The sequence below is a fragment of the Salvelinus namaycush genome, unplaced genomic scaffold, assembly GCF_016432855.1.
Source record: "Salvelinus namaycush isolate Seneca unplaced genomic scaffold, SaNama_1.0 Scaffold62, whole genome shotgun sequence".
Taxonomy (NCBI): Eukaryota; Metazoa; Chordata; class Actinopteri; order Salmoniformes; family Salmonidae; genus Salvelinus; species Salvelinus namaycush.
In genome coordinates, this window is record NW_024061331.1 from 344,026 (window position 1) to 468,154 (window position 124,129).

At 39.4% G+C, this 124,129-nt stretch overlaps 3 protein-coding genes and 1 pseudogene across 4 annotated transcripts in view; 3 read left to right on the plus strand and 1 right to left on the minus strand.

Annotated features, from left to right (window-relative positions):
- The window catches only part of LOC120042129 (cytochrome P450 3A27-like), a 22,495-nt gene extending 16,150 nt beyond the window's left edge, over window positions 1-6,345 (minus strand). Inside the window, exons 1-5 of one of the 2 annotated variants that reach the window (XM_038986989.1) lie at window positions 6,043-6,345; window positions 5,675-5,768; window positions 5,253-5,305; window positions 3,265-3,364; window positions 1,096-1,209 (exon numbers count right to left, since the gene is read on the minus strand). In XM_038986989.1, the coding sequence (XP_038842917.1) occupies window positions 1,096-1,209; window positions 3,265-3,364; window positions 5,253-5,305; window positions 5,675-5,768; window positions 6,043-6,116 (435 nt within the window). In that variant the 5' untranslated portion in view covers window positions 6,117-6,345. The remainder of the gene's footprint in view (window positions 1-1,095; window positions 1,210-3,264; window positions 3,365-5,252; window positions 5,306-5,674; window positions 5,769-6,042) is intronic. The other variant, XM_038986990.1, reaches the window with a different exon arrangement.
- A 9,736-nt stretch (window positions 6,346-16,081) lies between these two features.
- On the plus strand, window positions 16,082-52,129 carry LOC120042132 (cytochrome P450 3A27). Its single transcript, XM_038986994.1, has 13 exons — window positions 16,082-16,349; window positions 16,656-16,749; window positions 17,144-17,196; window positions 20,867-20,966; window positions 21,221-21,334; window positions 39,081-39,169; window positions 39,972-40,120; window positions 41,373-41,500; window positions 41,808-41,886; window positions 43,213-43,373; window positions 44,160-44,386; window positions 44,924-45,086; window positions 51,879-52,129. Exons 1-13 carry the CDS (start codon window positions 16,279-16,281, stop codon window positions 51,993-51,995), a joined length of 1,545 nt encoding a protein of 514 aa, XP_038842922.1. The 5' UTR covers window positions 16,082-16,278; the 3' UTR covers window positions 51,996-52,129.
- Window positions 52,130-54,095: 1,966 nt separating this feature from the next.
- LOC120042125 lies at window positions 54,096-76,635 on the plus strand (annotated as a pseudogene).
- Window positions 76,636-78,243: 1,608 nt separating this feature from the next.
- Window positions 78,244-101,607, plus strand: LOC120042124 (cytochrome P450 3A27-like). Its single transcript, XM_038986981.1, has 13 exons — window positions 78,244-79,129; window positions 83,080-83,173; window positions 83,501-83,553; window positions 87,735-87,834; window positions 88,016-88,129; window positions 93,110-93,198; window positions 95,593-95,741; window positions 96,016-96,143; window positions 96,530-96,608; window positions 97,184-97,344; window positions 97,736-97,962; window positions 99,092-99,254; window positions 101,357-101,607. The coding sequence occupies exons 1-13, from the start codon at window positions 79,056-79,058 to the stop codon at window positions 101,471-101,473; spliced, it is 1,548 nt and encodes a 515-aa protein (XP_038842909.1). The 5' UTR covers window positions 78,244-79,055; the 3' UTR covers window positions 101,474-101,607.
- Window positions 101,608-124,129: the final 22,522 nt, after the last annotated feature.

Sequence of the window (124,129 nt, forward strand, 5' to 3'; positions counted from 1 at the left end):
TTTCATACTCCAGAATTCGACATTGCTTATCCTAATATTTCTATATTTCTTAATTCCATTATTTTACTTTTAGACTTGTGTGTATTGTTGTGTATTGTCAGAAATTACTGCACTGTTGGAGCTAGGAACACAAGCAATTCACTACACCCACATCTGCCTAAATATGTGTTAGCGACTAATACAATTTGATTTGATTTAGGTTTGAGTTCATAACAAGCTATAATGAGTTAATAAAGAGTTTATAACAAGCTATAGTGAGTTTATAAAGAGTTTATAACAAGCTGTAATGATTTAGTAAAGAGTTTACAGCAAGCTATAAAGAGTTTATAACAAGCTATAATGAGTTAATAAAGAGTTTGTAGCAAGCTATAAAGAGATTATAACAAGCTATAATGTGTTAATAGTTTATAACAAGCTATAATGAGTTAATAGTTTATAACAAGCTATAATGAGTTAATAGTTTATAACAAGCTATAATGAGTTAATAAAGAGTTTATAACAAGCTGTAATGAGTTAGTAAAGAGTTTATAACAAGCTATAATGAGTTAATATAGAGATTATAACAAGCTATAAAGAGTTCATAAAAAGCTATAATGAGTTTATAAAGAGTTTATAGCAAGCTATAAAGAGTTTATAACAAGCTATAATGAATTAATCAAGAGTTTATTACAAGCTATAATGATTTAATAGTTTATAACAAGCTATAAAGAGTTTATAACAAGCTATAATGCGTTTGTAAAGAGTTTAAAGCAAGCTATAAAGAGTTTATAACAAGCTATAATGATTTAATAGTTTATAACAAGCTATAATGAGTTAGTTAAGAGTTTATAACAAGCTATAATGAGTTAGTAAAGAGTTTATAACAAGCTATAATGAGTTTGTAAAGAGTTTAAAGCAAGCTATAAAGAGTTTATAACAAGCTATAATGATTTAATAGTTTATAACAAGTTTTAATGAGTTTATAAAGAGTTTATAACAAGCTATAATGAGTTAGTAAAGAGTTATAACAAGCTCTAATGAGTTTATAACAAGTTATAAAGCGTTTATAACTTGTTGATAAAACATAGAAAGGGAGAGATGGAGGGATGGTTCTACCTCTTTTAGTCGTCCAGAGGTAAAGGAAGGTGAGAGGACACTGCGGATCCGTTTCCATGTATCGTCCTTGGCAACGGACAACGCATCAAACATCTCGCCGTTCAGATAGAAGTCCTAAAACATGGAGGACAGTTGTATTAATTCTTGTCAATATGGGGGCGCTGTTTCCACTTTGGAAAAAATCGTGCCCAAATTAAACTGCCTCGTACTCTATGGATATGCATGCACTGCATACGCCTTCCACTAGATGTCAACAGGCAGTGGAAGGTGGAATGGGGTGTCTAGCTTGATCTGAGGTCGAACAAGAGCTCTTGGAATGACGTGTCCAGAATTTCCTTTCTCTACCTAGGCGCGGGAAGCACCTCCCTATTGTCTTATGATAAGCGTTCGGTATACACGGCTAATATCTCCGGCTTTGTTTTTATTTGATACATATTAGAAAAACATCATAAAGTAGTTTTTTTCAACCGAGTTTCATCAGTTTATTCAACGTTTAATGGGACTTTTGGAGTTTTCCGTTCTCTGCGTCGAGAAAAATTGGGAACGTCATCAACATTGGCTAGCCTTGTGGAGCGAATTCGACAGGAGAGAAGGACATTCTAAAACCAAACAACGATTTATTCTGGACAAAGGACTCCTTGTACAAGATTCTGATGGAAGCTCAGCAAAAGTAAGAACAATTTATGATGTTATTTCGTATTTCTGTGGAAAATGTTGAGTCCTATTATTCGCGTTTTGGCGGGCGCTGTCTCGCTATAACGTAAGCTGTTTGTTATGGTAAAGTTATTTTTAAAAATCTAACACGGCGGTTGCATTAAGAACTAGTGTATCTTTCATTTGCTGTCCAACATGTATTTTTTAGTAAAGTTTATGATGAGTTCTTTGGTCAGATTAGGTGAGTGTCCAAAATTGCTCCGGACAATTTGGTGAATCGATGCTACATATTCACAATGTATAACCACGGTTTGCAGCTCTAAATATGCACATTTTCGAACAAAACATAAGTGTATTGTATAACCTGATGTTATAAGACTGTCATCTGATGACGTTGGTCAAGGTTAGTGTTTAATTTTATATATTTTGCTGGTTTTTGCGATCGCTACCTTTTGCTGCTAATAAATGCATTTGTGTGTTTGGCTATTGTGGTAAGCTAATATAATGCTATATTGTGTTTTCGCTGTAAAACACTTAAAAAATCGGAAATATTGACTGGATTCACAAGATGTTTATCTTTCATTTGCTGTACACCATGTATTTTTTCATAAATGTTTTATGATGAGTATTTAGGTATTTCACGTTGCTCTCTGTAATTATTCTGGCTCCTTTGGTGATATTTTTGATGATAGCTGCAATGTAAAACTATGATTTATACCGCAAATATGCACATTTTCGAACAAAACATACATTTATTGTATAACATGTTATAAGACTGTCATCTGATGAAGTTGTTTCTTGGTTAGTGACTAATTATATCTCTATTTGGTCGGTTTTGTGATAGCTACCTATGCGGTAGAAAAATTGTGAAAATATGCGGTTGAGTCTTTTGCTATTTTGGTTAGCTAATAGAAATACATATTGTGTTTTCGCTGTAAAACATTTTAAAAATCGGAAATGATGGCTGGATTCACAAGATGTTTATCTTTCATTTGCTGTATTGGACTTGTGATTTCATGAAAATTATATTATATGATATCCCTGTCGCGTTAGGCTAGGCTATGCTAGTCAGCTTTTTTGATGAGGATGCTCCCGGATCCGGGATGGGTAGCAATGAAAGGTTAATTATCAAACATCTCACCGTTCAGATAGAAGTCCTAAAACATGGAGGACAGTTGTATTAATGATCAAACAGCTCAACATTTAGACAAAGGTACTAAAACATGGAGGACAGTTGTATTAATGATCAAACAGCTCAACATTTAGACAGAAGTACTAAAACATGGAATCATAGTATTTACATAATTTTCACACTACTTTAAAATGTATGAATAATGAATGCCACAAATAATGTATTAATAATATCAGTAATAATGTTAGGATTATTATTATTCAGATTATTATTAGGGGATGTGTGTGTGTGTGTGTGTGTGTGTGTGTGTGTGTGTGTGTGTGTGTGTGTGTGTGTGTGTGTGTGTGTGTGTGTGTGTGTGTGTGTGTGTGTGTGTGTCTCACCCTGTGGTTGATGAAAATGTTGTAACACTCTTTAATCAGGACGGTCTTGATCATGCTTTTGTCCATGATACACAGAACAGGCTGCCTCCCATCATAGATCCTTCACAGAGGAGAAACACACATGGCTTTAACCACTATATATACACCTACATGATACACAGAACAGGCTGCCTCCCATCATAGATCCTTCACAGAGGAGAAACACACCTGGCTTTAACCACTATATATACACCTACATGGAACAGGCTGCCTCCCATCATAGATCCTTCACAGAGGAGAGACACACCTGGCTTTAACCACTATATATACACCTACATGGTACAGGCTGCCTCCCATCATAGATCCTTCACAGAGGAGAAACACACACCTGGCTTTAACCACTATATATACACCTACATGGTACACAGAACAGGCTGCCTCCCATCATAGATCCTTCACAGAGGAGAAACACACCTGGCTTTAACCACTATATATACACCTACATGGAACAGGCTGCCTCCCATCATAGATCCTTCACAGAGGAGAAACACACACCTGGCTTTAACCACTATATATACAACTACATGGTACAGGCTGCCTCCCATCATAGATCATTCACAGAGGAGAAACACACAGGGTTGTATTTGCTGTATTGTCTGTTCAGATGTGTAGGGGGAGACTAGACGAAGCTTACATAACCAACCCATGAAGTAAAATGTATTGCCTCTTAAAGGGAAAGTAATCTAAAAGCAACTGAATGTAATCGGATTACGTTACTGAGTTTGGGGTAATGTTGGACAGGTAAAACTAGTAACTGAATGTAATCAGATTACATTACTGAGTTTGGGGTAATGTTGGACAGGTAAAACTAGTAACTGAATGTAATCAGATTACATTACTGAGTTTGGGGTAATGTTGGACAGGTAAAACTAGTAACTGAATGTAATCAGATTACGTTACTGAGTTTGGGGTAATGTTGGACAGGTAAAACTAGTAACTGAATGTAATCCGATTACGTTACTGAGTTTGGGGTAATGTTGGACAGGTAAAACTAGTAACTGAATGTAATCAGATTACATTACTGAGTTTGGGGTAATGTTGGACAGGTAAAACTAGTAACTGAATGTAATCAGATTACATTACTGAGTTTGGGGTAATGTTGGACAGGTAAAACTAGTAACTGAATGTAATCAGATTACGTTACTGAGTTTGGGGTAATGTTGGACAGGTAAAACTAGTAACTGAATGTAATCAGATTACATTACTGAGTTTGGGGTAATGTTGGACAGGTAAAACTAGTAACTGAATGTAATCAGATTACGTTACTGAGTTTGGGGTAATGTTGGACAGGTAAAACTAGTAACTGAATGTAATCCGATTACGTTACTGAGTTTGGGGTAATGTTGGACAGGTAAAACTAGTAACTGAATGTAATCAGATTACATTACTGAGTTTGGGGTAATGTTGGACAGGTAAAACTAGTAACTGAATGTAATCAGATTACATTACTGAGTTTGGGGTAATGTTGGACAGGTAAAACTAGTAACTGAATGTAATCAGATTACGTTACTGAGTTTGGGGTAATGTTGGACAGGTAAAACTAGTAACTGAATATAATCAGATTATGTTACTGAGTTTGGGGTAATGTTGGACAGGTAAAACTAGTAACTGAATGTAATCAGATTACTTTACTGAGTTTGGGGTAATGTTGGACAGGTAAAACTAGTAACTGAATGTAATCAGATTACGTTACTGAGTTTGGGGTAATGTTGAACAGGTAAAACTTGTAACTGTAATGGATTACATTTAGAAAGTAACCATGCCAACACTGGAAACCCACACATTTAACCACCTCTTTTAAAATTACATAGAAAACATTATTCTAGTTGTGGTTGATATTATTAATATTTTTCATGGTCACATGACAGCGCGAGCAGGTGATGAATTGTAAGGAAAGAGCATAGAACAGTTGTGAGTCATCCTAGTACGGTACAGCCAACTGAACTCACCCCCAGATTCTCCCGTACTTCTGAAAGCACTCTGTGTCAAAGTTAGCGATGCCCTGTAGAGAGACAGAGAGAGAGACAGAGACAGACAGACAGACAGAAAGATAGATAGAGAGAGACAGAGAGATAGATAGAGAGAGAAGAAACAGCTGATTCATGCCCTAGGAGGTCACATAGGTGTGTCTTACACCTGAACAGAGAACACACCTGAAACAGGTGACGGTTGAGGAGGGTTTGTTCTTTTCTATGGTCCCCAGGGTCAAAAACACAACTTCTAGACTGATCATGTCACATATGATATTTTATTTATCTATTGTTTAAACAACCTACAAGTCCTCTTTTTCCTTCTCAATGTATTGTTTTATATGGGTGGAAATAACACTATTGTTTAAAATATGAGATGTTTATTCTGAACGGGTACTAACCTTTCTATACTCCATCATTGTGCCAAAGTAAGGTAGGGGTTTGGGACCAGGGACACCCATCTTAGTGAACACACCATAGGGCCAGTACCCATACCTGTACACACACACACACACACACACACACACACACACACACACACACACACACACACACACACACACACACACACACACACACACACACACACACACACACACACACACACACACACGTTAACTAGTAATATGTTCTAGAGAAGTATACAAAATATATAACTTATCTTGCATTGTTGGAAAAGGACCCCTAACTAAGCATTTCACTGTTAGTCTACACCGGTTAACTTCGATAAATGTGACAAATAACATTTGATTTGATTTGAAGACCTTACACTACAATGATGGTGATGAGGAGGGCCAGGAGGGTCCAGGTCTCAGCAGAGAAGTATGGCAGAAAACTCATCATCTCTCCTCCGGTTCGGCTCCCTGCTGCTTCTGAAAACAAAGGCTCCGTTTTCTCTCAGGCTCGTTCGAGTTCACTTCTCCGATGGTCTGACAGGTTTTGAGTTGTTTTTTTCTGTCCGGTTCTAGTGTGGTTCTTCTGTGCACGCGACAGATCTCGACTACCGACCGTTGCTGTTCTCCGTACTCTGTTTGAGACCGTGCAGGTTGCAAGGGATTATTGTATCCCGTCGGAGAAGCACCTGTGTGATGCTAGCTAGAATAATGATGAGCCACAATGGATTTTGCGCTTCGCCTTCAAAATAAGAGTCCCATACTGAAACTAATGCAAATGGCAGATTTGGACAAGATAATTCTACACAAGGTTAGAATGTTGTTATATTTGAATTAAGAAAAATACAATAAGCAGTTAAATTGACACACAAAACATAGTGGAAGTAGCACTGTGGCTGTATTAGAATTGCTTTGGGACTTTCTTCTATTGCACTGTACAGCGTTACCTCTGGATCTTGGGTCCATTAAATGTGAAGAGTTTACACAAATATTAGCATCGTAGCTCTTATTGCAGGACTTTAACTGTGGGAAATCACCTCAAAAAATCACCTCAAAAAAATAAGAACATTTAACCTTTATTTAACTAGGCAAGTCAGTTAAGAACAAATTCTTATTTACCCCGGCCAAACCCAGACGATGCTGGGCCAATTGTGCGCCACCCTATGGGACTCCCAATCACGGCCGGATGTGATACAGCCTGCATTCTAACCAGGGACTGTAGTGATGCCTCTTGCTTAGAGATGCAGCGCCTTAAACCACTGCGCCACTTGGGAGCCCTGTACATTGGGGAGCCCTGTACATTGGGGAGCCCTGTACATTGGGGAGCCCTGTACATTCAAATATGAATGTTCAATAGGCACTATAGACTGAATTGTGAGGTGATTTCCCACAGGTAAAGTCCCGCAAAAAGAGCTGCGATGCAAATATTTGTGTAAACTGTTTAGAATTGTAATCTGTGGGTGTCAATGAGTAGGCTGGTACCCCATGTCACAAACCCAAGATCCATAAGGCTGGTACCCCATGTCACGAACCCAAGATCCATAAGGCTGGTACCCCATGTCACGAACCCAAGATCCATAAGGCTGGTACCTCCTGTCACGAACCCAAGATCCATAAGGCTGGTACCCCATGTCACGAACCCAAGACCCATAAGGCTGGTACCCCATGTCATGAACCCAAGATCCATAAGGCTGGTACCCCATGTCACAAACCCAAGACCCATAAGGCTGGTACCCCATGTCACAAACCCAAGACCCATAAGGCTGGTACCCCATGTCACGAACCCAAGACCCATAAGGCTGGTACCCCATGTCATGAACCCAAGATCCATAAGGCTGGTACCCCATGTCATGAACCCAAGACCCATAAGGCTGGTACCCCATGTCACGAACCCAAGATCCATAAGGCTGGTACCCCATGTCATGAACCCAAGACCCATAAGGCTGGTACCCCATGTCATGAACCCAAGATCCATAAGGCTGGTACCCCATGTCATGAACCCAAGACCCATAAGGCTGGTACCCCATGTCATGAACCCAAGACCCATAAGGCTGGTACCCCATGTCATGAACCCAAGACCCATAAGGCTGGTACCCCATGTCATGAACCCAAGACCCATAAGGCTGGTACCTCCTGTCACGAACCCAAGATCCATAAGGCTGGTACCCCATGTCACAAACCCAAGACCCATAAGGCTGGTACCTCCTGTCACGAACCCAACCCCCATAAGGCTGGTACCCCATGTCATGAACCCAAGATCCATAAGGCTGGTACCCCATGTCACGAACCCAAACCCCCATAAGGCTGGTACCCCATGTCACGAACCCAAGATCCATAAGGCTGGTACCCCATGTCACGAACCCAAGACCCATAAGGCTGTACACTGAAGGTCTGTTTCAGTCCTGAAAACTATACATCCACAGGGCAATTTCAACAGATTTTTTGGGGGGGCATCAAATTAACAAATGATTGTCTTTTGTTAAATTTATTTAACAATATTCCAAACTTGTTTCGAATTATCTTGTCCAATTGTAGCATGATTCCATTTGCATCCGTTTGCATCAGTTTCAATGGGTAACTTTTATTTTGAAAACCCGAATTCTACTATTGTTGTTAAAGGCAAATGTTATTCACGACACACACGCTATAAAGAGATACGAGGGACACTGTGTGAGAGGTGAATGCGAAGCAGGGAGATTGATTTTCCCTTTTGTACTTTAACTATTTGCACTTCATTACAACACTATGTGTAGACATAATATGACATTTGAAATGCTTGAATTGTTTATTCCACTTGTGTTTATTATCTATTTCACTTGCTTTGACAATGTAAACATATGTTTCTCATGCCAATAAAGCCCCTTAAATTGAATTTAAATTGGTGAATGATCGACAAGAGAGAGCAGGGGCATATTCATTATGGAAACCGTGTAATGTTTAAGAACTAAATGGAAGCAAACGGAGCAAAATTTGATAAAGAAAAAAAAAAAATTGATATTAGATAAATACAGGTAGGTCCCTCCACGTTTCGTTCGGTTTGCTTCCGTTTATTAAATGTTTTGCAACTAGGCCCCTGGCAGAGAGAGGGGATAACTTTGATTGCAAGAGACTTATGAGGTCATTTCTTTATTGTCTGAAGATTGAAGCCATGTGGAAAAGTGTTCATATGGATATTTACTTTGTTCGAAAGGACGGTTAAAATCAAAAATACAATAACAAGATAGCTCACTTCCTCGTTACATTAGGAGACTCACCAGAACGCACTCTTTCTCTCTCACTCTCGCGCGCACACACGCACGCACGCACGCACGCACGCACGCACGCACGCACGCACGCACGCACGCACGCACGCACGCACGCATGCACACACACACACGCGCGTTAACTCCGACACAGCCACTCAGCTGTAATCGTCAGTCCTGGTGCCGTGCCAACAGTAACAACACAGCATTTTCCACTCACAACAGTCAATCACAGATCGAACAATGAGCCAGATGTTTCACCGGATGGATACATCTGAAGCATCCGGCTGGTATTTCCACTCCAAATATGGTGATGAGAGGAAATCCAGTGGCTGTCAGTGGGAGAAGACGGAGCGAGATTCTCATTGATGAAACATAATATCTCGGTAGGTTTCCTGTTTCCCAAACTAGAATCTGTTGTCGACTTTACCTCCCTGCCTATAGACAGAGACTAAAACAGGAAGCTCCCGCGCTCAGGTCTGTTCAACGCTGGTCCGACCAATCTGATTCCACGCTTCAAGATTGCTTCGATCACGTGGATTGGGATATATTCCGCATTGCGTCAAACAACAACATTGACGAATACGCTGATTCGGTGAGCGAGTTTATTAGCAAGTGCATCGGCGATGTCGTACCCACAGCAACTATTAAAACATTCCCAAACCAGAAACCGTGGATTGATGGCAGCATTCTCGCGAAACTGAAAGTGAGAACCACTGCTTTTAATCAGGGCAAGGTGACTGGAAACATGACCGAATACAAACAGTCTAGCTATTCCCTCCGCAAGGCAATCAAACAAGCTAAGCGTCAGTTTAGAGACAAAGTGGAGTCGCAATTCAACGGCTCAGACACAAGAGGTATTTGGCAGGGTCTACAGTCAATCACGGACTACAAAAAGAAAACCAGTCCCGTCGCCGACCACGATGTCTTGCTCCCAGACAAACTATACAACTTCTTTGCTCGCTTTGAGGACAATACAGTGCCACTGACACGGCCCACTACCAAAACCTGCGGACTCTCCTTCACTGCAGCCGACGTGAGTAAAACATTTAAACGAAAGAATAACAATAACAATGACAATAACATACAGCTGGCGGGTTATACACTGTATTGGCAGGATAGAACAGAAGCCTCTGGTAAGACAAAGGGTAGCGGTCTATGTATATTTGTAAACAACAGCTGGTGCACGATATCTAAGGAAGTCTTAAGGTTTTGCTCGCCTGAGGTAGAGTATCTCATGATAAGCTGTAGACCACACTATTTACCAAGAGCGTTTTCATCTATATTCTTCGTAGCTGTCTATTTACCAGCACAAACCGATGCTGGCACTAAGACTGCACTCAATGAGCTGTATAAGGCCATAAGCAAACAGGAAAACGCTCATCCAGAGGCGGCGCTCCTAGTGGCCGGGGACTTTAATGCAGGGAAACTTAAAGCAGGAAGCACCAGTGACCCGGTCAATAGAAAAGTGGTCGGATGAAGCAGATCCAAAGCTACAGGACTGGAATATGTTCCGGGATTCTTCCGATGGCATTGATGAGTACACCACATCAGTCACTGGCTTCATCAATCAGTGCATCGATGATGTCGTCCCCACAGTGACCATACGTACATAACCCAACCAGAAGTCATGGATTACAGGCAGCATCCTCACTGAGCTAAAGACTAGAGCTGCCGCTTTCAAGGAGCGGGACTCTAACCCGGAAGATTATTGGAAATCCCTCTATGCCCTCCGAGGAACCATCAAACAGGTAAAGCATCAATACAGGACTAAGATCAAAACGTATTGCACCAGCTCTGAAGCTCGTCGGATGTGGCAGGGCTTGCAAACCATTACAGACTACAAGGGGATGCACAGCCAAGTGCTGCCCAGTGACACAAGGATCCCAGACGGGCTAAACTACTTCTATGCTCGCGTTGGGGCAAATAACACTGAACCATGCATGAGAGCACCAGCTGTTCCACAAGACTGTGTGATCACGCTCTCCACAGCCGATGTGAGTAAGACCTTCACAAGGCCGCTGGGCCAGACAGATTAGCAGGACTTGTACTGCGCTGACCAACTGGCAAGTGTCTTCACTGACATTTTCAACCTCTCCCTGTCCGAGTCTGTAATACCAACATGTTTCAAGCAGACCACCATAGTCCCTGTTCCCAAGAACACTAAGGTAACCTCCCTAAACGACTACCGACCCGTAGCACTCACGTCTGTAGCCATGAAGTGCTTTGAAAGGCTGGTTATGGCTCACCTCAACACCATCATCCCAGAAATCCTAGACCCACTCCAATTCGCATACCGCGCCAAAAAATCAACAGATGATGCAAATTCCATTGCACTCCACACCGCCCTTTCCCACCTGCACAAAAGGAACACCTATGTGAGAATGCTATTCATTGACTACAGCTCAGGGTTCAACACCATAGTGCCCTCAAATCAATAAGCTAAGGACCCTGGGACTGCCTGATGAGCCACACCCTGGTGGTAATGGTAGGTAACAACACATGCGCCATGCTGATCCTCAACACTGGGGCCCCTCAGGGGTGCATGCTCAGTCCCCTCCTGTACTCCCTGTTCACTCAAGACTGCACGGCCAGTCATGGCTCCAACACCATCATTACATTTGCTGATGACAACAGTCGTAGGCCTGATCAACGACGAGACAGCCTATAGGGAGGAGGTCAGAGACCTGGCCGTGTGGTGCCAGGAGAACAACCTCTCCCTCAACGTGATCAAGACAAAGGAGATGATTGTGGACTACAGGAAAAAGAGGACCGAGCACGCCCCCATTCTCATCGCCGGGGCTGCAGTGGAGCACGTTGAGAGCTTCAAATTCCTTGGTGTCCACATCATCAACAACCTAACATGGTCCAAGCACACCAAGACAAAGGGGGCACGACAAAACCTTTTCCCCCTCAGGACACTGAAAAGATTTGGCATGGGTCCTCAGATCCTCAAAAGGTTCTACAGCTGCACCATCGAGAGCATACTGACTGGTTGCATCACTGCCTTTTATGGCAACTGCTCAGCCTCTGACCACAAGGCACTACAGAGTGTAGTGCAAACGGCCCAGTACATCACTAGGGACAAGCTTCCTGCCATCCAGGACCTCTATACCAGGCGGTGTCAGAGGAAGGCCTTACAAATTGTTAAAGACTCCAGCCACCCTAGTCAAAGACTGTTCTCTCTGCTACCACACGGCAAGCGGTACCGGAGCGCCAAGTCTAGGTCCAAGAGGCTATTAAACAGCTTCTACCCCTAAGCCATAACACTCCTGAACATCTAGTGAAATGGCTACCCAGACTATTTGCAGTGCCCCCCACCCCCCTCACCCCTCTTTACTCTCTGTGGTCATCTATGTATAGTTACTTTAATAACTCTATCTACATGTACATACCACGTCAAATAACCGGTGCCCCCGCACATTGACTCTGTATCGGTACCTGCCTGTGTAACAGTATAACTTTAGTCCGTCCCCTCGCACCGACCCGGGCGCGAACCAGGGACCCTCTACACACATCCTGCACACATCAACAACAGTCACCCACGAAGCATCATTACCCATCGCTCCACAAAAACCACTACTTCAAGGTCTCAAAGCGAGTGACGTCACCGATTGAAACGCTATTAGCGCGCACCACCGCTAACTAGCTAGCCATTTCACATCGGTTATACCTGTATATAGTCTCACTATTGTCATTTCAATGCTGCTCTTTAATTACTTTTATCTCTTGTTCTTATCTGTATTTTTTGAAACTGCATTGTTGGTTAGGGGCTCGTAAGTAAGCCTTTAAATGTAAGGTCTACACCTGTTGTATTCGGCGCATGTGACTAATACAATTTGATTTGATTTGATTTCCGTTAGGGAACACCTACTCTGTGAGGTTAATGTGTGCATTGACTCAATTCGCCCTTGCACTCATCCTAAACAACGCCATTTTTTTTGTATCTTGGGCAAAGGCTAAAGTCGACAATAGATTCTAGTTTGGAAACAGAAAACCTACCGAGATAATATGTTTCATCAATGAGAATCTCGCTCTGTCTTCTCCCACTGACTGCCGCTGGATTTCCTCTCATCACCATATTTGGAGTTGAAATACCAGCCGGATGCTTCAGATGTATCCATCCGGTGAAACATCTGGCTCATTGTTTGATCTGTGATTGACTGTTGTGAGTGGAAAATGCTGTGTTGTTACTGTTGGCACGGCACCAGGACTGACGATTACAGCTGAGTGGCTGTGTCGGAGTTAACGCGTGTGTGTGTGCGCGCACGCGAGGCTCCTTATGTAACGAGAAAGTGAGTTAGCTTGTTATTGTGTTTTTGATTTTAACCGTCCTTTCGACCAAAGTGAATATCCAGATGAACACTTATCCACGTCCAGATTTCAAATGTCATATTATGTCTACACATAGTGTTGTAATGAAGTGCAAATAGTTAAAGTACAAAAGGGAAAATCAATCTCCCTGCTTCGCTTTTCACCTCTCACACAGTCTCCCTCCTATCTCTTTATAGCGTGTGTGTCGTGAATAACATTTGCCTGAGCAACAACAGTAGAATCGGCGGTTCTGTTTTCAAAATAAAAGTTACCCATTGAAACTGATGCAAACGGATGCAAATGGAATCATGCTACATTTGGACGAGATAATTCAAAACAAGTTTGGAATATTGTTATATAAATTTAACAAAAGACAATAATTAGTTAATTTGACACCAAATAAAATATGTTAAAATTGCCCTGTGGATGTATAGGTTTTAGGACTGAAACAGACCTTCAATGTACCAGCCTTATGGGTCTTGGGTTCATGACATGGGGTACCAGCCTTATGGGTCTTGGGTTCGTGACATGGGGTACCAGCCTTATGGGTCTTGGGTTCATGACATGGGGTACCAGCCTTATGGGTCTTGGGTTCGTGACATGGGGTACCAGCCATATGGGTCTTGGGTTCATGACATGGGGTACCAGCCTTATGGATCTTGGGTTCGTGACATGGGGTACCAGCCATATGGGTCTTGGGTTCATGACATGGGGTACCAGCGTTATGGATCTTGGGTTTGTGACATGGGGTACCAGCCTTATGGATCTTTGGTTCATGACATGGGGTACCAGCGTTATGGGGGTTTGGGTTCGTGACATGGGGTACCAGCCTTATGGGTCTTGGGTTCATGACATGGGGTACCAGCCTTATGGATCTTGGGTTCATGGCATGGGGTACCAGCCTTATAGGTCTTGGGTTCGTGACATGGGGTACCAGCCTTATGGATCTTGGGTTCATGACATGGGGTACCAGCCATATGGATCTTGGGTTCATGACATGGGGTACCAGCCTTATGGATCTTGGGTTCATGACATGGGGTACCAGCCTTATGGATCTTGGGTTCATGACAGGGGGTACCAGCCTTATGGATCTTGGGTTCATGACATGGGGTACCAGCCTTATGGATCTTGGGTTCATGACATGGGGTACCAGCCTTATGGGTCTAGGGTTTGTGAAATGGGGTACCAGCCTTATGGATCTTGGATTCGTGACAGGGGGTACCAGCCTTATGGATCTTGGGTTCATGACATGGGGTACCAGCCTTATGGGTCTTGGGTTTGTGAAATGGGGTACCAGCCTTATGGATCTTGGGTTCATGACAGGAGGTACCAGCCTTATGGATCTTGGGTTCATGACAGGAGGTACCAGCCTTATGGATCTTGGGTTCATGACTTGTGGTACCAGCCTTATGGATCTTGGGTTCATGACATGGGGTACCAGCCTTATGGGTCTTGGGTTCATGACAGGAGGTACCAGCCTTATGGATCTTGGGTTCATGACATGGGGTACCAGCCTTATGGATCATGGGTTCATGACATGGGGTACCAGCCTTATGGATCTTGGGTTCATGACATGGGGTACCAGCCTTATGGGTCTTGGGTTTGTGAAATGGGGTACCAGCCTTATGGATCTTGGGTTCATGACAGGAGGTACCAGCCTTATGGATCTTGGGTTCATGACATGGGGTACCAGCGTTATGGGGGTTTGGGTTCGTGACATGGGGTACCAGCCTTATGGGTCTTGGGCTCATGACATGGGGTACCAGCCTTATGGATCTTGGGTTCATGACATGGGGTACCAGCCTTATGGATCTTGGGTTCGTGACATGGGGTACCAGCCTTATGGGTCTTGGGTTTGTGAAATGGGGTACCAGCCTTATGGATCTTGGGTTCATGACAGGAGGTACCAGCCTTATGGATCTTGGGTTCATGACAGGAGGTACCAGCCTTATGGATCTTGGGTTCATGACATGGGGTACCAGCCTTATGTGTCTTGGGTTCATGACATGGGGTACCAGCCTTATGGGTCTTGGGTTCATGACATGGGGTACCAGCCTCATGGGTCTTGGGTTCATGACAGGGGATACCAGCCTACTCATTGACACCCACAGATTACAATTCAAAAGAGCTTACACAAATATTAGCATCGTAGCTCTTTTTGCGGGACTTTAACTGTGGGAAATCACCTCACAATTCAGTCTATAGTGCCTATTGAACATTCATATTGCAATGTACAGGGTTCCCGAGTGGCACAGCGGTCTAAGGCACTGCATCTCTATGCAAGAGGCGTCACTACAGTCCCTGGTTCGAATGCAGGCTGTATCACATCCGGCCATGATTGGGAGTCCCATAGGGCGGCGCACAATTGGCCCAGTATCGTCTGGGTTTGGCCGGGGTAGGCCGTCATTTTAAATAAGAATTAGTTCTTAACAGACTTGCCTAGTTTAATAAAGGTTATTCTTTTTTAAATAAACTTATGGAATTGTGAGGTGATTTCCTAGAGTCAATGTCCTGCAATAAGAGCTACGATGCAATTATTTGTGTAAACTCTTCACTTTTCATGGACCCAAGATCCAGAGGTGACGCTGTACAGTGCAATAGAAGTCTGTCCCAATGCAATTCTAATACAGCCACAGTGCGACTTCAACTATGTTTTGTGTGTCAAATGAACTTCTTATTTTATTTTTTTGAAGTCATATAACAACATTCTAACCCTGTTCAGCATGATCTTGTCCAAATATGGCATTATTACATTATTTTTATCCGTTTGTATCAGTTTCAGTATGAAACTTTTATTTTGAAGTCGAACCGCAAATTCCATTGTGGCTCATCATTATTCTAGCTAGCATCACACAGGTGCTTTTCAGACGGGATACAATAATCGCTTGTAACCTGCACGGTCTCAAACAGAGTACGGAGAACAGCAACGGTCGGTAGTCGAGATCTGTCGCGTGCACAGAAGAACCACACTAGAACCGAACTGGAAAAAAAAAAAAGAGAAAGAGAAAACGGAGCCTTTGTTTTCAGAAGCAGCGGGGAGCCGAACCAGAGGAAAAGATGAGTTTTCTGCCATACTTCTCCGCTGAGACCTGGACCCTCCTGGCCCTCCTCATCACCCTCATTGTAGTGTAAGGTCTTCAAATCAAATCAAATGTTATTTGTCACATTTATCGTAGTTAACCGGTGTAGACTAACAGTGAAATGCTTAGTTAGGGGTCCTTTTCCAACAATGCAAGATAAGTTATATATTTTGTATACTTCTCTAGAACATATTACTAGTTAACGTGTGTGTGTGTGTGTGTGTGTGTGTGTGTGTGTGTGTGTGTGTGTGTGTGTGTGTGTCTGTGCGTGTGTGTGTGTGTGTGTGTGTGTGTGTGTGTGTGTGTGTGTGTGTGTGTGTGTGTGTGTGTGTGTGTGTGTGTGTGTGTGTACAGGTATGGGTACTGGCCCTATGGTGTGTTCACTAAGATGGGTATCCCTGGTCCCAAACCCCTACCTTACTTTGGCACAATGATGGAGTATAAAAAGGTTCGTACCCGTTCAGAATAAACATCTCATATTTTAAACAATAGTGTTATTTTCCCCCCATGTAAAACAATACAATGAGAAGGAAAATGAGGACTAGACGGTTGTTTAAACAATGGATAAATAAAAGGTAATATGAGACATGATCAGTCTAGAAGTTGTGTTTTTGACCCTGGGAACCATTGAAAAGAACAAACCCTCCTCAACTCTCACCTGTTTCAGGTGTGTTCTCTGTTCAGGTGGAGGACACACCTACATGACCTTCTAAGGCAAAAATCAGCAGTTTTTCTCCCCCCCCCCTCTCTCACTCTCTCTCTCTCTCTCTCTCTCTCTCTCTCTCTCTCTCTCTCTCTCTCTCTCTCTCTCTCTCTCTCTCTCTCTACCTCTCTCTCTCCAGGGTTTCACTAACTTTGACACAGAGTGCTTTCAGAAGTATGGGAAAATCTGGGGGTGAGTTCTGTTGGCTGTACCGTACTAGGATGACTCACAACTGTACTATGCTCTTTCAATTCATTACCTGCTTGAGCTGTCATGTGACCATGAGGAATGGTATTAATAATGTCAACAACAACCAGAATAATGTTTTCTATGTAGTTTTATATGAGGTGGTTAAATGTTTGGGTCTCCAGTGTTGGCATGGTTACTTTCTAAATGTAATCTGTTACAATTACTAGTTTTACCTGTCCAACATTACCCCAAACTCAGTAACGTAATCTGATTACATTCAGTTACTAGTTTTACCTGTCCAACGTTACCCCAAACTCAGTAACGTAATCTGATTACATTCAGTTACTAGTTTTACCTGTCCAACATTACCCCAAACTCAGTAACGTAATCTGATTACATTCAGTTACTAGTTTTACCTATCCAACATTACCCCAAACTCAGTAACGTAATCTGATTACATTCAGTTACTAGTTTTACCTGTCCAACATTACCCCAAACTCAGTAACGTAATCTGATTACATTCAGTTACTAGTTTTACCTGTCCAACATTACCCCAAACTCAGTAACGTAATCTGATTACATTCAGTTACTAGTTTTACCTGTCCAACATTACCCCAAACTCAGTAATGTAATCTGATTACATTCAGTTACTAGTTTTACCTGTCCAACATTACCCCAAACTCAGTAACGTAATCTGATTACATTCAGTTACTAGTTTTACCTGTCCAACTTTACCCCAAACTCAGTAACGTAATCTGATTACATTCAGTTACTAGTTTTACCTGTCCAACATTACCCCAAACTCAGTAACGTAATCTGATTACATTCAGTTACTAGTTTTACCTGTCCAACATTACCCCAAACTCAGTAACGTAATCTGATTACATCCAGTTACTAGTTTTACCTGTCCAACATTACCCCAAACTCAGTAACGTAATCTGATTACACTCAGTTACTAGTTTTACCTGTCCAACAATACCCCAAACTCAGTAACGTAATCTGATTACATTCAGTTACTAGTTTTACCTGTCCAACATTACCCCAAACTCAGTAACGTAATCTGATTACATCCAGTTACTAGTTTTACCTGTCCAACATTACCCCAAACTCAGTAACGTAATCTGATTACATTCAGTTACTAGTTTTACCTGTCCAACATTACCCCAAACTCAGTAACGTAATCTGATTACATTCAGTTACTAGTTTTACCTGTCCAACATTACCCCAAACTCAGTAACGTAATCTGATTACATTCAGTTACTAGTTTTACCTGTCCAACATTACCCCAAACTCAGTAATGTAATCTGATTACATTCAGTTACTAGTTTTACCTGTCCAACATTACCCCAAACTCAGTAATGTAATCTGATTACATCCAGTTACTAGTTTTACCTGTCCAACATTACCCCAAACTCAGTAACGTAATCTGATTACATTCAGTTACTAGTTTTACCTGTCCAACATTACCCCAAACTCAGTAACGTAATCTGATTACACTCAGTTACTAGTTTTACCTGTCCAACATTACCCCAAACTCAGTAACGTAATCTGATTACATTCAGTTACTAGTTTTACATGTCCAACATTACCCCAAACTCAGTAACGTAATCTGATTACATTCAGTTACTAGTTTTACCTGTCCAACATTACCCCAAACTCAGTAACGTAATCTGATTACATTCAGTTACTAGTTTTACCTGTCCAACATTACCCCAAACTCAGTAACGTAATCTGATTACATTCAGTTACTAGTTTTACCAGCCCAACATTACCCCAAACTCAGTAACGTAATCTGATTACACTCAGTTACTAGTTTTACCTGTCCAACATTACCCCAAACTCAGTAACGTAATCTGATTACATCCAGTTACTAGTTTTACCTGTCCAACATTACCCCAAACTCAGTAACGTAATCTGATTACATTCAGTTACTAGTTTTACCTGTCCAACATTACCCCAAACTCAGTAACGTAATCTGATTACCTTCAGTTACTAGTTTTACCTGTCCAACATTACCCCAAACTCAGTAACGTAATCTGATTACATTCAGTTACTAGTTTTACCTGTCCAACATTACCCCAAACTCAGTAACGTAATCTGATTACACTCAGTTACTAGTTTTACCTGTCCAACATTACCCCAAACTCAGTAACGTAATCTGATTACATTCAGTTACTAGTTTTACCTGTCCAACATTACCCCAAACTCAGTAACGTAATCTGATTACATTCAGTTACTAGTTTTACCTGTCCAACATTACCCCAAACTCAGTAACGTAATCTGATTACATTCAGTTACTAGTTTTACCTGTCCAACATTACCCCAAACTCAGTAACGTAATCTGATTACATTCAGTTACTAGTTTTACCAGCCCAACATTACCCCAAACTCAGTAACGTAATCTGATTACACTCAGTTACTAGTTTTACCTGTCCAACATTACCCCAAACTCAGTAACGTAATCTGATTACATCCAGTTACTAGTTTTACCTGTCCAACATTACCCCAAACTCAGTAACGTAATCTGATTACATTCAGTTACTAGTTTTACCTGTCCAACATTACCCCAAACTCAGTAACGTAATCTGATTACCTTCAGTTACTAGTTTTACCTGTCCAACATTACCCCAAACTCAGTAACGTAATCTGATTACATTCAGTTACTAGTTTTACCTGTCCAACATTACCCCAAACTCAGTAACGTAATCTGATTACACTCAGTTACTAGTTTTACCTGTCCAACATTACCCCAAACTCAGTAACGTAATCTGATTACATTCAGTTACTAGTTTTACCTGTCCAACATTACCCCAAACTCAGTAACGTAATCTGATTACATTCAGTTACTAGTTTTACATGTCCAACATTACCCCAAACTCAGTAACGTAATCTGATTACATTCAGTTACTAGTTTTACCTGTCCAACATTACCCCAAACTCAGTAACGTAATCTGATTACATTCAGTTACTTTTAGAATACTTTCCCTTTAACCCTTTCTCCTACGCTGAGTCTCCTCCTACACATCTGAACAGCCAAATACATCTCTGTTGCTAGACAGAACCTTAGTGATACCTGTTCTTCCTCACTTCATCTGACCTGACCTCTGCCCCAAAGGGCTCACTCCTCCCCAACTCACGGCTGTCATGGTGACTGGTACCAGACTGTGTCTTTCCTCCCCCCATAGGATCCCTGATAACAATAACATATCCTGACATAATGTAAACATGATTAATTCCCCTCTCTCCCTCAGTGACAGGAATAAGTATATTTCATGATTTCATAAGTCAAGAAATCAGAACCCAACACTACTGTATATAATAATACTATTAAACAACTTTAAACTTGCACCTCTTTTCAATGCTGATTTGAATGTCATTGAGAAAACAGACAAGTGTCAAAGATATTTTTTCGCAAACATCTTTTCTGCATTTAAAGTAATCTTCAAAGTAATCATCTAGTTTTTCAAAAATATCTGTAATCTGATTATAATATTTTTTTGCTGGTTATGTAACAGATTACAGTTACCGTTTAAAAAAATATCCCTTACATGTAATCCGTTACTCCCCAACCCTGTGTGTTTCTCCTCTGTGAAGGATCTATGATGGGAGGCAGCCTGTACCATGTAGGTGTATATATAGTGGTTAAAGCCATGTGTATTTCTCCTCTGTGAAGGATCTATGATGGGAGGCAGCCTGTTCTGTGTATCATGGACAAAAGCATGATCAAGACCGTCCTGATTAAAGAGTGTTACAACATCTTCACCAACCGCAGAGTGAGAGACACACACACACACACACACACACACACACACACACACACACACACACACACACACACACACACACACACACACACACACACACACACACACACACACACACACACACACACATCCCCTAATAATAATCTAAATAATAATAATCCTTACATTATTACTGATATTATTAATACATTATTTGTGTTTCAGAAATTAATTCTGAATGGTGAGCTGTTTGATAGTTAATACAACTGTCCTCCATGTTTTAGAACTTCCATCTGAATGGCGAGCTGTTTGATGCGGTGTCCGTTGCCGAGGACGATACATGGAGAAAGATCCGCAGTGTCCTCTCACCTTCCTTTACCTCTGGACGACTAAAAGAGGTAGAACCATCCCTCCATCTCTCCCTTTCTATGTTTTATCAACAAGTTATAATTACTTTATAGCTTGTTATAAACTATTAACTCATTATAGCTTGTTATAAACACTTTATAGCTTGTTATAAACTCATTATAGCTTGTTTTAAACTCATTATAGCTTGTTATAAACACTTTATAGCTTGTTATAAACTCATTATAGCTTGTTATAAACTATTAACTCGTTATAGCTTGTTATAAACTAACTCATTATAGATTATTATTAACTCATTATAGCTTGTTATTAACTCATTATAGCTTGTTATTAACTCATTATAGCTTGTTATAAACTCATTATAGCTTGTTATAAACTAATTATAGCTTGTTATAATCTCTATAAACTCATTATAGCTTGTTATAAACACTTTATAGCTTGTTATAAACTCTATAAACTCATTATAGATTGTTATAAACTCATTATAGCTTGTTAATAACTTATTATAGCTTATTATAAACTCATTATAGCTTGTTATAAACTATTAACTCGTTATAGCTTGTTATAAACTAACTCATTATAGATTATTATTAACTCATTATAGCTTGTTATTAACTCATTATAGCTTGTTATTAACTCATTATAGCTTGTTATAAACTCATTATAGCTTGTTATAAACTAATTATAGCTTGTTATAATCTCTATAAACTCATTATAGCTTGTTATAAACACTTTATAGCTTGTTATAAACTCTATAAACTCATTATAGATTGTTATAAACTCATTATAGCTTGTTAATAACTTATTATAGCTTATTATAAACTCTTAATTAACTCATTATAGCTTGTTATAAACTTTTTACTAACTCATTATAGCTTGTTATAATCTATTAACTCATTATTGCTTGTTATAAACTCTTTACTAACTCTTTATACCTTGTTATAAAATCTTTACTAACTCTTTATACCTTGTTATAAACTCTTTTTCTAACTCTTTATAGCTTGTTATAAACTCTTTATTAACTCATTATAGCTTGTTATAAACTCTTTACTAACTCATTATTGCTTGTTATGAACTATTAACTCATTATAGCTTGTTATAAACTCTTTATTAACTCATTATAGCTTGTTATAAACTATTAACTCATTATAGCTTGTTATAAACTATTAACTCATTATAGCTTGTTATAAACTCTTTATTAACTCATTATAGCTTGTTATAAACTCTTCACTAACTCATTGTAGCTTGTTATAAACTCTTTACTAACTCTTTATAGCTTGTTATAAACTCTTTACTAACTCATTATAGCTTGTTATAAACTATTAACTCATTATAGCTTGTTATAAACTATTAACTCATTATAGCTTGTTAGAAACTATTAACTCATTATAGCTTGTTATAAACTATTTACTCATTATAGCTTGTTATAAACTCTTTACTAACTCATTATAGCTTGTTATAAACTATTAACTCATTATAGCTTGTTATAAACTATCTACTAACTATTTATAGCTTGTTATAAACTCTTTACTAACTCATTATAGCTTGTTATAAACTCTTTACTAACTCATTATAGCTTGTTATAAACTATCTACTAACTCTTTATAGCTTGTTATAAACTATTAACTCATTATAGCTTCTTATAAACTATTAACTCATTATAACTTGTTATAAACTATTAACTCATTATAGCTTCTTATAAACTAACTCATTATAGCTTGTTATAAACTATAATTCATTATAGCTTGTTATAAACTATTAACTCATTATAGCTTGTTATAAACTATTAACTCATTATAGCTTGTTATAAACTCTATACTAACTCATTATAGCTTGTTATAAACTCTTTATTAACTCATTATAGCTTGTTATAAACTCTTTATTAACTCATTATGGCTTGTTATAAACTCATTATAGCTTGTTATAAACTAATTATAGCTTGTTATAATCTCTATAAACTCATTATAGCTTGTTATAAACACTTTATAGCTTGTTATAAACTCTATAAACTCATTATAGATTGTATAAACTCATTATAGCTTGTTAATAAGTTATTATAACTTGTTATAAACTCTTAATTAACTCATTATAGCTTGTTATAAACTCTTTACTAACTCATTATAGCTTGTTATAATCTATTAACTCATTATTGCTTGTTATAAACTCTTTACTAACTCTTTATACCTTGTTATAAACTCTTTTCTAACTCTTTATAGCTTGTTATAAACTCATTATAGCTTGTTATAAACTAATTATAGCTTGTTATAATCTCTATAAACTCATTATAGCTTGTTATAAACACTTTATAGCTTGTTATAAACTCTATAAACTCATTATAGATTGTACAAACTCATTATAGCTTGTTAATAACTTATTATAGCTTGTTATAAACTCTTAATTAACTCATTATAGCTTGTTATAAACTCTTTACTAACTCATTATAGCTTGTTATAATCTATTAACTCATTATTGCTTGTTATAAACTCTATAAACTCATTATAGCTTGTTATAAACACTTTATAGCTTGTTATAAACTCTATAAACTCATTATAGATTGTATAAACTCATTATAGCTTGTTAATAAGTTATTATAACTTGTTATAAACTCTTAATTAACTCATTATAGCTTGTTATAAACTCTTTACTAACTCATTATAGCTTGTAATAATCTATTAACTAATTATTGCTTGTTATAAACTCTTTACTAACTCTTTATACCTTGTTATAAACTCTTTACTAACTCTTTATAGCTTGTTATAAACTCATTATAGCTTGTTATAAACTATTAACTCATTATAGCTTGTTATAATCTATTAACTCATTATTGCTTGTTATAAACTCTTTACTAACTCTTTATAACTTGTTATAAACTCTTTTCTAACTCTTTATAGCTTGTTATAAACTCTTTTTCTAACTCTTTATAGCTTGTTATAAACTCATTTTAGCTTGTTATAAACTCTTTATTAACTCATTATAGCTTGTTATAAACTCTTTACTAACTCATTATTGCTTGTTATAAACTATTAACTCATTATAGCTTGTTATAAACTCTTTATTAAGTCATTATAGCTTGTTATAAACTATTAACTCATTATAGCTTGTTATAAACTATTAACTCATTATAGCTTGTTATAAACTCTTTATTAACTCATTATAGCTTGTTATAAACTCTTCACTAACTCATTGTAGCTTGTTATAAACTTTTTACTAACTCTTTATAGCTTGTTATAAACTCTTTACTAACTCATTATAGCTTGTTATAAACTCTTTACTAACTCATTATAGCTTGTTATAAACTATTAACTCATTATAGCTTGTTATAAACTATTAACTCATTATAGCTTGTTATAAACTCTTCACTAACTCATTATAGCTTGTTATAAACTATTAACTCATTATAGCTTGTTATAAACTAGTAACTCATTATAGCTTGTTATAAACTATTAACTCATTATAGCTTGTTATAAACTATTAACTCATTATAGCTTTTTATAAACTATTAACTCATTATAGCTTGTTATAAACTATTAACTCATTATAGCTTGTTATAAACTATTAACTCATTATAGCTTGTTATAAACTCTTTACTAACTATTTATAGCTTGTTATAAACTCTTTACTAACTCTTTATAGCTTGTTATAAACTCTTTACTAACTCATTATAGCTTGTTATAAACTCTTTACTAACTCATTATAGCTTGTTATAAACTACAACTCATTATAGCTTGTTATAAACTCTTTACTAACTCATTATAGCTTGTTATAAACTACAACTCATTATATATTGTTATAAACTCTTTACTAACTCATTATAGCTTGTTATAAACTATTAACTCATTATAGCTTGTTAGAAACTATTATCTCATTATAGCTTGTTAGAAACTATTAACTCATTATAGCCTGTTATAAACTATTTACTCATTATAGCTTGTTATAAACTCTTTACTAACTCAGTATAGCTTGTTATAAACTATTAACTCATTATAGCTTGTTATAAACTATTAACTCATTATAGCTTCTTATAAACTAACTCATTATAGCTTGTTATAAACTATTAACTCATTATAGCTTGTTATAAACTCTTTACTAACTATTTATAGCTTGTTATAAACTCTTTACTAACTCATTATAGCTTGTTATAAACTATCTACTAACTCATTATAGCTTGTTATAAACTATTAACTCATTATAGCTTCTTATAAACTATTAACTCATTATAGCTTGTTATAAACTATTAACTCATTATAGCTTCTTATAAACTATAACTCATTATAGCTTGTTATAAACTATAATTCATTATAGCTTGTAATAAACTATTAACTCATTATAGCTTGTTATAAACTCTTTACTAACTCATTATAGCTTGTTATAAACTCTTTACTAACTCATTATAGCTTGTTATAAACTATCTACTAACTCATTATAGCTTGTTATAAACTATTAACTCATTATAGCTTCTTATAAACTATTAACTAATTTTAACTTGTTATAAACTATTAACTCATTATAGCTTCTTATAAACTATAACTCATTATAGCTTGTTATAAACTATAATTCATTATAGCTTGTTATAAACTATTAACTCATTATAGCTTGTTATAAACTATTAACTCATTATAGCTTGTTATAAACTCTTTACTAACTCATTATAGCTTGTTATATACTCTTTACTAACTCATTATAGCTTGTTATAAACTATCTACTAACTCATTATAGCTTGTTATAAACTATTAACTCATTATAGCTTCTTATAAACTATTAACTAATTTTAACTTGTTATAAACTATTAACTCATTATAGCTTCTTATAAACTAACTCATTATAGCTTGTTATAAACTATAATTCATTATAGCTTGTTATAAACTATTAACTCATTATAGCTTGTTATAAACTATTAACTCATTATAGCTTGTTATAAACTCTTTACTAACTATTTATAGCTTGTTATAAACTCTTTACTAACTCATTATAGCTTGTTATAAACTCTTTAATAACTCATTATAGCTTGTTATAAACTATCTACTAACTCATTATAGCTGGTTATAAACTATTAACTCATTATAGCTTCTTATAAACTATTAACTCATTATAACTTGTTATAAACTATTAACTCATTATAGCTTCTTATAAACTAACTCATTATAGCTTGTTATAAACTATAATTCATTATAGCTTGTTATAAACTATTAACTCATTATAGCTTGTTATAAACTATTAGCTCATTATAGCTTGTTATAAACTATTAAGTCATTATAGCTCGTTATAAACTATTAACTCATTATAGCTTGTTATAAACTCTATACTAACTCATTATAGCTTGTTATAAACTCTTTATTAACTCATTATAGCTTGTTATAAACTCTTTATTAACTCATTATAGCTTGTTATAAACTCATTATAGCTTGTTATAAACTAATTATAGCTTGTTATAATCTCTATAAACTCATTATAGCTTGTTATAAACACTTTATAGCTTGTTATAAACTCTATAAACTCATTATAGATTGTATAAACTCATTATAGCTTGTTAATAACTTATTATAGCTTGTTATAAACTCTTAATTAACTCATTAAGGCTTGTTATAAACTCTTTACTAACTCATTATAGCTTGTTATAATCTATTAACTCATTATTGCTTGTTATAAACTCTTTACTAACTCTTTATACCTTGTTATAAACTCTTTACTAACTCTTTATAGCTTGTTATAAACTCATTATAGCTTGTTATAAACTATTAACTCATTATAGCTTGTTATAATCTATTAACTCATTATTGCTTGTTATAAACTCTTTACTAACTCTTTATACCTTGTTATAAACTCTTTTCTAACTCTTTATAGCTTGTTATAAACTCATTTTTGCTTGTTATAAACTCTTTACTAACTCTTTATACCTTGTTATAATCTCTTTTTCTAACTCTTTATAGCTTGTTATAAACTCATTTTTGCTTGTTATAAACTCTTTATTAACTCATTATAGCTTGTTATAAACTCTTTACTAACTCATTATTGCTTGTTATAAACTATTAACTCATTATAGCTTATTATAAACTCTTAATTAACTCATTATAGCTTGTTATAAACTATTAACTCATTATAGCTTGTTATAAACTATTAACTCATTATAGCTTGTTATAAACTCTTTATTAACTCATTATAGCTTGTTATAAACTCTTCACTAACTCATTGTAGCTTGTTATAAACTTTTTACTAACTCTTTATAGCTTGTTATAAACTCTTTACTAACTCATTATAGCTTGTTATAAACTCTTTACTAACTCATTATAGCTTGTTATAAACTATTAACTCATTATAGCTTGTTATAAACTATTAACTCATTATAGCTTGTTATAAACTCTTCACTAACTCATTATAGCTTGTTATAAACTATTAACTCATTATAGCTTGTTATAAACTAGTAACTCATTATGGCTTGTTATAAACTATTAACTCATTATAGCTTGTTATAAACTATTAACTCATTATAGCTTTTTATAAACTATTAACTCATTATAGCTTGTTATAAACTATTAACTCATTATAGCTTGTTATAAACTATTAACTCATTATAGCTTGTTATAAACTCTTTACTAACTATTTATAGCTTGTTATAAACTCTTTACTAACTCTTTATAGCTTGTTATAAACTCTTTACTAACTCATTATAGCTTGTTATAAACTCTTTACTAACTCATTATAGCTTGTTATAAACTACAACTCATTATAGCTTGTTATAAACTCTTTACTAACTCATTATAGCTTGTTATAAACTACAACTCATTATATATTGTTATAAACTCTTTACTAACTCATTATAGCTTGTTATAAACTATTAACTCATTATAGCTTGTTAGAAACTATTATCTCATTATAGCTTGTTATAAACTATTAACTCATTATAGCTTGTTATAAACTATTAACTCATTATAGCTTGTTATAAACTCTTTACTAACTCATTATAGCTTGTTATAAACTCTTTACTAACTCATTATAGCTTGTTATAAACTATCTACTAACTCATTATAGCTTGTTATAAACTATTAACTCATTATAGCTTCTTATAAACTATTAACTAATTTTAACTTGTTATAAACTATTAACTCATTATAGCTTCTTATAAACTAACTCATTATAGCTTGTTATAAACTATAATTCATTATAGCTTGTTATAAACTATTAACTCATTATAGCTTGTTATAAACTATTAGCTCATTATAGCTTGTTATAAACTATTAAGTCATTATAGCTCGTTATAAACTATTAACTCATTATAGCTTGTTATAAACTCTATACTAACTCATTATAGCTTGTTATAAACTCTTTATTAACTCATTATAGCTTGTTATAAACTCTTTATTAACTCATTATAGCTTGTTATAAACTCATTATAGCTTGTTATAAACTAATTATAGCTTGTTATAATCTCTATAAACTCATTATAGCTTGTTATAAACACTTTATAGCTTGTTATAAACTCTATAAACTCATTATAGATTGTATAAACTCATTATAGCTTGTTAATAACTTATTATAGCTTGTTATAAACTCTTAATTAACTCATTAAGGCTTGTTATAAACTCTTTACTAACTCATTATAGCTTGTTATAATCTATTAACTCATTATTGCTTGTTATAAACTCTTTACTAACTCTTTATACCTTGTTATAAACTCTTTACTAACTCTTTATAGCTTGTTATAAACTCATTATAGCTTGTTATAAACTATTAACTCATTATAGCTTGTTATAATCTATTAACTCATTATTGCTTGTTATAAACTCTTTACTAACTCTTTATACCTTGTTATAAACTCTTTTCTAACTCTTTATAGCTTGTTATAAACTCATTTTTTCTTGTTATAAACTCTTTACTAACTCTTTATACCTTGTTATAATCTCTTTTTCTAACTCTTTATAGCTTGTTATAAACTCATTTTTGCTTGTTATAAACTCTTTATTAACTCATTATAGCTTGTTATAAACTCTTTACTAACTCATTATTGCTTGTTATAAACTATTAACTCATTATAGCTTATTATAAACTCTTAATTGACTCATTATAGCTTGTTATAAACTATTAACTCATTATAGCTTGTTATAAACTATTAACTCATTATAGCTTGTTATAAACTCTTTATTAACTCATTATAGCTTGTTATAAACTCTTCACTAACTCATTGTAGCTTGTTATAAACTTTTTACTAACTCTTTATAGCTTGTTATAAACTCTTTACTAACTCATTATAGCTTGTTATAAACTCTTTACTAACTCATTATAGCTTGTTATAAACTATTAACTCATTATAGCTTGTTATAAACTATTAACTCATTATAGCTTGTTATAAACTCTTCACTAACTCATTATAGCTTGTTATAAACTATTAACTCATTATAGCTTGTTATAAACTAGTAAGTCATTATAGCTTGTTATAAAATATTAACTCATTATAGCTCGTTACAAACTATTAACTCATTACAGCTTTTTATAAACTATTAACTCATTACAGCTTTTTATAAACTATTAACTCATTATAGCTTGTTATAAACTATTAACTCATTATATCTTGTTATAAACTCTTTACTAACTATTTATAGCTTGTTATAAACTCTTTACTAACTCTTTATAGCTTGTTATAAACTCTTTCCTAACTCATTATAGCGTGTTATAAACTCTTTACTAACTCATTATAGCTTGTTATAAACTACAACTCATTATAGCTTGTTATAAACTCTTTACTAACTCATTATAGCTTGTTATAAACTACAACTCATTATATATTGTTATAAACTCTTTACTAACTCATTATAGCTTGTTATAAACTCTTTACTAACTATTTATAGCTTGTTATAAACTCTTTACTAACTCATTATAGCTTGTTATAAACTATCTACTAACTCATTATAGCTTGTTATAAACTATTAACTCATTATAGCTTCTTATAAACTATTAACTCATTATAGCTTGTTATAAACTATTAACTCATTATAGCTTCTTATGAACTATAACTCATTATAGCTTGTTATAAACTATAATTCATTATAGCTTGTTATAAACTATTAACTCATTATAGCTTGTTATAAACTATTAACTCATTATAGCTTGTTATAAACTCTTTACTAACTATTTATAGCTTGTTATAAACTCTTTACTAACTCATTATAGCTTGTTATAAACTCTTTACTAACTCATTATAGCTTGTTATAAACTATCTACTAACTCATTATAGCTGGTTATAAACTATTAACTCATTATAGCTTCTTATAAACTATTAACTCATTATAACTTGTTATAAACTATTAACTCATTATAGCTTCTTATAAACTAACTCATTATAGCTTGTTATAAACTATAATTCATTATAGCTTGTTATAAACTATTAACTCATTATAGCTTGTTATGAACTATTAACTCATTATAGCTTGTTATAAACTATTGAGTCATTATAGCTTGTTATAAACTATTAACTCATTATAGCTAGTTATTAACTCTATACTAACTCATCATAGCTTGTTATAAACTCTTTATTAACTCATTATAGCTTGTTATAAACTCTTTATTAACTCATTATAGCTTGTTATAAACTCATTATAGCTTGTTATAAACTAATTATAGCTTGTTATATTCTCTATAAACTCATTATAGCTTGTTATAAACACTTTATAGCTTGTTATAAACTCTATAAACTCATTATAGATTGTATAAACTCATTATAGCTTGTTAATAACTTATTATAGCTTGTTATAAACTCTTAATTTACTCATTATAGCTTGTTATAAACTCTTTACTAACTCATTATAGCTTGTTATAATCTATTAACTCATTATTGCTTGTTATAAACTCTTTACTAACTCTTTATACCTTGTTATAAACTCTTTACTAACTCTTTATAGCTTGTTATAAACTCATTATAGCTTGTTATAAACTATTAACTCATTATAGCTTGTTATAAACTCTTTACTAACTCATTATTGCTTGTTATAAACTATTAACTCATTATAGCTTGTTATAAACTCTTTATTAACTCATTATAGCTTGTTATAAACTATTAACTCATTATAGCTTGTTATAAACTATTAACTCATTATAGCTTGTTATAAACTCTTTATTAACTCATTATAGCTTGTTATAAACTCTTCACTAACTCATTGTAGCTTGTTATAAACTTTTTACTAACTCTTTATAGCTTGTTATAAACTCTTTACTAACTCATTATAGCTTGTTGTAAACTCTTTACTAACTCATTATAGCTTGTTATAAACTATTAACTCATTACAGCTTGTTATAAACTATTAACTCATTATAGCTTGTTATAAACTTTTCACTAACTCATTATAGCTTGTTATAAACTATTAACTCATTATAGCTTGTTTTAAACTAGTAACTCATTATAGCTTGTTATAAACTATTAACTCATTATAGCTTGTTATAAACTATTAACTCATTATAGCTTTTTATAAACTATTAACTCATTATAGCTTGTTATAAACTATTAACTCATTATAGCTTGTTATAAACTATTAACTCATTATAGCTTGTTATAAACTATCTACTAACTCATTATAGCTTGTTATAAACTATGAACTCATTATAGCTTGTTATAAACTCTTTACTAACTATTTATAGCTTGTTATAAACTCTTTACTAACTCTTTATAGCTTGTTATAAACTCTTTACTAACTCATTATAGCTTGTTATAAACTCTTTACTAACTCATTATAGCTTGTTATAAACTACAACTCATTATAGATTGTTATAAACTCTTTACTTACTCATTATAGCTTGTTATAAACTATTAACTCATTATAGCTTGTTAGAAACTATTATCTCATTATAGTTTGTTATAAACTATTAACTCATTATAGCTTGTTATAAACTATCTACTAACTCATTATAGCTTGTTATAAACTATTAACTCATTATAGCTTGTTATAAACTATTAACTCATTATAGCTTGTTATAAACTCTTTACTAACTATTTATAGCTTGTTATAAACTCTTTACTAACTCATTATAGCTTGTTATAAACTCTTTACTAACTCATTATAGCTTGTTATAAACTATCTACTAACTCATTATAGCTTGTTATAAACTATTAACTCATTATAGCTTGTTATAAACTATTAACTCATTATAGCTTGTTATAAACTATTAACTCATTATAGCTTGTTATAAACTATTAACTCATTATAGCTTGTTATAAACTATTAAGTCATTATAGCTTGTTATAAACTATTAACTCATTATAGCTTGTTATAAACTCTATACTAACTCATTATAGCTTGTTATAAACTCTTTATTAACTCATTATAGCTTGTTATAAACTCTTTATTAACTCATTAAAGCTTGTTATAAACTCTTCATAAACTCATTATAGCGTGTTATAAACTCTTTATTAACTCATTATAGCTTGTTATGAACTCTTCATAAACTCATTATAGCTTGTTATAAACTGTTTACTAATTCATTATAGCTTGTTATAAACTCTTTACTAACTCATTATAGCTTGTTATAAACTCTTTATTAACTCATTATAGCTTGTTATAAACTATTAACTCATTATAGCTTGTTATAAACTCTTTACTAACTCATTATAGCTTGTTATAAACTCTTTACTAACTCATTTTAGCTTGTTATAAACTCTTTATTAACTCATTATAGCTTGTTATAAACTCTTTATTAACTCATTATAGCTTGTTATAAACTATTAACTCATTATAGCTTGTTATAAACTATTAACTCATTATAGCTTTTTATAAACTATTAACTCATTATAGCTTGTTATAAACTATTAACTCATTATAGCTTGTTATAAACTATTAACTCATTATAGCTTGTTATAAACTATCTACTAACTCATTATAGCTTGTTATAAACTATGAACTCATTATAGCTTGTTATAAACTCTTTACTAACTATTTATAGCTTGTTATAAACTCTTTACTAACTCTTTATAGCTTGTTATAAACTCTTTACTAACTCATTATAGCTTGTTATAAACTCTTTACTAACTCATTATAGCTTGTTATAAACTACAACTCATTATAGATTGTTATAAACTCTTTACTAACTCATTATAGCTTGTTATAAACTATTAACTCATTATAGCTTGTTAGAAACTATTATCTCATTATAGCTTGTTATAAACTATTAACTCATTATAGCTTGTTATAAACTATCTACTAACTCATTATAGCTTGTTATAAACTATTAACTCATTATAGCTTGTTATAAACTATTAACTCATTATAGCTTGTTATAAACTATTAACTCATTATAGCTTGTTATAAACTCTTTACTAACTATTTATAGCTTGTTATAAACTCTTTACTAACTCATTATAGCTTGTTATAAACTCTTTACTAACTCATTATAGCTTGTTATAAACTATCTACTAACTCATTATAGCTTGTTATAAACTATTAACTCATTATAGCTTGTTATAAACTATTAACTCATTATAGCTTGTTATAAACTATTAACTCATTATAGCTTGTTATAAACTATTAACTCATTATAGCTTGTTATAAACTATTAAGTCATTATAGCTTGTTATAAACTATTAACTCATTATAGCTTGTTATAAACTCTATACTAACACATTATAGCTTGTTATAAACTCTTTATTAACTCATTATAGCTTGTTATAAACTCTTTATTAACTCATTAAAGCTTGTTATAAACTCTTCATAAACTCATTATAGCGTGTTATAAACTCTTTATTAACTCATTATAGCTTGTTATGAACTCTTCATAAACTCATTATAGCTTGTTATAAACTGTTTACTAATTCATTATAGCTTGTTATAAACTCTTTACTAACTCATTATAGCTTGTTATAAACTCTTTATTAACTCATTATAGCTTGTTATAAACTATTAACTCATTATAGCTTGTTATAAACTCTTTACTAACTCATTATAGCTTGTTATAAACTCTTTACTAACTCATTTTAGCTTGATATAAACTCTTTATTAACTCATTATAGCTTGTTATAAACTCTTTATTAACTCATTATAGCTTGTTATAAACTATTAACTCATTATAGCTTGTTATAAACTTTTTATAAACTTATTATAGCTTGTTATAAAGTCTTTAGAACTTGTTATAAACTTTTTATAAACTTATTATAGCTTGTTATAAAGTCTTTAGAACTTGTTATAAACTCTTTATTAACTCATTACTGCTTGTAATAAACTCTAAACTCAGTAAAACTTGTTATAAACTTATTATAGATATACAGCAATAGCTGAATGGGATGAGCCTTGACTAGAAACAATATATACCTTGCATTCAGAAAGTATTCAGACCCATTGACTTTTTCCACATTTTGTTACATTAAAGCCTTATTCTAAAATGTATTAAATAAAACATTTTCCTCATCTATCTACACACAATACCCCATAATGGCAAAGCAAAAAACGTTTTTAAGAAATGTTAGCAAATGTATTAAAAATCAACAACAGATACCTTATTTACATTATTATTCAAAAGTGAAGTCATGCATCCTCTGAAACATGACCCGTTTGACCACCTACTTCCTGTTTCACCGGATGTCAGCAGCACTAATGTGAAAGACATGACCACCTACTTCCTGCTTGACCCTGATGTCAGCAGCACTAATGTGAAAGACATGACCACCTACTTCCTGCTTAACCCGGTTGTCAGCAGCACTAATGTGAAAGACATGACCACCTACTTCCTGCTTAACCCGGTTGTCAGCAGCACTAATGTGAAAGACATGACCACCTACTTCCTGCTTGACCCTGATGTCAGCAGCACTAATGTGAAAGACATGACCACCTACTTCCTGCTTAACCCGGTTGTCAGCAGCACTAATGTGAAAGACATGACCACCTACTTCCTGCTTAACCCGGTTGTCAGCAGCACTAATGTGAAAGACATGACCACCTACTTCCTGCTTAACCCGGATGTCAGCAGCACTAATGTGAAAGACATGACCACCTACTTCCTGCTTAACCCGGTTGTCAGCAGCACTAATGTGAAAGACATGACCACCTACTTCCTGCTTAACCCGGATGTCAGCAGCACTAATGTGAAAGACATGACCACCTACTTCCTGCTTAACCCGGTTGTCAGCAGCACTAATGTGAAACACCCCTCGACTGACAACCGGTGTCAGCTTGCAGTCCCTCGGCCCTGTCACAAGGAGTCGCTAGAGCACGATAAGCCAAGGTCCCGGACGGCGCTGGGCCAATTTTATGTCATCCTATGGGGTTACCGGTCAAGGTCGGTTGTGACCTGGTGGGATTGAACACCAGGCTGTATTGTCGCTGTGCAGTGCTTTTGACCGCTGCACCACCCAGGACCCCTATCTTCTTCATTCATATATAGGACTAGAATTAGATGCTGATGGCTTTCACTTCTCTTCATAAAGATTTAACCTCTACCGCTTCTCTCTCCCAGATCCGGGATCCTCCTCATCAAAAAAGCTGACTAGCATAGCCTAGCCTAACTCGACAGGGATATCATATAATATAATTGTCATGAAATCACAAGTCCAATACAGCAAATGAAAGATAAACATCTTGTGAATCCAGCCATCATTTCCGATTTTTAAAATGTTTTACACCGAAAACACAATATGTATTTCTATTAGCTAACCACAATAGCCAAAGACTCAACCGCATATTTTCAACATGTTTCTACTGCATAGGTAGCTATCACAAAACCGACCAAATAGAGATATAATTAGTCACTAACCAAGAAACAACTTCATCAGATGACAGTCTTATAACATGTTATACAATAAATTTATGTTTTGTTCGAAAATGTGCATATTTGAGGTATAAATCATAGTTTTACATTGCAGCTACCATCAAAAATATCACCAAAGCAGCCAGAATAATTACAGAGAGCAATGTGAAATACCTAAATACTCATCATAAAACATTTATGAAAAATACATGGTGTACAGCAAATGAAAGATAAACATCTTGTGAATCCAGCCAATATTTCCGATTTTTTAAGTGTTTTACAGCGAAAACACAATATAGCATTATATTAGCTTACAACAATAGCCAAACACACAACCGCATTTATTCACCGCATAGATAGCATTCGCAAAAACCAGCAAAAGATATCAAATTAATCACTAACCTTGACCAACTTCCTCAGATGACAGTCTTATAACATCAGGTTATACAATACTCTTATGTTTTGTTCGAAAATGTGCATATTTAGAGCTGCAAACCGTGGTTATACATTGTGAATATGTAGCATCGATTCACCAGAATGTCCAGAGCTATTTTGGACACTCACCTAATCTGACCAAAGAACTCATCATAAACTTTACTAAAAAATACATGTTGGACAGCAAATGAAAGATACACTGGTTCTTAATGCAACCGCCGTGTTAGATTTTTAAAAATAACTTTACCATAACAAACAGCTTGCGTTATAGCGAGACAGCGCCCGCCAAAACGGCGGAGAATAGGACTCAACATTTTACACAGAAATACGAAATAACATCATAAATTGTTCTTACTTTTGCTGAGCTTCCATCAGAATCTTGTACAAGGAGTCCTTGGTCCAGAATAAATCGTTGTTTGGTTTTAGAATGTCCTTTTCTTCTGTTGAATTCGCGCCAACAATGCTAGCCAAGGTTGATAACGTTCCCACCCTCTCTTGACGCAAAGAATGGAAAACTCCAAAAGTCCCAATAAACGTTGAATAATCTGATAAAACTCGGTTGAAAAAACATACTTTACGATATTATTATCACATGTATCAAATAAAATCATAGCCGGAGATATTAGCCGTGTATAGCGAACGCTTATCATAAGACAATATGGAGGTGCGTCCCGCGCCTAGGTAGAGAAAGGAAATTCTGGACACGTCATTCCAAAAGCTCTTGTTCGACCTCAGATCAAGCTAGACACCCCATTCCACCTTCCACTGCCTGTTGACATCTAGTGGAAGGCGTATGCAGTGCATGCATATCCATAAATATAAGGCAATTCAATAGGCAGGCCGTGGAACAGAGCCTCATTTTCAGATTTTTCACTTCCTGTCTGGAAGTTTGCTGCCAAATGAGTTCTGTTTTACTCACAGATATAATTCAAACAGTTTTAGAAACTTGAGAGTGTTTTCTATCCAATAGTAATAATAATATGCATATTGTATGATCTAGAATAGAGTACGAGGCCGTTTAAATTGGGCACGATTTTTCCCCAAAGTGAAAACAGCGCCCCCTATTAAGAAGAAGTTTTAATTGTTATATGGGTCTGAATAAATAACTGCTATAGTCTACCACCATCTGAATGCTTATGGGTCTGAATTAATAACTGTTATAGCCTACCACCATCTGAATGGTTATGGGTCTGAATTAATAACTGTTATAGTCTACCACCATCTGAATGGTTATGGGTCTGAATTAATAACTGTTATAGTCTACCACCATCCGAATGGTTATGGGTCTGAATTAATAACTGCTATAGTCTACCACCATCTGAATGGTTATGGGTCTGAATTAATAACTGCTATAGTCTACCACCATCTGAATGGTTATGGGTCTGAATTAATAACTGCTATAGTCTACCACCATCTGAATGGTTATGGGTCTGAATTAATAACTGCTATAGCCTACCACCATCTGAATGGTTATGGGTCTGAATTAATAACTGCTATAGTCTACCACCATCTGAATGGTTATGGGTCTGAATTAATAACTGCTATAGTCTACCACCATCTGAATGGTTATGGGTCTGAATTAATAACTGCTATAGTCTACCACCATCTGAATGGTTATGGGTCTGAATTAATAACTGCTATAGTCTACCACCATCTGAATGGTTATGGGTCTGAATTAATAACTGTTATAGTCTACCACCATCTGAATGGTTATGGGTCTGAATTAATAACTGCTATAGTCTACCACCATCTGAATGGTTATGAGTCTGAATTAATAACTGCTATATTTTGCCACCATTGCGTGTTCGATCTTCTTTCAAACTACCCGTGGTTTCTATTGGCTGCTGTATTTAACATTCAGCAAACAAGAGCTTGCATCCCTCTTCAATTAGTCTATTTGTGTAGGGAATGCAATAACAACAACAATGTCCAGCAAGCTATTCTAGTCTAGCTTTTCCTGAATGGGAATCCAAGAGCTAAGGAGCCTAATTTACTGGTTTCTCTTAGTTATTTATCCCAGGAAAAGGGAGTGGTTTTGTGCGTTAATCTCGGTATCCGGGTTACGGCCATTCAACCCTAATCATGAAACAGCACTCTGCTAACCTCTCTCTCTCCCTCTCTCTCTCTACCTCTCTCTCTCTCTCTCTCTCTCTCTCTCTCTCTCTCTCTCTCTCTCTCTCTCTCTCTCTCTCTCTCTCTCTCTCTCTCTCTCTACCTCTCCTCTCTCTCTCTACCTCTCTACCTCTCCTCTCTCTCTACCTCTCCTCTCTCTCTACCTCTCTCTCTCTACCTCTCTCCCTCTACCTCTCTCCCTCTCCTCTCTCTCTACCTCTCCTCTCTCTCTACCTCTCTACCTCTCTCCCTCTCTCTACCTCTCTACCTCTCTACCTCTCTCCCTCTCCTCTCTCTCTACCTCTCTCTCGCTACCTCTCTCCCTCTCCCTCTCTCCACCTCTCTCCACCTCTCTCTCTTCTTCTATCTCTCTACCTCTCTCCCTCTCTCCACCTCTATCTCTCTACTTCTATCTCTACCTCTCTCTCTACCTCTCTCTCTCTTTACCCCTCTCCCTCTCTACCTCTCCTTTCTCTCTACCTCTCCTCTCTCTACCTCTCTCTCTCTCTCCTCTAGATGTTTGGTATCATGAAGCAGCACTCTTCTACCCTGCTAAGCGGAATGAAGAAGCAGGCAGATAAAGACCAGACCATCGAACTGAAGGAGTGAGTCCTGACCTCTAACCTCTGACCTCTGACCTTGTGGTCAGTAGTTGTGTAGTTGTATGGTTAGTAGTTGTGTGTTGTGGTCAGTAGTTGTGTGGTCAATAGTTGTGTGGACAGTAGTTGAGGTCAGTAGTTGTGTGGTTGTGGTCAGTAGTTGTGTGGTCAGTAGGTGTGTGGTCAGTAGTTGTGTTCAGTAGTTGAGGTCAGTAGTTGTGTTCAGTAGGTGTGGTCAGTAACTGTGTGGTTGTGGTCAATAGTTGTGTGGTTGTGGTCAGTAGTTGTGTGGCCAGTAGTTGGGTGGTCAGTAACTGTGTGGTTGTGGTCAGTAACTGTGTGGTTGTGGTCAATAGTTGTGTGGTTGTGGTCAGTAGTTGTGTGGCCAGTAGTTGGGTGGTCAGTAACTGTGTGGTTGTGGTCAATAGTTGTGTGGTTGTGGTCAGTAGTTGTGTGGCCAGTAGTTGGGTGGTCAGTAACTGTGTGGTTGTGGTCAATAGTTGTTTGGTTGTGGTCAATAGTTGTGTGGTTGTGGTCAGTAGTTGTGTGTTCAGTAGTTGTGGTCAGTAACTGTGTGGTTGTGGTCAATAGTTGTTTGGTTGTGGTCAATAGTTGTGTGGTTGTGGTCAGTAGTTGTGTGTTCAGTAGTTGTGGTCAGTAACTGTGTGGTTGTGGTCAATAGTTGTGTGGTTGTGGTCAGTAGTTGTGTGGCCAGTAGTTGGGTGGTCAGTACTTGTGGTCAGTAGTTGGGTGGTCAGTAGTTTTGTGGTCAGTAGCTGTGTGGTGTGTGATTGTGATTGTGTTGCAGGTTCTTTGGGCCCTACAGTATGGATGTGGTCACCAGCACAGCCTTCAGTGTGGACATTGACTCTCTGAACAACCCTTCAGACCCCTTTGTCTCCAACGTCAAGAAGATGCTCAAGTTTGACCTGTTCAACCCACTGTTCCTCCTAGTCGGTGAGACCACACACACACGCATGCGCAGACACACAGGGACGCAAGTTGTACTTTTTAATCGTATGAAGTTGTATGCCTTTGTACCTCTGTACCTCTGTATAAGAAGGATATAAAGTCTGACCCTGGGAATTATAGGCCTGTATCTATCCTCTGTGTAACATCAAAGATCGTGGAGAGAATTGTACATGAGCAAATGTATGAATATGTTAAACCTGTTTGGGAAATGGGGCAGTATTGTCACCTCTGGATGAGAAGCGTGCCCAAAGTAAACTGCCTGATACTCAGGCCCAGAAGCTAGGATATGCATATAATTGGTCGATTTGGATAGAAAACACTCTAAAGTTTCTAAAACTGTTAAAATAATGTATCTGAGTATAACAGAACTGATATGGCAGGCGAAACCCCGAGGACAAACAATCCCCCCCAAAAATGCATTTTCAATGGCTAGTACTATAATTATAAGCCCAAATCCTCACAGATTGCAGTACAACAATACTTATTTTCCACCATAATTTGCAAATAAATAAATTAAAAATCCTACAATGTGATTTTCTGGTTTTTTTTTCTCATTTTGTCTGTCATAGTTGAAGTGTACCTATGATGAAAATTACAGGCCTCTCTCATCTTTTTAAGTGGGAGAACTTGCACAATTGGTGGCTGACTAAATACTTTTTTGCCCCACTGTATGTTTGATGTCTTCTGTGCCCATATTAATAACCCCTATGATGTAACTGGAATCATGTGATAGATGTTCTTCTTCTCTGTTTTTGTATTATTATTTCACTGCCATACTGTGCTTAACTGTGTTCCATCTTGTCTAGCCATCATGTCTCAAGAGGACCACAATGGAAATAAGTCCTAGACTTTATCGTGTGTTATCCTCCATGATTTATCAATGGAAATAAGTCCCAGAATTTACTGTGTGTTATCCTCCATGATTTAACAATGGAAATAAGTCCCAGACTTAATGTGTTATCCTCCATGATTTAACAATGGAAATAAGTCCGACTTAATTGTGTGTTATCCTCCATGATTTAACAATGGAAATAAGTCCCAGACTTTATTGTGTGTTATCCTCCATGATTTAACAATGGAAATAAGTCCCAGAATGTATTGTCTGTTATCCTCCATGATTTTACTAATGTGCATGTATGGCTTTATCAAGTTTTATGTGTGCTTGTTTTTTAAAATGGTCAATTATTAAACTTAACTAAAACTTTCTGTAAAACGTTCCTCTCCTCTCCTTCTCCAGCTTTGTTTCCCTTCACTGGTCCTATCATGGAGAAGATGAAGTTTTCTTTCTTCCCGACTGCGGTGACAGACTTCTTTTACGCCTCGCTGGCTAAGATCAAATCTGGACGTGACACTGGGAACTCAACTGTAAACATGGTTTATATTTATATTTGATTGTTATGTTGATATTTTCATCTGTACATTTATATTTGTATTGTAATATTCTGTATTTATTTATTATGTTTAGGAAACCTATGTAACTAGTGATGGGCACCAATATGAAATGTCCATATCAATATCATGATGGAATTTGATAAACACTATTATTGGGACCTAAATATCTACATTCATATAAGAATCTGTTTGTGTTGGTTGTGATTGGTCCAGATCCAGTAGAATCTGTTCTTGTTGGTTGTGATTGGACGGATTTGACCTCATGTCTTTCGGCTTCCAGAGTCGGGTGGATTTCTTACAACTGATGATCGACTCTCAGAAAGGCAGCGACACAAAGACAGGAGAGGAACAGACTAAAGGTACCTGCCGAACAAACACCTGGAAACTATTGTTACAAACACACACCTGTAAAATACTGTTACTAACACACACCTGTAAACTACTGTTACAAACACACACCTGTAAACTACTGTTACAAACACACACCTGTAAAATACTGTTACAAACACACACCTGGAAACTACAGTTACCAACACACACCTGTTACAAACACACACCTGTAAACTACTGTTTCAAACACACACCTGTAAACTACTGTTACAAACACACACCTGTAAAATACTGTTACAAACACACACCTGTAAACTACAGTTACCAACACACACCTGTTACAAACACACACCTGTAAACTACTGTTTCAAACACACACCTGTAAACTACTGTTACAAACACACACCTGTTACAAACACACACCTGTAAACTACTGTTTCAAACACACACCTGTAAACTACTGTTACAAACACACACCTGTTACAAACACACACCTGTTGCAAACACACACCTGTAAACTACTGTTTCAAACACACACCTGTAAACTACTGTTACAAACACACACCTGTAAACTACTGTTACAAACACACACCTGTAAAATACTGTTACAAACACACACCTGTTACAAACACACACCTGTTGCAAACACACACCTCTAAAATAATGTTTCAAACACACACCTGTAAACTACTGTTACAAACACACACCTGTAAACTACTGTTACAAACACACACCTGTAAACTACTGTTACAAACACACACCTGTTACAAACACACACCTGTTGCAAACACACACCTGTAAACTACTGTTACAAACACACACCTGTTACAAACACACACCTGTTGCAAACACACACCTTTAAAATAATGTTTCAAACACACACCTGTAAACTACTGTTACAAACACACACCTGTTGCAAACACACACCTTTAAAATAATGTTTCAAACACACACCTGTAAAATAATGTTTCAAACACACACCTGTAAACTACTGTTTCAAACACACACCTGTAAAATAATGTTTCAAACACACACCTGTAAACTACAGTTACCAACACACACCTGTTACAAACACACACCTGTAAAATACTGTTACAAACACACACCTGTAAACTACAGTTACCAACACACACCTGTTACAAACACACACCTGTAAAATACTGTTTCAAACACACACCTGTAAAAATAATGTAACAAACACACAACTGTAAACTATTGTTACAAACACACACCTATAAACTATGGTTACCAACACACACCTGTAAACCACTGTTACAAACACACACCTGTTTTAAACACACACCTTTAAACTACTGGTACACACACCTGGAAACTCTCTCTCTCTCTCTCCACAGGACTGACTGATCATGAGATCTTGTCTCAAGCCATGATCTTCATCTTCGCCGGCTACGAGACCAGCAGCAGTACTATGAGTTTCCTGGCCTATAACCTGGCAACCAACCCCCACACCATGACCAAACTGCAGGAGGAGATAGATACTGTGTTCCCCAACAAGGTAACCCCCACACCATGACCAAACTGCAGGAGGAGATAGATACTGTGTTCCCCAACAAGGTAACCCCCACACCATGACCAAACTGCAGGAGGAGATAGATACTGTGTTCCCCAACAAGGTAACCCCCACACCATGACCAAACTGCAGGAGGAGATAGATACTGTGTTCCCCAACAAGGTAACCCCCACACCATGACCAAACTGCAGGAGGAGATAGATACTGTGTTCCCCAACAAGGTAACCCCCACACCATGACCAAACTGCAGGAGGAGATAGATACTGTGTTCCCCAACAAGGTAACCCCCACACCATGACCAAACTGCAGGAGGAGATAGATACTGTGTTCCCCAACAAGGTAACCCCCACACCATGACCAAACTGCAGGAGGAGATAGATACTGTGTTCCCCAACAAGGTAACCCCCACACCATGACCAAACTGCAGGAGGAGATAGATACTGTGTTCCCCAACAAGGTAACCCCCACACCATGACCAAACTGCAGGAGGAAGTAGATACTGTGTTCCCCAACAAGGTAACCCCCACACCATGACCAAACTGCAGGAGGAGATAGATACTGTGTTCCCCAACAAGGTAACCCCCACACCATGACCAAACTGCAGGAGGAGATAGATACTGTGTTCCCCAACAAGGTAACCCCCACACCATGACCAAACTGCAGGAGGAGATAGATACTGTGATGTGTGTCAGATGTGGTGAGGTACTGATATGTGTGTAACCACGGTGCCAGATGTGGTGAGGTACTGATGTGTATGTATCCATGGTGCAGGCTCCAATCCAGTACGAAGCTCTGATGCAGATGGACTATTTGGACTGTGTGTTGAACGAGTCTCTGAGACTGTACCCCATCGCCCCGCGACTGGAGAGGGTCGCCAAGAAGACGGTGGAGATCAACGGCATCGTCATCCCCAAAGACTGCGTTGTCCTGGTTCCCACGTGGACCCTCCATCGTGACCCAGAGATCTGGTCCGACCCTGAGGAGTTCAAACCAGAGAGGTACTGGACCGCACCGTAACCACAATCTAACCATGACACAACCTTAATACAACCACATTACAACCATAACACAACCTTAATACAACCACAGTACAACCATAACACAACCACAGTACAACCATAACACAACCTTAATATAACCACAGCACAACCATAACACAACCTTAATACAACCACAGTACAACCATAACACAACCTTAATACAACCACAGTACAACCATAACACAACCTTAATACAACCACAGTACAACATAACACAACCTTAATACAACCACAGTACAACCATAACACAACCTTAATACAACCACAATAAAAACACAAGAGCATTACAACATTTTGCTACAACAGTGCATCATAGTACTTCGGTGCAATGTACTATGTGTCTGATCCACAACCACAAATCAACTACAATACAATGTATAATGTGTCTGATCCACAACCACAAATCAACTACAATACAATGTGTAATGTGTCTGAACCACAACCACAAATCAACTACAACACAATGTGTAATGTGTCTGCCCTCTCCCTGTCCAGGTTCAGTAAGGAGAACAAGGAGTCTATTGATCCGTACACGTACATGCCGTTTGGGGCGGGGCCCAGGAACTGTATCGGGATGCGCTTCGCCCTGATCATGATCAAACTGGCCATGGTCGAGATCCTCCAGAGTTTCACTTTCTCCGTCTGCGACGAGACCGAGGTGAGACGCTCACCTGAGCAGACAGAATATGACATCATCAAACACCCCTATCATTCGTAGATAGAGGCTGCACTTGCCACCACCTGTTTTACATGGTCATTGCCTGTTTTAGCATGGGCACCGCCTGTTTTAACATGGGCACCACCTGTTTTAACATGGTCACTGCCTGTTTTAACATGGTCACCACCTGTTTTACATGGTCACCACCTGTTTTAACATGGTCACCACCTGTTTAAACATGGTCAGCACCTGTTTTAACATGGTCACTGCCTGTTTTAACATGGTCACCGCCTGTTTTAACATGGTCACTGCCTGTTTTAACATGGTCATTGCCTGTTTTAACATGGTCACCGCCTGTTTTAACATGGTCACCGCCTGTTTTAACATGGTCACCGCCTGTTTTAACATGGTCACCACCTGTTTTAACATGGTCACCGCCTGTTTTAACATGGTCACCGCCTGTTTTAACATGGTCACCACCTGTTTTAACATGGTCACCACCTGTTTTAACATGGTCACCGCCTGTTTTAACATGGTCACTGCCTGTTTTAACATGGTAAGCACCTGTTTTAACATGGTCACTGCCTGTTTTAACATGGTCACCGCCTGTTTTAACATGGTCACTGCCTGTTTTAACATGGTCACCACCTGTTTTAACATGGTCACTGCCTGTTTTAACATGGTCACTGCCTGTTTTAACATGGTCACCGCCTGTTTTAACATGGTCACTGCCTGTTTTAACATGGTCACCACCTGTTTTAACATGGTCACCGCCTGTTTTAACATGGTCACCGCCTGTTTTAACATGGTCACTGCCTGTTTTAACATGGTCACCGCCTGTTTTAACATGGTCACTGCCTGTTTTAACATGGTCACCGCCTGTTTTAACATGGTCACCACCTGTTTTAACATGGTCACCGCCTGTTTTAACATGGTCACCGCCTGTTTTAACATGGTCACCACCTGTTTTAACATGGTCACCACCTGTTTTAACATGGTCACCGCCTGTTTTAACATGGTCACTGCCTGTTTTAACATGGTCACCGCCTGTTTTAACATGGTCACTGCCTGTTTTAACATGGTCACCACCTGTTTTAACATGGTCACTGCCTGTTTTAACATGGTCACTGCCTGTTTTAACATGGTCACTGCCTGTTTTAACATGGTCACCGCCTGTTTTAACATGGTCACTGCCTGTTTTAACATGGTCACCACCTGTTTTAACATGGTCACCGCCTGTTTTAACATGGTCACTGCCTGTTTTAACATGGTCACCGCCTGTTTTAACATGGTCACCATCTGTTTTAACATGGTCAGTGCCTTTTTTAACATGGTCACTACCTGTTTTAACATGGTCACTGCCTGTTTTAACATGGTCACTGCCTGTTTTAACATGGTCACCGCCTGTTTTAACATGGTCACTGCCTGTTTTAACATGGTCACTGCCTGTTTTAACATGGTCACTGCCTGTTTTAACATGGTCACTGCCTGTTTTAACATGGTCACTGCCTGTTTTAACATGGTCACCACCTGTTTTAACATGGTCACCATCTGTTTTAACATGGTCACCGCCTGTTTTAACATGGTCACTGTCTGTTTTAACATGGTCACCACCTGTTTTAACATGGTCACTGGGGTTCTCTTCTGTTATTCTCTATAGATCCTGTTGGAGATGGACAACCAGGGTTCTGTTCTGTTATTCTCTGTAGATCATGTTGGAGATGGACAACCAGGGTTCTGTTATGTTATTCTCTATAGATCCTGTTGGAGATGGACAACCAGGGTTCTCTTCTGTTATTCTCTGTAGATCCTGTTGGAGATGGACAACCAGGGTTCTGTTATGTTATTCTCTATAGATCCTGTTGGAGATGGACAACCAGGGTTCTGTTCTGTTATTCTCTGTAGATCCCGTTGGAGATGGACAACCAGGGTTCTGTTCTGTTATTCTCTGTAGATCCTATTGGAGATGGACAACCAGGGTTCTGTTCTGTTATTCTCTGTAGATCATGTTGGAGATGGACAACCAGGGTTCTGTTCTGTTATTCTCTATAGATCCTGTTGGAGATGGACAACCAGGGTTCTGTTCTGTTATTCTCTGTAGATCCCGTTGGAGATGGACAACCAGGGTTCTGTTATTCTCTGTAGATCACGTTGGAGATGGACAACCAGGGTTCTGTTCTGTTATTCTCTATAGATCCTGTTGGAGATGGACAACCAGGGTTCTCTTCTGTTATTCTCTGTAGATCCTGTTGGAGATGGACAACCAGGGTTCTGTTATGTTATTCTCTATAGATCCTGTTGGAGATGGACAACCAGGGTTCTGTTCTGTTATTCTCTGTAGATCCCGTTGGAGATGGACAACCAGGGTTCTGTTCTGTTATTCTCTGTAGATCCTATTGGAGATGGACAACCAGGGTTCTGTTCTGTTATTCTCTGTAGATCATGTTGGAGATGGACAACCAGGGTTCTGTTCTGTTATTCTCTATAGATCCTGTTGGAGATGGACAACCAGGGTTCTGTTCTGTTATTCTCTGTAGATCCCGTTGGAGATGGACAACCAGGGTTCTGTTATTCTCTGTAGATCACGTTGGAGATGGACAACCAGGGTTCTGTTCTGTTATTCTCTATAGATCCTGTTGGAGATGGACAACCAGGGTTCTGTTCTGTTATTCTCTGTAGATCCTGTTGGAGATGGACAACCAGGGTTCTGTTCTGTTATTCTCTATAGATCGTGTTGGAGATGGACAACCAGGGTTCTGTTCTGTTATTCTCTGTAGATCCCGTTGGAGATGGACAACCAGGGTTCTGTTATTCTCTGTAGATCCCGTTGGAGATGGACAACCAGGGTTCTGTTCTGTTATTCTCTATAGATCATGTTGGAGATGGACAACCAGGGTTCTCTTCTGTTATTCTCTGTAGATCCCGTTGGAGATGGACAACCAGGGTTCTGTTCTGTTATTCTCTGTAGATCCTGTTGGAGATGGACAACCAGGGTTCAGTTCTGTTATTCTCTGTAGATCCTGTTGGAGATGGACAACCAGGGTTCTCTTCTGTTATTCTCTGTAGATCCTGTTGGAGATGGACAACCAGGGTTCTGTTATGTTATTCTCTGTAGATCCTGTTGGAGATGGACAACCAGGGTTCTGTTCTGTTCTGTTATTCTCTATAGATCATGTTGGAGATGGACAACCAGGGTTCTCTTCTGTTATTCTCTGTAGATCATGTTGGAGATGGACAACCAGGGTTCTGTTCTGTTATTCTCTATAGATCCTGTTGGAGATGGACAACCAGGGTTCTGTTCTGTTATTCTCTGTAGATCCTGTTGGAGATGGACAACCAGGGTTATGTTCTGTTATTCTCTATAGATCCTGTTGGAGATGGACAACCAGGGTTCTGTTATGTTATTCTCTGTAGATCCTGTTGGAGATGGACAACCAGGGTTCTGTTCTGTTCTGTTATTCTCTATAGATCATGTTGGAGATGGACAACCAGGGTTCTCTTCTGTTATTCTCTGTAGATCATGTTGGAGATGGACAACCAGGGTTCTGTTCTGTTATTCTCTATAGATCCTGTTGGAGATGGACAACCAGGGTTCTGTTCTGTTATTCTCTGTAGATCCTGTTGGAGATGGACAACCAGGGTTCTGTTCTGTTATTCTCTATAGATCCCGTTGGAGATGGACAACCAGGGTTCAGTTCTGTTATTCTCTGTAGATCCTGTTGGAGATGGACAACCAGGGTTCTGTTCTGTTATTCTCTGTAGATCCCGTTGGAGATGGACAACCAGGGTTCAGTTCTGTTATTCTCTGTAGATCCTGTTGGAGATGGACAACCAGGGTTCTGTTATGTTATTCTCTATAGATCCTGTTGGAGATGGACAACCAGGGTTCTCTTCTGTTATTCTCTGTAGATCCTGTTGGAGATGGACAACCAGGGTTCTGTTATGTTATTCTCTATAGATCCTGTTGGAGATGGACAACCAGGGTTCTGTTCTGTTATTCTCTGTAGATCCCGTTGGAGATGGACAACCAGGGTTCTGTTCTGTTATTCTCTGTAGATCCTGTTGGAGATGGACAACCAGGGTTCTGTTCTGTTATTCTCTGTAGATCCCGTTGGAGATGGACAACCAGGGTTCTGTTCTGTTATTCTCTATAGATCCTGTTGGAGATGGACAACCAGGGTTCTGTTCTGTTATTCTCTGTAGATCCCGTTGGAGATGGACAACCAGGGTTCTGTTATTCTCTGTAGATCACGTTGGAGATGGACAACCAGGGTTCTGTTCTGTTATTCTCTATAGATCGTGTTGGAGATGGACAACCAGGGTTCTGTTCTGTTATTCTCTGTAGATCCTGTTGGAGATGGACAACCAGGGTTCTGTTATTCTCTGTAGATCCCGTTGGAGATGGACAACCAGGGTTCTGTTCTGTTATTCTCTATAGATCATGTTGGAGATGGACAACCAGGGTTCTCTTCTGTTATTCTCTGTAGATCCCGTTGGAGATGGACAACCAGGGTTCTGTTCTGTTATTCTCTGTAGATCCTGTTGGAGATGGACAACCAGGGTTCAGTTCTGTTATTCTCTGTAGATCCTGTTGGAGATGGACAACCAGGGTTCTCTTCTGTTATTCTCTGTAGATCCTGTTGGAGATGGACAACCAGGGTTCTGTTATGTTATTCTCTGTAGATCCTGTTGGAGATGGACAACCAGGGTTCTGTTCTGTTCTGTTATTCTCTATAGATCATGTTGGAGATGGACAACCAGGGTTCTCTTCTGTTATTCTCTGTAGATCATGTTGGAGATGGACAACCAGGGTTCTGTTCTGTTATTCTCTATAGATCCTGTTGGAGATGGACAACCAGGGTTCTGTTCTGTTATTCTCTGTAGATCCTGTTGGAGATGGACAACCAGGGTTATGTTCTGTTATTCTCTATAGATCCTGTTGGAGATGGACAACCAGGGTTCTGTTATGTTATTCTCTGTAGATCCTGTTGGAGATGGACAACCAGGGTTCTGTTCTGTTCTGTTATTCTCTATAGATCATGTTGGAGATGGACAACCAGGGTTCTCTTCTGTTATTCTCTGTAGATCATGTTGGAGATGGACAACCAGGGTTCTGTTCTGTTATTCTCTATAGATCCTGTTGGAGATGGACAACCAGGGTTCTGTTCTGTTATTCTCTTTAGATCCTGTTGGAGATGGACAACCAGGGTTCTGTTCTGTTATTCTCTATAGATCCCGTTGGAGATGGACAACCAGGGTTCAGTTCTGTTATTCTCTGTAGATCCCGTTGGAGATGGACAACCAGGGTTCTGTTCTGTTATTCTCTGTAGATCCCGTTGGAGATGGACAACCAGGGTTCAGTTCTGTTATTCTCTGTAGATCCCGTTGGAGATGGACAACCAGGGTTCTGTTCTGTTATTCTCTGTAGATCCTGTTGGAGATGGACAACCAGGGTTCAGTTCTGTTATTCTCTGTAGATCCTGTTGGAGATGGACAACCAGGGTTCTGTTCTGGTATTCTCTGTAGATCATGTTGGAGATGGACAACCAGGGTTCTGTTCTGTTATTCTCTGTAGATCCTGTTGGAGATGGACAACCAGGGTTCAGTTCTGTTATTCTCTGTAGATCCTGTTGGAGATGGACAACCAGGGTTCTGTTCTGGTATTCTCTGTAGATCATGTTGGAGATGGACAACCAGGGTTCTGTTCTGTTATTCTCTGTAGATCATGTTGGAGATGGACTACCAGGGTTCTCTTCTGTTATTCTCTATAGATCCTGTTGGAGATGGACTACCAGGGTTCAGTTCTGTTATTCTCTATAGATCCTGTTGGAGATGGACAACCAGGGTTCTGTTCTGTTATTCTCTGTAGATCACGTTGGAGATGGACAACCAGGGTTCTGTTCTGTTATTCTCTGTAGATCCTGTTGGAGATGGACAACCAGGGTTCTCTTCTGTTATTCTCTGTAGATCCTGTTGGAGATGGACAACCAGGGTTCTCTTCTGTTATTCTCTTTAGATCCTGTTGGAGATGGACAACCAGGGTTCTCTTCTGTTATTCTCTGTAGATCATGTTGGAGATGGACAACCAGGGTTCACTTCTGTTATTCTCTGTAGATCATTTTGGAGATGGACAACCAGGGTTCTCTTCTGTTATTCTCTGTAGATCACGTTGGAGATGGACAACCAGGGTTCTCTTCTGTTATTCTCTGTAGATCACGTTGGAGATGGACAACCAGGATTCTGTTCTGTTATTCTTTATAGATCCTGTTGGAGATGGACAACCAGGGTTCTGTGTAGATCACGTTGGAGATGGACAACCAGGGTTCTCTTCTGTTATTCTCTGTAGATCCTGTTGGAGATGGACAACCAGGGTTCTGTTCTGTTATTCTCTGTAGATCATGTTGGAGATGGACTACCAGGGTTCAGTTCTGTTATTCTCTGTAGATCATGTTGGAGATGGACTACCAGGGTTCAGTTCTGTTATTCTCTATATATCCTGTTGGAGATGGACTACCAGGGTTCTGTTCTGTTATTCTCTGTAGATCATGTTGGAGATGGACTACCAGGGTTCAGTTCTGTTATTCTCTATAGATCCTGTTGGAGATGGACAACCAGGGTTCTGTTCTGTTATTCTCTGTAGATCATGTTGGAGATGGACTACCAGGGTTCAGTTCTGTTATTCTCTATAGATCCTGTTGGAGATGGACTACCAGGGTTCTCTTCTGTTATTCTCTATAGATCCTGTTGGAGATGGACAACCAGGGTTCAGTTCTCTTCTGTTATTCTCTATAGATCCCGTTGGAGATGGACATCCAGGGTCTGCTGATGCCAAAACGACCAATCAAACTGAGGCTGGAGCCCCGTAGCAACACCCCTAGCAACACCACCGCCACCTCTCCAACAACATGACCGAATGCAGGAGCACCCTACCCTGGAGTACCCTTCTCTCTCTCTCTATCTCTCTCTCTCTCTCTCTATCTCTCTCTCTCTCTCTCTATCTCTCTCTCTCCCCCTCTCTCCCCCCTACACACAAAAGGGCTATACTACAGACAGAAATACTCCTCACCCCGCTAATGATCCTGGGCTGGTGTGGTTACATGTGGTCTGCTGTTGTGTTGCCGGTTGGATGTACTGCCAAATTCTCTAAAACAACGTTGGAGGCGGCTTATGGTAAAGAAATGAACATTCAATTCTCTGGAAATAGCTCTGGTGTGCATTCCTGCTGTCAGCATGCCAATTGCTGACTGTGGCATTGCGATATGTGTTGTGTGACAAAACTGCACATTTTAGAGTGGCCTTTTATTGTACAAGGTTTACCTGTGTAATGATCATGCTGTTTAATCAGTTTCTTGGTATGCCACACCTGTCAGGTGGATGGACTATCTTGACAAAGGATGAAATGCTCACCAACAAGGATGGAAACATTTGTGGACAACATTTTACAGGCTTTTTGTGCGTATGGAACATTTCTGGGATCTTTAATTTCAGCTCATGAAACATTTTTGTTCAACAGCCTCACTATCTATCTATCTATCTATCGATCGGCTACTGAATATTCAGTCCTTATCCTGCTATATGCTACTGAATATTCAGTCGTTATCCTAACCCTGCTATAGGCTACTGAATATTCAGTCCTGACCCTGCTATAGGCTACTGAATATTCAGTCCTGACCCTGCTATAGGCTACTGAATATTCAGGCTGGGATTCAATAGGCTACTTAATATAATATGATAATTAGACTGCATTCACGATGAACGTTCAGTTCAGTCAGTTCAATCATAAATTAATTCTGGTCTCAGTTTGAGTAGGACTCAGAAACCCATTTCCACCAGATAAAAGAAAGATAGTAATACTATGGATGCATTAGGGGTACATGTCTTGTTAGTTAGACACCAGGAGGTATTAAATTCATGGCATGATGTCATGTCTGGATCCTGCACACTACTGGCTGGTGTCTGGAATTCTCCTAGAATGTAGAACTCTAGCTGGTGTTCTGTAGAACTCTCATTCTGTTCCTCTGGGTGTTCTGCTGTCCAGTCATTCCAAAATAGAATCTTTACTGTCTGTTGAGATGATTCCTGCAGCTGCTTTGCTTCAACTTGAATCATCACAAACCAATAAAAATCATCACACTAATGAACAAGGTCGTCTGTGTATTTATTAACATTCATAGTACAAAACGTAAGACACAAACACACACAAATATACATGAGAACAATCTATATAGATTGATTTGTGTTATTTATCAAGACATACTGTATTTCTATTTTAAATAAGCTGGGCCTAATTGTAGTGTTACGACTTGGTCATCCACACACGTTTCTTTTCAGATCCCAATACCGCCCTTGTGTGGCCGTCGGATGTAAATACACAGCCCAGGTCCCATTACAAACTAATAATCCACTTTACACGTTTTACAGCTCTTGTACTTTCTGCATTTATAAACACAGTGCAGAGAATCGAGCAAAGTTCACATAGAGCAAAGTTCACATAGAGCAAAGTTCACAAAGAGCTACTACATTGTGAGGTGATTCCTCCCAGTTCAGCATTTAGTGCCTATTGAACATTCATATTTAAATGTACAGCCTTACTTATGGAAATGTGAAGTGATTTCCTAGAGTCAATGTCCTGCAATAAGAGCTCCGATGCTAATATTTGTGTAAACTCTTCACATTTCATGGACCCAAGATCCAGAGGTGACGCTGTACAGTGCAATAGAAGTCTGTCCCAATGCAATTCTAATACAGCCACAGTGCTGTATCTAATACAGCCACAGTGCTACTTCAACCATGTTTTGTGTGTCAAATTAACTACGTATTGTATTTTGTTTAATTCATATAACAACATTCCAACCCTGTTCAGCATGATCTAATCCAAATGTGGTATTATATTCACTATTTATGTCTGTTTGCATCAGTTTCAATATTGGACCCTTATTTTGAAGGCGAACTGCAAATTCCTTTGTGGCTCATCATTATTCTAGCTAGCATCACACAAGTGCTTTTCCGACGGGATATAACAACCACTTGTAACCTGCACGGTCTCAAACAGAGTACGGAGAACAGCAACCGTCGGTAGTCGAGATCTGTCGCGTGCACAGAAGAACCACACTAGAACCGGACTGAAAAAAAACCCACAAAACCTGTCAGACCATCGGAGAAGTGAACTAAAACGAGCCTGAGTGTAAACGGAGCCTTTGTTTTCAGAAGCAGCAGGGAGCCGAACCGGAGGAAAAGATGAGTTTTCTGCCATATTTCTCCGCTGAGACGTGGACCCTCCTGGCACTCCTCATCACCCTCATTCTGGTGTAAGGTCTTCAAATCAAATGTTATTTGTCACATGCATCGTAGTTTATGTCGTGGAAATATCCAGTCAATAATATTTCACAAATACCGGAGCCTTTGAGTTCAAATCTACTTTTAGTACGCCATAATAAAAGCTGGTTGATGAAAACTCCTACTTTTCCAGTCTTGGCAAACAATTCTTCTACAGCTGTCCTCCTGACATCACCCCCATAGTAACTCCTCTAAATGACTCATCCCCCTCTGGCATTTAACCACCGTTATCTTATTGCCTTGCACTAAGTTTAGGGAAACTTCAGAGCCACAGCAATAGTTCAGAAATAACCAGACATGTTCTCGACTATGACAGGTGCATGTAAGACCATAGCAACAGTCCATAGAAATAACCAGACATGTCATCCTGCTGGTTCCTCTGAACGGAACACCCATGTTCTGGTGAAATCACAAGAGGTGTAACCATAGCAACAGTGTTACAAAAATAAACAACTCCCCAGACAGGTGCATGTCTAATGACCCAAACCCACATAAAGAGTGCACTCATCTTGCGGATTATCCTGAAATGTATCATGGCCACAGATGTTCTGGAAAATGGTCAATATTAACCGGTGTAGACTAACAGTGAAATGTTTACTTAAGGTTCCTTTTCCAACAATGTATCATAAATCAATTAGAGACCCAGATGGGGACACAGGAGGCAGATGGTTGGAGTCGTAGATGTTAAATAATTCAAAAAGGAGTAGGCAAGAGAATGGTTGTGGACAGGCAAAAGGGCACGAGTACAGGAGGTACAGAGTGGCAGGCAGGCAGAATGTTCAGGCAGCCAGGTGCAGAGTCCAGAAACAGGCAAGGGTCAAAATCGAGAGGACTAGGAAAAAGGAGAAAGAGCATAAGCAGGAGAATGGGAAAAACCGCTGGTTGACTTGGACATACAAGACGAACTGGCACATAGAGACAGGAAACACAGGGATAAATACACTGGTACAGAGAGACAGGAAACAACGGGATAAATACACTGGTACAGAGAGACAGGAAACACATGGATAAATACACTGGCCCAGAGAGACAGGAAACAAAGGGATAAATACACTGGTACAGAGAGACAGGAAACACAGGGATAAATACACTGGTACAGAGAGACAGGAAACACAGGGATAAATACACTGGGGAAAACAAGCGACACCTGGAGGGAGGGGTTGGAGAAAACAACAAGGACAGGTGAAACAGACCAGGGTTTGACACAATGATAACATGGATATATGCAGAATAACATGGCTATATACACAATAACATGGTTATATAAAGAAAAACATGGTTATATGCAGAATAACATGGCTATATACACAATAACATGGTTATATAAAGAAAAACATGGCTATATACAGAATAACATGGTTATATACAGATTAACATGGTTATATACAGATTAACATGGTTATATACATAATAACATAGTCATATACAGAATAACATGGTTATATACAGATTAACATGGTTATATACAGATTAACATGGTTATATACAGATTAACATGGTTATATACAGATTAACATGGTTATATACATAATAACATAGTCATATACAGAATAACATGGTTATATACAGAATAACATGGTAATATACAGATTAACATGGTTATATACATATTAACATAGTCATATACAGAATAACATGGTAATATACAGATTAACATGGTAATATACAGATTAACATGGTTATATACATATTAACATAGTCATATACAGAATAACATGACTATATACAGAATAACATCGGTATATACAGAATAACATGACTATATACAGAATAACATGGCTATATACAGGGATGCTATACTTAATCTGACTTCTCTAGAACATTTTACTAGTTTCTGTCTGTGTGTGTGTGTGTACAGGTATGGGTACTGGCCCTATGGTGTGTTCACTAAGATGGGTGTCCCTGGTCCCAAACCCCTACCTTACTTTGGCACAATGATGGAGTATAGAAAGGTTAGTACCCGTTCAGAATAAACATCTCATATTTTAAACAATAGTGTTATTTCCACCCATGTAAAATAATACAATGAGAAGGAAAATGAGGACTAGACGGTTGATAAGATAAATAAAATATCATATGAGACATGATCAGTCTAGAAGTTGTGTTATTGACCCTGGGGACCATAGAAAATAACAAACCCTCCTCAACCCTCACCTGTTTCAGGTGTGTTCTCTGTTCAGCTGTAGGACACACCTACATGACCTTCTAGGGCATGAATCAGCTGTTTTTTTTTATTTCTCTCTCGCTCTCTCTCTCGCTCTCTCTCCATATCTCTCTCTCTCTCTCTCTTTCTCGCTATCTCTCTCTCTCTCTCTCCCTCTCTCTCCCTCTCCCTCTCTCTCTCTCGCTCTCTCTCTCTCTCTCCATATCCCTCTCTCTCTCTCTCTCTCTCTCTCTCTCTCTCTCTCTCTCTCTCTCTCTCTCTCTCTCTCTCTCTCTCTCTCTCTCTCTCTCTCTCTCTCTCTCTCTCTCTATATATATATATATTTATATCGCTCTCTCTCTCTCTCTCTCTCTCGCTCTCTCTCTCTCTCTCTCTCTCTCCCTCTCTCTCTCTCGCTCTCTCGCTCTCTCTCTCTCCATATCCCTCTCTCTCTCTCTCTCTCTCTCTCTCTCTCTCTCTCTCTCTCTCTCTCTCTCTCTCTCTACAGGGCATCACAAACTTCGACACAGAGTGCTTTCAGAAGTACGGGAGAATTTGGGGGTGAGTTCAGTTGGCTGTACCGTACTAGGATGACTCACAACTGTACTATGCTCTTTCAATTCATCACCTGCTCAAGCTGTCATGTGACCATGAGGAATAGTATTAATAATATCAACAACCAGAATAATGTTTTCTTTGTAGTTTTATATCAGCTGGTTAAATGTTTGTAGTTTTATATGAGGTGGTTAAATGTTTGTAGTTTTATATGAGCTGGTTAAATGTTTGTAGTTTTATATGAGCTGGTTAAATGTTTGTAGTTGTATATGAGCTGGTTAAATGTGTTTCTCCTCTGTGGAGGATCTATGGGAAGGATTCTGTTCTGTGTAACATATAGGATTGTAGGTGTATCCAGACCCCTTCCCTTTTTCCACATTTTGTTACATTACAGTCTTTATTCTGAAATGGATTTAATCGTTTTTCCCCTCATCAATCTACACACACAATACCCAATATTGACAAAGCAAAAATAGGTTTTATATTTTTTTGCAAATGTAAAAAAAATATATATATATTACATTTACTTAAGTATTCAGTTCCTTTTCTCAGTACTTTGCTGAAGTACTTTCGGCAGCAATTGCAGCCTCGTGTCTTCTTGGGTATAATGCTACAAGCTTGTCACACCTATATTTGGAGAGTTTCTCCAATTCTTCTCTGCAGATCTGGTCTCTGGCTGGGCCACTCAAGGACATTCAGAGACTTGTCTCAAAGCCACTCCTGCGTTGTCTTGGCTGTGTGCTTAGGGTTGTTGTCCTGTTGGAAGGTGAACCTTCACCCCAGTCTGAGGTCCTGAGCGCTCTCGAGCAGGTTTTTATCAAGGATCTCTCTGTACTTTGCTCCGCTCATCTTTCCCTCGATCCTGACTAGTCTGTCAGTCCCTGGCACTGAAAAACATCCCCACATCATGATGCTGCCACCACCATGCTTCACCGTAGCGATGGTGCCAGGTTTCCTCCAGACCTGACGCTTGGCATTCAGACCAAAGAGTTTAATCTTGGTTTCATCAGACCAGAGAATCTTGATTGTATTTAGGTACATTTTGGCAAACTCCAAGCGGGCTGTCATGTGCCTTTTACTGAGGTGTGGCTTCCATCTGGCCACTCTACCATAAAGGCCTGATTATTGGAGTGCTGCAGAGATGGTTGTCTTCCTGGAAGGTTCTTCCATCTCCACAGAGGAACTCTGGAGCTCTGTCAGAATGACCATAAGGTTCTTGGTCATTTCCTTGACCAAGGCCCTTCTCCCCCGATTGCTCAGTTTGGAAGGGCGGCCAGCTCTAGTAAGAGTCTTTGTGGTTCCAGATTTCTCCCATTAAAGAATGATGGAGGCCATTGTGTTCTTGGGGACATCAATGCTGCAGCAATGTTCCCCAGATTTTTGCCTCGTTACAATCCTGTCTCTATAGACAACTCTTTCGACCTCATGGCTTGGTTTTTGCTCTGACATGCACAGTCAACTGTGGGACCTTATATAGACAGGTGTGTGCCTTTCCAAATCATGTCCAATCAATGGAGTTTACCACAGGTGGACTCCAATCAAGTTATAGAAACATCTCAAGCATGATCAATGGAAACAGGATGCACCTGAGCTCAATTTGGAGCCTCATAGCAAATGTAGATAAGGTATTTATGTTTTTTGCTTTCTCGTTATGGGGTATTGTGTGTAGATTTATGAGTTTTTTAAAAACTTATTTAAATCAATATTAGAATAGGGCTTTACCAAAATGCCTCTGTGAAGAACCTATGATGGGAGGCAGTCTGTTCTGTGTACCATGTAGGTGTATACATAGTGGTTAAAGCCAGGTGTGTTTCTCCTCTGTGAAGGATCTATGATGGGAGGCAGCCTGTTCTGTGTACCATGTAGGTGTATACATAGTGGTTAAAGCCAGGTGTGTTTCTCCTCTGTGAAGGATCTATGATGAGAGGCAGTCTGTTCTGTGTACCATGTAGGTGTATATATAGTGGTTAAAGCCAGGTGTATTTCTCCTCTGTGAAGGATCTATGATGGGAGGCAGCCTGTACCATGTAGGTGTATTTATAGTGGTTAAAGCCAGGTGTGTTTCTCCTCTGTGAAGGATCTATGATGGGAGGCAGCATTTACCATGTAGGTGTATATATAGTGGTTAAAGCCAGGTGTGTTTCTCCTCTGTGAAGGATCTATGATGGGAGGCAGTCTGTTCTGTGTACCATGGACAAAAGCATGATCAAGACCGTCCTGATTAAAGAGTGTTACAACATCTTCACCAACCGCAGGGTGAGACACACACACACACACACACACACACACACACACACACACACACACACACACACACACACACACACACACACACACACACACACACACACACACACACACACATCCCCTAATAATAATCTGAATAATAATAATCCTTATTACTGACATTATTAATACATTATTTGTACCTTCATTTTAAAGTAGTGTGAATATTATGTAAATACTATGATCATTATTAAATCATATCATTGTTATAACTGTCCTCCATGTTGTAGAACCTCATGTTTCTGAGCGGCGAGATGTTTGATGCGGTGTCCGTTGCCGAGGACGATACATGGAGACGGATCCGCAGTGTCCTCTCACCTTCCTTTACCTCTGGACGACTAAAAGAGGTAGAACCATCCCTCCGTCTCTCCCTTTCTATGTTTTATCAACTTGTTATAAACACTTTATAACTTGTTATGAACTCTTCAAAAACTCATTATAGCTTGTTATAAACATTATAGCTTGTTAGAAACTCTATAAACTCATTATAGCTTGTTATAAACTCTTTTTCTAACTCATTATAGCTTGTTATAAACTCTTTACTAACTCTTTATAGCTTGTTATAAACTCATTTTAGCTTGTTATAAACTCTTTATTAACTCATTTTAGCTTGTTATAAACTCTTTACTAACTCATTATTGCTTGTTATAAACTATTAACTCATTATAGCTTGTTATAATCTCTATATTAACTCATTATAGCTTGTTATAAACTATTAACTCATTATAGCTTGTTATAAACTATTAACTCATTATAGCTTGTTATAAACTATTAACTCATTATATCTTGTTATAAACTCTTTATTAACTCATTATAGCTTGTTATAAACTATTAACTCATTATAGTTTGTTATAAACTATTAACTAATTATAGCTTGTTATAAACTATTAACTCATTATAGCTTGTTATAAACTCTTAACTCATTATAGCTTGTTGTTTTGCACACCACATCTCTACTTGCACATGATCATCTGATGATTTATCACTCCAGTGTTCGATTTATTGCCTACCTCCTCATGCCTTTTGCACACATTGTATATAGATTCTCTTTTTTTCTACCATGTTATTGACTTGTTTATTGTTTACTCCATGTGTAACTCTGTGTTGTTGTCTGTTCACACTGCTATGCTTTATCTTGGCCAGGTCGCAGTTGCAAATGAGAACTTGTTCTCCACTAGCCTACCTGGTTAAATAAAGGTGAAATAAAAAAAATAAAAAAAATAAACTTTTAACTCATTATAGCTTGTTATAAACTCATTATAGCTTGTTAGAAACTCTATACACTCATTATAGCTTGTTAGAAACTCTTTACTAACTCATTATATCTTGTTATAAACTCTTTATTAACTCATTATAGCTTGTTATAAACTCTTTATTAACTAATTATAGCTTGTTATAAACTATTAACTCATTATAGCTTGTTATAAACTATTAACTCATTATAGCTTGTTATAAACTCATTATAGCTTGTTATAAACTCTTTACTAACTCATTATATCTTGTTATAAACTCTTTATTAACTCATTATAGCTTGTTATAAACTCTTTATTAACTCATTAAAGCTTTTTTATAAACTATTAACTCATTTAAGCTTGTTATAAACTCTTTACTAACTCATTATAGCTTGTTATAAACTATTAACTAATTATAGCTTGTTATAAACTCTTCACTAACTCATTATATCTTGTTATAAACTCTTTATTAACTCATTATAGCTTGTTATAAACTCTTTATTAACTAATTATAGCTTGTTATAAACTATTAACTCATTATAGCTTGTTATAAACTACAACTCATTATAGCTTGTTATAAACTATCTACTAACTCATTATAGCTTGTTATAAACTATTAACGCATTATAGCTTGTTATAAACTATTAACTCATTATAGCTTGTTATAAACGAATAACGCACTATAGCTTGTTATAAACTCTTTATTAACTCATTATAGCTTGTTATAAACTCTTTACTAACACATTATAGCTTGTTATAAACTCTTTATTAACTCATTAAAGCTTGTTATAAACTATTAACTCATTATAGCTTGTTATAAACTCATTATAACTTGTTATAAAATCTTTACTAACTCATTATAGCTTGTTATAAACTCTTAATTAACTCATTAAAGCTTGTTATAAACTCTTTATTAACTCATTAAAGCTTGTTATAAACTATTAAATCATTACTGCTTGTTATAAACTATTAACTCATTATAGCTTGTTATAAACTCATTATAGCTTGTTATAAACTCTTTACTAACTCATTATATTTTGTTATAAACTCTTTATTAACTCATTATAGCTTGTTATAAACTCTTTATTAACTCATTAAAGCTTGTTATAAACTCTTTATTAACTCATTAAAGCTTGTTATAAACGATTAAATCATTATTGCTTGTTATAAACTATTAACTTTTTATAGCTTGTTATGAACTCTTTACTAACTCATTATATCTTGTTATAAACTCTTTATTAACTCATTACAGCTTGTTATAAACTATTAACTCATTATAGCTTGTTATAAACTCTTTACTAACTCATTATAGCTTGTTATAAACTATTAACTCATTATATCTTGTTATAAACTCTTTACTAACTCATTAAAGCTTGTTATAAACTATTAAATCATTATTGCTTGTTATAAACTATTAAGTCATTATAGCTTGTTATAAACTCATTATAGCTTGTTATAAACTCTTTACTAACTCATTATAGCTTGTTATAATCTCTTTATTAACTCATTATAGCTTGTTATAAACTATTAACTAATTATAGCTTGTTATAAACTATTAACTCAGTATAGCTTGTTAAAAACTCTTTACTTACTCATTATATCTTGTTATAAACTCTTTACTAACGCATTATAGCTTGTTATAAACTCTTTACTAACTCAGTAAAGCTTGTTATAAACTATTAACTCACTATATCTTGTTATAAACTCTTTACTTACTCATTATATCTTGTTATAAACTCTTTACTAACGCATTATATGTTGTTATAAACTCTTTATTAATGCATTATAGCTTGTTATAAACTCCCTTTTAACTCATTAAAGCTTGTTATAAACTATTAACTCATTATAGCTTGTTATAAACCCATTATAGCTTGTTATAAACTCTTTACTAACGCATTATAGCTTGTTATAAACTATAACTCATTATAGCTTGTTATAAACTATTAACTCATTATAGCTTGTTATAAACTCTTTACTAACTCATTATATCTTGTTATAAACTCTTTATTAACGCATTATAGCAGTGCTTTTGACCTCTGCACCACCCAGAACCCCTATCTTCTTCATTCTAATGACAAGCTTGAATCATAATATAGTACTAGAATTAGATGCAGATGACTAAATCTCGTGGATTTAATGGTTTAACGCTAAGGATCTTTTTTTAAGAACACGTCATGTTGTTCATATGAATAACTTAGCGGTTTCTCTCTGTTATTTATCCTGGGAAAGGGGAGTGGTTATTGGCGGTAAATCTCGGTAACCGGGTTATTGCCATTCAACCCTAATCATGAAGCAGCGCTCTGCTAACCCCTCTCTCTCTCTCTCTCTACCTCTACCTCTCTCTCTCTTTCTTTCTCTCTCTCTACCTCTCTCTCTCTCTCTCTCTCTCTCTCTCTACTAGATGTTTTGTAACATGAAGCAGCACTCTGCTAACCTGTTGAATGGAATGAAGAAGCAGGCAGATAAAGACCAGACCATCGAAGTGAAGGAGTGAGTCCTGATTCCTAACCTCTGGCTTTTCACCTTACACCTCTGAGTCTTGATTACAATACACACACACATGTAGCCACCCTTTGTCTTGATGACAGCTTTGCACACTCTTGGCCTGAGGTAGAATACCTCATGATAAGCTGTAGACCACACTATCTACCAAGAGAGTTTTTATCTATATTCTTCGTAGCCGTCTATTTACCACCACAAACCAATGCTGGCACTAAGATAACACTCAACGAGCTGTATAAGGGACTCATTGCAGCTCATTGTCATTGAAAATAAAAATGTGTTCTTAACTGACTTGCCTAGTTAAATAAAGGTAAAATAAAAAATAAAGCCATAAGCAAACAAGAAAATGCTCATCCAGAAGCGGCGCTCCAGCATGTCACATTTGCAACCAGAGAAAAAAAACTATAGACTACCATTAGTCCACACACAGAGACAAAGCTCTCCATTTGGCAATTCTGACCATAATTCTATGCTCCTGATTCCTGCTTACAAGCAAAACCTAAAGCAGGAAGTACCAGTAATTCGCTCAATATGGAAGTGGCCAGATGACGCGAATGCTACGCTACAGGACTGTTTTGCTAGCACAGACTGGAATATGTTCCGGGATTCATCCAATGGCATTGAAGAGTATACCAGCTTCATCAATAAGTGCATCGATGACGTCGTCCCCACAGTGACTGTACGTACATATCCCAACCAGAAGCCATGGATTACAGGCAACATCCGCACCGAGCTAAAGGCTGCCGCTTTCAATGGGCCGCTTACACTAATACGAACGCTTATAAGAAATCACACTATGCCCTCAGAAAACCATCAAACAGGCAAAGCGTCAATACAGGACTAAGATTTAATTCTACTACACCGGCTCTAACGCTCGCTGGATGTGGCGTGGCTTGCAAACTATTACAGACTACAAAGGGAAGCACAGCCATGAGCTGCCCAGTGACATGAGCCAACCAGACGGGCTAAATGCCTTTCATGCTCACTTCGAGGCAAGCAACACTGAAGCATACATGAGAGCACCAGCTGTTCCAGGTGACTGTGTGATCACGCTCTCCGTAGCCGATGTGAGCAAGACCTTTAAACAGGTCAACATTCACAAGGACAGATTACAAGCACGTTTAATAAGAGCATGCGCGGACCAACTGGCAAGTGTCTTCACTGACATTTTCATCCTCTCCCTGACCGAGTCTGTAATACCTACATGTTTCAAGCAGACAATCATAGTCCCTGTGCAATAGAAAGTGAAGGTAACCTGCCTACATCACTAGCATACCGCCCCAACAGATCCATAGCACTCACGTCGGTAACCATGAAGTGCATTGAAAGGCTGGTCATGGCTCACATCAACACCATCATCCCGGAAACCCTACACCCACTCCAATTCACCTACCGCCCCAACAGATCCACAGATGATGCAATCTCTATTGCACTCCACACTGCCCTTTCCCAACTGGACAAAAGGAACACATGCATGAAAATGATGTTCATTGACTACTGCTCAGAATTCAACACCATAGTGCACACAAAGCTCATCACTAAACTAAGGACCCGATTACTAAACACCTCCCTCTGCAACTGGATCCTGGACTTCCTGACGGGCCGCCCCCAAGTCTGCCACACTGATTCTCAACACGGGGGCCCCTCATGGGTTTGTGCTTAGTCCCCTCCTGTACTCCCAGTTCACCCATGACTGCATGGCCAAGCACGACACCAACACCATCATTAAGTTTGCTGATGACAAAATAGTGGCAGGCCTGATCACCTACAACGATGAGACAGTCTATAGGGAGGAGGTCAGAGACCTGGCAGTGTGGTGCCAAGACAACAACCTCTCCCTCAATGAGAGCAAGACAAGTAGCTGATCGTGGACTACAGGAAAAGGAGGACTGCAAACATCCCCATTCACATCGCCGGGGCTGTAGTGAAGTGGGTCAAGAGTTTCAAGTTCCTTGGTGTCCACATCACCAACAAATTATCATGGTCCAAACACACCAAGACAGTCGTGAAGAGGGCACGACGACACCTTTTCCCCCTAAGGAGACTGCAAAGATTTGACATGGGTCCCCAGATCCTCAAAAGGTAATACAGCTGCACCATCGAGAGCATCCTGACCGGTTGCATCACCGCCTTGTATGGCAACTGCTTGGCATCTGACCATAAGGCGCTAATGACGGTAGTGCGTACGGCTTAGTACATCACTGGGGCAAAGCTTCCTGCCATCTAGGACCTATATACTAGCGGTGTCAGAGGAAGGGACAAAAAATTGTCAAAGACTCCAGTCACAAAGGGCCTCCCGAGTGACGCAATGTGCCACTAGAGATCCTGGTTCGAGTCCAGGCTCTGTTGCAGCCGTTAGACTGCTGAACGATTAATCAAATGGCCACCCAAACTGTTGACATATTGTTTTACTTTAGTTTATTTAGTAAATATTTCTTAACTCTGTTTCTTGAATTGCATTCTTGGTTAAGGGCTTGTAAGTAAGCATTTCACGTTAAGTTCTACACCTGTTGTATTCAGCGCATGTGACAAATACATTGGATTTGATTTAGTTGTGGTGGGTAGTTGTGGTCAGTAGTTGTGGTCATTAGTTGTGGTCAGTAGTTGTGGTCACTAGTTGTGGTCAGTAGTTGTGGTCAGTAGTTGTGGTCAGTAGTTGTGTGGTCAGTAGTTGTGTGGTCAGTAGTTGTGTGGTCAGTGCTTGTGTGGTCAGTAGTTGTGGTTAGTAGTTGCGGTCAGTAGTTGTGTGTTCACTAGTTGTGTTCACTAGTTGTGGTCAGTAGTTGTGTGGTTAGTAGTTGTGGTCAGTAGTCCTGTGGTCAGTATTTGTGTGGTCAGTAGTTGTGTGGTAAGTAGTTGTGGTCAGTAATTTTGGTCAGTAATTGTGGTCAGTAGTTGTGGTCAGTAGTTGTGTAGTTGTGGTCAGTAGGTGTGTAATTGTGGTTGTGTTGCAGGTTCTTTGGGCCCTACAGTATGGATGTGGTCACCAGCACAGCCTTCAGTGTGGACATTGACTCTCTGAACAACCCTTCAGACCCCTTTGTCTCCAACGTCAAGAAGATTCTCAAGTTTGACCTGTTCAACCCACTGTTCCTCCTAATCTGTGAGACCGTATACGCACATACACCTACAGACACACAGATGCAAAGTTGTACTTTTTAATCATATGAAGTTGTATACCTTTCTATAAAACTTTCCTCTCCACCTCTCCTTCCCTCTTCTCCCTTCCTCCCCTCCTCTCCTCCTCTCCCCTCCACATCTCCTCTCCTCTTCTCCTCTCCCATCCTCCCCTCCTCTCCTCTTCTCCTCTCCGGTCCTCTCCTCCTCCTCTCCTCTCCCTTTTTCCACTCCTCTCCTCCTGTCCTCTCCCTTCCCCTCCTCCTCACCTCTTCTCCTCTCCCGTCCTCCCTTCCTCTCCTCTTCTCCCCTCCTCTCCTTCTCCAGTGCTGTTTCCCTTCATAGGTCCTATCTTGGAGAAGATGAAGTTTACCTTCGCCCCTACTGCGGTGATGGACTTCTTTTACGCCTCGCTGGCTAAGATCAAATGTGACGTGACACTGGGAACTCAACTGTAAACATGGTTTATATTTATACTTGATTGTTATGTTGATATTTTCATCTGTACATTTATATTTGTATTGTAATATTCTGTACTTATTTATTGTGTTTAGGAAACCTATGTAACCAGTTACGGGCACCAATATGAAACGTCCATATCGATATCATGATGAATTCAAAAACACAATTTTTGTGACCTCAATATCTACATTCATATTAGAATCTGTTTGTGTTGGTTGTGATTGGATGAGATCCAGTAGAATCTGTTTGTGTTGGTTGTGATTGGATGAGATCCAGTAGAATCTGTTTGTGTTGGTTGTGATTGGACCAGATCCAGTAGAATCTGTTTGTGTTGGTTGTGATTGGACATATTTGACCTAAATTCATTCTGCACGCAGAATTGGGTGGATTTCTTACAACTGATGATTGACTCTCAGAAAGGCAGCGACACAAAGACAGGAGAGGAACAGACTAAAGGTACCTGCCAAACAAACACCTGTAAAATAATGTTTCAAACACACACCTGTAAACTACTGTTACAAACACACACCTGTTACAAACACACACCTGTTGCAAACACACACCTTTAAAATACTGTTACAAACACACACCTGTAAACTACTGTTACAAACACACACCTGTAAACTACTGTTACAAACACACACCTGTAAAATACTGTTACAAACACACACCTGTTGCAAACACCACCACAAACACACACCTTTAAAATACTGTTACAAACACACACCTGTAAACTACTGTTACAAACACACACCTGTGAACTACTGTTACAAACAAAAACCTGTAAACTACTTTCACAAACACACACCTGTTAATAACAGACACCTGTAAACTTCTGTTACAAGCACAAACCTTTAAAATACTTTTCCCAACACAAACCTACAGTTGAAGTCGGAAGTTTACATACGCCTTAGCCAAATACATTTAAACTCAGTTTTTCACAATTCCTGACATTTAATCCAAGTAAAAATTCCCTGTCTTAGGTCAGTTAGGATCACCACTTTATTTTAAGAATGTGAAATGTCAGAATAATAGTACAAAGAATGATTTATTTCAGTTTGTATTTCTTTCATCACATTCCCAGTGGGTCAGAAGTTTACATACACTCAATTAGTATTTGGTAGCATTGCCTTTAAATTGTTTAACTTGGGTCAAACGTTTCGGGTAGCCTTCCACAAGCTTCCCACAATAAGTTGGGTGAATTTTGGCCCATTCCTCCTGACAGAGCTGGTGTAACTGAGTCAGGTTTGCAGGTCTCCTTGCTCGCACACGCTTTTTCAGTTCTGCCCATGTAACAGTATAACTTTAGACTGTCCCCTCGCCCCGACACGGGCGCGAACCAGGGACCCTCTGCACACATCCTTAACTGACACCCACGAAGCGTCGTTACCCATCGCTACACAAAAGCCGCGGCCCTTGCAGAGCAAGGGGAACCACTACTTCAAGGTCTCAGAGCAAGTGACGTAACCGATTGAAAGGCTATTAGCGCGCACCACCGCTAACTAGCTAGCCATTTCACATCCGTTACACCCACAAAATTTTCGGTAGGATTGAGGTCAGGGCTTTGTGATGGCCACTCCAATACCTTTACTTTGTTGTCCTTAAGCCATTTTGCCACATCTTTGGAAGTATGCTTGAGGTCATTATCCATTTGGAAAACGCATTTATGACCAAGCTTTAACTTTCTGATTGATGTGTTGATGTTGCTTCAATATATCCACATCATTTTTCCTACTCATGATGCCATCTATTTTGTGAAGTGCACCAGTCCCTCCTGCAGCAAAGCACCCCCATAACATGATGCTGCCACCCCCGTGCTTCACAGTTGGGATGGTGTTCTTCAGCTTGCAAGGCTCCCCCTTTTTCCTCCAAACATAGCGATGGTCATTATGGCCAAACAATTCTATTTTTATTTCATCAGACCAGAGGCCATTTCTCCAAAAAGTACGATCTTTGTCCCGATGTGCAAATCAAATCAGATCAAAGTTAATTCCTCCTCCGGCGCCATCTTGGTTTGTAAACCATAGTCTTGCTTTTTTTATGGTGGTTTCGGAGCAGTGGCTTCTTCCTTGCTGAGCGGCCTTTCAGGTTATGTCGATTTAGTACTCTATTTACTATGGATTTAGATACTTTTGTACTTGTTCCCTCCAGCATAATCACAAGGTCCTTTGTTGTTGTTCTGGGATTGTTTTGCACTTTTCACACCAAAGTACGTTAATCTCTAGGAGACAGAATGCGTCTCCTTCCTGAGCGGTATGAAGGCTGCGTGGTCCCATAGTGTTATTACTTGTGTTCTGTTGTGTGTACAGATGAATGTGGTACCTTCAGGCGTTTGGAAATTGCTCCCAGGGATGAACCAGACTTGTGGCGGTCTACCATTTTTTTCTGAGGTCTTGGCGGATTTCTTTTGACTTTCCCATGATGTCAAGCAAAGAGGCACTGGGTTTGAAGGTAGGCCTTGAAATACATCCACAGGTACACCTCCAATTGACTCAAATGATGTCAATTAGCCTTTCTGAAGCTTCTAAACCAATGACATCATTTTCTGGAATTTTCCAAGCTGTTTAAAACTTCTTATTGCTGCAATCCCGTTAACGGGATCGATATGACAACAGCCAGTAAAAGTGCAGGGCGCCAAATTCAAACAACAGAAATCTCATAATTTAAATTCCTCAAACATACATGTATCTTATACCATTTTAAAGGTAATCTTGTTGTTAATCCCACCAAAGTGTCCGATTTCAAATAGGCTTTTCAACGAAAGCACCACAAACGATTATGTTAGGTCACCGCAAAATCACAGACAAACACAGTAATTTTTCCAGCCAAAGACAGGAGTCACAAAAAGCAGAAAGAGAGAAAATTAATCACTAACTTTTGATGATCATCAGATGACACTCATAGGACTTCATGTTACACAATACATGTATGTTTTGTTCGATAAAGTTAATATTTATATCCAAAAACCTCAGTTTACATTGGTGCCATGTTCAGAAATGCCTCAAAAATATCCGGAGAAATTGCAGAGAGCCACGTCAAATAGCATAAATACTCATCATAAACTTTGATGAAAGATACATGTTTTACATAGAATTAAAGATACACTTGTTCTTAATGCAACCGCTGTGTCAGATTTCAAAAAGCTTTACGGCAAAACACAATATTCAATAATCTGAAAACAGCGTTCAGCCACAAAAGCAAGCCATACAGTTACCCGCCAAATTGTGCAGTCAACAAAACTCATAAAAAGCATTATAAATCTTCACTTACCTTTGCTGATCTTCGTCGGAATGCACTCCCAGGACTCCCACTTCTACAAGAAATGTTTGTTTTGTTCGGTAATGTCAATCATTTATGTACAAATAGCTATTTTTGTTAGCGTGTTTGGTAAACAAATCCAACGTCAGGAAGCGCGTTCACTAAAAGCTGCCGAAATGTCCAAAAGTTCCGTAACAGTCTGTAGAAACATGTCAAACGATGTATTGAATCAACCTTTAGAATGTTTTTAACATAAATCTTGAATAACGTTCCAACCGGAGAATTACATTGACTTCAGATGAGCGATGGAACAGAGCTCCCTCTCATGTGAACGCGCATGGTTAGAGCATGGTCAGGTCATGGCAGACCTGACTAATTTCCCTCTCATTCGGCCCCCCTTCACAGTAGAGGCATCAGACAAGGTTCTACAGACTGTTGACATCTAGTGGAAGCCGTAGGAAGTGCAAACTCATCCATATCTCGCTGTGAATTCAATAAGATCTTGGTTGAAAATCGACCAGCCTCAGAATTCCCAATTCGTGTTTGGATTTTTTCTCGGGTTTTTGCCTGCCATATGGGTTATGTTATACTCACAGACATCATTCAAACAGTTTTAGAAACGTCAGAGTGTTTTCTATCCAATATGAATGATAATATGAATATATTAGCAACTTGTACTGAGGAGCATGCAGTTTACTATGGGCACCTCTGTGCACCGTTCATCCAAGCTACTCAATACTGCCCCTGCAGCCATAAGAAGTTAAAGGCACAGTCAACTTAGTGTATGTAAACTTCTGACCCACTGGAATTGTGAAACAGTGAATTATAAGTTAAATGATCTGTCGGTAAACAACTGTTGAAAAAATTACTTGTGTCATCCTCTCCTCTCCTTTCCACTCCTCTCCTCTCCTCTCCTCACGTCACCTCTCTCTCCCTCTCTCTCTCTCTCTTCCTCTCCTCTCCCTCTCTCCCTCTACAGGACTGACTGATCATGAGATCTTGTCTCAGGCCATTATCTTTATCTTCGCCGGCTACGAGACCAGCAGCAGTACTGTGAGTTTCCTGGCCTATAACCTGGCAACCAACCCCCATGTCATGACCAAACTGCAGGAGGAGATAGATACTGTGTTCCCTAACAAGGTAATCCCCACACCATGACCAAACTGCAGGAGGAGATAGATATTGTGATGTGTGTGTAACTCCGGTGCCAGTTGTGGTGAGGTACTGATTTGTATGTAACCCTGGTGCCAGATGTGGTGAGGTACTGATGTGTATGTAACCCCAGTGCCAGATGTGGTGAGGTACTGATGTGTATGTATCCACGGTGCCAGATGTGATGAGGTACTGATGTGTATGTAACCCCGGTGACGGATGTGGTGAGGTACTGATGTGTATGTAACCACAGTGCCAGATGTGGTGAGGTACTGATGTATATGTAACCACGGTGCCAGATGTGGTGAGGTACTGATGTGTATGTAACCACGGTGCCAGATGTGATGAGGTACTGATGTGTATGTAACCCCGGTGACGGATGTGGTGAGGTACTGATGTGTGTGTAATCCCGGTGCCAGATGTGGTGAGGTACTGATGTGTATGTATCCATGGTGCAGGCTCCAATCCAGTACGAAGCTCTGATGCAGATGGACTATTTGGACTGTGTTTTGAACGAGTCTCTGAGACTGTACCCCATCGCCCCGCGACTGGAGAGGGTCGCCAAGAAGACGGTGGAGATCAACGGCATCGTCATCCCCAAAGACTGCGTTGTCATGGTTCCCACGTGGACCCTCCACCGTGACCCAGAGATCTGGTCCGACCCTGAGGAGTTCAAACCAGAGAGGTACTGGACCGCACCGTAACCACAATCCAACCATGACACAACCTTAATACAACCACAGTACAACCATAACACAACCATAACATACCCACAATCCAACCATAACACAACCTTAATACAACCACAGTACAACCATAACAGAACCTTAACAAAACCACAAATTAACTACAATACAATGTTTAATGTGTCTGCCTTCTCCCTGTCCAGGTTCAGTAAGGAGAACAAGGAGTCTATTGATCCGTACACGTACATGCCGTTTGGGGCGGGGCCCAGGAACTGTATCGGGATGCGCTTCGCCCTGATTATGATCAAACTGGCCATGGTCGAGATCCTCCAGAGTTTCACTTTCTCCGTCTGCGACGAGACCGAGGTGAGACGCTCACCTGAGCAGACAGAATATGACACCATCAAACATCACTATCATTCATAGATAGAGGCTGCACTTGCCACCACCTGTTTTAACATGGTCACCACCTGTTTTAACATGGTCAGCACCTGTTTTAACATGGTCACCACCTGTTTTAACATGGTCACCACCTGTTTAACATGGTCACCACCTGTTTTAACATGGTCACCACCTGTTTTAACATGGTCACCACCTGTTTTAACATGGTCACTGCCTGTTTTAACATGGTCACCACCTGTTTAACATGGTCACCACCTGTTTAACATGGTCACCACCTGTTTTAACATGGTCACTACCTGTTTTAACATGGTCACCACCTGTTTAACATGGTCAGCACCTGTTTTAACATGGTCAGTGCCTGTTTTAACATGGTCAATGCCTGTTGTAACATGGTCACCACCTGTTTTAACATGGTCACCACCTGTTTTAACATGGTCAGTGCCTGTTTTAACTTTTACTGCCTCAGAAACCCGGATCCGGGATCACCCCCCACCCCCCCCACACTGATTAGCATCACTAGCATAGCGTCACATTTAAATAGTAGCATCTAAATATCATTAAATCACAAGTCCAAGACACCAAATGAAAGATACAGATCTTGTGAATAAAGTCACCATTTCAGATTTTTAAAATGTTTTACAGGGAAGACAAAATATGTAAATCTATTAGCTAACCATGTTAGCAAAAGACACCCTTTTTCTTTGTCCACCATTTTTTCTCAACACCAGTAGCTATCACCAATTCGGCTAAACTAAGATATTGATAGCCACTAACCAAGAAAAAACCTCATCAGATGACAGTCTGATAACATATTTATGGTATAGGATAGGTTTTGTTAGAAAAATTTGCATATTTCAGGTATAAATCATAGTTTGCCATTGCAGCCACCATCACAAATCTCACCAAAGCGACTAGAATTACTACAGAGAGCAACGTGTATGACCAATTTACTCATCATAAAACATTTCATAAAAATAGACAAAGCATAGCAATGGAAAGACACAGATCTTGTGATTTCAGACAATATTTCAGATTTTCTAAGCGTTTTACAGCGAAAACACAATAAATCGATAAGTTAGCATACCACATGTGCAAACGTCACCCCAGCATGAATTCAAGCCAAAGGGAGCGATATCGTTATCATCGCCAAAAGATATACATTTTTTCACTAACCTTTTCAGAATTCTTCCGATGACACTCCTGTAACATCATATTACAACATACATATATTGTTTGTTCGAAAATGTGCATATTTAGCCATAAAAAAACGTGGTTATACAATGAAAATAGTAGCAAATCACGCCTCAAAATGTCGGACGTCATCTTTCAGAGTGATCTAGTTTAATCGAAAGCTAATCATATACTTGACTAAAAAATACAGGGTTGACAGGAATCGAAAGACAAATTAGTTCTTAATGCAATCGCTGATTTACATTTCTAAAATTATCCTTACTGTGCAATACAGGGTTCGCCAAGCGAAGGGATACAAAACAAAATGTCGCAATATGCGTTTAAAATATTTCGACAGAACAACGATTTATCATATTAAATATTTCTTACTTTGAGGTGATTTTCCATCAGATTCTTGGGCAATGTATCCTTTCTTGGGTCTAATCTTCTTGTGGTCGAAAGATGTCCTCTGTCCGTCGAAATGCCCGCTAACGTTCGACCGGGACCCCGAAACGTGCCCAAAGCTTCATAGAGCATCACATAGAAATGCATCAAAATCGCACTAAACGGATATAAATTGCTATAAAACGGTTTAAATTAACTACGTTATGATGTTTCTAACTCCTATATCGAATTAAATTACAGACGGATACATTTCACGTTGATAACCGAGCCTTTGAAAATGGCATCCGGAGGTCCCTTCCTGCGTAATGGCCAGCGTCGAAAAGGGGGCTACTCTCACTCCTTGGTCTTTTATAACCTCTGAGAGCTACGCAGAAAGCCCATTCCACTTCTCATTGGTTACTGACATCCAGGGGAAGGCGGGTGCAGTTCATGTCGTTCCATAGGATATACACAGACCTTAAAAACTGATCTGAAACCAGAGCTTCGCTCTCAGACCTTCGCACTATCTGTCATGGATTTCGCTGTAGAAAGAGTTCTGGGTCACCCACAGACATAATTCCAACGTTTTATGAAACTAGAGAGTGTTTTCTATCCAATAGAATTAATAATATGCATATTGTACGAGCAAGAATTGAGCACGAGGCAGTTTAATTTGGCGACACCCAGAAAAAATAAATGCTAACTGCTCCCCCTATTGACAAAAGGTTAACATGGTCAGCACCTGTTTTATAACATGGTCAGCACCTGTTTTATAACATGGTCAGCACCTCTTTTAACATGGACCTGTTTTATCATGGTCACCACCTGTTTTATCATGGACCTGCTTTAACATGGACCTGTTTTAACATGGACCTGTTTTATCATGGACCTGTTTTAACATGGACCTGTTTTAACATTGACCTGTTTTATCATGGACCTGTTTTAACATGGACCTGTTTTAACATGGACCTGTTTTAACATGGTCACCACCTGTTTTAAGATGGTCACCACTTGTTTTAACATGGTCACCACCTGATTAAACATGGTCAACACCTGTTTTAACATGGTCAGCACCTGTTTTAACATGGTCAGCACCTGTTTTAACATGGACCTGTTTTAACATGGACCCGTTTTATTTTGGACCTGTTTTAACATGGACCTGTTTTAACATGGACCTGTTTTAACATGGTCACCACCTGTTTTAACATGGTCACTGCCTGTTTTAACATGGTCAGCACCTGTTTTAACATGGTCATCACCTGTTTTAACATGGTCACCACCTGTTTTAACATGGTCACCAACTGTTTTAACATGGTCATCACCTGTTTTAACATGGTCACCACCTGTTTTAACATGGTCACCACCTGTTTTAACATGGTCAGCACCTGTTTTAACATGGTCAGCACCTGTTTTAACATGGTCACTGCCTGTTTTAACCTGGTCAGCACCTGTTTTAACATGGTCACCACCTGTTTAACATGGTCACCACCTGTTTTAACATGGTCACCACCTGTTTAACATGGTCACCACCTGTTTAACATGGTCACCACCTGTTTTAACATGGTCACCACCTGTTTAACATGGTCACCACCTGTTTTAACATGGTCAGTGCCTGTTTTAACATGGTCAGCACCTGTTTTAACATGGTCACCGCCTGTTTTAACATGGTCACCACCTGTTTTAACATGGTCACCACCTGTTTTAACATGGTCACCACCTGTTTTAACATGGTCACCACCTGTTTTAACATGGTCACTGTCTGTTTTAACATGGTCACCACCTGTTTAACATGGTCACCACCTGTTTTAACATGGTCACCACCTGTTTTAAGATGGTCAGCACCTGTTTTAACATGGTCACCACCTGTTGTAACATGGTCACCACCTGTTTTAACATGGTCAGCACCTGTTTTAACATGGACCTGTTTTAACATGGTCCCACAAGTTTTTTTTTTGTTAGGTTAGTATTTAATGGTTCATGTTAGGACTGGGGCAGGGGAATCTGGTCCTAGATCAGTGGTTAGGTTAGTATCTAATGGTTCAGGTTAGGACTGGGGGCTCTGGGATCTGGTCCTAGATCAGTGGTTAGGTTAGTATCTAATGGTTCAGGTTAGGACTGGGGCAGGGGAATCTGGTCCTAGATCAGTGGTTAGGTTAGTAGCTAATGGTTCAGGTTAGGACTGGGGCAGGGGAATCTGGTCCTAGATCAATGGTTAGGTTAGTAGCTAATGGTTCAGGTTAGGACTGGGGGCTCTGGGATCTGGTCCTAGATCAGTGGTTAGGTTAGTATCTAATGGTTCAGGTTAGGACTGGGGGCTATGGGATCTGGTCTTAGATCTGGGCTGGGGAGGGTTATGTAACAGGACTTATCAGATGAGATTCTACCTGACCTGATAGGAAGTCCAAAGATCACCCAAACGCAACACACACACACACACACACACACACACACACACACACACACACACACACACACACACACACACACACACACACACACACACACACACACACACACACTGTGGAGATGGACAACCAGGGTTATGTTAAGTTATTCTCTATAGATCCCATTGGAGATGGATATCCATGGTATGATGATGCCCAAACGACCAATCAAACTGAGTCTGGAGCCCCGTAACAACATCCCTAGCAACACCACCACCACCTCTCTGAAGAGTTAAACAACGTGACCAAATGCAGGAGCACCCTACCCTAGAGCACCCTACCCTACCCTAGAGCACCCTACCCTACCCTAGAGCACCCTACCCTACCCTAGAGCACTCTACCATATTCTACTTCACCCAACCCTACCCTGGAGTACCCTACCCTACCCTAGAGTACCTTACGCTAGAGTACCCTACCCTGGAGGACCCTACCTTACCCTAGAGCACCCTACCCTACCCTACAGCACCCTACCCTGGAGGACCCTACCCTACCCTAGAGTACCCTAACCTACAACAACCTACCCTAGAGTACCCTACCCTACCCTACAGCACCCTTCCCATGGAGGTTCCTACCCTACCCGAGAGTACCCTACCCTGGAGTACCCTACCCTAGAGTACCCTATCCTGGAGTACCCTACCCTAGAGTACGCTACCCTGGAGTACCCGACCTTACCCTACAGCACCCTACCCCACCCTAGAGTACCCTACCCTGGAGTATTCTACCCTACCCTAGAGTAACCTACCCTGGAGCACGCTGTTCTACCCTGGAGCACCCTACTCTACCCTACAGCACCCTAACCTATCCTACAGTACTCTACTCTACTCTACCCTAGTACCCTACCCTACCCTGGAGTTCCCTACCCTTGAGTTCTCTACCCCACCCTGGAGTACCCTACTCTACCCTACAGAACCCTACTCTAGAGTACTCTACTCTACCCTAGAGAACCCTACCCTAACCTACAGTACCCTACCCTACCCTAGAGTACCGTACCCACCCTGGAGTTCGCTACCCTGGAACACCCTACCACCTAGAGTTCTCTACCCCACCCTGGAGTACCCTACTCTACCCTACCACCTCTGGGTGTTCTGACCCAGAACCAATGCCACATGTCATCCGGTTCCTGGAACCGAGTATCAGCCTCCTCCCTTCCAAGGGCAGAGTCTGTTTAGTACCTTTACAGGAAAGAAAAACATAAAACATTTTGAATCAGAAGATAATATTGCAGCTTATAATCAGTTGGAATACCAGGTTCACATCTTACGTCATCCTTTGCTTGCCTGTCTAGTTTAATATATTTGAATGTAATCTATGGCATTATTTAGGATCCTTAAGACATGAGCTTCTACTAAACTAAATAAAACGATTTATTAGAATAACAGTGTGTTTTCACATAAAACTATTTTGGAAATAGTTTGCCTTGAAACGGAAGCAAACAGAACGAAACGTGGAGGGACATACCTGAATTTATCCCAATAGAAACTCTCATTTTGCTCTGTGTTCTTCCATTTAGTTCTCGGTTTCCGTAATGAATATGCCCCTGTTCTCTCTGCCAATCATTCACCATCCCTCCCTGCTTCGCTTTCACCTCTCACACAGTCTCCCTCCTATCTCCTTATTGTGTGTTGTGAACAACATTTGCCTGACCAACAATAGTAGAATCGGCAGTTCGGTTTTCAAAATAAAAGATACCCATTGAAACTGATGCAAACGGATATATATTGTGGAATCAAGCAAAAATCCTGGAGGGATTGAAGATTGTTGCTAAATATATATATGGAATATGTTATATATATAAATATATAATTTATATGTTATGTTATGTTATATATATAAATATATAATATATATGTTATCTTATATATATAAAAATCCTGGAGGGATTGAAGATTGTTGCTAAATATTTATAATATATTCAACAAAAGACAAATAATTAGTTAATTTGACACCAAATAAATATGTTAAAATTGCCCTGTGGATGTATAGTTTTCAGAACTAAAACATTTGGATCTTGGGTTCGTGACATGGGGTACCAGCGTTATGGGGGTTTGGGTTCGTGACAGGGGGTACCAGCCTACTCATTGACTCCCATAGATTACAATTATAATGAGTTTACACAAATATTAGCATCGCAGTTCTTATTGCAGGACTTTAACTGTGGGAAATCACAATGCAGCCTATAGTGCCTATTGAACATTCATATTTAAATGTACAGCCTTACTTATGGAATTGGGAAGTATTTTCCCATAGTCAATGTCCTGCAATAAGAGCTCCGATGCTAATATTTGTGTAAACTCTTCACATTTCATGGACCCAAGATCCAGAGGTGACGCTGTACAGTGCAATAGAAGTCTGTCCCAATGCAATTCTAATACAGCCACAGTGCGACTTCAACTATGTTTTGTGTGTCAAATTAACTACGTATTGTATTTTGTTTAATTCATATAACAACATTCCAACCCTGTTCAGCATGATCTAATCCAAATATGGTATGATATCCACTATTTATGTCTGTTTGCATCAGTTTCAATATTGGACCCTTATTTTGAAGGCGAACTGCAAATTCCTTTGTGGCTCATCCTTATTCTAGCTAGCATCACACAGGTGTTTTTCCGACGGGATACAATAATCCCTTGCAACCTGCACGGTCTCAAACAGAGTACGGAGAAGAGCAACAATCGGTAGTCGAGATCTGTCGCGTGCACAGAAGAACCAGACTAGAACCGGACAGAAAAAAACAACTCAAAACCTGTCAGACCATCGGAGAACTGAACTCGAACGAGCCTGAGAGAAAACGGAGCCTTTGTTTTCAGAAGCAGCGGGGAGGCGAACCGGAGGAGAAGATGATGAGTTTTCTGCCATACTTCTCCGCTGAGACGTGGACCCTCCTGGCACTCCTCATCACCCTCATTCTGGTGTAAGGTCTTCAAATCAAATCAAATGTTATTTGTCACATGCATTGTAGTTTATGTCGTGGAAATATCCAGTCAATAATATTTCACAAATACCGGAGCCTGTGAGTTCAAATCTACTTTTAGTACGCCATAATAAAAGCTGTTTCATGAAAACTACTACTTTTCCAGTCTTGGCAAACACTTCTTCTACAGCTGTCCTCCTTACATCACCCCCATAGTAACTCCTCTAAATGACTCATCCTCTCTGGCATTTAACCACCATTATCTTATTGCCTTGCACTAAGTTTAGGGAAACTTCAGAGCCACAGCAATAGTTCAGAAATAACCAGACATGTTCTCGACTACGACAGGTGCATGTAAGACCATAGCAACAGTCCATAGAAATAACCAGACATGTTCTCGACTAAGACAGGTGCATGTAAGACCATAGCAACAGTCCATAGAAATAACCAGACATGTTCTCGACTAAGACAGGTGCATGTAAGACCATAGCAACTGTCCATAGATATAACCAAACATGTTCTCGACTAAGACAGGTGCATGTAAGACCATAGCAACAGTCCATAGAAATAACCAGACATGTTCTCAACTAAGACAGGTGCATGTAGGACCATAGCAACAGTCCATAGAAATAACCAGAGATACTCTCGACTAAGACAGGTGCATGCATGTAGGACCATAGCAACAGCCCATAGAAATAACCAGACATGTTCTCAACTAAGACAGGTGCATGTAGGACCATAGCAACAGTCCATAGAAATAACCAGAGATGCTCTCGACTAAGACAGGTGCATGCATGTAGGACCATAGCAACAGCCCATAGAAATAACCAGACATGTTCTCGACTAAGACAGGTGCATGTAGGACCATAGCAACAGTCCATAGAAATAACCAGACATGTTCTCGACTAAGACAGGTGCATGTAGGACCATAGCAACAGTCCATAGAAATAACCAGACATGTTCTCGACTAAGACAGGTGCATGTAGGACCATAGCAACAGTCCATAGAAATAACCAGACATGTTCTCGACTAAGACAGGTGCATGCATGTAGGACCATAGCAACAGTCCATAGTAAATAACCAGACATATTCTCGACTAAGACAGGTGCATGTAGGACCATAGCAACAGCCCATAGAAATAACCAGAGATGTTGTCGACTAAGACAGGTGCATGTAGGACCATAGCAACAGCCCATAGAAATAACCAGACATGTTCTCGACTATGACAGGTGCATGTAAGACCATAGCAACAGTCCATAGAAATAACCAGACATGTCATCCTGCTGGCTCCTCTGAACGGAACACCCATGTTCTGGTGAAATCACAAGAGGTGTAACCATAGCAACAGTATATATTAGACCATACAAGTGAAACAAAAATAAACAGCCATGTCCACTCCCCAGACAGGTGCATGTCTAATGGTGTCTAATGACCCAAACCCACATAAAGAGTGCACTCATCTTGCGGATTATCCTGAAATGTATCATGGCCACAGATGTTCTGGAAAATGGTCAATATTAACCGGTGTAGACTAACAGTGAAATGTTTACTTAAGGTTCCTTTTCCAACAATGTATCATAAATCAATTAGAGACCCAGATGGGGACACAGGAGGCAGATGGTTGGAGTCTTAGATGTTAAATAATTCAAAAAGGAGTAGGCAAGAGAATGGTCGTGGACAGGCAAAAGGTCAAAACCAAATCAGAGTCCAGGAGGTATAGAGTGGTAGACAGCCTCGAGGTCAAGGCAGAATGGTACAGAGTCCAGGAGGTATAGAGTGGTAGACAGCCTCGAGGTCAAGGCAGAATGGTACAGAGTCCAGGAGGTATAGAGTGGCAGACAGCCTCGAGGTCAAGGCAGGCAGAATGGTACAGAGTCCAGGAGGTATAGAGTGGCAGACAGCCTCGAGGTCAAGGCAGGCAGAATGGTACAGAGTCCAGGAGGTATAGAGTGGCAGACAGCCTCGAGGTCAAGGCAGGCAGCATGGTACAGAGTCCAGGAGGTATAGAGTGGCAGACAGCCTCGAGGTCAAGGCAGGCAGAATGGTACAGAGTCCAGGAGGTATAGAGTGGTAGACAGCCTCGAGGTCAAGGCAGGCAGAATGGTACAGAGTCCAGGAGGTATAGAGTGGTAGACAGCCTCGAGGTCAAGGCAGGCAGAATGGTACAGAGTCCAGAAGGTATAGAGTAGTAGACAGCCTCGAGGTCAAGGCAGGCAGAATGGTACAGAGTCCAGGAGGTATAGAGTGGCAGACAGCCTCGAGGTCAAGGCAGAATGGTACAGAGTCCAGGAGGTATAGAGTGGTAGACAGCCTCGAGGTCAAGGCAGAATGGTACAGAGTCCAGGAGGTATAGAGTGGCAGACAGCCTCGAGGTCAAGGCAGACAGAATGGTACAGAGTCCAGAAACAGGCGAGGTAAGGGCAACAGCAAGGGTCAAAACTTGGAGTACTAGAAAAAGGAGAAATAGCAAAAGCAGGAGAATGGGAAAAACCGCTGGTTGACTTGGACATACAAGACAAACTGGCACAGAGAGACAGGAAACACAGGGATAAATACACTGGCCCAGAGAGATAGGAAACACAGGGATAAATACACTGGCCCAGAGAGATAGGAAACACAGGGATAAATACACTGGCCCAGAGAGATAGAAAACACAGGGATAAATACACTGGCCCAGAGAGATAGGAAACACAGGGATAAATACACTGGGGAAAACAAGCGACATCTGGAGGGGGAGGAGAAAACAACAAGGACAGGTGAAACAGATCAGAGTGTGACACAAATAACATGGTTATATACAGATTAACATGGCTATATACAGAATATCATGGTTATATAAATAATAACATGGTTATATAAATAATAACATGGTCATATACAGAATAACATGGCTATATACAGATTAACATGGCTATATACAGATTAACATGGTTATATACCGATTAACATGGTTATATAAATAATCACATGGTCATATACAGAATAACATGGTTAAATAAATAATAACATGGTCATATACAGAATAACATGGCTATATACAGATTAACATGGCTATATACAGAATAACATGGTTATATACAGAATAACATGGCTATATACAGATTAACATGGTTATATACAGATTAACATGGTTATATAAATAATAACATGGTCATATACAGAATAACATGGCTATATACAGATTAACATGGTTATATAAATAATAACATGGTCATATACAGAATAACATGGCTATATACAGATTAACTTGGTTATATACAGAATAACATGGTTATATAAATAATAACATGGTCATATACAGAATATCATGGTTATATACAGATTAACATGGCTATATACAGATTAACATGGTTATATACAGAATAACATGCCTATATACAGAATAACATGGTTATATACACAATAACATGGTTGTAAACAGAATTTCATGGTTATATACAGAATAACATGGGTATATACAGAATAACATGGTTATATACAGACTAACAGGGTTAAATACAGAATAACATGGCTATGTACAGAATATCATGGTTATATACAGAATAACATGGTTATATACAGAGAATAACATGGTTATATACAGAATATCATGGTTATATACAGAATAACATGGTTATATACAGAATAACATGGTTATATACAGAATAACATGGTTATATACAGACTAACAGGGTTATATACAGAATAACATCGGTATATACAGAATAACATGGTTATATACAGGGATGCTATACTTAATCTGACTTCTCTTGAACATTTTACTAGTTTCTGTCTCTGTCTCTGTCTCTGTCTGTGTGTGTGTGTGTGTGTGTGTGTGTGTGTGTGTTTGTGTTTGTGTTTGTGTTTGTGTTTGTTTGTGTGTGTGTGTGTGTGTGTGTGTGTGTGTGTGTGTGTGTGTGTGTGTGTGTGTGTGTGTGTGTGTGTGTGTGTGTGTGTGTGTGTGTGTACAGGTATGGGTACTGGCCCTATGGTGTGTTCACTAAGATGGGTATCCCTGGTCCCAAACCCCTACCTTACTTTGGCACAATGATGGAGTATAGAAAGGTTAGTACCCGTTCAGAATAAACATCTCATATTTTAAACAATAGTGTTATTTCCCCCATGTAAAATAATACATTGAGAAGGAAAATGAGGGCTAGACGGTTGTTTAAACAATAGATAAATAAAATATCATATGAGACATGATCAGTCTAGAAGTTGTGTTATTGACCCTGGGGACCATAGAAAATAACAAAGCCTCCTCAACCCTCACCTGTTTCAGGTGTGTTCTCTGTTCAGGTGGAGGACACACCTACATGACCTTCTAAGGCATGAATCAGCAGTTTTTCTCTCTCTCTCTCTCTCTCTCTCTCTCTCTGTCTCTGTGTGCAGGGTTTCACTAACTTTGACACAGAGTGCTTTCAGAAGTATGGGAGAATCTGGGGGTGAGTTATGTTATCTATACCGTACTAGGATGACTCACAACTGTACTATGCTTTTCCCTTACAATTATTTACCTGCTCGAGCTGTCATGTGACCATGAGGAATAGTATTAATAATATCAACAACCAGAATAATGTTTTCTTTGTAGTTTTATATGAGCTGGTTAAATGTGTTTCTCCTCTGTGAAGGATCTATGATGGGATGGAGGCTGTTCTGTGTACCATGTAGGATTGTAGGTGTACTCAGACCCCTTCACTTTTTCCACATGTTGTTACATTACAGCCTTATTCTAAAATTGATGTAATTGTTTTTTCCCTCATCAATCTACACACACAACACCCCATATTGACAAAGCAAAAACTGATTTGTAGATTTTTTTGCAAATATATAATAGAATGTAAAACTGAAATATTATATTTACATAATTATTCAGTCACTTTACTCTGTACTTTGTTGAAGTACTTTCGGCAGCAATTGCAGCCTCGTGTCTTCTTGGGTATAATGCTACAAGCTTGTCACACCTATATTTGGAGAGTTTCTCCAATTCTTCTCTGCAGATCTGGTCTCTGGCTGGGCCACTCAAGGACATTCAGAGACTTGTCTCAAAGCCACTCCTGCGTTGTCTTGGCTGTGTGCTTAGGGTTGTTGTCCTGTTGGAAGGTGAACCTTCACCCCAGTCTGAGGTCCTGAGTGCTCTGGAGCAGGTTTTCATCAAGGATCTCTCTATACTTTTCTTCATTCAATCTTCCTCAATCCTGACTAGTCTGCCAGTCCCTGGCGCTGAAAAACATCCCCACATCATGATGCTGCCACCACCATGCTTCACCGTAGGGATGATGCCAGGTTTCCTCCAGACGTGACACTTTTCATTCATGCCAAAGAGTTTAATCTTGATTTCATCGGACCAGAGAATCTTCTTTCTCATCGTCTGAGAGTCTTTAGGTACCTTTTGACAAACTCCAAGTGGGCTGTAGTGCCTTTTACTGAGGAGTGGCTTCTGTCTGGCCACTCTACCATAAAGGCCTGATTCTTGGTCATCTCCTTGACCAAGGCCCTTCTCCCCCAATTACTCAGTTTGGCCGGGTGGCCAGCTCTAGGAAGAGTCTTGGTGGTTCTTTGATTAAAGAATGATGGAGGCCACTGTGTTTTTGGGGACCTTCAATGCTGCAGAAATATTCCCCAGATCTGTGGCTCAACACAATCCTGTCTCGGAGCTCTACGGCCAATTCTTTCGACCTCATAGCTTGGTTTTTGCTCTGACATGCACTGTCAACTGTGGACATTATATAGACAGGTGTGTGCTTTTCCAAATCATGTCCAATCAATGGAATTTACCACAGGTGGACTCCAATCAAGTTGTAGAAACATCTCAAGCATGATGGAAACAGGATGCACATGAGCTCAATTTGGAGACTCATAGCAAAGGGTCAGAAAACGTATGTCATTAACCCTTGTGTAGTCTTAACATTCTGTATACTCCGCTTGTCCTAATGGTAAAAAATGACCCGCCTTCACTAAACCCCTGTGTGTGTGTGTGGTTTTTGTGGTGTGTAAATGATTGTATAACTACCGGGTCAAAAATGACCCAAAGACAATTTTTGTTCTCTGGTGGTGTACAGCTTTCATGGAAATATGAACAAAGGTGATGTTTCACTTTTTCTAATGTGGGGTCACTCTAGGAAAAGTAATCAAATTTCAAGTTGAAGAAATATAATTTAGGGGGTTTTCTCTGCTGTTAAACATAGTGGCGGGTCATTTTTTACTCTTAAGACAACACAAGGGTTAAGGTATTTCTGTTTTCGCTTCTCGTTATTGGGTATTGTATGTAGATTTATGAGCGTTTTTTATTTATTAAATCAATTTTAGAATGAGGCTGTAACTCAACAAAATGCCATTGTGAAGGATATATGATGGGAGGATCTGTGTCATCATGTAGGTGTATTTATAGTGGTTAAAGCCAGGTGTGTGTTTCTCCTCTGTGAAGGATCTATGATGGGAGGCAGCCTGTACCATGTAGGTGTATATATAGTGGTTAAAGCCATGTGTATTTCTCCTCTGTGAAGGATCTATGATGGGAGACAGCCTGTTCTGTGTACCATGTAGGTGTATATATAGTGGTTAAAGCCAGGTGTGTTTCTCCTCTGTGAAGGACCTATGATGGGAGGCAGGCTATTCTGTGTATCATGTAGTTGTATATATAGTGGTTAAAGCCAGGTGTGTTTCTCCTCTGTGAAGGATCTATGATGGGAGGCAGTCTGTTCTGTGTACCATGTAGTTGTATATATAGTGGTTAAAGCCAGGTGTGTTTCTCCTCTGTGAAGGATCTATGATGGGAGGCAGTCTGTTCTGTGTACCATGTAGGTGTATATATAGTGGTTAAAGCCAGGTGTGTTTCTCCTCTGTGAATGATCTATGATGAGAGGCAGTCTGTTCTGTGTACCATGTAGGTGTATATATAGTGGTTAAAGCCAGGTGTGTTTCTCCTCTGTGACGGATCTATGATGGGAGGCAGGCTATTCTGTGTACCATGTAGGTGTATATAGTGGTTAAAGCCAGGTGTGTTTCTCCTCTGTGAAAGATCTATGATGGGAGGCAGGCTATTCTGTGTACCATGTAGTTGTATATATAGTGGTTAAAGCCAGGTGTGTTTCTCCTCTGTGAAGGATCTATGATGGGAGGCAGGCTATTCTGTGTATCATGTAGTTGTATATATAGTGGTTAAAGCCAGGTGTGTTTCTCCTCTGTGAAGGATCTATGATGGGAGGCAGTCTGTTCTGTGTACCATGTAGGTGTATATATAGTGGTTAAAGCCAGGTGTGTTTCTCCTCTGTGAAGGATCTATGATGAGAGGCAGTCTGTTCTGTGTACCATGTAGGTGTATATATAGTGGTTAAAGCCAGGTGTGTTTCTCCTCTGTGACGGATCTATGATGGGAGGCAGGCTATTCTGTGTACCATGTAGGTGTATATATAGTGGTTAAAGCCAGGTGTGTTTCTCCTCTGTGAAAGATCTATGATGGGAGGCAGGCTATTCTGTGTACCATGTAGTTGTATATATAGTGGTTAAAGCCAGGTGTGTTTCTCCTCTGTGAAGGATCTATGATGGGAGGCAGGCTATTCTGTGTATCATGTAGTTGTATATATAGTGGTTAAAGCCAGGTGTGTTTCTCCTCTGTGAAGGATCTATGATGGGAGGCAGTCTATTCTGTGTACCATGTAGTTGTATATATAGTGGTTAAAGCCAGGTGTGTTTTTCCTCTGTGAAGGATCTATGATGGGAGGCAGCCTGTTCTGTGTACCATGTAGGTGTATATATAGTGGTTAAAGCCAGGTGTGTTTCTCCTCTGTGAAGGATCTATGATGGGAGGCAGCCTGTACCATGTAGGTGTATATATAGTGGTTAAAGCCAGGTGTGTTTCTCCTCTGTGAAGGATCTATGATGGGAGGCAGTCTGTTCTGTGTACCATGTAGTTGTATATATAGTGGTTAAAGCCAGGTGTGTTTCTCCTCTGTGAAGGATCTATGATGGGAGGCAGCCTGTACCATGTAGGTGTATATATAGTGGTTAAAGCCAGGTGTGTTTCTCCTCTGTGAAGGATCTATGATGGGAGGCAGTCTGTTCTGTGTACCATGTAGGTGTATATATAGTGGTTAAAGCCAGGTGTGTTTCTCCTCTGTGAAGGATCTATGATGGGAGGCAGCCTGTTCTGTGTACCATGTAGGTGTATATATAGTGGTTAAAGCCAGGTGTGTTTCTCCTCTGTGAAGGATCTATGATGGGAGGCAGCCTGTACCATGTAGGTGTATATATAGTGGTTAAAGCCAGGTGTGTTTCTCCTCTGTGAAGGTTCTATGATGGGAGGCAGCCTGTTCTGTGTACCATGTAGGTGTATATATAGTGGTTAAAGCCAGGTGTGTTTCTCCTCTGTGAAGGATCTATGATGGGAAGCAGCCTGTACCATGTAGGTGTATATATAGTGGTTAAAGCCAGGTGTGTTTCTCCTCTGTGAAGGATCTATGATGGGAGGCAGCCTGTTCTGTGTACCATGTAGGTGTATATATAGTGGTTAAAGCCAGGTGTGTTTCTCCTCTGTGAAGGATCTGTGATGGGAGGCAGTCTGTTCTGTGTACCATGTAGGTGTATATATAGTGGTTAAAGCCAGGTGTGTTTCTCCTCTGTGAAGGATCTATGATGGGAGGCAGCCTGTTCTGTGTACCATGGACCAAAGCATGATCAAGACCGTCCTGATTAAAGAGTGTCACAACATCTTCACCAACCGCAGAGTGAGACAAACACACACACACACACACACACACACATCCCCCTAATGATAATCTGAACAATAATTATCCTAAAATTATTACTGATATTATTACTGATATCATTATTCATACATTTTAAAGTAGTGTGAATATTATGTAAATACTATGATCATTATTAAATCATATAATTAACATGTTTTAGAACATCATTCTGAATGGTGAGCTGTTTGATGCGGTGTCCATTGCAGAGGACGATACATGGAGACGGATCCGCAGTGTCCTCTCACCTTCCTTTACCTCTGGACGTCTAAAAGAGGTAGAACCATCCCTCCATCTCTCCCTTTCTATCAACTTGTACATAAACGCTTTATAACTTGTTATTAACTTAACTATAGGTTGTTATAAACTCTTTACGAACTCATCATAGCTTGTTATAAACTATTAACTCATTATAGCTTGTTTTAAACTATTAATTAACTCATCATAGCTTGTTATAAACTATTAACTCATTATAGCTTGTTTTAAACTATTAATTAACTCATTATAGCTTGTTATAACCTATTAACTCATTATAGCTTGTTATAATCTCTTTACTAACTCATTATAGCTTGTTATAAACTCTTTACTAACTCATTATAGCTTGTTATAAACTATTAACTAATTATAGCTTGTTATAAACTATTTACTCATTATAGCTTGTTATAAACTATTAACTCATTATAGCTTGTTATAATCTTTTATTAACTCATTATAGCTTGTTATAAACTCTTTACTAACTCATTAAAGCTTGTTATAAACTATTAACTCATTATAGCTTGTTATAAACTATTAACTCATTATAGCTTGTTATAAACTCTTTACTAACTCATTATAGCTTGTTATAAACTATTAACTCATTATAACTTGTTATAAACTATTAACTCATTATTGCTTGTTATAAACTCTTTATTAACTCATTATAGCTTGTTATAAACTATAACCTCATTATAGCTTTTTATTAACTCTTTATAAACTCATTAGAGCTTGTTATAAACTCTTTACTAAATCATTATAGCTTGTTATAAACTGTTTACTAACTAATTATAGCTTAATATAAACTCTTAACTCATTATAGCTTGTTATAAACTCTTCATAAACTCATTATAGCTTGGTGTAAACCCTTTATAAACTCATTATAGCTTGTTATAAACTCCTTACTAACTCATTATAGCTTGTTATAAACTCCTTACTAACTCATTATAGCTTGTTATAAACTATTAACTCATTATAGCTTGTTTAAAACTATTAACTCATTATAGCTTGCTATAAACTCTTTACAAACTCATTATAACTTGTTATAAACGATTTACTCATTATAGCTTGTTATAAACTCTGTACTAACTCATTATAGCATGTTATAAAGTCATTATAGCTTGTTATAAACTATTTACTCATCATAGCTTGTTAAAAACTATTAACTCATTATAGCTTGTTATAAACGATTAACTCATTATAGCTTGTTATAAAGTCATTATAGCTTGTTATAAACTATTTACTCATTATAGCTTGTTATAAACTATTAACTCATTATAGCTTGTTATAAACTCTTTACTAACTTATTATAGCTTGTTATAAACTATTAACTCATTATAGCTTGATATAAACTATTAACTCATTATAGCTTGTTATAAACTATTAACTCATTATAGCTTGTTATAAACTATTAACTCATTATAGCTTGTTATAAACTCTTTACTAACTCATTATAGCTTGTTATAAACTATTAACTCATTATAGCTTGTTATAACTATTAACTCATTACAGCTTGTTATAAACTCTTTATAAACTCATTATAGCTTGTTATGAACTATTAACTCATTATAGCTTGTTATAAACTCTTTATAGCTTGTTATAAACTCTTTACTAACTCATTATAGCTTGTTATAAACTATTAACTCATTATAGCTTGTTTTAAACTATTAATTAACTCATTATAGCTTGTTATAAACTATTAACTCATTATAGCTTGTTATAATCTCTTTATTAACTCATTATAGCTTGTTATAAACTATTAACTCATTATAGCTTGCTATAAACTATTTACTCATTATTGCTTGTTATAAACTCTTTATAGCTTGTTATAAACTCTTTACTAACTCATTATAGCTTGTTTTAAACTCTTTACTAACTCATTATAGCTTGTTATAAACTATTAACTCATTATAGCTTGTTATAAACTATTAACTCATTATAGCTTGTTATAAACTCTTTACTAACTCATTATAGCTTGTTATAAACTATTAACTCATTATAGCTTGTTATAAACTATTAACTCATTATAACTTGTTATAAACTATTAACTCATTATTGCTTGTTATAAACTCTTTATTAACTCATTATAGCTTGTTATAAACTATAACCTCATTATAGCTTGTTATTAACTCTTTATAAACTCATTAGAGCTTGTTATAAACTCTTTACTAAATCATTATAGCTTGTTATAAACTGTTTACTAACTAATTATAGCTTAATATAAACTCTTAACTCATTATAGCTTGTTATAAACTCTTCATAAACTCATTATAGCTTGGTGTAAACCCTTTATAAACTCATTATAGCTTGTTATAAACTCCTTACTAACTCATTATAGCTTGTTATAAACTCCTTACTAACTCATTATAGCTTGTTATAAACTATTAACTCATTATAGCTTGTTTTAAACTATTAACTCATTATAGCTTGCTATAAACTCTTTACAAACTCATTATAACTTGTTATAAACGATTTACTCATTATAGCTTGTTATAAACTCTGTACTAACTCATTATAGCTTGTTATAAAGTCATTATAGCTTGTTATAAACTATTTACTCATCATAGCTTGTTAAAAACTATTAACTCATTATAGCTTGTTATAAACGATTAACTCATTATAGCTTGTTATAAAGTCATTATAGCTTGTTATAAACTATTTACTCATTATAGCTTGTTATAAACTATTAACTCATTATAGCTTGTTATAAACTATTAACTCATTATAGCTTGTTATAAACTATTAACTCATTATAGCTTGTTATAAACTATTAACTCATTATAGCTTGTTATAAACTCTTAACTCATTATAGCTTGTTATAAACTAGTAACTCTTTATAGCTTGTTATTAACTCTTTACTAACTCATTATAGCTTGTTATAAACTCTTCACTAACTCATTATAGCTTGTTATAAACTATTAACTCATTATAGCTTGTTATAACTATTAACTCATTACAGCTTGTTATAAACTCTTTATAAACTCATTATAGGTTGTTATAAACTATTAACTCATTATAGCTTGTTATAAACTCTTTATAGCTTGTTATAAACTCTTTACTAACTCATTATAGCTTGTTATAAACTATTAACTCATTATAGCTTGTTATAAACTATTAACTCATTATAGCTTTTTATAAACTATTAACTCATTATAGCTTGTTATAAACTATTAACTCATTATAGCTTGTTATAAACTACTAACTCATTATAGCTTGTTATAAACTCAAATCTAAATCAAATCAAATTGTATTCGTCACATACACATATTTAGCAGTTGCGGGTGTAGTGAAATGCTTGTGTTCCTAGCTCCAACAGTGCACTAATATCTAAAAATACACAACAATACACACAAGTCTAAATGTAAAATAATGAAATTAAGAAAAATAGAAATATTAGGATGGGCAATGTCGAAGTATGGAATATATAAGTATATTTTTTTTTAAATAGAATTTACCTTTATTTAATTAGGCAAGTCAGATATGAACAAATTCTTATTTACAATGACTGCCTAGGAACAGTGGGTTAACTGCCTTTTTTCGGTGGCAGAACAGCTGATTTTTACCTTGTCAGGTCCGGGATTCGTCCTAGCAACCTTCTGGTTACTAGTCCAACGTCCTAACCACTAGGCTACCTGCCTCCCTAAATGTGATGGGATGTATAGACATTATGTACATTTTGTTGATAGCAAATCTGTAGAATACATGGAATTGTATACAGTTGAAGTCGGATGTTTACATACACTTAGTTTGGAGTCATTAAAACTCGTTTTTCAACCACTCCACAAATGTATTGTTGACAAACTATAGTTTTGGCAAGTCGGTTAGGACATCTACCTTGTGCATGACAAAAGTAATTTTTCCAACAATTGTTTAGAGACAGACAATTTCTCTTATAATTCACTGTATCACAAATTCAGTGGGTCAGAAGTTTACATACACTAAGTTGACTGTGCTTTTAAACAGCTTGGAATGTTCCAGAAAATGATGTCATGGCTTTCCTTCCTGCTTGACATCATGGGAAAATCAAAAGAAATCAGCCAAGACCTCCGAAAAAAAATGTAGACCTCCACAAGTCCGGTTCATCCTTGGGAGCAATTTCCAAACGCCTGAAGGTACCACGTTCATCTGTACAAACAATAGTACGCAAGTATAAACACAATGGGACCACGCAGCCGTCATACCGCGCAGGAAGGAAACACGTTCTGTCTCCAAGAGATGAACGTACTTTGGTGCAAATCAATCCCAGAACAGCAGCAAAGGACCTTGTGAAGATGCTGGAGGAAACAGGTACAAAAGTATCTACATCCACAGTAAAACGTCCTATATCGACATTACCTGAAAGGCTGCTCAGCAATGAATAAGCCACTGCTCCAAAACCGCCATAAAAATGCCAGACTACGGTTTGCAACTGCACATGGGGACAAAGATTGTACTTTTGGAGAAATGTTCTCTGGTCTGATTTAAACAAAATTAAACTGTTTGGCCATAATGACCATCGTTATGTCCCAATGGATATGGGAGTTTATCAAAATCGTGTTTGTTTTCAAATTCTTTGTGGATCTGTGTAATCTGAAGGAAATATGTCCCTAATATAGTCATACATTGGGCAGGAGGTTAGGAAGTGCAGCTCAGTTTCCACCTCATTCTGTGGGCATTGTGCACATAGCCTGTCTTCTCTTGAGAGCCAGGTCTGCCTATGCCGACCTTTCTCAATAGCAAGGCTATGCTCACTGAGTCTGTACATAGTCAATGCTTTCCTTAAGTTTGGGTCAGTCACAGTGGTCAGGTATTCTGCCACTGTGTACTCTCTGTTTAGGGCCAAATAGCATTTTAGTTTGCTCTGTTTTTTTGTTAATTCTTTACATCTCTACATCTCTACCTCCCTACCTCTCTGTCTCTACCTTTTCTCTCTGTCTCTCTACCTCTCTACCTTTCTCTCTCTCCCTCTCTCGCTCTACCTCTCTCTCTACCTTAATCTCTCTCTGTCTCTCTCTCTCTCATCTAGATGTTTGGTATCATGAAGCAGCACTCTGCTAACCTGTTGAATGGAATGAAGAAGCAGGCAGATAAAGACCAGGCCATCGAAGTGAAGGAGTGAGTCCTGATTCCTAACCTCTGGCTTTTCACCTTACACCTCTGAGTCTTGATTACAATACACACACACATGTAGCCACCCTTTGCCTTGATGACAGCTTTGCACACTCTTGGCCTGAGGTAGAGTACCTCATGATAAGCTGTAGACCACACTATCTACCAAGAGAGTTTTCATCTATAATTTTCATAGCCGTCTATTTACCACCACATACCGATGCTGGCAGTAAGATCACACTCAACCAGCTGTATAAGTCCATAAGTAAACAAGAAAATGCTCATCCAGAAGCGGCGCTCCAAGTGGCCGGGGACTTTGATGCAGGGAAACTTAAATCAGTATAATCTAATATCTACCACCATGTCACATGTGCAACCAGAGAAAAAAACTATAGACTACCTTTACTCCACACACAGAGACGCATACAAAGCTCTCCCTCGCCCTCCATTTGGCATGCGCGGACCAACTGGCAAGTGTCTTCACTGACATTTTCAACCTCTCCCTGACCGAGTCTTAAATACCTACATGTTTCAAGCAGACCACCATAGTCCCTGTGGCCAAGAAAGCGAAGGTAACCTGCCTACATGACTAGCATACCGCCCCAACAGATCCATAGCACTCACGTCGGTAGCCATGAAGTGCTTTGAAAGGCTGGTCATGGCTCACATCAACACCATCATCCCGGGAACCCTACACCCACTCTAATTCACCTACCGCCCCAACAGATCCACAGATGATGCAATCTCTATTGCACTCCACACTGCCCTTTCCCACCTGGACAAAAGCAACACATGCATGAAAATGCTGTTCATTGACTACTGCTCAGCATTCAACACCATAGTTCCCACAAAGCTCATCACTAAGCTAAAGACCCTGGGACTAAACACCTCCCTCTGCCACTGGATCCTGGACTTCCTGACGGGCCGCCCCCAGGTCTGCCACACTGATCCTCAACACGGGGGCCCCTCATGGGTTGTGCTTAGTCCTCTCCTGTACTCCCAGTTCACCCACGACTGCGTGGCCAAGCATGACACCAACACCATCATTAAGGTTGCTGATGACAAAACAGTGGTAGGCCTGATCACCGACAACGATGAGGCAGCCTATAGGGAGGAGGTCAGAGACCTGGCAGTGTGGTACCAAGACAACAACCTCTCCCTCAATGTGAGCAAGAAAAAGTAGCTGATCGTGGACTACAGGTAAAGGAGGACTGAACATGTCCCCATTCACATCGACGGGGCTGTAGTGAAGTGGGTCGAGAGTTTCACGTTTCTTGGTGTCCACATCACCAACAAACTAACATGGTCAAAACACACCAAGACAGTCGTGAAGAGGGCGCGACAATGCCTTTTCCCCCTAAGGAGACTGAAAAGATTTGGCATGGGTCCCCAGATCCTCAAAAAGTTCTACAGCTGCACCATCGAGAGCATCCTGACCGGTTGCATCACCGCCTTGTATGGCAACTGCTCGTTATCTGACAGTAAGGAGCTACAGAGCGTAGTGCGTACGGCCTAGTACATCACTGGGGCCAAGCTTCCTGCCATCCAGAACCTATATACTAGGTGGTGTCAGAGGAAGGTCCCAAAAATTGTCAAAGACTCCAGTCACCCGGGGCCTCCCCCGGGCATCGCAGTGCTAGCTGTGCCACTAGAGATCCTGGTTCGAGTCCAGGCTCTGTCGCAGCCGCATGCCGTAAGACTGCTGAACAATTAATCAAATGGCTACCCAAACTATTTACATATTTTTTACTTTAGTTTATTTTGTAAATATTTTCTCAACTCTATTTCTTGAACTGCATTGTAAGTAAGCATTTCACAGTAATGTCTACACCTGTTGTATTTGGCGCATGTGACAAACACATTTGATTTGATTTAGTTGTGTGGTCGGTAGTTGTGGTCAGTAGTTGTGTGGTCAGTAGTTGTGTGGTCGGTAGTTGTGTGGTCGGTAGTTGTGTGGTCAGTAGTTGTGTCGTTGTGGTCAGTAGTTGTGTGGTCAGTAGGTGTGGTCAGTAGGTGTGGTCAGTAGTTGTGTGGTCGGTAGTTGTGTGGTCGGTAGTTGTGTGGTCGGTAGCTGTGGTCAGTAGCTGTGGTCAGTAGTTGTGGTCTGTAGTTGTGTAGTTGTGGTCAGTAGTTGTGTGGTCGGTAGTTGTGGTCAGTAGTTGTGTGGTCAGTAGTTGTGTGGTCACTAGTTGTGTGGTCAGTAGTTGCGGTCAGTAGTTGTGGTCAGTAGTTGTGGTCTGTAGTTGTGTAGCTGTGGTCAGTAGTTGTGTGGTCAGTAGTTGTGGTCAGTAGTTGTGTAGTTGTGGTCAGTAGTTGTGTGGTCAGTAGCTGTGGTCAGTAGTTGTGGTCAGTAGTTGTGTAGTTGTGGTCAGTAGGTGTGTAATTGTGGTTGTGTTGCAGGTTCTTTGGGCCCTACAGTATGGATGTGGTCACCAGCACAGCCTTCAGTGTGGACATTGACTCTCTGAACAACCCTTCAGACCCCTTCGTCTCCAACGTCAAGAAGATGATCAAGTTTGACCTGTTCAACCCACTGTTGCTCCTAGTCGGTGAGACCACACACACACACACACACACACACACACACACACACACACACACACACACACACACACACACACACACACACACACACACACGGACACAAAGTTGTACTTTTTAATCAAATGCAGTTGTATATCTTTTTATAAAACTTTGTCTCCACCTCTCCTCATCCTCCCCAACCTCTCCCCTCCTCCCTTCCTCTTCTCCTCTCCCGTCCTCCACTCCTCTCCTCTTCCCTCCCTTCCTCCTCCCTCCTCCTCTTCTCTCCTCCTTCTCCAGTGCTGTTTCCCTTCACTGGTCCTATCTTGGAGAAGATGAAGTTTTCTTTCTTCCCGACTGCGGTGTTGGACTTCTTTTACGCCTCGCTGGCTAAGATCAAATCTGGACGTGACACTGGGAACTCAACTGTAAACATGTTTTATATTTATATTTGATTGTTATGTTGATATTTTCATCTGTACATTTGTATTGTAATATTATGTATTTATTTATTATAAAACTATGTAACTATGTAATTTAACTAGTGATTTGCACCAATATGAAACGTCCATATCGATATTATGTTGGAATTTAAAAACACTATTATTGGGACCCAAACATCTACATTCATATTAGAATCTGTTTGTGTTGGTTGTGATTGGATCAGATCCATTAGAATCTGTTTGTGTTGGTTGTGATTGGACCAGATCAATTAGAATCTGTTTGTGTTGGTTGTGATTGGACCAGATCCAGTAGAATCTGTTTGTGTTGGTTGTGATTGGACATATTTGACCTAAATTCATTCTGCTCGCAGAATCGGGTGGATTTCTTACAACTGATGATTGACTCTCAGAAAGGCAACGACACAAAGACAGGAGAGGAACAGACTAAAGGTACCTGCCAAACACAAACCTGGAAACTACTGTTACAAACACGCACCTGTAAACTACTGTTACAAACAAACACCTGTAAATTACAGTTTCAAACAGACACCTTTAAACTACTGTTACAAACACACACCTGTTACAAACACACACCTGTAAACTACTGTTACAAACACATACCTGTAAACTACTGTTACAAACACACACCTGTAACCGACTGCTACAAACACACACCTGTAACCGACTGCTACAAACACACACCTGTTACAAACACACACCTGTTACAAACACACACCTGTAAACTACTGTTACCAAAACACACCTGTTACAAACACACACCTGTTAACAACATACACCTGTAGTCTACTGTTCCAAACACACACCTGTTACAAACACACACCAATAAACTACTGTTACAAATACACACCTGTTACAAATACACACCTGTTAACAACATACACCTGTAATCTACTGTTCCAAACACACACCTGTTACAAACTATTCTCTTGGTCTCTCTCTCTATTTCTCTTCTCCTCTCCCTTCTCTCCTTTCCTCTACTCTCCTCTCCCTCTCTCCTTCTACAGGACTGACTGATCATGAGATCTTGTCTCAGGCCATGATCTTCATCTTCGGTGGCTACGAGACCAGCAGCAGTACTATGAGTTTCCTGGCCTATAACCTGGCAACCAACCCCCACACCCTGACCAAACTGCAGGAGGAGATAGATACTGTGTTCCCCAACAAGGTATTGTGATGTGTATGTAACCCCGGTGTCAGATGTGGTGAGGTACTGATTTGTATGTAACCACAGTGCCAGATGTGGTGAGGTACTGATGTTTTTGTAACCCCGGTGCCAGATGTGGTGAGGTACTGATGTGTGTGTAACCCCGGTGCCAGATGTGGTGAGGTACTGATGTGTGTGTAACCCCGGTGCCAGATGTGGTGAGGTACTGATGTGTATGTAACCCCGGTGCCAGATGTGGTGAGGTACTGATGTTTTTGTAACCCCGGTGCCAGATGTGGTGAGGTACTGATGTGTGTGTAACCCCGGTGCCAGATGTGGTGAGGTACTGATGTGTGTGTAACCCCGGTGCCAGATGTGGTGAGGTACTGATTTGTATGTAACCACGGTGCAGGCTCCTATCCAGTACGAAGCTCTGATGCAGATGGACTATTTGGACTGTGTGTTGAACGAGTCTCTGAGACTGTACCCCGTCTCCCCGCGACTGGAGAGGGTCGCCAAGAAGACGGTGGAGATCAACGGCATCGTCATCCCCAAAGACTGCGTTGTCATGGTTCCCACGTGGACCCTCCACCGTGACCCAGAGATCTGGTCCGACCCTGAGGAGTTCAAACCAGAGAGGTACTGGACCGCACCGTAACCACAATCCAACCATGACACAACCTTAATACAACCACAGTACAACCACAAAACAACCTTAATACAACCACAGTACAAGCATAACACAACCTTAATACAACCACAGTACAAGCATAACACAACCTTAATACAACCACAGTACAACCATAACACAACCTTAATACAACCACAGTACAACCATAACACAACCTTAATACAACCACAGTACAAGCATAACACAACCTTAATACAACCAGAGTACAAGCATAACACAACCTTAATACAACCACAGTACAACCATAACACAACCTTAATACAACCACAGTACAAGCATAACACAACCTTAATACAACCACAGTACAAGCATAACACAACCTTAATACAACCACAGTACAAGCATAACACAACCTTAATACAACCACAGTACAACCACAAAACAACCTTAATACAACCACAGTACAACCATAACACAACCTTAATACAACCACAGTACAACCATAACACAACCTTAATACAACCACAGTACAACCACAACACAACCTTAATACAACCACAGTACAACCACAAAACAACCTTAATACAACCACAGTACAACCATAACACAACCTTAATACAACCACAGTACAACCATAACACAACCTTAATACAACCACAGTACAACCATAACACAACCTTAATACAACCACAGTACAACCATAACACAACCTTAATACAACCACAGTACAACCATAACACAACCTTAATACAACCACAGTACAACCAGAATAAAAACATAAGATCATTACTAAATTTTGCTACAACGTAACTAGAGTGCATCATAGTACTTCGGTGCAATGTGCTTTGTGTCTGAACCACAACCACAAATCAACTACAACACAATGTGTAATGTGTCTGAACCACAACCACAAATCAACTACAACACAATGTGTAATGTGTCTGAACCACAACCACAAATCAACTACAACACAATGTGTAATGTGTCTGAACCACAACCATAAATCAACTACCCTGGCCCGACCCAATAACACAACCATAACATAACCACAAATCAACTACAACACAATGTTTAATGTGTCTGATCCACAACCACAAATGAACTACAATACAATGTGTCTGCCCTCTCCCTGTCCAGGTTCAGTAAGGAGAACAAGGAGTCTATTGATCCGTACACGTACATGCCGTTTGGGGCGGGGCCCAGGAACTGTATCGGGATGCGCTTCGCCCTGATCATGATCAAACTGGCCATGGTCGAGATCCTCCAGAGTTTCACTTTCTCCGTCTGCGACGAGACCGAGGTGAGACGCTCACCTGAGCAGACAGAATATGACATCATCAAACACCCCTATCATTCATAGATAGAGGCTGCACTTGCCGCAGCACCTGTTTTAACATGGTCATCACCTGTTTTAACATGGTCACCACCTGTTTTAACATGGTCACCACCTGTTTAAACATGGTCACCACCTGTTTAACATGGTCACTGCCTGTTTTAACATGGTCACCACCTGTTTTAACATGGTCATCACCTGTTTTAACATGGTCACCACCTGTTTTAACATGGTCATCACCTGTTTTAACATGGTCACCACCTGTTTTAACATGGTCAGCACCTGTTTTAACATGGTCACCACCTGTTTTAACATGGTCATCACCTGTTTTAACATGGTCACCACCTGTTTAACATGGTCACTGCCTGTTTTAACATGGTCAGCACCTGTTTTAACATGGTCACCACCTGTTTTAACATGGTCACTGCCTGTTTTAACATGGTCATCACCTGTTTTAACATGGTCACCACCTGTTTTAACATGGTCACCACCTGTTTTAACATGGTCACTGCCTGTTTTAACATGGTCAGCACCTGTTTTAACATGGTCACCATCTGTTTTAACATGGCTTGCTATTCTCTATAGATCCTGTTGGAGATGGACAACCAGGGTTCTCTTCTGTTATTCTCTATAGATCCCGTTGGAGATGGACAACCAGGGTTCTGTTCTGTTATTCTCTGTAGATCCCGTTGGAGATGGACAACCAGGGTTCTCTTCTGTTATTCTCTGTAGATCATGTTGGAGATGGACAACCAGGGTTCTGTTCTGTTATTCTCTGTAGATCATGTTGGAGATGGAAACCAGGGTTCTGTTCTGTTATTCTCTGTAGATCCCGTTGGAGATGGACAACCAGGGTTCTGTTCTGTTATTCTCTGTAGATCCCGTTGGAGATGGACAACCAGGGTTATGTCATGTTATTCTCTGTAGATCCTGTTGGAGATGGACAACCAGGGTTCTGTTCTGTTATTCTCTGTAGATCCCGTTGGAGATGGACAACCAGGGTTATGTCATGTTATTCTCTGTAGATCATGTTGGAGATGGACAACCAGGGTTCTGTTCTGTTATTCTCTGTAGATCACGTTGGAGATGGACAACCAGGGTTCTGTTATGTTATTCTCTATAGATCCTGTTGGAGATGGACAACCAGGGTTCTGTTATGTTATTCTCTATAGATCCTGTTGGAGATGAACAACCAGGGTTCTCTTCTGTTATTCTCTGTAGATCCCATTGGAGATGGACAACCAGAGTTCTGTTCTGTTATTCTCTGTAGATCATGTTGGAGATGGACAACCAGGGTTCTGTTCTGTTATTCTCTGTAGATCCCATTGGAGTTGGACAACCAGGGTTCTGTTCTGTTCTGTTATTCTCTGTAGATCATGTTGGAGATGGACAACCAGGGTTCTGTTCTGTTATTCTCTGTAGATCATGTTGGAGATGGACAACCAGGGTTCTGTTCTGTTATTCTCTGTAGATCATGTTGGAGATGGACAACCAGGGTTCTGTTATGTTATTCTCTATAGATCCTGTTGGAGATGGACAACCAGGGTTCTGTTCTGTTATTCTCTATAGATCATGTTGGAGATGGACAACCAGGGTTCTGTTCTGTTATTCTTTGTAGATCACGTTGGAGATGGACAACCAGGGTTCTGTTATGTTATTCTCTATAGATCCTGTTGGAGATGGACAACCAGGGTTCTGTTCTGTTATTCTCTGTAGATCACGTTGGAGATGGACAACCAGGGTTCTGTTCTGTTATTCTCTGTAGATCATATTGGAGATGGACAACCAGGGTTCTGTTCTGTTATTCTCTGTAGATCATGTTGGAGATGGACAACCAGGGTTCTGTTCTGTTATTCTCTGTAGATCATGTTGGAGATGGACAACCAGGGTTCTGTTCTGTTCTGTTATTCTCTGTAGATCATGTTGGAGATGGACAACCAGGGTTCTGTTCTGTTATTCTTTGTAAATCATGTTGGAGATGGACAACCAGGGTTCACTTCTGTTATTCTCTATAGATCCTGTTGGAGATGGACAACCAGGGTTCAGTTCTGTTATTTTATTCTCTGTAGATCCCGTTGGAGATGGACATCCAGGGTCTGCTGATGCCAAAACGACCAATCAAACTGAGGTTGGAGCCCCGTAGCAACACCCCTAGCAACACCACCGCCACCTCTCCAACAACATGACCGAATGCAGGAGCACCCTACCCTGGAGTACCCTTCTCTCTCTCTTGCTCTCTCTCTCTCTTGCTCTCTCTCTCTCTCTTGCTCTCTCTCTCTCTCTCTCTCTCCCCCTCTCTCCCCCCTACACACAAAAGGGCTATACTACAGACAGAAATACTCCTCACCCCGCTAATGATCCTGGGCTGGTGTGGTTACATGTGGTCTGCGGTTGTGAGGCCGGTTGGACGTACTGCCAAATTCTCTAAAACAACGTTGGAGGAGGCTTATGGTAAAGAAATGAACATTAAATTCTCTGGAAATAGCTCTGGTGTACATTCCTGCAGTCAGCATGCCAATTGCTGACTGTGGCGTTGCGATATGTGTTGTGTGACAAAACTGCACATTTTAGAGTGGCCTTTTATTGTCCCCAGCACAAGGTGCACCTGTGTAATGATCATGCTGTTTAATCAGTTTCTTGGTATGCCACACCTGTCAGGTGGATGGACTATCTTGACAAAGGATGAAATGCTCACCAACAAGGATGGAAACATTTGTGGACAACATTTTAGGGAAACAGGCTTTTTGTGCGTATGGAACATTTCTGGGATCTTTAATTTCAGCTCACGAAACATTTTTGTTCAACAGCCTCACTATCTATCTATCTATCTATCGATCGGCTACTGAATATTCAGTCCTTATCCTGCTATATGCTACTGAATATTCAGTCGTTATCCTAACCCTGCTATAGGCTACTGAATATTCAGTCCTGACCCTGCTATAGGCTACTGAATATTCAGTCCTGACCCTGCTATAGACTACTGATTATTCAGTCCTGACCCTGCTATAGGCTACTGATTATTCAGTCCTTATCCTAACCCTGCTATAGGCTACTGATTATTCAGGCTGGGATTCAATATGCTACTTAATATAATATGATAATAAGACTGCATTCACGATGAATGTTCAGTTCAGTCAGTTCAATCATAAATTAATTCTGGTCTCAGTTTGAGTAGGACTCAGAAACCCATTTCCACCAGATGAAAGAAAGATAGTAATACTATGGATGCATTAGGGGTACATGTCTTGTTAAAGTTAGACACCAGGAGGTATTAAATCCATGGCATGATGTCATGTCTGGATCCTGCACACTACTGGCTGGTGGCTGGAATTCTCCTAGAATGTAGAACTCTAGCTGGTGTTCTGTAGAACTCTCATTCTGTTCCTCTGGATGTTCTGCTGTCCAGTCATTCCAAAATAGAATCTTTACTGTCTGTTGAGATGATCCCTGCAGCTGCTTTGCTTCAACTTTAATTATCACAAACCAATAAAAATCATCACACTAATGAACAAGGTCGTCTGTGTATTTATTAACATTCATAGTACAAAACATTATAGATCGTCTACTGTAGGTATGTTGGTTGAAGCTCAGTGTTAAATTCAAATATCTTTACCATCATCTAAACCAATCTCTATGAAAATTAACAAATCAACTTGGTTGGACACACAACACACTCACACTTTCTTTGGTTACTACCATGTGTTATTTCATAGTTTTGATGTCTTCGCTATTATTCTACAAAGTAGAAAACAGTAAAAATAAAGAAAAACGAATGAGTAGGTGTGTCCAAACTTTTGACTGGTACTGTACAGTACAGTGGAAGTCGGAAGTTTACATACACTAGTTTTAATGACTCCAACCTAAGTGTTTCAACCACTCCACGAATTTCTTGTTGACAAACAATTAGCCTTTTAAAATGATAAACTTGGATTAGCTAACACAACATGTCTTTGGAACACAGGAGTGATGGTTGCTGATAATGAGCCTCTGTACGCCTATGTAGATATTCCGTAACAATTCAGCTGTTTCCAGCTACAATCATTTACAACATTAACAATGTCTACACTGTATTTCTGAACAATTTGCTTTTCTTTCAAAAACAAGGACATTTCTAAGTGACCCGAAAATGTTGAACGGTAGTGTGTGTGTATATATATATATATACAGTGGAAGTTGGAAGTTTACATAGACTTAGGTTGGAGTCATTAAAACTCATTTTTCAACCACTCCACGAATTTCTTGTTGACAAACTATAGTTTTGGCAAGTCGGTTAGGACATCTACTTTGTGCATGACACAAGTACTTCTTCCAACAATTGTTTGACAGATTATTTCACTTATAATTCACTGTATCACAATTCCAGTGGGTCAGAAGTTTACATACACTAAGTTGACTGCCTTTAAACAGCTTGGAAAATTCCAGAAAATGATGTCCTGCCTTTTAGAAGCTTGACTCATTTGAGTCAATTGGAGGTGTACCTGTGGATGTATTTCAAGGCCTACCTTCAATCTCAGTGCCTCTTTGCTTGACATCATGGGAAAATCAAAAGAAATCAGCCAAGACCTCAGACAAAAAATTGGAGACCTCCACAAGTCTGGTTCATCCTTGGGAGCAATTTCCAAACACTTGAAAGTACCACGTTCATCTGTACAAACAGTTTTACGCAAGTATAAACACCATGGGACCACGCAGCCATCACACCGCTCAGGAAGGAGATGCGTTCTGTCTCTTAGAGATGAATGTACTTTGGTGCAACAAGTGCAAATCAATCCCAGAACAACCGCAAAGGACCTTGTGAAGATGCTGGAGGAAACAGGTACAAAAGTATCTATGTCCATAGTAAAACGAGTCCTATATCGACATAACCTGAAAGGCCGCTTGGCAAGGAAGAAGCCACTGCTCCAAAACCGCCATAAAAAAAGCCAGACTACGGTTTGCAACTGCACATGGGGACAAAGATTGTACTTTTTGGAGAAATGTCCTCTGGTCTGATGAAACAAAAAGAGACCTGTTTGGCATTAACTTCTACTTCATCACAATCCCGGATCCGGGAGCACCCCCATCAGTAAAAAAGCTGACTAGCATAGCCTAGCATAGCGTCACAAGTAAATGCTAGCATCTAAATATCATTAAATCACAAGTCCAAGACACCAGATGAAAGATACACATCTTGTGAATCCAGCCATCATTTCTGATTTTTAAAATGTTTTACAGGGAAGACACAATATGTATTTCTATTAGCTAACCACGATAGCAAAAGACACAACTTTTTTTCCCCACCATTTTTTTCCTGCATAGGTAGCTATCACAATTTCGACCAAATAAAGATATAAATAGTCACTAACCAAGAAACAACTTCATCAGATGACAGTCTGATAACATATTTATTGTATAGCATATGTTTTGTTAGAAAAATGTGCATATTTCAGGTATAAATCATAGTTTTACATTGCAGCCACCATCACAACTCTCACCAAAGCAACTAGAATAACTACAGAGACCAACGTGAATTACCTAAATACTCATCATAAAACATTTATGAAAAATACACAGCGTACAGCAAATGAAAGACAAAGATCTTGTGAATCCAGCCAATATTTCAGATTTTTTAAGTGTTTTACAGCGAAAACACAATATAGCATTATATTAGCTTACTACAATAGCCAACCACACAACAGCATTGATTCAAGCCAACAATAGCGATAACGAATAAACCAGCAAAAGATATAAATTTTTTCACTAACCTTCTCAAACTTCTTCAGATGACAGTCCTATAACATCATATTACACAATACATATAGAGTTTGTTCGAAAATGTGCATATTTAGCGGCACAAATCGTGGTTATTCAATGAGAATAGTAGCCAAGCTGCCAACAAAATGTCGGGAGAAATCTTGGGAGAGGCACCTAATCTAATCAGTAACTAATCATAAACTTGACAAAAAAATACAGATTGGACAGCAAATGAAAGATACATTAGTTCTTAATGCAACCGCTGTGTTAGATTTTTAAAATTAACGTTACCACGACATACAGCGTGCGTTAAAGCGAGACCGCACCGAAATTAATGGCGGAATAGTAGTTTCACATTTTTGATTTTTACTTTTTGATGTGCTTCCATCAGAATCTTGGGCAAGTTGTCCTTTGTCCAGAAGAATCGTTGCTCCGGTTGTAGATTGTCGCCTTCAACTTTGGAATTAGCAGTAAACATTAGCCATGTGGCCCAGACGTGCCCAACTCACTATAACGCAGCACAAAGAAATATCCGAAAATCGCAATATACTGATATAAACTGATATAACTCGGTTTAAAATAACAACATTATGATGTCTTTAACACCTATATCGAATAAAATCAGAGCCGGATATATCTAAGGCCTATAACGGGAGCTTTCCAGAACGCCATCCTGAGGTCTGTCTTGCGTCATGGCGAATGTTGAAAAGACTGCACCCCACGTTCCAAGACCCTTTATATGGCCTCAGATCTGCCTAGCAACTCCATTCCAATTCTCACTATTTGCTGACATCTAGGGGAAGGCGTATGCAGTGCATGTCGACCAATAGAAGACATGCAAATTAATAAACTGACCCCAGAACAGCCTGCCTGATTTCAGATTTCTCACTTCCTCATAGGAAGTTTGCTCCAACTTGAGTTCTGTTTTACTCACAGATATAATTCAAACGGTTTTAGAAACTAGAGAGTGTTTTCTATCCAATAGTAATAATAATATGCATATTGTACGAGCAAGAATTGAGTACGAGGCAGTTTAATTTGGGAACGACATTTTTACAAAGTGAAAACAGCACCCCCTATTGAGAAAAGGTTTTAATCACCATCGTTATGTTTGGAGGAAAAAGGGGGTGGCTTGCAAGCTGAAGAACACCATCCCAACCGTGAAGCACAGGGGTGGCAGCATCATGTTGTGGGGGTGCTTTGCTGGAGGGACTGGTGCACTTCACAAATTAGATGGCATCTTGAGGCAGGAAAATTATGTGGATATATTGAAGCAACATCTCAAGACATCAGTCAGGAAGTTAATGCTTGGTCGCAAATGGGTCTTCCAAATGGACAACGACCCCAAGCATACTTCCAAAGTTGTGGCAAAATGCCTTAAGGACAACAAAGTCAAGGTATTGGAGTGGCCATCACAAAGCCCTGACCTCAATCCTATAGAAAATTTGTGGGCAGAACTGAAAAAGCATGTGCGAGCAAGGAGCCCTACAAACCGGACTCAGTTACACCAGCTCTGTCAGGAGAAATGATCTAGATTGTAGATAGATTGTAGATAGAAATAGATCTAGATTATAGATAGATAGATAGATAGATAGATAGATAGATAGATAGATAGATAGATAGATAGATAGATAGATAGATAGATAGATAGATAGATAGATAGATAGATAGATAGATAGATAGATAGATAGATAGATAGATAGATAGATAGATAGATAGATAGATGAGCACCCCCCCTGTCAGCCACCCTGATAACCCCCCCACACCCACTGAGGACAAACACAAGACACAGATTGTCCTCCTTATGGACTCAAATGGGAAATATATAGAAGAAAAAAAACTTTTTCCCAAACACAGTGTGTCTAAACTCTGGTGTCCAAACACCCAGTGCGCCCTAGACCTTCTGTCTGAGGACAAACTAGGCTCACCTAGCCACATAATAATACACACAGGCACAAACGACCTGAGAGCACAGCAGGAAAGGGTGGCCACAGCACTGAAGGGAGTGATTGAAAAAGCTTCTTCTACTTTCCCCAACGCACAAGTGGTTATCTCCACCCTGCTACCACGAAAAGACTTCCACCCTGCTACAATACAGCGGGTAAACGCAAGCATTTCCCGTGACTGTGCCTCAAAACCAAATGTCTTTCTGGCCCACCACTCCACCCTGGACTTGAACAGCCTCTATGACCAGGTCCACCTCTACAAGGCAGCAGTGCCCACCTTTGCCCGGACTCTAAAGGACATCGCTCTCAAACGCAGCCCCAACACTTCACACAGGAGCAACAGATCAATAGACACCCCACCCAGACCAGCGAGACACCCTCCAAGACCTTCAGGACCCCCCCCTGGACCTACACATAGAGGACCCACGCCAAGAGGACTTACATCCAGACCACAGCACCCCCAGACACACCCCCACCCCAACCAATCAACACCCCCCCACATCAACCATGCCCACACCCAATTTAGGCCCCCTCAGATCAGACCTATGCCACTCCTGCCCACCCCATGCACCCCACCCCCGCAAAGAGGGCATCAACATGGAAGTCACACATACGCCCAGGTAGTGAGCGGGCAAACAGGCCCAACCCCCACTCTTACACTCGCCCAAGCCAACGGCATGTACCAGATGCTCAGCAGGCTCTGCTCACACTTACTGGCCTGAGGCCAAACCACGACCAACAACATTGGACACTTTATGGAACAAAAAGCCTTCACTATATCATCCTGGAATATCCAAGGCCTGAGGTCATCTGCCTTTGGCCTAAAGAGCAGGAACCCGGACTTCACCAAAGAAATCGGTAATGCAGACATTGTCATCCTGCAAGAAACCTGGTACAGAGGAGACGGACCCACTGGTTGCCCTCTAGGTTACAGAGAGCTGGTAGTCCCATCCACCAAACTACCAGGTGTGAAACAGGGAAGGGACTCAGGGGGAATGCTAATTTGGTATAGAGCAGACCTAACTCACTCCATTAAATTAATCAAAACAGGAACATTTTACATTTGGCTAGAAATTCAAAAGGAAATTATCTTAACAGAGAAAAATGTCCTCCTGTGTGCTACCTATATCCCCCCACTAGAATCCCCATACTTTAATGAAGACAGCTTCTCCATCCTGAAGGAGGAAATCAATCATTTCCAGGCCCAGGGACATGTTTTAGTCTGTGGCGACCTAAATGCCAGAACTGGACAAGAACCTGACACCCTCAGCACACAGGGGGACAAACACCTTCCTGCAGGTGACAGCATTCCCTCCCCCATATGCCCCCCTAGGCACAACTACGACAACATAACCAACAAAAACGGGTCACAACTCCTGCAGCTCTGTCGCACGCTGGGTATGTACATAGTCAATGGTAGGCTTCGAGGGGACTCCTATGGTAGGTTCACCTATAGCTCATCTCTTGGCAGTAGCACTGTAGACTACATTATCACTGACCTCAACCCAGAGTCTCTCAGAGCGTTCACAGTCAGCCCACTGACACCCCTATCAGACCACAGCAAAATCACAGTCTACTTGAACAGAGCAATACTCAATCATGAGGCATCAAAGCCAAAGGAACTGAGTAACATTAAGAAATGCTATAGATGGAAGGAATGCAGTTTGGAAACCTACCAAAAAACAATTAGACAACAGCAAATTCAATCCCTTTTAGACAACTTCCTGGGTAAAACGTTCCACTGCAATAGTGAAGGTGTAAACTTGGCAGTAGAAAATCTTAACAGTATATTTGACCTCTCAGCTTCCCTATCAAATCTAAAAATCTCAAATAGAAAACCGAAGAAAATGAACAACAATGACAAATGGTTTGATGAAGAATGCAAAAATCTAAGAAATAAATTGAGAAACCTGTCCAACCAAAAACATAGAGACCCGGAAAACCTGAGTCTACGCCTTCACTATGGTGAATCACTAAAACAATACAGAAATACACTACGGAAAAAGAAGGAACAGCACGTCAGAAATCAGCTCAATGTAATTGAAGAATCCATAGACTCTAACCACTTCTGGGAAAATTGGAAAACACTAAACAAACAACAACACAAAGAATTATCTATCCAAAATGGAGATGTATGGGTAAACCACTTCTCCAATCTTTTTGGCTCTATAACAAAGAATAAAGAGCAAAAACATATACATGATCAAATACAAATCCTAGAATCAACTATTAAAGACTACCAGAACCCACTGGATTCTCCAATTACCTTGAACGAGTTACAGGACAAAATAAAAACCCTCCAACCCAAAAAGGCCTGTGGTGTTGATGGTATCCTTAATGAAATGATCAAATATACAGACAACAAATTCCAATTGGCTATACTAAAACTTTTTAACATCGTCCTTAGCTCTGGCATCTTCCCCAATATTTGGAACCAAGGACTGATCACCCCAATCCACAAAAGTGGAGACAAATTTGACCCCAATAACTACCGTGGAATATGCGTCAACAGTAACCTTGGGAAAATACTCTGCACTATCATTAACAGCAGACTCGTACATTTCCTCAATGAAAACAATGTACTGAGCAAATGTCAAATTGGCTTTTTACCAAATTACCGTACAACAGACCATGTATTCACCCTACACACCCTAATTGACAACCAAACAAACCAAAACAAAGGCAAAGTCTTCTCATGCTTTGTTGATTTCAAAAAAGCCTTCGACTCAATTTGGCATGAGGGTCTGCTATACAAATTGATGGAAAGTGGTGTTGGGGGTAAAACATACGACATCATAAAATCCATGTACACAAACAACAAGTGTGCGGTTAAAATTGGCAAAAAACACACACATTTCTTCACACAGGGTCGTGGGGTGAGACAGGGATGCAGCTTAAGCCCCACCCTCTTCAACATATATATCAACGAATTGGCGCGGGCACTAGAACAGTCTGCAGCACCCGGTCTCACCCTACTAGACTCTGAAGTCAAATGTCTACTGTTTGCTGATGATCTGGTGCTTCTGTCACCAACCAAGGAGGGCCTACAGCAGCACCTAGATCTTCTGCACAGATTCTGTCAGACCTGGGCCCTGACAGTAAATCTCAGTAAGACCAAAATAATGGTGTTCCAAAAAAGGTCCAGTCGCCAGGACCACAAATTCCATCTAGACACCGTTGCCCTAGAGCACACAAAAAACTATACATACCTCGGCCTAAACATCAGCGCCACAGGTAACTTCCACAAAGCTGTGAACGATCTGAGAGACAAGGCAAGAAGGGCATTCTATGCCATCAAAAGGAACATAAATTTCAACATACCAATTAGGATCTGGCTAAAAATACTTGAATCAGTCATAGAGCCCATTGCCCATTATGGTTGTGAGGTCTGGGGTCCGCTCACCAACCAAGATTTCACAAAATGGGACAAACACCAAATTGAGACTCTGCATGCAGAATTCTGCAAAAATATCCTCCGTGTACAACGTAGAACACCAAATAATGCATGCAGAGCAGAATTAGGCCGATACCCACTAATTATCAAAATCCAGAAAAGAGCCGTTAAATTCTACAACCACCTAAAAGGAAGCGATTCCCAAACCTTCCATAACAAAGCCATCACCTACAGAGAGATGAACCTGGAGAAGAGTCCCCTAAGCAAGCTGGTCCTAGGGCTCTGTTCACAAACACAAACACACCCCACAGAGCCCCAGGACAACAGCACAATTAGACCCAACCAAATCATGAGAAAACAAAAAGATAATTACTTGACACATTGGAAAGAATTAACAAAAAAACAGAGCAAACTAGAATGCTATTTGGCCCTAAACAGAGAGTACACAGTGGCAGAATACCTGACCACTGTGACTGACCCAAACTTAAGGAAAGCTTTGACTATGTACAGACTCAGTGAGCATAGCCTTGCTATTGAGAAAGGCCGCCGTAGGCAGACATGGCTCTCAAGAGAAGACAGGCTATGTGCTCACTGCCCACAAAATGAGGTGGAAACTGAGCTGCACTTCCTAACCTCCTGCCCAATGTATGACCATATTAGAGAGACATATTTCCCTCAGATTACACAGATCCACAAAGAATTCGAAAACAAATCCAATTTTGATAAACTCCCATATCTACTGGGTGAAATTCCACAGTGTGCCTTCACAGCAGCAAGATTTGTGACCTGTTGCCACAAGAAAAGGGCAACCAGTGAAGAACAAACACCATTGTAAATACAACCCATATTTATGTTTATTTATTTTAACTTGTGTGCTTTAACCATTTGTACATTGTTACAACACTGTATATATATAATATGACATTTGTAATGTCTTTATTGTTTTGAAACTTCTGTATGTGTAATGTTTACTGTTAATTTTTATTTTTTTCTTCACTTTTGTATATTATCTACCTCACTTGCTTTGGCAATGTTAACACATGTTTCCCATGCCAATAAAGCCCCTTGAATTGAATTGAATAGATAGATAGATAGATAGATAGATAGATAGATAGATAGATAGATAGATAGATAGATAGATAGATAGATAGATAGATAGATAGATAGATAGATAGATAGATAGATAGATAGATAGATAGATAGATAGATAGATAGATAGATAGATAGATAGATAGATAGATAGATAGATAGATGTAGATAGATAGATAGATAGATCTAGATAGTAGATAGATAGATAGATCTAGATAGTAGATAGATAGATAGATAGATAGATAGATAGATAGATAGATAGATAGATAGATAGATAGATAGATAGATAGATAGATAGATAGATAGATAGATAGATAGATAGATAGATAGATAGATAGATGTGAAGAACAAACACCATTGTAAATACAACACATATTTATGCTTATTTATTTTAACTTGTGTGCTTTAACCATTTGTACATTGTTACAACACTGTATACATATAATATAACATTTGTAATGTCTTTATTGTTTTGAAACTTCTGTATGTGTAATGTTTACTGTTAATTTGTATTGTTTATTTCACTTTTGTATAATATCTACCTCACTTGCTTTGGCAATGTTAACACATGTTTCCCATGCCAATAAAGCCCCTTGAATTGAATTGAATAGATAGATAGATAGATAGATAGATAGATAGATAGATAGATAGATAGATAGATAGATAGATAGATAGATAGATAGATAGATTGTAGATTGTAGATTGTAGATTGTAGATTGTAGATTGTAGATAGATAGATAGATAGATAGATAGATAGATAGATAGATAGATAGATAGATAGATAGATAGATAGATAGATAGATAGATAGATAGATAGATAGATAGATAGACAGATCTAGATAGTCTGTTCTATGTCATTATTTTATACCTGCTGCTGAAATGTCGCGGCTCTCTCGTCGGATAACGGGCACACACGCCGCACACACAGACGCGCACTGACGGGTCATTGCGATAATGAATTATACATAACATTTTCTGCTTGTCAATTTGGGCCGGTTATAGGCTACTTTGTTTTATAGAGGAACCCCGAAATTGGAAGTGTCGGTAAGGCGCTCTGGACAGCTCCGGCCCAAGTCAAGCTCCATATATGAAGATACGAGCGTTTATTTCAAAGAGCGCTCCATAAGCCACGCCCCAGTGGGCAGAGCTAGGCATGTTGGAGTGGGACACCTTTTAATATGCTGAAGAGCCTCTCATTTTACAATGGGTCCGCCGCGGTTCTGTGTTTCCTGGTTATGGTAATGCATTTGAGACCAGTGTATTGCAGTTAATTTCGTCTTTGACTTTACTGTATCTCTCAGTAGTTAATAGGGAAACAACAACGAGTCCCAGACAGTTCGCAGTAGAACATACCAGAGGAGGGCATCGTTTACTACCTCAATTATTGGGATCATCTGGTTATCACCAGGTGTTGGTTATCTGGTTATCCCCAGTGTTTGGAATACTTTAAACTCGTTGACTAAACTGACCATTGGACGCCTTTTCAGACGGATATTTATTTGTCAAAGGTCCGCGGTGGGATCAGTGTAAACTATGCGATTAAATTGGAGACAGGTTTATAGCAGTGAATGTCTTCTATTAATTTACTGTTATAGTGTTTCTAAGTAGCAGCCATATAACAGTCAGGGAAACGAATTGTTCTCACTTTATGATAGAACATTCACAATGTTCTGCCTTGAGTGTGGCGATCTTTACCTGAATTTTTAGGATTGTCTTGTGATCACACAACTTATTTTGCTCAAATAGAGATTTAAATAAATGGTGTTTATTTTTTTTTTAAGAGATGGGCCTGGCTAAGAATAGAACATTCCGTGTTCTGCCTGGGTGTGGCGCTGTCTACTGCAATTTTTCTGGATTCTTTTGTGACTGGAACAAAACTTAGCCATGTTCTCACTAAGCCTTATCCTCTACCTCCAGTGTACTGTGCTCTTAACCATGTTCTCACTAAGCCTTATCCTCTACCTCCAGTGTACTGTGGTCTTAGCCATGTTCTCACTAAGCCTTATCCTCTACCTCCAGTGTACTGTGGTCTTAACCATGTTCTCACTAAGCCTTATCCTCTACCTCCAGTGTACTGTGGTCTTAGACATGTTCTCACTAAGCCTTAACCTCTACCCCCAGTGTACTGTGGTCTTAACCATGTTCTCACTAAGCCTTATCCTCTACCTCCAGTGTACTGTGGTCTTAGCCATGTTCTCACTAAGCCTAATCCTCTACCCCCAGTGTACTGTGGTCTTAACCATGTTCTCACTAAGCCTTATCCTCTACCTCCAGTGTACTGTGGTCTTAACCATGTTCTCACTAAGCCTTATCCTCTACCTCCAGTGTACTGTGGTCTTAACCATGTTCTCACTAAGCCTTATCCTCTACCTCCAGTGTACTGTGGTCTTAACCATGTTCTCACTAAGCCTTATCCTCTACATCCAGTGTACTGTGGTCTTAACCATGTTCTCACTAAGCCGTATCATCTACCTCCAGTGTACTGTGGTCTTAACCATGTTCTCACTAAGCCTTAACCTCTACCCCCAGTGTACTGTGGTCTTAACCATGTTCTCACTAAGCCTTATCCTCTACCTCCAGTGTACTGTGCTCTTAACCATGTTCTCACTAAGCCTTATCCTCTACCTCCAGTGTACTGTGGTCTTAGACATGTTCTCACTAAGCCTTAACCTCTACCCCCAGTGTACTGTGGTCTTAACCATGTTCTCACTAAGCCTTATCTTCTACCTCCAGTGTACTGTGCTCTTAACCATGTTCTCACTAAGCCTTATCCTCTACCTCCAGTGTACTGTGGTCTTAACCATGTTCTCACTAAGCCTTATCCTCTACCTCCAGTGTACTGTGGTCTTAACCATGTTCTCACTAAGCCTTATCCTCTACCTCCAGTGTACTGTGGTCTTAACCATGTTCTCACTAAGCCTTATCCTCTACCTCCAGTGTACTGTGGTCTTAACCATGTCCTCACTAAGCCTTATCCTCTACCCCCAGTGTACTGTGGTCTTAACCATGTTCTCACTAAGCCTAATCTTTTCTCTTTCTCTGTCTCTCCTTCCGGGTGGCCTGGGGCTCTTGGATCGCGACTGAGGACAACCTGGTCTGACACATGGATGTGCCTACCCCCCCCCCCCCCCATCTACCAGCCTGTTTGCTGCCTCCATTGGTTATTTCTCCCTCCTCAAGTCATCTGACCCCCTTGATGTGGTGTGATCACTCCCCATACACCCCCAGAAACCTGGATTCCATTGCTTACCGTGATATCTTTATGACAAGTCATCTGACCCCCTTGATGTGCTGTGATCCCTCCCCACGCACCCCCAGAAACCTGGATTCCATTACTTACCGTGACATCTTTATGAAAAGTCATCTGACCATAGGGTCTTGAAGTGTTAGTGCTCTCTCTATAGTCATTATGGATTATTTTTGAGCTTAGTGGCCATTAATACTGGTATTGCCACTTCCTTATTGGAATGGTGAATAAAACAAGACTACGCTTTTAATTAAGACACAATGAAACACATTGTTAGATTGGGCGGCAGGTAGCCTAGTGGTCAGAGCGTTGGACTAGTAACCAGCAGGTAGCCTAGTGGTTAGAGCGTTGGACTAGTAACCAGCAGGTAGCCTAGTGGTCAGAGCGTTGGACTAGTAACCAGCAGGTAGCCTAGTGGTCAGAGCGTTGGACTAGTAGCCAGCAGGTAGCCTAGTGGTCAGAGCGTTGGACTAGTAACCAGCAGGTAGCCTAGTGGTCAGAGCGTTGGACTAGTAACCAGCAGGTAGCCTAGTGGTCAGAGCGTTGGACTAGTAACCAGCAGGTAGCCTAGTGGTCAGAGCGTTGGACTAGTAACCAGCAGGTAGCCTAGTGGTCAGAGCGTTGGACTAGTAACCAGCAGGTAGCCTAGTGGTCAGAGCGTTGGACTAGTAACCAGCAGGTAGCCTAGTGGTCAGAGCGTTGGACTAGTAACCAGCAGGTAGCCTAGTGGTCAGAGCGTTGGACTAGTAACCAGCAGGTAGCCTAGTGGTCAGAGCGTTGGACTAGTAACCAGCAGGTAGCCTAGTGGTCAGAGCGTTGGACTAGTAACCAGCAGGTAGCCTAGTGGTCAGAGCGTTGGACTAGTAACCAGCAGGTAGCCTAGTGGTCAGAGCGTTGGACTAGTAACCAGCAGGTAGCCTAGTGGTCAGAGCGTTGGACTAGTAACCAGCAGGTAGCCTAGTGGTCAGAGCGTTGGACTAGTAACCAGCAGGTAGCCTAGTGGTCAGAGCGTTGGACTAGTAACCAGCAGGTAGCCTAGTGGTCAGAGCGTTGGACTAGTAACCAGCAGGTAGCCTAGTGGTCAGAGCGTTGGACTAGTAACCAGCAGGTAGCCTAGTGGTCAGAGCGTTGGACTAGTAACCAGCAGGTAGCCTAGTGGTCAGAGCGTTGGACTAGTAACCAGCAGGTAGCCTAGTGGTCAGAGCGTTGGACTAGTAACCAGCAGGTAGCCTAGTGGTCAGAGCGTTGGACTAGTAACTGAAAGGTTGCAAGATTGAATCCCTGAGCTGACAAGGTAAAAGCCTGTTGTTCTGCCCCTGAACAAGGCAGTTCCACTGTTCCCCTGAACAAGGCAGTTAACCCACTGTTCCTAGGCCATCATTGAAAATAAGAAGTTGTTCTTAACTGACTTGCCTAGTTAAATAAAACGAAATGAATAAATGTATATGCTTTTACGGTCTGTATTAGGGCAAGTCAAATAGAGATTGGTGGCCAACTGGAAGTGGGACCTCTTTCCCCATTGATTTCCTAAGGCGGAGGTGTTACAGTCAGTTATTCCATACCAAGGCTTGATTGGGCTGAATACCAACTAGTTCATCTCATTGGTACTTAACTCTTCAGTCTGCTGAATATTTCATCAATAAAACATGGATTTATTGGCTGAATAAAGGACACACATATAAAAAATAAGTGAGTTTATCACATTAAAAGTCATTGACAGGAAAAGGCAATGAACTTAATCATTTCTAGTCACAGCTAGAAAATTGTATTGCACTTACGTTTGTAGCTTCACGGTCGTTTGTTGTTTTGTTTCGTTTTGTTATAAGTGTTCGTTTCGTGTTTCTCTCGTCTCTAAATAAAAGAGAATGTATTTTTCACACGCTGCGCCTTGGTCCACTCATTATCCTCAAGACGATCGTGACACCTTCATTTGATTAACTAGGGGGATGGAGAAATGGTTTACAGTAGGCTGGCTGGGGCTCAACTAGGGGAATGGGATGGAGAAATGGTTTACAGTAGGCAGGCTGAGGCTCAACTGGGGGAATGGGATGGAGAAATGGTTTACAGTAGGCAGGCTGGGGCTCAACTGGGGGAATGGGATGGAGAAATGGTTTACAGTAGGCAGGCTGGGGCTCAACTGGGGGAATGGGATGGAGAAATGGTTTACAGTAGGCTGGCTGGGGCTCAACTGGGGGGATGGAGAAATGGTTTACAGTAGGCAGGCTGGGGCTCAACTAGGGGAATGGGATGGAGAAATGGTTTACAGTAGGCAGGCTGGGGCTCAACTGGGGGAATGGGATGGAGAAATGGTTTACAGTAGGCAGGCTGGGGCTCAACTGGGGGAATGGGATGGAGAAATGGTTTACAGTAGGCAGGCTGGGGCTCAACTGGGGGAATGGGATGGAGAAATGGTTTACAGTAGGCAGGCTGAGGCTCAACTGGGGGAATGGGATGGAGAAATGGTTTACAGTAGGCTGGCTGGGGCTCAACTGGGGGAATGGGATGGAGAAATGGTTTACAGTAGGCTGGCTGGGGCTCAACTGGGGGAATGGGATGGAGAAATGGTTTACAGTAGGCTGGCTGGGGCTCAACTGGGGGAATGGGATGGAGAAATGGTTTACAGTAGGCAGGCTGGGGCTCAACTGGGGGAATGGGATGGAGAAATGGTTTACAGTAGGCTGGCTGGGGCTCAACTGGGGGAATGGGATGGAGAAATGGTTTACAGTAGTTAGGCTGGGGCTCAACTGGGGGAATGGGATGGAGAAATGGTTTACAGTAGGCAGGCTGGGGCTCAACTGGGGGAATGGGATGGAGAAATGGTTTACAGTAGGCAGGCTGGGGCTCAACTAGGGGATGGAGAACTGGTTTACAGTAGGCAGGCTGGGGCTCAACTGGGGGAATGGGATGGAGAAATGGTTTACAGTAGGCTGGCTGAGGCTCAACTGGGGGAATGAGTCCCAAAGGTCACTAACGGATCCAGAGTTGGTTCATTATGGTTTCACTACTACTTACCACTGCAACAACTTGGGTCAATTATTCGCCCTTTTATAGAATAACCTTTTTTACTTCTGACCATTAACATTGACTGCGTATCCATTGTCCTTCTACCAAAGTGTGGACTTGCACATTTCTTCTCGTCTCAGAGACTTAACCATGGTGTAAAGTAACTCTATCCAACTCTTCCACCTTTACACCTATCCAATGCTTACACCTTTACACCTACCCAATGCTCACACCTTTACACCTATCCAATGCTAAATCTTTACACCTATCCAATGCTTACACCTTTACACCTACCCAATGCTCACACCTTTACACCTATCCAATGCTAAATCTTTACACCTATCCAATGCTCACACCTTTACACCTATCCAATGCTCACACCTTTACACCTATCCAATGCTCACACCTTTACACCTATCCAATGCTTACACATATCCAATGCGTACACCTATCCAATGCTTACACCTTTACACCTATCTAATGCTTACACCTATCCAATGCTTACACGTTTACACCTATCCAATGCTCACACCTTTGCACCTATCCAATGCTTACACCTATCCAGTGCTTACACCTTTACACCTATCCAATGCTCACACGTTTACACCTATCCAATGCTCACACCTTTGCACCTATCCAATGCTTACACCTTTACACCTATCCAATGCTTACACCTATCCAATGCTTACACCTATCCAATGCTTACACCTATCCAATGCTCACACCTTTACACCTATCCAATGCTTACACCTTTACACCTATCTAATGCTTACACCTATCCAATGCTTACACCTTTACACCTATCCAATGCTTACACATTTACACCTATCTAATGCTTACACCTATCCAGTGCTTACACCTTTACACCTATCCAATGCTTACACCTATCCAATGCTTACACCTATCCAATGCTTACACCTATCCAATGCTCACACCTTTACACCTATCCAATGCTTACACCTTTACACCTATCCAATGCTCACACCTTTACACCTATCCAATGCTCACACCTTTACACCTATCCAATGCTTACACCTTTACACCTATCTAATGCTTACACCTATCCAACAGGTGGCTTCATCAACAGGTGGCTTCATCAACAGGTGGCTTCATCAAAAGGTGGCTTCATCAAAAGATCAACAGGTGGCTCCATCAACAGGTGGCTCCATCAACAGATCAACAGGTGGCTTCATCAACAGATCAACAGGTGGCTTCATCAACAGGTGGCTTCATCAACAGGTGGCTTCATCAACAGATCAACAGGTGGCTTCATCAACAGGTGGCTCCATCAACAGGTGGCTCCATCAACAGGTTGCACCATCAACAGGTGGCACCATCAACAGGTGGCACCATCAAAAGATCAACAGGTGGCTTCATCAACAGGTGGCTCCATCAACAGATCAACAGGGGGCTCCATCAACAGGTGGTTTCATCAAAAGATCAACAGGTGGCTCCATCAACAGATCAACAGGTGGCTCCATCAACAGGTGGCTTCATCAACAGGTGGCTTCGTCAACAGATCAACAGGTGGCTCCATCAACAGATCAACAGGTGGCTCCATCAACAGGTGGCTTCATCAACAGATCAACAGGTGGCTCCATCAACAGATCAACAGGTGGCTCCATCAACAGGTGGCTTCATCAACAGATCAACAGGTGGCTTCATCAACAGATCAACAGGTGGCTCCATCAACAGATCAACAGGTGGCTCCATCAACAGGTGGCTCCATCAACAGGTGGCTCCATCAACAGGTGGCTCCATCAACAGGTGGCTCCATCAACAGGTGGCTCTATCAACAGGTGGCTTCATCAACAGGTGGCTTCATCAACAGGTGGCTCCATCAACAGGTGGCTTCATCAACAGGTGGCTCTATCAACAGGTGGCTCCATCAAAATATCAACAGGTGGCTTCATCAACAGGTGGCTCCATCAACAGGTGGCTTCATCAACAGGTGGCTCCATCAACAGGTGGCTCCATCAACAGGTGGCTTCATCAACAGGTGGCTCCATCAACAGATCAACAGGTGGCTCCATCAACAGGAGGCTTCATCAACAGGTGGCTCCATCAACAGGTGGCTCCATCAACAGGTGGCTCCATCAACAGGTGGCTCCATCAAAACACAGAACACTACTGTTACTCCCCACAGAATACTACTGTTATTCCCCACAGAACACTACTGTTATACCCCACAGAACACTACTGTCATTCCCCACAGAACACTACTGTTATACCCCACAGAACACTACTGTTATACCCTACAGAACACTACTGTTATTCCCCACAGAACACTACTGTTATTCCCCACAGAACACTACTGTTATTCCCCACAGAACAATACTGTTATTCCCCACAGAACACTACTGTTATACCCTACAGAACACTACTGTTGTTCCCCACAGAACACTACTGTTATTCCCCACAGAACACTACTGTTATTCCCCACAGAACACTACTGTTATTCCCCACAGAACACTACTGTTATTCCCTACAGAACACTACTGTTATTCCCCACAGAACACTACTGTTATTCCCCACAGAACACTACTGTTATTCCCCACAGAACACTACTGTTATTCCCTACAGAACACTACTGTTATTCCCCACAGAACACTACTGTTATACCCCACAGAACACTACTGTTATACCCTACAGAACACTACTGTTATACCCTACAGAACACTACTGTTGTTCCCCACAGAACACTACTGTTATACCCCACAGAACACTACTGTTATTCCCCACAGAACACTACTGTTATTCCCCACAGAACACTACTGTTATTCCCCACAGAACACTACTGTTATTCCCCACAGAACACTACTGTTATACCCCACAGAACACTACTGTTATTCCCCACAGAACACTACTGTTATTCCCCACAGAACACTACTGTTATTCCCCACAGAACACTACTGTTATTCCCCACAGAACACTACTGTTATACCCCACAGAACACTACTGTTATTCCCCACAGAACACTACTGTTATTCCCCACAGAACACTACTGTTATTCCCCACAGAACACTACTGTTATACCCCACAGAACACTACTGTTATTCCCCACAGAACACTACTGTTGTTCCCCACAGAACACTACTGTTATTCCCTGCACGTATTTTACTATTCCACTTCTTCACAGTTTTGCTAGTGTAATCACATATTCGAAATCTGATATGCCTACTAGTGTGTTTGATAATTAATTATATGAGGCTTCGTAATTTTGCAGACCTTCATGGATTGTTTTGAAAAAGTCATACAAAATAAGCATTGGATATGAAATACTTTATGAAACAAATATCATTTATTGACATTTTTTTATTGTGCATATGCTATGTAGAGATGGTAGGGGGACTCACAACTCATAAACACATCATATTGTCTCTATGTAGAGACGGTAGGGGGACTCACAACTCATAAACACATCATATGTTCTCTATGTAGAGATGGTAGGGGGACTCACAACTCATAAACACATCATATGTTCTCTATGTAGAGACGGTAGGAGGACTCACAACTCATAAACACATCATATGTTCTCTATGTAGAGACGGTAGGAGGACTCACAACTCATAAACACATCATATGTTATCTATGTAGAGATGGTAGGAGGACTCACAACTCATAAACACATCATATGTTCTCTATGTAGAGACGGTAGGAGGACTCACAACTCATAAACACATCATGTGTTCTCTATGTAGAGACTGTAGGAGGACTCACAACTCATAAACACATCATATGTTCTCTATGTAGAGATGGTAGGAGGACTCACAACTCATAAACACATCATATGTTCTCTATGTAGAGATGGTAGGAGGACTCACAACTCATAAACACATCATATGTTCTCTATGTAGAGATGGTAGGAGGACTCACAACTCATAAACACATCATATGTTCTCTATGTAGAGATGGTAGGAGGACTCACAACTCATAAACACATCATATTGTATCTATGTAGAGATGGTAGGAGGACTCACAACTCATAAACACATCATGTTTTATCTATGTAGAGATGGTAGGGGGACTCACAACTCATAAACACATCATATGTTCTCTATGTAGAGATGGTAGGAGGACTCACAACTCATAAACACATCATATGTTCTCTATGTAGAGACGGTAGGGGGACTCACAACTCATAAACACATCATATGTTCTCTATGTAGAGATGGTAGGAGGACTCACAACTCATAAACACATCATATGTTATCTATGTAGAGACGGTAGGGGGACTCACAACTCATAAACACATCATATGTTATCTATGTAGAGATGGTAGGGGGACTTACAACTCATAAACACATCATATGTTATCTATGTAGAGATGGTAGGAGGACTCACAACTCATAAACACATCATATGTTATCTATGTAGAGATGGTAGGGGGACTTACAACTCATAAACACATCATATGTTATCTATGTAGAGATGGTAGGAGGACTCACAACTCATAAACACATCATATGTTATCTATGTAGAGATGGTAGGAGGACTCACAACTCATAAACACATCATGTGTTCTCTATGTAGAGATGGTAGGAGGACTTACAACTCATAAACACATCATATGTTCTCTATGTAGAGATGGTAGGAGGACTCACAACTCATAAACACATCATATGTTATCTATGTAGAGACTGTAGGAGGACTCACAACTCATAAACACATCATATGTTATCTATGTAGAGACGGTAGGAGGACTCACAACTCATAAACACATCATATGTTCTCTATGTAGAGACTGTAGGAGGACTCACAACTCATAAACACATCATGTGTTCTCTATGTAGAGATGGTAGGAGGACTCACAACTCATAAACACATCATGTGTTCTCTATGTAGAGATGGTAGGAGGACTCACAACTCATAAACACATCATATGTTCTCTATGTAGAGACGGTAGGAGGACTCACAACTCATAAACACATCATATGTTCTCTATGTAGAGATGGTAGGAGGACTCACAACTCATAAACACATCATATGTTCTCTATGTAGAGACTGTAGGAGGACTCACAACTCATAAAGACATCATATGTTCTCTATGTAGAGACGGTAGGAGGACTCACAACTCATAAAGACATCATATGTTCTCTATGTAGAGATGGTAGGAGGACTCACAACTCATAAACACATCATATGTTCTCTATGTAGAGACGGTAGGAGGACTCACAACTCATAAACACATCATATGTTCTCTATGTAGAGATGGTAGGAGGACTCACAACTCATAAACACATCATATGTTCTCTATGTAGAGACTGTAGGAGGACTCACAACTCATAAACACATCATAGTGTTCTCTATGTAGAGACTGGTAGGAGGACTCACAACTCATAAACACATCATATGTTCTCTATGTAGAGACGGTAGGAGGACTCACAACTCATAAACACATCATATGTTCTCTATGTAGAGACGGTAGGAGGACTCACAACTCATAAACACATCATATGTTCTCTATGTAGAGATGGTAGGAGGACTCACAACTCATAAACACATCATATGTTATCTATGTAGAGACGGTAGGAGGACTCACAACTCATAAACACATCATATTTTATCTATGTAGAGACGGTAGGAGGACTCACAACTCATAAACACATCATATTTTATCTATGTAGAGATGGTAGGAGGACTCACAACTCATAAACACATCATGTTTTATCTATGTAGAGATGGTAGGGGGACTCACAACTCATAAACACATCATGTGTTATCTATGTGGAGACGGTAGGAGGACTCACAACTCATAAACACATCATATGTTCTCTATGTAGAGATGGTAGGAGGACTCACAACTCATAAACACATCATATTTTCTCTATGTGGATTAAGATGATGTCAGGGATCTTCAACTAGTAGGCATAAAACCACCTGAATATTGATATTCATTTAGATGTTTCTTGAAAGTTGGGGTGATTTTGAGAAATGAATCGTTATAACAAGGTCATTGTCAAACAGCCAGTACTTGGGAAACATAGATCAAGGGATGTCCAACCCTCCTGGAGAGTTTCTTCCAGACCTATTTTAAAGAGATAGTTCACCAAATTAATAAATGTTTTGCGTCCTTACCTCGAAAGCAGTCTATGGATAAGCAGACTGCGATCTATGATTTGGTTCCCCTCTATGATTTGGTTCCCCTCCCCATCAACCATTAATATAACATCATTCCTGTGCAGAGCCTTGGTGTAGTGGTAAAACACCCTGGTAACGTGTCACATTACATTTTCCACCTGAGAACATGGATCAATCCCTGCATCCAACCTTCCCACTGTTTCTAGCATTTGCCGATCTCATTTCATTACTGTCTGAATAAACCATCAATTTGTTCTCCCTTCTCCCCCAAAAAATATTAGCACACTTTCCATTTCATTCCCCATTAATCTCAAAGCAAAAGAGTAGTCAGATGTGTTGTGTTCATGTC

Coding starts and splice junctions, on each gene's coding strand:
- LOC120042132 (XM_038986994.1), top strand. CDS start 16,279: ATGAGTTTTCTGCCATACTTCTCCGCTGAGACCTGGACCCTCCTGGCC. Junction 20,967..21,220: donor ACATCTTCACCAACCGCAGA/GTGAGAGACACA, acceptor TCCATGTTTTAG/AACTTCCATCTGAATGGCGA. Junction 43,374..44,159: donor ATACTGTGTTCCCCAACAAG/GTAACCCCCACA, acceptor TCCATGGTGCAG/GCTCCAATCCAGTACGAAGC.
- LOC120042124 (XM_038986981.1), top strand. CDS start 79,056: ATGATGAGTTTTCTGCCATACTTCTCCGCTGAGACGTGGACCCTCCTG. Junction 83,174..83,500: donor CAATGATGGAGTATAGAAAG/GTTAGTACCCGT, acceptor CTCTGTGTGCAG/GGTTTCACTAACTTTGACAC. Junction 97,345..97,735: donor ATACTGTGTTCCCCAACAAG/GTATTGTGATGT, acceptor ACCACGGTGCAG/GCTCCTATCCAGTACGAAGC.